Source organism: Elephas maximus, chromosome 1, assembly GCF_024166365.1.
Source record: "Elephas maximus indicus isolate mEleMax1 chromosome 1, mEleMax1 primary haplotype, whole genome shotgun sequence".
Classification (NCBI taxonomy): Eukaryota; Metazoa; Chordata; class Mammalia; order Proboscidea; family Elephantidae; genus Elephas; species Elephas maximus.
Window position 1 is genome coordinate 61,402,376 of NC_064819.1, and position 144,179 is coordinate 61,546,554.

Here is a 144,179-nt window from a genome sequence, read left to right on the forward strand (position 1 = left end):
AACCCTGATGCTCACCTTTCCTGACCTTAAACCAATCAGTATCCCCTTATTCTGTCCGAACAACTGCCTCTTGATCCTTGTAAAGGTTCCTCATGAGCACAATTAAGTGTTCTGGAATTCCCATTCTTCGCAGTGTTATCCATAGTTTGTTATGATCCACACAGTCAAATGCCTTTGCATAATCAATAAAACACAAGTAAACATCCTTCTGGTATTCTCTGCTTTCAGCCAGGTTCCATCTGACAGCAGCAATGATATCCCTGGTTCCACGTCCTCTTCTGAAACTGGCCTGAATTTCTGGCAGTTCCTTGTTGATATACTGCTGCAGCCATTTTTGAATGATCTTCAGCAGGATTTTGCTTGCATGTGATATTAACGATATTGTTCTATAATTTCCACATTTGGCTGGATCATCTTTCTTGGGAGTAGGCATAAACATGGATCTCTTCCAGTCAGTTGGCCAGAAAGCTGTCTTCCATATTTCTTGGCATAGAAGAGTGAGCACCTCCAGCGCTGCATCTGTTTGTCGAAACATCTCAGTTGATAGTCCATCAATTCCTGGAGGCTTGTTTTTCGCCAATGCCTTCAGAGCAGCTTGGACCTCTCCCTTCAGTACCATCGGTTCCTGATCACATGCCACCTCTTGAAATGGTTGAACATCAACTAATTTTTTTGGTATAATGACTCTGTGTATTCCTTCCATCTTCTTTTGATGCTTCCTGAATCATTTAATGTTTTCCCCATGGAATCCTTCACTATTGCAACTTGAGGCTTGAATTTTTTATTCAATTCTTTCAGCTTGAGAAACCCCGAGCGTGTTCTTCCCTTTTGGTTTTCCATCTCCAGCTCTTTGCACATGTTGTTATGATACTTTACTTTGTCTTCTTGAGAGGCCCTTTGAAATTTTCTGTTTAGTTCTTTTACTTCATCAATTTTTCTTTTTGCTTTAGCTGCTTGGCACTCAAGAGCAAGTTTCAGAGTCTCCTCTGACATCCATCTTGGTCTTTTCTTTCTTTCCTATCTTTTCAGTGACCTTTTGCTTTCTTCATGGATGATGTCCTTGATGTCATTCCACAACTTGTCTGGTCTTTGGTCACTAGTGTTCAATGCATCAAATCTATTCTTGAGATGGTCTCTAAATTCAGGTGGGATATATTCAAGCTCATATTTTGGCTCTTGTGGACTTTCTCTGATTTTCTTCAGTTTCAGCTTGAACTTGCATATGAGCAATTGATGGTCTGTTCCACATTCGGCCCCTGGTATTGTTCTGACTGATGATATTGAGCTTTTCCACAGATGTTGTCAATTTGATTTCTGTCTGTTCCATCTGGCAAGGTCCATGTGTATAGTTGCCGTTTATGTTGGTGAGAGAAGGTATTTGCAATGAAGAAGTCATTGGTCTTGCAAAATTCTATCATTCCATCTCTGGCATTGTTTCTATCACCAAGGCCGTATTTTCCAACTACTGATCCTTCTTCTTTGTTTCCAACTTTCACATTCTGATTGCCAGTAATTATCAATGCATCTTGATTGCATGTTTGATCAATTTCAGACTGTAGCAGCTGATAAAAATCTTCTATTTCTTCATCTTTGGCCCTAGTGGTTGGTGTGTAAATTTGAATAATAGTTGTATTAACTGGTCTTCCTTGTAGGCGTTTGGATATTATCCTATCACTGACAGCGTTGTACTTCAGGATAGATCTTGAAACATTCTTTTTTTTTTTTTTAATTAATTTTTATTAAGCTTCAAGTGAACATTTACCATTCCAATCAGTCTGTCACATGTAGGTTTACATACATCTTACTCCCTTCTCCCACTTGCTCTCCCCCTATTGAGTCAGCCCTTTCAGTCTCTCATTTCGTGCCAATTTTGCCATCTTCCCTCTCTCTCTATCTTCCCATCTCCCCTCCAGTCAAGAGTTGCCAACACACTCTCCAGTGTCCACCTAATTTAATTGGCTAACTCTTCATCAGCATTTCTCTCCCCGCCGCTGACCAGTCCTTTTCATGCCTGATGAGTTGTCTTTGGGGATGGTTCCTGTCCTGTGCCATCAGAAGTTCTGGGGAGCATTGTCTTTGGGATTCCTCTAGTCGCATTCATATCATTAGGTATGGTCTTTTTATGAGAATTTGGGGTCTGTATCCCATTGGCCTCTTGCTCCCTCAGGAGTTTTCTGTTGTGCTCCCAAGCAGAGCAGACATCGATTGTGGCCGGGCACCAACTAGTTATTCTGGTCTCAGGATAATGTAGGTCTCTGGTTCATGTGGCCCTTTCTGTCTCTTGGTTTCTTAGTTGTCGTGTGGCCTTGGTGTTCTTCCTTTGCCTTTGCTCCAGGTGGGTTGAGACCAATTGATGTATCTTAGATGGCCGCTTGTTGGCATTTAGGACCCCAGGCGCCACAATTCAAAGTGGGATGCAGAATGTTTTCATAATAGAATTATTTTGCCCGTTGACTTAGAAGTCTCCTCAAACCAGAAACATTCTTTTTGATGATGAATGCAACACCATTCCTCTTTGAGTTGTCATTCCCAGCATAGTAGACTATATGATTGTCTGTTTTGAAATGGCCAATACCAGTCCATTTCAGCTCACTAATGCCTAGGATGTCGATTTTAATGCGTTCCATTTCATTTTTGATGATTTCCAATTTTCCTAGTGTGAATCTAGGAAAATCTAGGAATCTAGGAAACAAACAAGTATAGAAGGGAAATTTCTCTACTTAATAAAAGGCATCTATGCAAAACTAATGGCCAACATTGTTCTCAATGGAGAGAGGCTGAAAACATTCCCCCTAAGAACAGAAACAAGACAAGCATGCTGTTTATCACCACTCTTAACATCGTGTTGGAAGTCTTAGCTAGAGCAATAAAGCAAGAAACAGAAATAAAGCGCATCCTAATCGGTAATGAAGAAGTTAAACTGTCCCTATTTGTGGATGATATGATCTTTATACTTAGAAAATCCAAAAGACTCCATGAGAAAACTACTGGAACTAATAAAAAGATTCATCAGATTTGCATGATAACAAGATAAACATACAAAAATCATTTGGATTACTATATACCACTAAAGAGAACAATAAAAAGGAAATCAGGAAAATAATACCATTCATAATAGCCCCTAAAAAAATAACATAATTGGGAATAAATCTAACCAGGGATGTAAAAGATCTATACAAAGAAAACTACAAAACAGTACTGCAAGAAACTAAAAGAGATCTACATAAATGGAAAAATATACCATGCTCATGGATAGGTAGACTCAACATTGTGAAAATAACAATTCTACCCAAAGCGATTTAAAAATGCAATGCAATATCAATCCAGATACCAACAACGTTCTTTAAAGAGATTGAAAAACTTATTATAAACTTTGTATGGAAAGAGAAGAAGCCCCAGATAAGTAAAGCACTACTGAAGTAGAATAAAGTAGGAAGACTCGCACTACCTGAGCTCAGAATCTACAGCTATGGTAGTCAAAACAGCCCAGCACTGGTACAAAGACAGATAATGGACCAATGGAACAGAATTGAGAACCCAGATGTAAAACCATCCACCTATGGCCACCTGATCTTCGACAAGGTCTCAAAGGCCATCGAATGGGGAAGAGACAGTCTTTTTAGCAAACGGAGCTGACAAAACTGAATGTCCACCTGCAAAAAAATGAAACGGGACCCATAACCTCACATGATATACAAAAACTAACTCAAAAAGGATCAAAGACCTAAATATAAAGCCAAAAACCATGAGTTTATGGAAGAAAAAATAGGATCAATGCTACAGGCCCTAATACACGGCATTTACAGGATACAAACCACAACCAACAACACACAAGCTCCAGTGGGTAAGCTAGATAACTGGGATCTTCTAAAAATTAAACACACTCATCAAAAGATTTCACCAAAAGAGTAAAAAGAGACCCTACAGACTGAGAAAATTTTTTTGGCTACTACAAATTAGAAAAAGGTCTAATCTCTAAAATCTGTAAGAAAATCCAACACCTCTGCAACAAAAAGACAAATAATCCCATTAAAAAATGGGCAAAGGAAACGAATAGACACTTCACCAAAGAAGACATTCAAGCGGCCAAAAAACACATGAGGAAATGCTCACAATCACTAGCCCTTAGAGAAATGCAAATCAAAACCACAATGAGACACCATCTCACCCCCCAGCATTACTGGCACGAATCAAATAAACAGGAAATAACAGATGTTGGAGAGGCTTTGGGTAGATCAGAACTCTTACGCACTGCTGGTGGGAATGCAAAATGATACAACCACTTTGGAAAACGATATAGTGCTTCCTTAGAAAGCTAGAAATAGGGATACCATATGATCCAGCAATCCCAGTCCTAGGAATATATCCTAGAGAAATAAGAGTCGTCACATGAATAGATACATGTACACCCATGTTCATTGCAGCATTGTTCACAATAGCAAAAAGATGGAAACAACCTAGATGCCCATCAACAGAAGAATGGATAAAAAAACTGTGGTACATACCCACAAGGGAATATTACACAATGCTAAAGAGCAACAATGAGTCTGTGAAGCATCTCATAATATGGAAGAATCTGGAGGGCATTATGCTGAATGAAATAAGTCAATCACGAAAGGAGAAATATTATATGAGACCACTGCTGTAAAAACTCATGAAAATGTTTACAGACAAAAAGAAGCAGTCTTTGTTGGTTACAAGGAAGGCAGAGGTGGGGATGGAAAAACACTTAACAGACAAGAGATAAGTGGTAACTTTGGTGAAGGGTAGAACAGTACACAATACTGGGGAAGCCAGTACCACTTATACAAGGCAAGGTCATGGAAGCTACACAGACACATCCCAACTCCCTGAGGGATCGAATTGCTGAGCTGAGGGCTGTGGGTACCATGGTCTCGGGGAATATCTAACTCAATTGGCATAACAGAGTTTATAAAGAAAATGTTCTACATTCTACTTTGGTGAGTAGTGTCTGAGGTCTTAAAAGCCTGTGAGCAGCCATCTAGGAACTCTACTGGTCTCACCCTTTCAGGAACAAGGTAGAATGAAGAAAACTAAAGATACAAGGGGAAGATTAGTCCAAAGGACTAATGGACCACATCTACCACAGCATTCACCAGACTGAGTCCAGCACAATGAGATCGTGTCCGGCTACCAGCACCAGCTGCTCTGACAGGAATCACAAAAGAGGGTCCTAGATAGAGCTGGAGAAAAATGTAGAACAAAATTCTAACTCAAGAAGAAAGACCAGACTTGCTGGCCTTACAGAGAACTGGAGAAACCCTGAGAGTGTGGCCTACAGACACACTTTTAGCTCAGTAATGAGGCCACTTCTGAGGTTCATCCTTCAGCCAAAGATTGAACAGTCCAATGGAACAAAACAAGACTAAAGGGGCCCATTAGCCCTGAGGCAGGGACTGGAAGGTAGAAGGGAACAGGACAGCTGGTAATAGGGAATCCAGGGTTGAGGGGGGAGAGTGTTGACATGTCGTGGGCTTGTTAACCAATTTCGTGCAACAATGTGTGTACTGTTTGATGAGAAACTAGTTTTTCTGTAAACCTTCATCAAAAGTTCAATTAAAAATAAATAAACAAATAAATAATTGCGGTGTTGGCAAAGAATATTGAATGTGTCATGAACTGCCAGAAGAAATGAACAAATCTGTCTTGGAAAAAGTACAGCCAGAATGCTCCTAAAAAGTTAAGACAGTGAGACTTTATCTCACTTACTTTGGACATGTCATCAGGAGGGACCAATCACTGGAAAAGGATATCGTGCTAGGTAAAGTAGAGGATCAGTGAAAAAAAGCGAGACCCTCGATGAGATGAATTGACAGAGTGGCTGCAACAATGAGCTCAAACATAGCAATGATTGTGAAAATGGTGCAGGAGCAGGCACCGTTTAGTTCTGTTATACATGGGGTCACTATGAGATGGACCCCACCTGATGGCACCTAACAAGAACAAGCCTCCCGAACTGTGAGAAAGTAAATTTCTCTTTGCTAAGCCAGCCCACCTGTGGTATTTCTATTACAGTAGCAATAGGAAACTAAGACAGAGACCGAGGAAGAAACGCTAGGCACCAGCTTCCCAGTAGCATTAAATATTCCGGCAAAGAAGCATCAGAACCACAGGACCAGAAGGACTTTGTGAACCAAAACAACAGGAACTACAGGTGTGGCAGGTTATGGATATGAAAACAGACCTCCATCCTCTGTCACTTAAAGACCTTGGTGCATTTGTTGTGCAGAAGCCCCAGTAATGACTGAAAATGAATCCCCAACCCCATCTCAGCAGGTGTCAGCTAGAAATCAAATAAAGTTATCTGAAAGAAAGCAAAGGACAGATGTCTTACACATTGAGTTTGTGGACTGAGATTTGCAGCCAAAGCTGGGACAAACAGGTTTGCTAACTGGGCATGGGAAGGCCAGAGGAATTATTATGTGAGGCATGTAACTCTAACTGCCTGAAAATATAATTCTTCTGGCCTACGTGTTATTAAATTTTCCAAGGTTGCTTGATTAATTTTTTTAAAAAGTGGTTTTCGGAGGTAAGAATTATGGGAAAATCAAGGAAAAACAAAGGTGAAATCATCTGTCAGATAATATCTATTGTCTAGGATGGAACAAAATTCATTTAAGAAGCAGAGGCTCCATGACCTTGAAAAATGTACAAGAAAACACTTCCATTTTTAGTTTTATGAGGAACGGCTACTTCGTTTTCCACAAGGCTGTACCATTTTGCATTACCACCAGCAGTAGGTGAGGATTACGATTTCCCCACATCCTTGCCATTTTGAGCTTTGTGCTCCTTTAAATAACTATGTGGGATCAAAACTCCGACAGCAACTTGAAAGGCTAGATAGGAATTTTAGGGGGCAGTGAGTTTATGTTTATGGCGGAGGAATAATTCAAAAAAGGAGGGTGAGAATGGTCACACAACTTGAAGAATGTAATCAGTGTCACTGAATTGTACACGTAGAAGTTGTTGAATTGGTGTATGTTTTGCTGTGTGTGTTCTCAACAACAACAAAATAAAACAAATTATTTAAAAAATTTTCCCAAGCCCATTGCCATCAAGTCGATTTCCACATACAGTGACCCTCTAGGACAGAGTAGAACTGCTCCCATAGGGTTTCCAAGGAATGGCTGGTGGATTTGAACTGTGCCATCTGGGTTCCAAATCCCCACCCCCCCCAAAAATATATATATATATATACTTTTTTTCAGTAAATGATCCAATACCAGATTAACACTTAAAGGAAAACGTTGGGAAGCTTTAATTTGGTGATTTTTTTCCCCTTTTTGCATTATATACAAAAATGAAGATTTTAATTGAAAAGGAACGAGATTACCAGGAAGGTAATGTGAGATGATTATACCAGACTAATTTTCACTCTTTATAATAATAACAACCCTGAATAATAATAGCATTATAGATTTTCATTCCTCTTGTTATTTTAAAGGTGGAATCATATCCTGAAGGCAAACTCCCTCATTTTGGTGTTATATTTAGTAGTCTAAATTCTATCATGGAGATATTGAGCTGTCTAAATAAATAAACAGACATACACACCTGCACACATTTCTCTGCCCCAAAGACAAACCGAAAAAATTTTATCTGTTTTCTCTACACAAATTTCTCTTCCAAATGGGCAAGAAAATAAGGCATTATTTTAAGCATGTATTATTAACCAGTGATTGCAAAAGTAAATGACAGGCACATTGGGTTGCTGGTTTGTGCATTATCTCTAATCCTGGTGCCCATTTTAGCAGACATGGTTGATTATCTCTAGCAGCTGGTGAGTCTCTGAGGGAATGGTGGCCCCATCAGGCCAGGCCTCTCAATTTTTTTTTTTTAATTGTACTTTAGATGAAGGTTTACAGAGCAAACTAGTTTCTCATTAAACAGTTAGTACCCATAATTTTTTATGACATTGGTTAACAACCCCACAACATGCCAACACTCTCCCTTCTCAACCTTGGGTTCCTCATTACCACCGTTCCTGCCCCCTCCTGCTTTCTAGTCCTTGCCCCTGGGCTGGTGTGCCCCTTTGGTCTCATTTTGTTTTATGGGCCTGTTCAATCTTTGGCTGACCGGTAAACCTGAGGAGTGGCCTCATTACTGAGCTGAAAATGTGCATGGGGGCCATACTCTCAGGGTTTCTCCAGTCTTTGTAAGGCCAGCAATCTGGCCTTTCTTTTTGAGTTAGAATTTTGTACTACATTTTTCTCCAGCTCTGTCTAGGACCCTCTATAGTGATCCCTGTTAGAACAGTCAGTGGTGGTAGCCGGACACCATCTTGTTGTACTGGACTGAGTCTGGTGAACGCTGTGGTAGATGTGGTCCATTAGTCCTTTGGACTAATCTTCCCCTTGTATCTTTAGTTTTCTTCATTCTTCCTTGTTCCTGAAGGGGTGAGACCAGTAGAGTTCCTAGATGGCTGCTCACTGGCTTTTAAGACCTCAGACACTACTCACCAAAGTAGAATGTAGAACATTTTCTTTATAAACTCTGTTATGCCATTGAGCTAGATGTTCCCTGAGACCATGATCCCCACAGCCCTCAGCCCAGCAATTCAGTCCCTCAGGGAGTTTGGATGCATCTATGGACTCCGTGGCCCTGCCTTGTACAGGTTGTGCTGGCTTCCCCAGTATTGTGTACTGTCCTACCCTTCACCAAAGTTACCATTTATCTCTTGTCTGTTAAGTGTTTTTCCACCCCCACCTCTCCCTTCCCTCGTAACCATCAAATATTGTTTCTTTTTGTGTTTAAACCTTGTCATGAGTTTTTACAGCAGTGGTCTCCTACAGTATTTGTCCTTTTGTGACTGATTTATTTCACTCAGCAAATGTCCTCCAGATGCATCCACGTTTTGAGATGCTTCACAGATTCATTGTTGTTCTTTAGCTTTGCGTAATACTCCATCGTGTGTATGTACCACAGTTTGTTTATCCATTCTTCTGTTGATGGGCATCTAGGTTGTTTCCATCTTTTTGCTATTGTGAACAATGCTGCAATGAACATGGGTGTACATGTATCTATCCGTGTGATGACTCTTATTTCTCTAGGATGTATTCCTAGGAGTGGGATTGCTGGATCATATGGTATCCCTATTTCTAGCTTTCTAAGGAAGCACCATATCGTTTTCCAAAGTGATTGTATCATTTTGCATTCCCACCAGCAGTGCGTAAGAGTTCTGATCTACCCAAAGCCTCTCCAACATCTGTTATTTCCTGTTTATTTGATTCGTGCCAGTAATGCTGGGGGGTGAGATGGTGTCTCATTGTGGTTTTGATTTGCATTTCTCTAAGGGCTAGTGATTGTGAGCATTTCCACATGTGCCTTTTGGCCACTTGAATGTCTTCTTTGGTGAAGTGTCTATTCATTTCCTTTGCCCATTTTTTAATGGGATTATTTGTCTTTTTGTTGCAGAGGTGTTGGATTTTCTTATAGATTTTAGAGATTAGACCTTTGTCTAATTTGTAGTAGCCAAAAAAATTTTCCCAGTCTGTAGGGTCTCTTTTTACTCTTTTGGTGAAATCTTTTGATGAGCGTGTTTAATTTTTAGAAGATCCCAGTTATCTAGCTTACCCACTGGAGCTTGTGTGTTGTTGGTTGTGGTTTGTATCCTGTAAATGCCGTGTGTTAGGGTCTCTAGCATTGACCCTATTTTTTTCTTCTATGAACTCATGGTTTTTGGCTTTATATTTAAATCTTTGATCCATTTTGAGTTAGTTTTTGTATATCATGTGAGGTTATGGGTCCCGTTTCATTTTTTTGCAGGTGGACATTCAGTTTTGTCACCTCCATTTGCTAAAAAGACTGTCTCTTCCCCATTCGATGGCCTTTGGGCCCTTGTCAAAGATCAAGTGGCCGTAGGTGGATGGTTTTACATCTGGGTTCTCAATTCTGTTCCATTGGTCCATTATCTGTCATTGTACCAGTATGGGGCTATTTCGATTATTGTAGGTGTATAGCGGATTCTGAGCTCAGGTAGTGCAAGTCCTCCTACTTTATTCTACTTCAGTAGTGATTTACTTATCTGGGGCTTCTTCCTTGTCCATACAAAGTTAAAGATAAGTTTTTCCATCTCTTTAAAGAGCGTTGTTGGTATTTGGATCGGTATTACATTGTATTTGTAAATCGCTTTGGATAGAATTGTCATTTTCACAATGTTGAGTCTACCTATCCGTGAGCATGGTATGTTTTTCCATTTATGTAGATCTCTTTTGGTTCCTTGCAGTAGTGTTTTGTAGTTTTCTTTGTATAGGACTTTTACATCCCAGGTTAGGTTTATTCACAAGTATTTTGTTTTTTTAGGGGCCATTATAAATGGCCTCCCAATTTTTAAAAGGAAGCTAGTCATTTAAATTTTAAATGTAAAAATTCTCAAATTTTAAATGTTGGCAACTAGTTCAAAAATGTTTAAAGCACTGTGTTGGCCAAACCAAGCACATCTTTCATGGGTTGCTAGCTTGTGGCCTCTGCTATGAGTTATAATAATACTAATTAGTATATTATATTAATGCTGTTGACAAAGAATTCTGAATGTGTGGCTACAATGTTTCAAGAGCGTATGTGTGAGTATGCATCTGTAGTACACGTTGTGGTGTACATACCCGTCACCATCAAATTGATTCCAACTCATAGTGACCCTATAGGGCAGAGTAGAACTGTCCCATAGGATTTCCAAGGAGCGGCTGGTGGATTCAAACTGCTGACCTATTGGTTAGCAGCCAAATGCTTAATCACTACTCCACCAGGGCTCCTGTAGTGTACATAAGGTTGAGGAAATAAAGGGAGGAAGACAGTCAGAACAAGGTGATTTTACACTTATACCCTAAACCCTTAGGAGGGCAGTGGTGGTTCCATGGTTGAATTCTTGACTCTATGGCAGAGAACTGGGTTGGATCCCCTGCCAATGTACCTCATGTGCAGCCACCACCTCTCTGTCAGTGGAGACTTGCATGTTGCTATGACACTGAAAAGGTTTCTGTTGAGCTTTCAGACTAAGATGGACTAGGAAGAAAGGCCTGGCATCTGCTTCCAAAAATCACCCAGAGAAAACCCTCCACATCACAACAGTCTAATCCGCAACCCTTCCTGAGGATGGTGCAGGACTGGGCAGTGTTTTGTTCCATTGTGCGTGGGGTTGCTATGAGTTGGGGCCAGCTCGACAGAAGCTAACAACAATAACCCTAAGCCCTTACCTGCTCCATTTCTGCCTGGCCATAAATTTAATTCCCTGGGAATCATAGCACATAAAGTGCTCTTTGGAATGCAGAGATGGATGTGTCCTCCTCCTGTATCTTATTTATGCCATGTATTACGGCCTTCTGTGTTAACCCTACTTTTTCTTCTATAATCTTTATAGTTTTGGGTTTTATATTTAGATCTTTGCTCTATTTTGAATTAGTTTTTGTGTATGGTATGAGGTATTGGTCCTGTTTCATTTTTTTACAGATGGACATCCAGTTTTGTCAGCACCATTGTTAAAAAGGGTGTCTTTATTTAATGGACTTTAGGCCTTCATCGAAGGTCAGGTAACCATAGGTGGATGGATTTACATCTGGGTTCTAGATTCTCTTCCAACGGCCAATGTGTCTGTCATTGTACCAGTACCAGGCTGTTTTGACTACCGTAGATGTATAGTAGGTTCTGAGGCCAGGTAGTGCAAGTCCTCCTACTTTATTCTTCTCTGAGGATAATGTTTGTAAATGCATAAGAGGAAACATACAAGACTGGAAAGGAAACCAATTATATTGAGATATAGGCATTAAAATAGAAACAAATTGTGACAGTAATTTATGTACTCCTTTATCGAGTCATTAAATAAGATTTAACAGCAGGTATAAAAACTATATTAATTTTGAAGTATGGATGAAAGGTCTGCAATAATTGTAAACCAAAAAATCAAACTCGTTGCCATGAAGTCAATTTCTACTCATGGCGAGCCATGCGTTACAAAGTAGAACTGCTCCATGGGGTTATTTTTGGCTATAATCTTTATGAAAGCAGGTCGACTGACCTTTCTTCCGAGGAGCCTCTGGGTGAGTTAGAACTGCCAACCGTTGGGTGAGCAAGCTATTGCAAAGCAATAATTGTAAAACCAAAAACCAAAGTTCATTGCCATCAAGTCCATTCCAACTCATAGTGACCTTATAGGACAGAGTAGAAGTGCCCCATAGGGTTTCCAGGGAGGAGCTGGTGGATCCGAACTGTCAATCTTTTGGTTAGCAGCAGAGCTCTTAGCCACTGCACCACTAACCACTAGGGCGCCCCAAAATTGTAAAGAGGTATGAGAAGATCGGTGATTTCCGTGATGCCGAAGTCTCAGGTTAGTGTTAATACAACTGTAGGTTGTTGCTCACATTTATAACTGAAGAAAATTCTCAATTTCATTTAAAAGTTCCTGGAAATTATGTAATTTCACCCCATTTAACTTTCACAAATCCTTGAACTGAGGGAACTCTGGGGTTCATAGACCCAGGACGAGGAGTCCTTGGTTGTAGGGAACCAGACATCGGCCAGGCTGTGACAATAGAGCATGGTGGCAGGGGACAGTGGGATAAAGAGTCAGTTCCTGGTTAGAGTGCCAATCCCCAGTTAGCTTATATGAAGGTGCAAGTTTTCTGAGCCTCAATTTTCTTGCTTATAAAGAGGAGATAAGAATAATGACCATCTCATAGGGTTGCTGTGAGAATGAACTAAGAAAATACATGCAAAATACTTAGCACAGTGCCTGCCATACAGAAGGAAAGCAAACAAACAAACAAAAAAATCCAAACAAACCCATTGCCACTGAGTTGATTCCTACTCATACCGACCCTATAGGACAGGGTAGAACTTTCCCACAGGGTTTCCAAGGAGCAGCTGGTGGATTCCAACGGCCAACTTTTTGGTTAGCAGCCAAGCTCTTAACCACTGCACCACCAGGGCTCGGCCACACAGAAGAGGTCGTGTTAAAGAGGAGTTTTGGGTGCCGTAGGATAATTTTGGGTCACAGAAATGGCCAAGAGGCACTTTACCTTTCTTATTTTTTTAATCACTATTCATTGAAAATACATTTTTTTTTAAAGGGTTTATTTGTTAAGGTTACACCATCTACTCTAAAAAGAAAACAACAACAAAAAAAACCTTATTCTAAGTCTTGCCGCTTTTAACCTTCACCTTTAAAGGGCTCTGAATTACACTTGGTGCAATTTACAACCTTTTGAATATTTAAAACAGCATTATAGACACAATCAATCAGCTTTTCTCTTTAGATAACTTAATTGCTAACTCCTGGTTACTCAAAATATGGTCTAGTGAACTTTGGTCTCATCTGAGCACTTGTTAGAAATGGAAAATCTTGTGCCCTACCCAGACCTACTGAAGCAGAATCTGCCTTTTAACAAGATCGCCAGTTGATTGGTGTGTAGGGGAAACACTGGACAAGGAAAGCTTGGTAAAGTAATCTATTAACTTTTAAAAATATATGAAACTGAACCCGTTGCCGGTAAGTTGATTCCCACTCCTAGCAACACTATCTGTTAGAGTAGAACTGCTCCATAGGGTTTTCTTGGCTGTACTCTTAATGAAAGCAGATTAAGTTCTCTTAAATCTTGTGTCTATGTAACTCAATAAATTTCACCTTATACTTGTATGATTAAGTCAATTACTGAAATATGCATTTTTAATTGGCATTACAAACCTGTTCTATTACTCCAATGGGACAAATCTTCTCAAATAGCACCAGTGCACAAAATATCAACTATACACAGATTCTTTTGTATCTCCAGAATATTAGTGTGACAACTGTGAATTCTCTCAAAATTTTTAATACTTAAGTTAAATCATTTCAGGGCTTTCAGTGGTGCTTTATCCACTAAAAATAAAATTTTATCATCCTACATAATTTTAGTTCACTGATTGATTCTATCAAATATCTAAAGAACTAATAACCAATCCTAAACAAGCTCCATCTGAAAAGGTTCCCTTTTACTACCGGTAGCTTTGCAAGCCCCATCTGAAAATCAAGCGAGGAACATTTCCCAACTCATTCTATGAGGCCAATATATCTGATAGAGACATCAAAAGAAAAGAGTACTGCAGATAAATATCCTTCATGAATGCAGATGCAAAAATCTTTAAGAAAATATTAGCAGACTGAATCCACCGACACATGAAAGGATTATACATTATGACTAAGTGGGCTTTATGCCCCCTAATTTTGGAAGTTATCATCCCATGTAATTTTGGGGACCACCCTACTCTTAGAGAATACAATGTCATCAGTTTGAGTTCTGGATATCTCTCATGGCTTTGGCTAACTAGTCAATCACTACTTTTATGGCATTGTACCAAGAGGTAACTATTATTATTAATATTACTGTAATGAGAAGTAAAGCAGAAGTGTGCACAAGGCGCAATGGAAGTATAAAGAGGTCTAGAGCCCTGGTGGAATCGGGATTGAGGTGACAGCAAAGAGTTTGGTTTGGTTTTAGATTGGCCTGGAAGGAACCCCGGGTGACACAGTGGTTAAGCGCTGGGCTGCTAACCCAAAAGGCCAACGGTTCAAACCCACCAGCTGCTTTGGGGGAGAAAGATGTGGCAGTCTGCTTCTGCAAAGATTTACAGCCTTGGAAGCCTGTGAGGCAGTTCTACTATGTCTTATAGGGTTGCTGTGAGTTGGAATGTACTGGATGGCAATGGGTTAGGTTGGTCTGGAGGAGTCCTTGGATGACACAAAAGGTTAAGCCCTCAACTACTAGCCAAAATATTGATGGTTTGAACCCACCCTGAGGTGTCTCAAAAGAAAAGCCTGGCAATCTGCCTGAAAACCCTGTGGAGCAGTTTTACTCTGCACACATGGGGTCACAATGAGTCAGAATCAGCTCAATGACAACTAACAACAGGTTATAAGCAACAGGTTGGTTTGGAAGAATCAGGGACTCAGAGGCTGATTCTCTAAGGGGTACAATTTTGTGCCTGGGAAGAGGGCAGAAATGATGGAACATTCCAGAAAGAGAGGGAATGAAATGTGTAAAGTGATCTTCTGACTCTATTCTTGTAGAAAGGAGTGGGGGAGAAATCGAGAGATGCTATCCTAGGGGAAAAGAGCAAGGTCAGCCTCAGGAGGCTTTTTGTTTAAGACCAAGCATGTAATAATGTACATTAAGCCCCACCCAGCACTGTACTTGACACCAGGGAGATGCTTAACAAGGTTAATTTCTTTTCCCCTTTAGGGGAATAATTTTTAAATAAGCATACCCTATAGTAATTATGTTTTACTTCTTTTTTAAATTAGGAATTCAAGATCAGAATTAGGTTCCCTTTTTTTACTACTGGTAGCTTTGCAACTAAGGAGCACCTCTGGCAGCTCCTGATGACCATAAGTATTTCCTTGGCTAGACTAATTGTGGTTACTTTCATTCTCTCCCTGATAACTTTCATTTCCTTCCATGAAGCTTCACGACTTCCTATGGGGCAAAGATAATGAGAGCAAGTGGGGTGGGCTAAGGCTTTTATCATTTGCAGACATTTGTATTTAAATGAATACAATGATGCATTTTTACAGTCGGCCATACAGAATAGTTCACTGAGAACCTCAGTTCCAGGCTGCAGAGGACTGAAAAAAACAAAGATGTTTCCTACCTTTGTAGAGCTAGCAATCTAGTTGTTATTAGGTGCCACCAAGTTGGTTCCGACTCATAGCAACCCTATAGGACAAAGTAGAACTGCCCCATAGAGTTTCCAAGGAGCAGCTGGTGGATTCGAACTGCTGACCTTTTGGTTAGCAGCTGAGCTCTTAACTACTGCACCATCAGGGCTCCATAGTTAGAAGATATAAAACATAATGTGATGATGTAACATATTACCCCAAAACGGTTTGTGCTCCACTGCTAACCCAAGGGTTGGCTGTTCCAACCTACCCAGTGGTACCACAGAAAAGTCCTGGCTATCTGCTTCCGTAAAGATTACAGCCAAGAAAACCTCATGGAGCAGTTCTAGTATGTAATACCTGGTGTTGCCATGAGTCAGAACGGACTTCATGGCAGCTAGCAACAACAACAAACCCCAAATAAATAGCTACCAGTCATTGAGCAACTATTATGGGGCATACATTGTGTACACACACACACACACACTAATTCTCACAAAAACCTAATTCTCATAAAGATATCATTAAGTCTTCTTTTTTTTTTTTTTCCTCTTTTAGCCTACGAGAAAACTGAAGTAAGTGACTCCCTGGTGGAGCCAGTTTTGAACACAAGAATAGAGTTTCCAGGACAAAAACGGCTTCAGTGAGGGGTTGCAGTAAGTTTTAAGGGCTAGGAGATGTATATGTAACTTTTCTGTGACCTTGGGCAAGTTATTTCACTTACATGAGCCTCATTTTCCTTATCAGTAAAATGGCTCCTTCTTTGTTGTGTTGTTTTGAGAGTGAATGAAAGGTACTCCTGAAGCACTTTCTCTCATTGCCTAGTGTACAAAATAAAGGCTCCATAAGGTCAGCAAGTGAATTAAAAACAAAAGGCCACCCCTGGGAACGCTCAGAGGGGACTCCGGTCCCCCAAATCCTAGGATCTGCACTGACTATACACCTCACTGCCTTTGGTAAAACAAACAAATGAAAAACGAAAATCCTGAAATCCAAATGGAATACAAAAATTACCTCAACAATTCCAATGCTGTAAAACAGAGTTACCTTGCCACATTCTTTCCTCTTAAATCTACCTAGCCTCCAAAGAGACTGGTGGTGCAGTGGTTAAGCCCTTGGCTGCTAATCAAAAGGCCAGCGGTTCCAGTCACTCTGTAAAGATTGTTGTTTTCATTAGGTGCCATCAAGTCGGTTCTGACTCTCAGCGACCCTATGTACAACAGAACGAAACACTGCCCAGTCCTGCACCATCCTCGCAACTGTTGTTATGCTTGAGCCCATTATTGTAGCCACTGCGTCAATCCATCTCGTTGAGGGCCTTCCTCTTCTTCACTGACCCTCTACTTAGGCAGCACGATGTCCTTCTCCAGGGACTGGTCTCTCCTGATAACATGCCCAAAGTACTTGAGACAAAGTCTTGCCATCCTTGTTACAGCCTTGGAAACTCCATGGGGCAGTTCTACTCTGTCCTACAGGGTCACAATGAGTCGGAATCAAAACAATGGCAACAGGTTTGGTTTTTTGGTTTGGATCCAGCCTTCCAAGGGTTTCTTAGTTTTTAGAATGTGAGAGGCCTGACTCAGCACTTTGTGGGCACACTAAGATTGAAATTAGAGAATGAAACAAACAAACAAAAAAAACTAAGCCCATTGCCATTGAGTCAATTCTGGCTTATAGCGACCCAATAGGGAAGGAGAATCAAAACCTTGTAAAGTGTGGCCTTTTCTCTTGTTTAAGGTGGTCCCTTGCAAAGTCCTCTCCCCATCGGGGGCCTCAGTGATAAATAAGACTGTGCCCATCCTTGTCCCCAGTGGCATCACTAGGGTTGGTATCACCCAGTGTGGTAACTCGTGATGTCACACCACCCATGGACCTTCTCCCGTACCAGACCATACAGAAGCCTTAGTAATGTTTTTTGTACTAATGTTAGTTATAAATCATAATTTCTATGTATCACTCTTTCTTTTCCTCTAATTGTTACTTCATTCTCAAAAAAGTTATTGATGTAGGTTCACAAATACTAATTACCACAATATTGCAGCTAAAACACCAGAAAATTTGACAAAATCAATGACTATAAAAACACTGGCAGCAATGAAAACAACAAGTGCTTAATGCATGTGCTGCGGAAACCAAGTCATTCCGGACATCATTGTAACCGGGTAATAATGATAGCTGTGACCAGGGCACTGAACCCAAACCCACTGCCGTCGAGTCAATTCCGACTCATAGCAACCCTACAGAACAGAGTAGAACTGCTCCATAGAGTTTCCAAGGAGCGCCTGGAGGATTTGAACTGCCCAACCTCTTGGTTAGCAGCCATAGCACTTAACTACTATGTCACCAGGGTTTCCACCAGGGTATTAACAGAGTAGAACTGCCCCATAGAGTTTCCAAGGGGCGCTTGGAGGATTTGAACTGCCCAACCTCTTGGTTAGCAGCCATAGCACTTAACTACTATGTCACCAGGGTTTCCACCAGGGTATTAGAAGGTTCAAATAGTAAATTAGCATAGAGTTTTAGCCTTGTAGATATATCGATACATGGAAGCTGGGCTTATGAAAAAAGGTTTTTGTTATTATAACTAACTATAGGGATATAAATATAAAAAACCAAAACCAAACCCAGTGCTGTCAAGTAGATTCCGACTCACAGCAACCCTATAGGACAGAGTAGAACTGCCCCAAGGAGTGCCTGGCAGATTCAAACTGCTGACCCTTTAGTTAGCAGCCATAGCACTTATGCCACCAGGGTTTCCATATATATATATTTATTATTTATTTATTGTACTTTAGCTGAAGGTTTACAGAACAAACTAGTTTCTCATTAAACAGTACCATTGTTTTATGACATTAGTTAACAACCCCACAACATGTCAACACTCTCCTTTCTTGACCTCGGGTTTCCTTTTACCAGCTTTCCTGTTCCCTCCTGCCTCTAGTCCTTGCCCCTGGGCTGGTGTGCCCCTTTAATCTTGTTTTGTTTTTTGGGCCTCTCTAATCTTTGGCTGAAGGGTGCACCTCAGGAGTGACTTCGTTAGGAGCTAAAAGGGTGCCTGGGGGCCATACTCTTAGGGCTTCTCCAGTCTCTGTCAGACCGGTAAGTCTGGTCTTTTTGAGTTAGAATTTTATTCTACCTTTTTCTCCAGCTCAGTCTAGGACCCTCTATTGTGATCCCTGTCAGAGCAGTTGGTAGTGGTAGCCGGGCACCATCTAGTTGTACCGGACTCAGTGTGGCGGAGGCCGAGTAAATGTGGTCCATTAGTCTTTCGGACTGATCTTTCCTTTGTGTCTTTAGTTTTCTTCATTCTCTAAGTACAGGGATATTTTTATACAAAAATTATAAATTTCTGCTGAAACAGTGCACAATAATTTTACAGACTTAGGCATTTTGGTGTCACCTCCTCCGACAGTGTCACCTGGTGTGGCCCCTTTAGTGACGCCACTGCTTGTCCCCCCCCCCATTCCGTCACCACAACCAGCAAGACCTCACAACAGGGAGGAGGAGGAGAGGCGGTTAAAAATGTCACGCTCCGCCGACTTGCACTTGAGCCTTTGCCACCGGCCTGTCCCTAACCCGCCCCCTCCACTCCCCTCCCCAGCCCAGCCCTGCCCTTCCCGGGGCGCTCCCTCCACCCCTGCAGGGAGCCGGGCCTGGGGCGGGGCGCGGCCGACGGCGCAGGGGGCGGGCCGAGAGCGGTGCGGGCGCCGGCAGGCTGGCGGGGTTTGAGAGCCAGTGTGAGCCCGGCCTCGGCGAGCGCGGGCCGGCGGCGGCAGCTGAACCAGCCCGCCACCCCGCGCCGCCCCACGCAGGTCGCCCGCCGCTCCGCCGCCGCCGCCGGGAGGAGCTGCCCGCGCCCCGCGGGTGCGCACCGACCCGCTGCGCCGCACCATGCCGCGCATAGATGCGGACCTCAAACTGGACTTTAAGGATGTTCTGTTGCGACCCAAGCGGAGCAGCCTCAAGAGCCGATCCGAGGTGGGGCCGTTGGAAAGCCTCATTGAGGGGTGGTTTCTTGGGAGGAGGCGGGGCGGGGAGGGGAGGTGGCGAGCTGTCAGCCTCTGACATCGGTGGTCACCTTCCCTGCTTTGTGTGTCCGAGGCTGGAGGGCTTCGCCCTCACGCCACCCCGGCGAGGGAGAAGCCAGCGAGCCCCCTGCCAGGACTTTAAGGGCAGTGATAAAGGAGCCCAGCTCGGGCGTAAAATTGTAAACATGTCCGACTGGGTGGGCAAGGGGAAGGTTACGTTGGAACTGGACCACAGAAGAGTAAAGATCAAATACTTGGCCAGTTGGTTTAGAAAGGATTGGGAATGGAGACGGTATATATAAAGAAAAGGAAACAGTGGAACCCGAGTAGAAAGGGAGAGAAAAACAAGTCGAGATGCTTGTGATTTTGGCAGCGTCTCAATGCTAAGAGCTGCTGCTTTAGTATATATGGTGCAACAATGGATTTTCTTTAAGATTTTGAAAAATAGAGAACCTCCCAGGGCCAAAGTTCCCTTGCTGGGAGCGAGGCTTAGGGATCCCTTCCTCGTGGCAACTAGTTATCTACTGGAGAGCTCGCCGTCCCAGCCCAGGCCCAGGGCAGCAGACTGCGCCGGGGTCGGAGCGGGGGTCGGGGCAGGGGTGACCGGGACGGGGCGGGGACGGATGGCCGAATTGAAAGTCTTAGGCCTTGTGCTCTTTCTGCCTTGATGAGACCAAAGCCTAATGAACAGGTGGAGACTGGACTGAAAATAGCCTGGGATGGGGGAAGGGGTGCCCCTGCTGGGACCGAGAGAGGTCACACACTGAAGGATAAACTAGTAGCACAGAAAGACAGAGTCGCCTAGAGTAGTGTGTGCTGGTGACCGCAGCTTGCCTGGTCTAGAGAGAGTTAGAGAGAGAGGGGAAACTGGACACTGTCTGGAGCCGCAGGAGTAAACAGCACCGGGCTGAGCCAGCGCGCACACCGCTCCATCTGCCGGCTCCACAAACAAGCCCATAAATAAACCCCCTCACTGAAGAACCCTGCTGCCCGCTCCAGTGCCCAGGCCTGACTGCAGTGCCTGGTGCTGCCAGTCGGGGGCTTGTTTGGATTAGGAAAGCCGTGCGCTAAAGCCACTGACCAGAGCCAAGTCACCTTTTCCAAGCAGTGGGGTTGGCAGGCTGGAGCCAAAGGGATGGGGGGGGGGGAATGATTAACCTTTATCACCCTAGGTTAGACAGCCCTGTGCCTGTCCTTCACCATGCCCTTCCAGGTGCTAAAGAGTGGCATACTCTTGTAAGAAAAATACTGCTTGGATGGCAGACCTGGACCCCCCGAAAAATAATCTGTAGCCAGCACCCAAGGCCAGACTAGAGGAGTTGTGGTCCAGTCAAATTTGGCTCATTGCGACCCAATGTGTGTCAGGGCAGAGCTTTGCATAATAGAGTTTGCAATGGCTGATTTTTCGGAAGTAGATTACCAGGCCTTTCTTCCAAGGTGCCTCTGGGGAGGGGGTTCAAACCTCCAATCTTTTGGCTAGTAGCCTGGTGCTTGACCTTTTGTGTCACCCAGACTAAGACATGAGGATTCTAGGCAGACTAATACTTTGATGGCTTCAAATGGACATTCCTAAATATTGGTTCAGTATTTATTTAGTAGAGAGAAACTCATTCTCAATAAAAATTGCATGCTGAAAACAAGAATTTATTATATGTATTTTCTGAACCAGGCAATATCTTGAGAAGATACCAAAATACCCAAACCATTTGCCACTGAAGTAACTACAACTCACGGTGACCCCCTCGTGTCACAGTAGAACTGTGCTCCATGTGGTTTTCAATGACTGATTTTTCAGTAGGTTGCCAAGCACTTCTTCCAAGGTGCCTCTGGGTGGCCTTGAACTGCCAGCCTTTTGATTAGCAGCCGAGTTTGCTAACCATTTGTAACCACCCAGGGACTCCTCTTGAGAAAATAAAGCATTTAAAATTAAGGTAATGGAATGAATTTCTCCTTCCCACGTCATGTATCCTTTGGTTTCATAACTTGGGCTGATTGCATCTATTAATGTTCGTGTCCTGACTGGTGATTGCACCTTGCAATCTACACGTGCACATTGCAGTGAGCACTCTGTGCCCTTGAGAAATGTTTGATATTTCCACTTTGGTGGGTGTTTGCCAACAATGTGCCTGGGAACCTGAGTTAACTGGCATTGCCTTTCCGGTTGATTTCCCGTAATGGTTTAGCTTCCTGGTATATCTGCTTACTGAACCACCTTTTCATGAGCCCCTGGTACAGGCCAGGACCTGGACTGGAGAAATCCCTGCCCCCTGGGAATTTCCCTGTGGTAGAACGATTACAGAAGGGTGAAGGGCCATGAGGCTGTTTACATGAATATATTCCACACTTTTTGAGCTACTAGGACTACAGAGATAAAAAACATTGTCCCTCCACTCAGACTTACAATCTTCAGGTGAGATGGATATGAACAATCTATATAATAAAAGAATTGCTTTAATCAGTACCATTTTTAAACCAGTTGCAGTTGGTGTCAATTCTGACTCATGACAACCCCGTGTGTGTCAGAGTGGAGCTATGTCCCATGGGGTTTTCAATGACTGTGATCTTTTGGAAGTAGATTGCTAGGCCTTTCTTCCAAGATGCCTTTTGGTGAGCAGCCGAGTTTATTGAACGTTTGCACCACTCAGGGACTTCATACCATCCTTAGGCCATGGCAAAAGGGGACCCTGTCCTCTGACCGCATCCCTCCTCGCTGGGCAAGGTCTGTGGGGCTGTGGTGTTCTTTTCTGGACCATGTTGTGGACACTCAGGATCCTGGATTTCCCTGCTCAGATACCTTTGAACTGATCCAAGGCCTGTATGGGCCTCTTCCCCTTTTCTTCCCAGGGCTAACCATGCTACTGGTATGCTCAGCTCTAACCTCAAGGAGTGATCACATGACAGCCATCTATGAGAATCGGGTGCGTTTCGGGTGCGTTGACTTGCAGACTGTCTTGCAGACTGGGATGTCCGTGTGTGCACATAAGGATTTGGGGGGGGAAGAGAAGGGGCTGTGTGCTGATGGCTGGCTCCCTATGCCACCACGTTCTGGTGCAGAACTCTGAGGTGTCTGAGAATTGTGTATTTAAACCTGGCCTGCCAGGTCGTTAATGCAATTGTGCTTGTCAAGGCAGGAGGATAGAATATATTTTATTTAGCAGCTCGTTAGCTTGACTCATGTATTTAAACATTTAGAAATGTGGTAGGTGGGCCTCCATTTATATTTTGGCCCCCCAAAATGTGCTGTGGGGCTGGCTTTTATGGAAGTACGTGTAGAGAGCAGCAGACACATGTTTTTGTGGAGGGTGGTAGTTTATCACTTTGTGTTCCCTTTTAAATCAGGCTTAACAGAATGGGAACTTGGAGGTGCTATATTTGGTACGTTGACCAGCTGTTGCAGATTTGATGCCAAGTTTTGTTCCTGGGAGGCTGGAATACTTAAAATATTTATTGCTCTCAATGAACAACTCGTCTGTTTCAGGGGTTGATTGTGTGTGTGTGTGCGTGTCTGTGTCTAGGTGGATAAAGTTGGGGAGGACAGTTTTGTTTCTCATTCATAGAATTAAGAACTGTGAAGAGTCTACACAGGCTGTAGGAATGAGGGCAGGGTTCATTGTCAAGGCTGACCTTGTCGCTGAAGAGCTCCGCTTCCTGTGGATGGCTGATGGGTTTTGGAGCGCCAAGAGAAGCCTGTTGTGATCTCAGCTGGGTGCAGAGTGTAGCAGTTATCCTTATGCATCTTGGGAGGAGTATAAGAGTCATTTGAGACCAATGAATTCTAATTATTTTAAGCCTTTGTGAAGCCAAAATGTTAGCGGGCCATTAGCGGCACAGAAGATTGCAGCTAATAGACCCCTTTAGTAGTCATCCTTCAGAATATAGCTAGAACTTGCTTCACTGATGTAGAACCAAGAATCATAATGAAGGAAGTGGAGAAAGGATGAACTGCCAATATCCAAAAAACCGAACCAAACCCAGCGCCGTCGAGTCGAACTGCCAATGTATGTTTGTGCAGCCTCTCATTTCCCCTCACTGATTGCTGTTTAAGGTCAAAAACCAACCACACCAAGCTCATTGCTGTCGAGTTGATTCCAACTCATAGTGACCCTACAGGGTAGAGTAGAACTGCCCCATAGTTGAACTGCAGAAGAAAGGCCTGGCAAACTGCTCCTGTAAAGACTTGTTGTTTTTAGGTGCTGTCAAGCTAATTTCAACTCATAGTGACCCCATGTGACAAAGTAGAACTGCCCCGTAGGGTTTTCAAGTCTATAATCGTTATGGAAGCAGACTGCCACATCTTTCTTCCATGGAGTGGCTGGTGGGTTCGAACTGCCAACCTTTTGGTTAGCAGCCAAGTGCTTAAGCACTGTGCCACCAGGGCTCCTCGTTCATGGCCAGTGCCATCATATTTATGACAACAGTCACCCAGCAAGCCTTCGGGACAAGGAACACTGTGCCAGAAGCAAGAAAAATGAAAAGGCTAAGAGATCTGAGATGTCCCATGGTGTTTTCTGACATGATGCTAACTGCAAAGTTAAAGTTGTCTGAAATGAAAGAGAAAACAAGAAAGATCTAGATAAACACTGGGAGAAAATGATTATTGCTGGCGTACTGACTAAGCCAGGGTTACAGTGCAAGTAACCAGTTGCCAAGGAATCGATTCCAACTCATGGCAATCCCATGTGTGTCAGAGTAGAACTGTGCTCCATATGGTTTTCACTGGTGTATTTTTTAGAAGGAGATCTCCAGGCCTTTCTTCTGAGGCTCCTCTGGGTGGACCTGAACCTCCAACCTCTCAGCAGCAGAGCACATTAACCATTTGCACCACCCAGGGACTCCAGGGTTAATGTAAATCCGCATTACTTCCGAAGCATAAGATTCACACGTGTGTTTCTCCTGCTTGCTAACCCTTGGGGAAGCATCCGTTTGTGGTGTGCTCTGGATCGGTCAGAGTCAGCCAAAAAGACAGACAATGCTGAGTATTTAAATCAGAATTGAATGCAGGGAATCCTGACACAAGCCGACATGCCAAACAGGGTAGTGAGGCAGCCCAGAGATTGGCAACAGATAGTGGAGAGGGTCAAGGGGAGGGTGCCGTGGTACTGGAGCCTAAGGACTATGTCTTCATTATCTAGTGCTGCTATGCCAGAAATACCACTAGTGGGTGGCTTTATCAAACAGAAATTTTTTTTTCTCACAGTTGAGGAGGCTAGAAGTCCAAAAGCAGAGCACCAGCTCTACGGGAAGGCTCTCTCTCTTCTGGGGGAAGGTCCTGTCTCTTTCAGTTTCTATTCCCAGGTTCCTTGGCAGTTATGTGGCGTGTATCTTCCCATCCAAGGAGCCCTGGTTGGTGCTGTGATTAAGTGCTCAGCTGCTAACTAAAAGTTTGGTGGTTTGAACCCACTAGTTGCTCCATGGGAGAAAGGTATCTGCTTCCGTAAAGATTACAGCCTTGGAAACCCTATGAGGCAGTTCTGTTGCGTCCTACAGGGTTGCTATGAGTTGAAAATTAACTCAATGGCAATGGGTTTGGTGTTTTGGTTTTTTAAAATTGTTTTGTGCTTGCTTGCTTGTTTAATCTGCTCTTTTAGATCTCAAAAGAGATTGATTTAAGACTCACCCTACACTAATGCTTCCTCATTGACATAACAAAGAAAACCCATTCCCAAATGGGAGCATAACCACAGGTAAACCTGTTGTGGTTGAGGAACACCTGGTAGATCTGAACTGCTGACCTTTTGGTTAGCAACCGTAGCCCTTAACCACTATACCACCAGGGTTTCCTGAGCCTTGGGTAGCTGCCTGCAATCCTTGTAGACACATCCCTCTCAGGCATCTGCCTCCCTTCTCCCCCTGTGTGTGTGTCTGTGTCTAAGCTGCTCTTTTTATAACTCACAAGTGATTAGGTTTAGAATACCCCCTACTCTGGAATGATCTCATTTCATTATCAAAAGAAAACCCCTGCTCCCAAATAGCATAATATTTACAGGTACCAAATAAGAAAAAAAAAAAAAAAGGCTGAAACCACTTGCCATCTAGTGGATTCTAACTCACGGCTGCCCCATGTGTGTCAGAGTGAAACTGCGCTCCATGGGATTTTCAATGGCTGATTTTTCAGAAGTAGATCACCCGGCCTTTCTTCTGAGGTACCTCTGGGCGTGCGTGAACCTCTGATCTTTTGGTTAGCAGCTGAGCCCTTAACTGTTTACACCACCCAGGGACTCTCATTTTACAGGTATCAAAAAGAAAAAAAGAACTACAATGAGATTCCATCTCACTCCAACAAGGCTGGCATTAATCCAAAAAACACAAAATAATAAATGTTGGAGAGGCTGTGGAGAGACTGGAACACTTATACACTGCTGGTGGGAATGTAAAATGGTGCAACCACTTTGGAAATCGATTTGGCGATCCTTAAAAAGCTAGACTAGAACTACCATATGATCCACTCCTTGGAATATGTCCTAGAGAAGTAAGAGCCTTTACACGAGCAGATATACGCACACCCATGTTCATTGCTGCACTATTTACAATAGAAAAAGATGGAAGCAACCAAGGTGCCCATCATCAGATGAATGGATAAATAAATTATGGCATATTCACACAATGGAATACTACGCATTGATAAAGAACAATGATGAATGCATGAAACATTTCATAACATGGAGGAACCTGAAAGGCATTATGCTCAGTGAAATTAGTCAGCTGCAAAAGGACAAATATTGTATGAGACCACTATTGTAAGAACTCGAAAAATGGTTTAAACAGAGAAGAAAATATTCTTTGATGGTTATGAGAGCAGGAAGGGAGGGAGGGAGAGGGGTTTTCACTAATTAGTAGACAAGAACTATTCTAGGTGAAGGGAAAAACAACACACAGCACAGAAGAGGTCAGCACAACTGGACTAAACCAAAAACAAAGAAGTTTTCTGAATAAACTGAACGCTTCCCAGTGTTTGGGACCATGGTTTCAGGGGGCATCTAAATTGACTGGGATAATAAAATCTGTTAAGAAAACATTCTTCATCCCACTTTGGAGAGTGGTGTCTGGGGTCTTAAACGCTAGCAAGCGGCCACCTAAGATTCATCAATTGGTCTCAACCTACCTGGAGCAAAGGAGAATGAAGAACACCAAAGACACAACATGATTATGAGCCCAAGAGACAGGAAGGGCCACATAAACCAGAGACTACATCAGCCCGAGACCAGAAGAACTAGATGGTGCCCACTACAACCAGTGACTGCCCTGCCAGGGAACACAACAGAGAACCCCTGAGGGAGCAGGAGAGCAGTGGGATGCAGACCTGAAATTCTCGTAAAAAGACCAGATTTAATGGTCTGACTGAGACTAGAAGGACCCCAGAGGTCATGATCCCCAGACCTTCTGTTAGCCCAAGACAGGAACCATTCCCAAAGCCAACTCTTCAGACAGGGATTGGACTGGACTATGAGATAGAAAATGCTACTGGTGAAGAGAGTTTCTTGGATCAAGCAGACACATGAGACTACGTGGGCAGCTCCCGTCTGGAGAGGAGATGAGAGGGTAGAGGGGGTCAGAAGCTGGCCGAATGGACACAAAAATAAAGTGTGGAGGGAAGGAGTGGGCTGTCTCATTAGGGGGAGAGCAACTAGGAGTACATAGCAAGGTGTATATAAGTCTTTGTATGAGAGACTGACTTGGTTTGTAAATTTTCACTTAAAGCACAAAAAAATTAAAAAAAAATAGAAAAACCCCAACCCGTTGGCAGTCAAGCGGACTCCAACTCATGGCATCCCTATGTGTTACGGAGTATAACTGCTGCATAGGGTTTTCTTGGTTGTAATCTTTATGGAAGGAGCTCTGATGGTGCAACAGTTAAGTGCTTGATTGCTAACCAAAAGGTTGGCGGTTCAAACCTACCCAGCGACTCCTTGGGAGAAAGGCCTGGTAATCTGCTCCTGTAAAGACCACAGCCTAGAAAACCCTATGGGGCAGTCAAAACTGACTCAACAGCACCTAACAGCAGCAACAAATCTTTACAGAAGCAGCTCACCAGGCTTTTCTTCTACAGCGCCACTGGGAGGATTCAAACCACCCACCTTTACATTAGCAGCTGATCGAAACTGCTTGCACCGCCTACAAGGTACAGGTGTTAGGATTTCAACATCCTAACTGTCCTCCAGTTTTCTACCCACTGTCTTCCATTGGCCAAACCCAGCCAGAAACGAACCCTGGAAACGGAGCCTGGGGGGGCCAGACTCCCTGTGATAAGAACAGAGCAGATGCAGGCCGAGGAGTGGGTCTGAGGGCTAACAGGGACCTGCCTGGGTAGAAGAAGTAATTTTGACTCTGCTAACAGCCTATGGGAAACCCTAGTGGTGTAGTGGTTAAGAGCTACGGCTGCTAACCAAAAGGTAGGCAGTTAGAATCCACCAGGCTTTCCTTGGAAACCCTATGGGGCAGTTCTACTCTGTCCTATAGGGTCACTATGAGTCGGAATCAACTTAATGGCACACAGCAACAGCTGTACCCTGTTGGCGAGTGCCTGGCCCTAGCTCACTGCTTTCACTGAGGCCCCCATCCTGTCCGGGTTATTGTTCTGGGATTCCTGATAGCTGAGTTAGTCATAAATGCCCTGAACTTGGAGATGAAGTAGAATTAGAGGGCTCTCCCTCCAGCTGTTTGCAAGTTGAAGGAACAAGTGTTTCCACGTGTGAACATATGGCTGCCGTGCACTACTTCCCAGCAACTTGAAAGATGCTCGTAATTATGCCACCGCTGAGGAGGTTGAAAGGCTGAGGGCTGGTGGTATGGAGCTCACTGCAGGGTGAATCGGGAGTGTCAGCTTCCACGTGGAAGATGAGAATTGACTAGACCTGTGAAATGGGAAGGGTGTGTTTGGCAAGGAAGAGTGCAGCAGATTTTCCCACAAGGGAATGGTCCCTCCAGTGCTAGCAAGTGGGGAAAATACAACAGGGATGTGGTTTTTTAGGGCTAGAATGAACCAGGCTAGGGACAGAGGGTTGGCAGTGGGATAGCAAAGGCTATTGGAGAGAGAAAGGAAGCTTCCAATCCAGAGACTTGGCTGGATGGCTGAACATCCAATACCTTGTACGGACCTGGTATGGACTGAATTGTGTCCTCCTAAAATATGTGTTGAATTCCTGACCCTTGTACCCATGGAGGAAACCCTGGGCGTAGCAGTTAAGAGCTATGGCTGCTAACCAAAATGTCAGCAGTTTGAATCCACCAGGCGCTCTTTGGAAACCCTATGGGGGCGGTTTTGCCCTGTCCTGTAGGGTCACTATGAGTTGGAATGGACTCAACAGCAGTGGGTTTGGTTTGGGTTTTGGTACCTATGGATGTGATCCTGTTTGGGAGTGGGGGTTTTTGTTATGCTAATGAGCCCATGCCAGTGTAAACCCGTTGCTGTGCAGTCAATTCCAACTCATAGCAACTCTCTAGGACAGAGTAGAACTGCCCCATAGCATTTCCAAGGAGCGCCTGGTGTATTCGAACTGCCAACCTTTTGTTAGCAGCCAAGCTCTTAATCACTGTGCCCCCAGGGCTCCATTCCAGAGTAGGGTGGATACTAAACCTAATGGCTTCTGAGTTATATAAAGAGCAGAATCTACAAAGAGACACACATAAGGGGAAGACAGATACCATGTGAAGATGTTTGCAAACGAAGGAGCCAAGGAACGTCCGGGGCTACCAACAAGGCAGGAGTCAACATGGCTGAGACCCTGATTGGCCTTTTGGCCTCCAGAACTTTGAGGAAATGAATTTCCGTTCTGTAGAGCCACCACTGGGGGCGTTTGTGTTACAGAGCGTTAGCAAGCTAGACATGGCCCTTGAGGACGGTGAGGGGCCTGTTTCAGCATTTGCACCTGAATACAGCCTTCCGGTTTCTTCAGAACTCCCCTGTCTTTGGAACATGGACCTCTCAGAGAACCCAGGGAGCCAGGGTCATTCACCTCCTTTGTGTTCTTGCCCCAAGCTCTGGAAATACGCATGTACCACATAAAAGCAGAGTACTTACTTTCTTACGCCTTTTTTCTAATAGGTTGATCTTGAACGCACCTTCACATTTCGTAACTCCAGGCAGACCTACTCAGGGATTCCCATCATTGTGGCCAACATGGACACGGTGGGGACATTTGAGATGGCAGTGGTGATGGCACAGGTGAGATGGTTGGCTTTTTTTCCCCTCTGCTGCTCATACTGTGGGTGGGTTGTCAGGAGCCCACCTGGGCTTGTTCAGACACAGGAAAGAGAAGAGTGAGATGCTTTGGGTCATTCTGTATGGCTGAAATATTGCTGGAGGTAATTCTGTTCTCCCTCTTTTCAAGTCAGAAATTGAATGATGTCTGGACATTGCAGTCAATGGGATGGTCTATATACGCATCTATTTCTTCCTCGAACGTGCCAGTGGTAGCTTTAGAAACCAGAGATAAAACAGAAGGTGGTCAACAGGACGAGTACCGTATTATAGAATATGGAGGTACCTTTAAAAGGGAGTCAGAACTGCTTTGTATGCAGTCTGTGCTCTAGCATTTATTATGTCATTGTTTGCTGCTGACATTGACTCATGGTGATCCCATGCCCAACAGAATGACACTGTCCAGTCCCGTACTATGCCCGTGATTGGTTGCGGATCAGAGTGTTGTGATCTACAGGGTTTTCATTGGCTGATTTTTGGAAGTAGGTCACCAGGCCTTTCTTGCTAGTCCATCTGAGTCTGGAAGCTTCTCTGAAATCTGTTCAGCATCGGAAGCCTCCACTGGCAGATGGGTGGTGGCTGCAGATGAGGTGCTTTGGCCAGAAACTGGACCCAAGTCTTCCCTCATGGAAGGCGATAATTCTATCACCGATGCCTTCATACATAATTGTGCAGAAAATATTTATTGAACGCTTAGATGCCAAACACCAGATATAATTATCTCTTAATTCTTGTCACAACTCCATGAGGTAGGTTCCTTTTACAGATGAGGAAACTCAGGCTCAGAGAGAGACATAGGAAAGGTGAATTGCCCCACGGCACTCAACCAGGTAGAGCAGAGTCAAGATCCAAACCCAAATTGCCTGACTCCAGATTCTGAGGGATTTGCTTCTCACCTTATACTGACAGATAACAGCACAAGCTGGAGGTGGAAGACAGTCCCTGTTACCCAGTTTCCTGTTTAATTTCCTATTGGGGGAAGTTGCTAGTATCCTGGCCTTGGGCACAATAAAGGAAACACTCTTTGTGGGCAGGAACCTGTCTCAGGCATCTGTGCCTGAGGTGCAGAGCAGCTTACAAGTCTTAGACCCACAGTATTTGCCGTGACATGCTCAGGGATGGTGTATCTCTTTGTGCTGATCATGCCTGCCCAGTGAAAAGATAAATCCAATTAGTTGGAAGAGCTTCTTGCTGTGTGGACAGCAAGCCTAACCACAGGAGGCACTGGGATTCATTATTAGCCAGTGATTAGAAAGAAAAGACTTTCAGACAAATTATGTACTCAAAAATGGAATTAGGGGGTGGTCTATCTGATCCCATGGGCAGTTATGTTGTCTGTCAGCTGTCAGGCCCCACCAAGCTTCCGGCCAGAGGCTAATAAATCAACTGCTGAAGAACTGGTATTTTTTAATTTTTTCTCCTCATCTTTCCCCAGCTCTGCTCTGTGATCAGCCATTGCTACTAATGAATGATGTACTAGTGTAAAAGCAAAACTCAGGGAGCAATAAGTAGCCTGGTTAATTCACATATCAGATTATTAACGACCAACTAGTTGCTGTTGGGTCAACTCTAACTCACAGGAGCCCCACGTGTGTCAGGGTAGAACTGTGTTCCATAAGGTTTTCAGTGGCTGATTTTTTGGAGGTAGATCACCAGGCCTTTCTTCTGAGGTGCCTCTGGGTGGACTCAAACCTCCAGCCTTTCAGTTAGTAGTTGAATGCTTAACCATTCACACCACCCAGGGACTCAGGAACTTACTACGTTCTTCTGGTTTTTGCAGGAAAGACTCCCTGTCAGTGAGACAGTGTGCACTGAAATCTAACCATGCGTGAGAGCTGGGCATTTCCACTTCTAGGAGTCGCATAGTTAGTTAGTCCAGTTATAGAATTCTAGAACGGGGAATTTTAGATGAGGATTTCAACAGATCCAGAGAAGTTAGGGGACGTTGTCCAGGGGAAAGAGCCTGAACCCTGACATTGATTCTAGCCTTTACCCCTTAGTAGCCAAACATTTTGTCATGCTCCATTTCTGCGTAACAAAGCTGGTAATACTGTATAAAGCTGTTCAGAGAATTTAATGAAATATATGCAAAAGCACTTATACAAAGTAGGTACTCAGTGAATGCTGGGTGGGTTGATAGGTGTAGATTTAGGACTATGATTTATATAATGCCCTCCCTCAAGAATACCAACTGCCCAGTGGGTTTAGTTTTTAGCAAGAAGTATTTAGGTTGTTACTTGGAGAGCACTGGGTTTTTTTTTTTTTACTTGGATAAAACCAGATCCCAGTTCTCTTGACACCAAACTGTAAACATCAGTCAAATCACTTCTGTTCCCCTCTGTTCCACTTCTCTTCTGACATCAATTGCAGACACAGCACATCTTCCTCTGACCCTGACCACCGGAACTGGGTCACAGGTCACAAGTTAAAGGGCCAGCCCTGCAGACTGCCAAGTCTGCCCAAGACCTCAGATGCTTGGAGACTCCACGACACCCTTAGTTCTAACCTGCTGGCTACAAATTTGAGGTTTTCCCACTACTACTTCAGTATTCCAGTTGTAAACTCAGGGATCCCCAAGGCCTCCCCCACCATTTCTTATCTGCTGGCTCCCACTGTTCCCTCAGGTTCCATAATTCTTTAGGATGATTTGAAGAAACTCATGAACATGCTATACTTAAGATTACAGTGTTATTATAGCAAAATGGATACAAATGAAGAGACACACGGGGAGAGGTCTAGGAGGGTTCCCAGTGAGGAGCTTTCATGTCCCAAAGGATGCACTACCCTCCACATGCATTGATGTCTTTCACCAACCAGGAAGCCCTCAGAGCATCTGTGTCCATGTGTCACATGATTGTCTTTCTAGCCTGGCCAGCCCCCACCTGAGTCATTTTATTAGCATAAATCCTCAGGTATGGTCTGGAGGCCTCAATACTTCAATGCCTGGAAAAATTCCAAGGTTTTAGAGGTTATCTCTCAGGACAGGAACCAAGGACAAAGACCAAATTCTTTGGGCAAATTTGATCTGTAAGCCCCGCAGTTGTGAATACAAGAAAAAAACCTTTAGGTTTAAGTAAGAGCTTGGCTGCTAACCAAAAGGTGGGCAGTTCAAATCCATCAGCTACTCATTGGAAACCCTGTGGGGTAGTTCTACCCTGTCCTATAGGGTCGCTATGAGATGGAGTCAACTCAATGGCAGTGGGTTTGGTTTTGGTTTTAAGGTTAGATAAGCAGAATTTTGTCTAATGCGGCCCTTCTTATTGGCAGGGGACCTGCTGTGTTTTTTCCTTTTATCACCATCTGTGCTGCCCTTGGCCTAACTCAAGTGTGGGCGGGAGCTGGAGTGGGATGGGACAGGGCTCTGAGACCTCTGCGTTATCCTTTTCTGCCTCCTGGCAGAGCCTCCAAGCCCTGAATGCAGTAGCATCTAATCAGATTAGAATGGCAGGCACGGTTTTATGATTGTACAGGGTACAGCTCTGTCTGTTTTTAGCTGCTAGGAGCATATTCAAAGCAAATTAAGTGTGAATGGCAGGAACACACAATGCGTTTATACTGTTGGATCACAACCACCATATGGGCAAGGGGAAGAGGGCCCACCTGGCTTCTCACTCTAACGATGCTGTTTTGTTTCCTAGCACTGCATGTTTACAGCCATTCATAAGCATTACACCCTGGACGACTGGAAGCTCTTTGCAACGAAGCACCCAGAATGCCTGCAGGTAGGACTATAAAAAAAAAAAAAAAGGACTATAGCCAAGTTATAAATTGCAAATGGTGCAGGGGAAAGAGGAACATCAGGGTCGTCAAAAGGATTTGACTTGTCAACAGGTAAACACAGAGTCCAGAGAGATACGTGGGGGAAGAAAGTGTTGGTTCCCTAGCCCTACATCAATGCCAGGGATTAGCTGAAGAAACCTGTATAGTACTATGAAAGTACTAGTATTTACCTGCAAGAAATGTCTGTGTTTTCCCTTGAAAGATGAAGTATTATATCGCGAGAGTTTAGGGGGAAGATCTGTTTTCTTCCAGGTATTTCAAGATGAATCTAGTCTGAACGCACCTTTTGGTTGTAAAAAAATTTGGTTATAACAGGTTTTATTTTTAAATTGAAAAAAATGATATACCCACTAAGATGGCTATAAACTGAAAGAACAGACAATAACAAGTGTTGACAAGGATGTGGAGAAATTGGAACCTTCATACACTGGCGGGATTGTAAAATAGGGCAGCTGCTTTAGACAACACTCTGGCAGTTCCCCAAAAGATTAAACACAGAGTTGCCATGTGACTCAGCAATTCCACCCCAGGCATACATCCAAAGAAAATGAAAACATAAGTCCTTGCAAAAACCTGTACACCAGTGTTCTTTGCAGCATTGTTCACAATAGCCCAAAGTGGAAACAACCCATGTCCATCAACAGATGAATGGATAGATAAGATGTGGTATGTCCATAGAATGGATGATTTTTTTAACCATAGAAAGGAATGAAGTACTGATAACTTGCTCTGCCATGGATGAACCTTGAAAACATTTTGCTGAGTGAAAGGAGCCAGACACAAAAGGCCACATATTTTCTGACTCCCGTTTGTGTGAAATGTCCAGAATAGGCAAATCCATGGAAACAGAAAGTAGATTAGTGGATGCCAGGGGTTGGGGGGATTGGGGATGAAGTGGGGCGGGGGGGATAACTGCTAAAGGATAAATGAGATTTCTTTTCAGGGTGATGAAAATGTTCTAAAATAGACCATGGTGGTGGACACATAGCTCTGGGAATATACTGAAAGCCGTTGAACTGGGCACTTTGGATGGATGAATTGTGTAGTACCCGAATTACATCTCAGTAAAGCTATTACTAAAAAAAACAACAAAAGAATAAGTTTTAAAAACAATAACAAATCTCAATACAACAAGCCTGACTTTGCTGCCAGCATATTAGAGTGGTTTCGGAACCAATGCCCTCAGAGGAGCTTCCCTGCATTAGAGACATCCTTTTCCAAACACAGGTTGTTTATGACTCGAAAACAACTTCATATCATATTGGTTTTGAGGCTATACTTTTTTGTCTTGTTGTTGTTGTTGCTTTAGTTATATGTGAATTTCAATCAATGAGAAGGTGGTTTTGGGGATAAAATAATTCTGGGACAAGAGCAAGCCCTTCTTCATTTTTTCCCACATTGTGTTCAAATGAATTATAGATCTCCTCACCTTCTTTCCCTCTTCCCCAGAAGCTTAGAAAAGTTTGGGGAGCAATGGTTTTCTGTTGTTGTTGTTGTTATATCTTCAACTTCTTAGAGGGGGATTTTGGCAATGTGTTGTTAATTGGAACCTTGGCCTTCATTACCAAGTGATCTAAAATGTCTGATTCCATTTATGTGAAATGTCCAGAATAGGCAAATCCCAAATGAAAGACTAACTTAAAAGGGAAAATCTTAAGAACTCGGTAGTACTGAAAGAAACTAGCCAATCTGGAGTTCAACTTACCAAACTTTAACAGAAATGACCAGGAGAATAAAAAAGGTAGCAAAGCTCTCATGGGAGGAGAAGAAGGCCTGGATTGGGTTGCCATGTGGCAGGCTATGAATAAAGAGGAATGAATACACAGAGAGAATTGAAATATGCATATATCATGTTCGTAGCTACATTGCTGTGAGTTTTAGGAATACCAGAGGATATTAAAATACATTCCTCATCTGTGGCTTAGGATTTAGAGATAAGAGTTAAAATCTAAACATTCTCATGAAAGGTGGGTACAGTCCCATTGTATAGTTTCACTAAGATATGGATTACTGAAAACAAATGCTTTCTGTTCTTGTTGGGTGCTGACAGGTCAGTTCCAACTCATAGCAACCCTAGAGGACAGAGTAGAACTGCCCTATAGGGTTTCCAAGGAGTGGCTGGTGGATTTGAACTGCCAGCCTTTTGGTTAGCAGCTGAGCTCTTAACTGCTATGCCATCAGGGCTCCAAATCCTTTCTAGAAGGGTGGATTTTCAGAGGAGGCAGAGGGGCAGGGTTCCAGCCTTGATGCTGTGGAGGTTAGGGGGCTAGCACACTGAGGAGGGTGTGCAGGTTTCAGATCTAAAATGAGTACAGTGCAGTTTAAGATCATTTTAGGCTCGTTTGTTCTTACGCATTGGGAAATTTTATCCCTTTAATGAGAAAACGGGGACTTGGAGCTCTCAGTGCAGGTTAAGATCTGCATGTCGTGTCAGTATTCTGTTGGAAGCAAAAAAGAAAATAGGACAGAGTTTTCTCAGAGGAGTTTTTGACATCTCCTTCTCCCTCCTCCCCATCCCCAACAAGATGCTCAGGTTGAAGACCACAGCTTTGGTGTGAAGAAGCCTGAGTTGACTAGTCTTTCCTTGTTCTTCCTGCTTCTCTTTTTCTCCAGGAAACTCTTCCTACCTTTCCTCCACTATCCTTCCTTGAATCTAGTTGATTTGACACATTCACACCAGTGGCTCCCCATTTCAGAATTCCACCTGGAGAATTTGAGAAAATGAAATAAAAGTCAAGGACCAGCATGGGGTGCTGCAGGCATACCCGCTCCCATGTGGAGACCCTGCCCCCATGCCCCCATGCCCCCATGCCCCCATGTACAGAAGCCCACTGAGAAGACTCTGCCTTATGGTCTGGGGCCTGGGGAGACCATTTGGGGGATGATTTAAAAAGGGGAGAAGGGTGACGCTTAAAAAATGCAGAAAATGGAGTCTGCCAATAAAACATCGCTTTCTATTTCCCTCTAGAATCCTTTTATTAAAAATAATCTGTGATGAGCTCCCAGCCCCTCTCTCACAAGGCCTTTCAAAAGCTTCAAAAAACGGATGATAAAGTGTGGTACAAAAGAGTAGAATGCCTTGGGGGTTAAAAAAAAAAAAAGGGCCAAGGACCAGGTTTCCAGAATATTGAAGAATGTAGGAAAGACTCTGTGGCTGAGTGCCAACTGTAAGGATATATGTAATTTAACGATGGGGAACATAACAGAATTAAAGTTTCGATGATTTAATAAGTAGCTCTCCTCTGCCTCTGCTGTTGTGCGTGTCCACTGTGTGTGTGAACAGGCTAAACCTCAAAGGTTCACTGTACTGTCATCAGATGAGGTGAATGGCTGGAGGCAGGTTCTGACTTATGAACACCACCACTAATGTCTGTCCTTCTTGGTTTCTTTGACACAGCATGTAGCTGTGAGTTCGGGCAGCGGGCAGAACGATCTGGAAAAGATGAGTAGCATCCTGAAAGCTGTACCCCAGGTTAAGTTTATTTGCCTGGATGTGGCCAACGGGTATTCGGAACATTTTGTGGAGTTTGTGAAACTTGTCCGTGCCAGATTTCCAGAACACACCATTATGGTAGGTATGGAGGGACATTCTCTACGTGGGGACACACAGCAGGAATTTTCAGTGTGTTGGGCGTGAGCTATGTTCTCTTCAGAATCTCTGGTGCCATCTTATTTGAAGACTAGTTGAGGACCCTAAGAAAAAGGACAGCAGCTATAGAAGATTGGACAACTTGCTCTCCTCTGTAAAAAATTAAAATCCAGATCATAGGCTGTTGGCTCCTTCTCTTTGCTTAATATTATCAAGTGTTTCTTACCGTGTGGCTCTGTCACTCCTCTTAATGAAGAGTATATTTTAAAGCTCGAAAACATATAACTGGGTTTCAGTTTGACATGTTTTTGTCTTTTGTGTTCCATCTGGAAACCCTGGTGGTGTAGTGGTTAAGTGCTACAGCTGCTAACCAAAAAGGTCGGCAGTTCGATTCCCCCAGGCACTCCTTGGAAACTCTATGGGGCAGTTCTACTCGACGGCAATGGGTAGCGGGTAATGCTCCACTCCTATTTGGTAGTAGAGAACTCTGCTCTAAGACTTAGGATCTACAACATGAACTTTTTGCAACAGTCAACAATTGATTGCAAATTTCTTGGTGTGTTGTTTTATCCAGAATCTTTGTTTCTAGACTCTTCCTGCCTTCCTATATTTCCCTCATTGTTAGCACCTTCACTTTTTTTCACTTGTTAGAATGTGTACTTGTTGCTGCTGGGGAAAGAGGGAAAAAGGTGGAGTCACATAATAAGGAAGTAGATACTCTAGGGTTAATGTTGGGCTCTTGAAAAACCTATATTGTGATTATACATGTCTTTAGCAGCAGTTGGAATCTACCACCTGTTCCTTGGAAACCTTATGGGGCAGCTCTCCTCTGTCATATAGGGTTGCTATGAATCAGAATCGACTCAGTGGCAAATGGGTTTGGTTTGGTTATTGTTCTTAGAGCCCTGGTGGTGCAGTAGTTAAGTGTTCGGCTGCTAACCAAAAGGTCAGCAGTTCGAATCCACCAGCCATTCCTTGGAAATCTTATAGGGGAGTTTTACTTTGCTCTGTAGGGTCATTATGAATAGGAATCAACTTGACAGCAACAGGTTTTGATTTTATAGTTGTTGTTTTACAGTAGGCTGTTCACCTAAAGGCTAGCAGTGTCTCTGTGAGAGTAGGAACTGTAGGTGGAACAAATCAAGGCCCCACCTCTGACACCAAATATATATTGATCAATCCAAATCAATTTATTGTCCATTCCGTTCTGCTCTGTTATACTTCTGTTCTGACATCGGTTGCACAGGCACGCAGCATGTCTTCCTCTGACACTAACCACCGGAGCTGGGTCAGAGCTCACAACTAAAGCCCACAACCCTCCAGACTGCCAGGTCTGCCCAAGACCTCAGACACCAGCCACAAGCTTGGAGTCCCCACAACACCATCACTTCTGACCTATTGGCTACAAATTTTGGGTTCTGCCACTACCCCATCAGGACGCCAACTGTAAAAATGGGAGTCTCCCTCACTTTTGACTTCCTGGCTACAAATTTGGGAGTTCCCCCTACCATCTTGGGATATCAACTGTGAGCTCAGGGGTCCCTAGACTACCTCGCTTGTGACCCACTGGCTCCCACTACTTCCTTGGGTTCAGTAATTCACTAGGAAAACACAGAAATCAGGAAAGCTATACTTACAATTACTGTTTTTTTATAGCAAAAAGGATACAAATGAAGATTTGCATAGGGCCAACTCTTAGAGGGTTCCCAACTTGGAGCATCTGTGTTCCAAAGGATGCGCCACTCTCCCACATGTATCGGTGTCTTTCACCAACTAGGAAGCCCATGGAGCTTCCATGTTCAGACCTTTATAGGGGGCCTCACTACACTATATAGGCATGATTTATTGAACCATGTCCCCCTCCCCTGAGGTCCCCTGACGCTATGTGGTGAGTCTTTCTATTCTAGCCAGCCCCAACCCAAGTCACCTTATTAGCGTAAAACCTCAGGTGTGGTCTGGAGCCCTCTGAGATAACCAAGACACTTCAATTACTGGGGATATTCCAAAGTTTTAGAGGTTATCTCTCAAGGACCAAAGACAAAGACCAAATTCTTTGGGGAAAGTTAAATTCTTTAACCCACAAACTATGATGAAAATTTACCACAGATGAGGAATCTCAAATTCTACTTTGTTCTTACATTTTGGAATTTTCACGAGATCACACCAACATTGTGGCAAGCTGGGATTTGAGCCAGATTGGTTTGAATACAAAGTCTAAGCTTTGCCCATGACCCCACACTGCCCCTTGAGACTTGCTAACGCGCCTGTATTAGTTACAAATCATCACAAATTATGTGGCTTAAAACAACAGAAATTTCATGTCTCACAGTTCTGGAGGCTAGAAGTCCAATTCAAGGTGTCAGCAGGGCCACACTGTCTCTGAAGGCTCTGGGGGATCTATTCTTGTCCCTCCCATCTTCTGGTAGCCCCAGGCATTTCTTGCCTTGTGGCAGCATCGCCCCAATCTCTGCCTCGGTCTTTACATGACCATCTTCCCTCTGTGACTCTCTGTCTCTGTGTCTATTCACCTCCTTGTTAGAGGAACACTAGTCATATTGGATTAGGACCTGCCCTACTCCAGTGTGAACTCATGTTAGCTTAACTAATCACATCTGCAAAGATGCCTTTTTCAAATAAAGTCGTATTCACAAATACTGGAAGTTAGGACTCGAACTTATCATTTGGGGGGATACAGTGCCTCCCCTCCCCTGTCCTTGTTAACCTTAGTGATAAAGCTCTCTTCTTCATTAGACAGCATGTGTACAGCCCATATCCAGCTTTTGATTCTGCAGTGGGGAAGTTGACCTTCTTACGGGCTTGTGTTGGAAGGTGATGGACTTACCCTCTATCATGACCCAGCACTGTGGAAGCATCTAGTTGTGAATCCCCAAACAGATCTTCTGCCACAAACTCTCTGTGGTGAATTTTTCTCTCTGAGCATGTAAATAGGGAACAGAAAGCTGGACTCCCAGGAGGGCAGAAACCCCAGCTCCCAGCTGGGGACCTGGTGATCCATAAGCAGCCTTTGGTTTAAATAAATATAATTTCTGTGAAACTAAAACCCATTGCTGTCAAGTTGATTCTGACTCATAGCGACCCTGTAAGACAGAGTAGAACTGCCCCATAGGGTTTCTAAGGAGCGGCTGGTGGATTTGAACTGCCCATCTTTTGGTTAGCAGCCAAACACTTAACCACTTCACCACCAGGGACTAAAACAGTAAAAAGAGCTTGAAAATATTTGGTGAGTAGGAGAGGAGTCCTTTGTTTATTCCTTCCTGAGTGTAGGAGATAAAAACAAGCCAGAGGTTGTTGAAGTTCCTTCTTATCTGAGGTGGACTTAATCAGGCTACTTGGAACCCCGGTGGCACAGTGATTAAAGCAATCAATCCTGAACCAAAAGGTTGGCAGTTCGAAACCGCCAGTGGCTCTAAGAGAGAAAAATGGGGCAGTCTGCTTCCGTAGTGATTTACAGCCTTGAAAACCCTGTGGGGTCACTGTGAGCCGTAACTGACTCTACGAAGTAGGTTTTTCGGCTTGGGATGAGGCCACTTAGTGGCTCTTTTTTTTTTTCTAATTTATTTTTCAAAATTGTGATATGTGATATACATACGGAAAGTTGCATAAACATGGACAGATTAATAGAAAATCATAAACACCACTTTAGTGTATCTATACTTGGTCACTTGGTGGTTAGGACCACCTGCACACAGAAGCCCCCTATTCTGCACCTGAGAGGAAGGTACCTTGTGACCCTGGGAATCATTGCTTTCCTTGCATGTCTCTGGTTTTACCACCTATTTATGCATATCCACACAAGCCATTAAATTTTCCCTATTTTTGAACCTTAAATAAATGGTAAAGAGTCCCTAGGTGGTGCAAACAGTTAATATGCTGGGCTGCTAACCGAAACGTTGGAGGTTGTAGTCCATCCAGAGGTGCCTTGGAAGAAAGGTCTGGCAATCTACTTCCAAAAAATCAGCCATTGAAAACACTATGAAACAAAGTTCTACTCTGATACATGTGAAGTTGCCATGAGTTGGACAGACTTGACGGCAGTTGCTTTGCGTACGTAAGTCCGTACATATGTATGTATGCATTATATTATACACACACACACACACACACACAGCTTGATTGATTTTAAGGAATTAGCTCATGTGATGGTGGAGACTGGCAAGTCCCAAATCCACAGGTCAGACAACAGGCTGGAAACTCTGGCAGGATGTCTGTGTTACAGTCTTGAGGCAGAATTCTCCTCCTGAAAACCAGTTTTTACTCTCCAGGCCTTCAACTGATCGGATGAGGCCCACTTACATAGTGGAGGGTCATCTGCTTTACATCAGTCCAACTCATTTAAATTTAATCACATTTGAATACCTTCACAGCAACATCTAGACTAGTGCTTGACCCAACAACTGGACGCATCAACCTAGCCAAGTTGACACTTCAAATTAATCATCACAGACCTCCAGAGCCTTCCCATGAAATGCTCCAAACAGCTGGCCATGATGTTGAGTTCACAGCTGACCCTGCTGAGAGCCCAGGCCAGCAGCCTGTTGTGTAGCCCGGAGTGCTTGTGTTCTACCCCTCAGGTACAAAGGACAGAGAGGGTGGGCAGTGCTAGGAAGGAGACAGAGGAGGCCCAGGGAAAGGGCTTTATTCTCAGTGCAGAACTGGCAGATTGTTGGAGGGTTGAGGCCAGGAAGGGCAGCCACCAGCAAGGCCCCTCCAGCCACGGTCGGCTGGCCCAGAGATGTGTTTTCCTGGCTCTTGATGGTTTCCCCAGCAATGAACAGAAGACTCAGATGAGGCAGTTATTTATTCTGCAGCCATCGTTTGCCTGCACTGACCTCTGAAATCTGTGATTCATTAGGAAACCTCCAATATTCTTACGCCCTTGGTTATTGGTGTCATTGAAAATGTCATATCTCTCATGGCTTTCAGAGGCATAGTGAGAATGATTGAACATTTGTCCAGTGTTTTAGAATGGAAGGGTATCCTGTGAGTCCTGAGTGTTGTTGTGATCATCACAGTGTGATGAACTGGCAGAGGCTGGCAATGACAGACCTGCATCAGGAGCAAGGCTTATTGCTACCTGTGCCCAGAGCAGCCTGGGTTTACATTTACACCCTTTTCCTTGCCTTTTACTTGGGTGGAGGGGAAAGTAGGGATTTTTGGAGAACACCCTTGGTGGAAAATGGTCTTCTAGAGGTGGTTCTGCTCAGTGCAACTCGTCTCAGCCAAAAAATGAGAGACCAAGGTGGGAGAGTAGAAAGATACCTTTATTTCATTGTGCAAGGAAAGGAACAGTTGGGGCTGCTGCCGCCAAGACTGCTTAGCAAGGGCGAGAAGGAAGGTTAGTTTTAAGGGGTTTAAAAGTAGGAAATTCATACACATTATATCAACAACACCCTTGATCATACTACACAGGTGCAGTGGGGTTTACATATAACTTCATAAGTTGCGTGTTCAGAGAATGGTAGTTCAACTCCACCCAGAGCGGGGGAAGTTACTATATATGAGGTCTAAAACGTTATCCTGAATGTCAGTATGGCAACTCAACTGGTTTCTGCCAATTTCCTCTAGTTTGGGGCAGTAGTTAAAGGGAGGGAAACCAGAATTTTAATGTAAAGCAATTGGGTGTGCCAAGCAAGCTGCTTGAGGCAGTGAGATTTTCCACAGCCTAGGGACCTCTGTCTTAATATGGCCAGTTGCCTGGTGGCACTGGGAGAAGAAAGAGGACAATGTATTTTTGAGTATGTTCTCGGTACTGTGGAAAAGGCAGTACACTAACATACTAGGTACTTCTCTTTGAATAATTACAAATCTTTGAGGCAGGTGCTATTGTCCCTATTTTATTGATACGGGGGCCCTCTTAGGTCAGGGAGCTTTCCCAGGATCACATAGCCAATAAGATGTAAAAGTGGTTGTCCTGAGACCAGGGTCTGTGCTCTATACTACAGTCACCACAGCTCTCGTACCGCCCAGCTCAGGCTTGCTGGAAGCAGAAGTCCCCATGTTGGCTCTGGGAAGTGACTTTGGGCTGGTAGCTCTTTCTGACCTGGTCCAGGAGGTAGGTCAGTGAGATCAAATGTGTTCTAAGGAGATTAAAAGCCCAGCTCTGCACCCCTAGGGCAATGCCAGTCAGCCACTATTGGTGGATCCCCGGGCAGCCATGGGCATGACCTCAGAATTTTCTGGTGTCGATGTGGTTTGTTCTCCCGCTTGCATTCTTTTTTCAGCAGTCCTCTTCAGACAAGGTTCTGAGCCACACAGACAAGTCTCCTGCTCTAGAATGCTTCTCAGAGAGGCAAATGCTCGACTTCAATGTTATGCGCAGGTGTGGGGCCATGGGCTGCCTGACCAGCACAGTTGTCTTATTGAAGTAGAAAGGCCATTATGGGTGACGTCCATCTCTCAGGCCGTGTTACCTGGATTTTCTGTTTTCACTCTATTTCTGAAAGTGGTATGGATTGGAACTGTGATGGAAAGCAGTGAATTGCCTCAGAGATTCAGATGATATTGTCCCTGAGAGTCACATAATAAACTCAGTTTAATGTGCCATGAAAGGTGGTTATTACCTTTACAAGGCCTGCCACTTCATGGTTCCTGTAGAAACAGCTAGGTAGAGGGACATTTCTGTCACCTTACGTTCTCATTGTTAGCTGCTGTTGAGTTGGCCCTTGACTCAAGGCAACTCTATGCACAACAGAATGAAATGCTGCCCTGTCCTTCACCATCCTCATGATCTATTGCAGATTGTACCCTTGAGATCCACAGGGCATGCCTTGGCTGATTTTTGGAAGTAGATTCCTAGGCCTTTCTCCCTAGTCCGTCTTAGCCTGGGATCTCCATTGAAACTTGTTCAGCATCACAGCAGCACATACATATCCACTGACAGATGGGCATGTATGAGGTGCATTGGCTGGGAATCGAACCCAGGTCTCCTGCATGGAAGGGAAGAATTCTACCACTGAACCACCAGTAACCTCACGCCTAGGGTCTACCTTGCCTCTTATCGTGGCTGTTTAAGGCCAATCCAAGATATGAACGTGCACTAACTGTCCAAGTGACTGAGCCAGATGTTCTGCTGCAAGAGGTCAAATTCTGATAATCCTGTATTAGTTCCACCCGTGAGGTGCTTCATTCCAAGATAAGGCAGATTCCTTCCTTAATCAACGCTGACAAACCCCTCCTGCCCCCATGATATCACACCCCAGGCTTAGAGTGCTGCCTTAGTGGGTGGGCCAGTACTTTCATGAAAGCCTGACCATATTCTTGTCATTTTTTCTCTTTTCTGATTTGAGTTCTTACCTCTTTTCCCTTGTTTTTGTCCTACTTGGATTCAAACGGTATACAACTTTTTATTCCTGTCAGAGGAAACTTACCCGTTCTCTCCCCGTATCCAGCATTCTTGTTGAGCTGTGCCTCATCCTTGAGCCATTTCCTGATCACTCTGGGGTTTTTCCACACAGAACCTCTTCCACAGTGGCCGTGACCTCACTACTGCCTAGGGGGCCACACAGGTAGCTGAGGAGAGCAGGAGACCCCTGGGCATAAACCTCTTGGTTACTGAACAGTGGTATCTCCTATCTTAATGCCTCTAGTCTCACTTTGACCTTCAGGGGTTACACCTGGTAGAGCTTTCATGAGCTGGTTTGAATTCATTTATTTTGCCTAAAGTAGGCCCCCTACTGCCAGGTAAAATAAAATGAGTAGTGGCAGCATCAGATTAAAAAAAAAAAAAGGCTCCACATTGAAAACGAACTTGTGTAGAGAGCTTATAGAGGCTTCTCTGAGTCTTGTTTGTTTGTTTTAGCAAGTCAACAAGTGAGAGAGAATGAGAGCTTGGAGCCTTGTTTCTAGGTTCCTATTCAATAGAGGGAAACCCTGGTGGTGTAGTGGTTAAGTGCTATGGCTGCTAACCAAGAGGTCGGCAGTTCGAATCCACCAGGCGCTCCTTAGAAACTCTATGGGGCAGTTCTACTCTGTCCTATAAGGTCGCTATGAGTCGGAATCGACTCGATGGCAGTGGGTTTATTCAATAGAGAGTTCATGTTGGGGCCCACATTTAATTATAAAAGTAATGCATGTTCAGGGGTGGGAGAAGGGGAAAAGAGGGAGCCATAGCTTAGGGGGCACTGAGTTTCTGTTAATAATGGTGGAATAATTTGGAAAAGGAGAGTGGTGATGCTTGAGCGACATGATGAATATAATCAATGTCACTGAATTATCATGTAAAAATTGCCAGAATGGCAGATGTTTTGTTACATATACTTTTACTGCACAGAAAAAGTAATGCATGTTTGTTGTAGAAACTGTAAGAGCCAGAAAAGTTTAAAGAAAATGAATAAAAGTCACATAAGCTCTTCTCCTAGACATAAATTTTTAGCATTTTGGTATATTTTTCCCCATATCTATGTATACTTTTTACAAAACTATAATTGGAATGTTAGTTCCTTCTTTTTCCTCTAACATTGTCCTGAAAGCACTTAAGCATTTTTCCATGACATTAAACTAAAAAAAAAAAAAAGAAAAACCAAACCCATTGCGGTCAAGTGGATTCTGACTTACAGCAACCCTAGAGGACAGAGTAGAACTGCCCTATAGGGTTTCCAAGGAGCACCTGGTGGATTTGAACTGCTGACCTTTTGGTTAGCAGCTGTAGCTCTCAACCACTATGCCACCAGGGTTTTCTTTATTAAAACATATGGATGGTCATAATTTGTTTAACCGTTCCCCTTTTGGGAAAATATTTGCAGATTTGCACAGTTAAAAGCAGTACATCCTTGTAGTTAAATTTTTGGCCTCATCTACTGTGAGTCAGAATCGACTTGACAGCAATGGGTTTGGCTTTTCAATATGATTGTTTCTTTGGGATCAAATCCTAAAAGAATTGTTGGATCAAAGGATGTGCATATTTTTACATCTTTTACACATTGACAAATTGCTTTTCAGGAAAACTTATACCAAAATAAACATTCAACCAGTGGGAAGAGAGAGGAAGAGCAAGAGAGACAGAGAAATAGAGAAACACAGAAATAAAGAGCCAGAGAGAGCCTGCCTGATGTTTCTCTTTAGCGTTTAGTGTTTATAATCTTTGATGCTTTGTTAAGTGAGAAGAAGAACCTCACTGATATCTTAATTTAAATTTGATTATTAGTGAGGTTGAATACTTTCCCAATTTTTATTGGCCAGTTTTATTTCTTTCAGAGCCCTGGTGTTACACTGGTTAAGAGTTACGATGGCTAAGCAGAAGGTCCACAGTTCTAATTCACCAACCACTCCTTGGAAACTCTATGGGACAGTTCTACTCTGTCCTATAGGGTCGCTATGAGTCAGAATCAATTCGGCAGCAATGGGTTCGGTTTTTTTTTTTTTTTTTTATTTCTTATGTTAGCTTATTCCTGTTCTTTGACAGTTATTTTATGAGGTGCTAGCATTTTTCCTATAGATTTGCAAGAACTCTTTATTATGTTAAGGTTTGTAACTCTGTCATAATTGCCAACATTTTTCTCCATATTAATTGTAATTCAGTTATTTAAATTAGTTGATTAAATTTTACTTTTAAATTTAATTAATTTATTTTAAAATTAACTGAATTTTTGTTGATTATGTGTGATTGTGTTAAAATATACATGCAGTTGTTACTTTTATGTAGACAGAGATATCTGTCTTATGTCTTTTTACTTTTATTCTTATTGCAAGTACTCAAGGTTTTCTTCTAAATTTGTGGGGATGCATTTTTCACTCTAACTCTTTAAGCTATCTGGAACTTATTTTGGTGAAAAGTATGAGTGATAATCTACATTTTGTTTCCAAAAGATCACTTTCGCCAGCACTAGGTATTGAACTATTGTTCCCTTCCACACTGATTGTAAGGCCCGCTTCACCAGAGACTATATTGTCATACGTTCTAGTCTTTTTCTGGACTGTCGTTTTTCTTATTCGAGTGCTTTTTTTTTTTTTAATTAAAGTAGCTTTGAGCCCTTCTTATTCTCTTTTTCCAAGGTGCTTTTATAAGATCTTGAAAGTCACTTTGTCTAGATTAGAGAAGAAAAATTCCCTCTGGGAATCAATTTAGGAAAAACGCACTTGAGTTTCAATGAAAAAAAATGGCTGGGAGTGCATTTTGCAAAATATGACTTTGCACACTTGTGAAAACTCAGGGCACCTTGCCAAGTGTTCTACGTACCAGCTGAAGAATCCACAGGGCAGTGAGTTTTAATAATAATAATAAAAATTTTTTGAAAGGCTATTTTTGCTCTCCCAGGCTCCTGCAGTGAAAGAGCTTGTACTATTTCCAACCCAGATACATCCTTCTGGTTTATAGATTTCACCACTTCCTGGCCTATATATGTTTATGCTTAGAGCCAAAGTTTCATGTTTTATAAAATGGAACTCATTTCAATGCTGTGTTGTCTGTAGGGGCTGATCTGCCCTTTCATATCTAAATGGGAACCATCTGCCCCTAGGGTGGGAGATCCAGGTATTCTCCCAACTGTGTAATGATCAGTAGTTATGGAATCCTGAATCCCTGGGGTTCTGTAGAGGGTCTTCAAGGTTTTTGCAAATTGTGAAGCGTTTTGTGTCCAACGATAAAGATTTTCATTAGCTGTGAGAGCTTATCATTAGTTATTTTAAATATTTGGTTTCTCCTTAAGATTTTGTTTTGCCCATTGCTGAAGTGTTCAGAAAACCCTGGCCTAGCAACAAACAAAAATCAATTGGTTTTCTATACACCAGCAATGAGAAATCTGAAAGGGAAATTAGGGAAATAATTCCATTTACAATAACATCTAAGAGAATAAAATACCTAGATATAAATTTAACCAGGGATGTGAAGGACTTACACTTTGAAAACTATGAAGCACCACTAAAAGGGATTAAAGAAGACTTAAATAAATGGAAAGATGTTCCATGTTATGGATTGGAAGACTTAATATTGTTAAGATGTCAATACTGTCCAAAGTGATCTATAGTTCAATGTAACCGTGATCAAATTTCCAACAGCCTTCTTTACAGAAATAGAAAAACCAATCCTCAACTTTATATGGAATGGCAAGAAGCCCCGGATAGCTAAAGCAATGCTGAAAGTGAAGAACAAAGTGGGAGGACTCACACTTCCTGATTTTAAAACATACTATGAAGCTACAGTAATCAAACAACCTGGTACTAGTGTAACTAGTGTACATAGACCAATGGAAGAGAATTGAGAGTCCAAAATAAACCCAAACATCTATGGTCAACTGATTTTTGACAAGGTGCTAAGTCCATTCACTGGGGAAAGAAGAGTCTCTTCAATAAATGGTGCTGGTCAAAAAAAAAAAAAAAGAAACAGACTTACTGGTCTGACAGAGACTGGAGGAACCCCAAGAGTAGGGCCCCTGGACACCCTTTTAACTCATAACTGAAGTGACTCCCAAAGTTCACCCTTCAGACAAAAATTAGACAGGTACATAAAACAAACAATAACACATGTGAGGAACGTGCTTTGTAGTTCAGTCAGGTATATGAGACTAAACTGGCACACCTGCCTAAAAGCAAAGACGAGTAGGAGGTAAGGGACAGGAAAACTGAATGAACGGATACAGGGAAACTGGGGTGGAGAAGGGCAGAGTGTTGACACATACCAGGATTTGTGACAAATGTCATAAAATAATTTGAGTATTAATTGTTGAATGAAAAACTAATTTGTTATGTAAACTCTTACCTAAAACACAATAAAAAATAAATAAATGGTGCTGGGAAAATTGGATTTCCACATGCAGAAAAATGAAACAGGGCCTAGCATCACACCGTACATAAAAATAAATTCAAAATCGATTAAGGACCTAAATATGCAAACTAAAACCATAACATTCTTAGAAGGAAAAACAGGGGCAATGCCATCAGGCCTAGCTTTCAACAATGGATTATCTAATATAATAACAAAAAACAGAAACAGCAAAAGACAATAAATAAGTGGGACTTCATAAAAATTAAAAACTTTTGTTTATCAAAAGACTTTACCAAAAAAGTGAAAAGATAAACTACCAAAAGGGAGAATATCTTTGGAAACCATATGTCTGACAAGAATCTAATAACCAAAATATATATAAAATGTCAACAACTTAACAACAAAAAGAAAATAATCCAATCATAAAATGAGCAAAAGGCTCGAACAGACATTTCACCAAAGAGAACATTCAAATGACTAGCAAATACATGAAAAGACGCTCCATGCCATTAGCTCTCAGAAAGATGAAAATCAAAACCACAATGAGATACCATTTCACTCCCATTAGGATGGCTGAAATTAAAAAGAAAAAGAAAATAACAAATGTTGGCAAGGATGTGAGAAAATTGGAACCCTTAGCCATTGCTGGTAGAAATACGAAATAGTACAGCTGTTGTGAAAAACAGCGTGGTGGTTCCTCAAAAAACTAAAAATAGAACTACCATATGACCCAGCAATTCCACCCCTAGCTATATACCCAAAAGATTGGAAAGCAGAGACTTGTACACCAATGTTCACTGTAGCACTATTCACAACAGCCAAAAGCTGGAAACAACCTAATGCCCATCAACAGACGAATGGATAAACAGAATGTGATACATACATACAATGGAATATTACTCAGCCAGTAAGAGAAATGAAGTCTTGATACTGCTACGATATAGATGAAGCTGGAAGACATTATGCTGAGTGAAATAAGTCAGTCACAAAAACACAAATACTGTATGACTTCACTTATATAAAAAGACAAGAAAAGGCAAATATCTACAGAACAAAGTTTATTAGTGGTTACGAGGGGTGGGAGAAAGGGGAAAAGGAGAGGTTAACAGTAATGGAAAAATCACAATGATTACGGGTAGGGTTGCACAGCCAGGTATTGTAATGGCTGTCAATAAGTTGGACACTTGTAAAAAGTTTAATTGGCAAAAGTTGTGTGATAGGTCTATTTTCAACAACAACAAAAAAAATAAGAGTAGCTGCTGAGGCTGCTCATTTTCAGCCAAACTCCTTGTGGGATTTGGTTTCTTGGTCTGGAGGTTTAGGGTTATGGTTTCATGGATCATCCTAGTTCACTGCCTTAATAACATGTTTAGCGCTTCTGTTCTACCTCCTAGTTTGACGCTTAATGCCCGGGTCTTAAAAGCTTGCAAATGGCCATCCAAGGCACAACAGCAATTGGTCTCTGTTTGCCTGGAGCAACAGAGGAAGAAGCAGAGTCAGAACAGGAAGAGGATATGGAATGTATGGCTAATTGCCTCCATGAACAACTTCCTGTTTTGCCATGAGACCAGAAGAACTGGATGGTGCCCGGCTACCATTACTGAACATATTGATCAGAGATTCCATGTAAGAATCCTGGTCAAACGGGGAAAAATGCAAAACAGAATTTTAAATACTCATGGACTCCAGACTTCCTAGAGCCATGAAGGTTGCATGAACCCCTGAAACTATTGTCCAGAGATAAACTTTAAGCCTTAAACTGAAATATCCCCTGAAGTCTTCTTAAAACCAAACAATGTTTAGCTTAAATAGTAAAAAATGTCTGCCTTGAGCGTTGTGCTCTTAAGAATTATCTATATGGGATCAAACTGACAACAGCAACTTGAAAGATTAGATAGGAACCTTAGGGGGCAATGAATTTATGTTAATGTTGGAAGAATAACTCAGAAAAGGTGGATGAGAATGGTTACAGAACTCAAAGAATGTACTGTATTTTTATGCAAATAATATAGGCCTTCTATGTTTTTTTGCCAACTGGGCCCTTCCCCCTGTGAGGTATTTTCATAAGCCCGCTATGCCAGATTTTTTTTTTACAGCAACATGTAAAAAAAAAAATTGGTATAGCGGCACTTATGGAAATACCTCACAGGGGGAGGGCTGTGTTGGCAAACAAACATAGAAGGCATGCGTTATTTGTGTAAAAATATGGTGACCAATGTCACTAAAAGGTACATGTAGAAACTGTTGAATTGATGTATATTTTACTGTGTATATCCTCAGCAGTCATTGTTTCATTTACTTGGATCAAGAATCAACAGCCCTGGAAGCAGCAGTCAGGAAATCAAAAGACGCGTTGCATTGGGCAAATCTGCTGCAAAGGGCCTCTTCAAAGTGTTGAAGAGCAAAGATGTCACCCTGAAGACTAAGGTGCGCCTGACCCAAGCCATGGTATTTTCAATCACCTCATATGCATGTGAAAGCTGGACAATGAGTAAGGAAGACCGAAGAAGAATTGACGCCTTTGAATTGTGGTGTTGGCAAAGAATATTGAATATACCATGGACTGCCAAAAGAACGAACAGGTCTGTCTTGGAAGAAGTACGAGCAGAGTGCTCCTTAGAGGCAAGGATGGCGAGACTGCGTCTTGCATACCTTGGACATGTTGTCAGGAGAGATCAGTCCCTGGAGAAGGACATCATGCTTGGCAGAGTACAAGGTCAGTGGAAAAGAGGAAGACCCTTAACGAGGCGGATTGACACGGTGGCTGCAACAATGAGCTCAAGCATAACAATGATTGTGAGGATGGCTCAGGACTGGACAGTGTTTCGTTGTGTTGTGCATGGGGTCGCTATGAGTTGGAACCGACGTGATGGCACGTAACAGCAACAATCCTCAGCAGCAACAATGACAAAATATATATATATGTATATAAAACCTGACGTAGATACTCCAAAGATTCTTTTAGTTTTTAAAATTATATAGCTCTGTACCTTCTAATGAAGAGTCCTGGTGGTGCAGTGGTTAAGCTCTTGCCTGCTAACTGGGAGATGGGTGGTCTGAAACCACCAGCCACTCTACGGGAGAAAGACGTGGCAGTCTGCTTCCGTAAAGATTTACAGCCTTGGAAAACCTATGAGGGCAGTTCTACTCTGCCCTACAACGTCACCGTGAGTTGGAATCCACTCGATGGCAATGGGATGGTGCCTTCTAATAAGGTCCCTGGGCAGCACAATTGGTTTGCACTCAGCTAGTAACCAAAAGATTGACGGTTCGAACTCAGCCAGTGGTGCTGTGAAAGAAAAGCCTTGTGAAGTCTACTTTTGTAGAGATTACAGCAAGAAAACCCTGTGGTGCTTAGTTCTACTCTGTAATACATGGTATCACCGTGAGTTGGAATCAACTCAATGGTAACAGGGTTTTTTTTTTTTTTAATACCATTAGAGCCTTGATGGTATAGTGGTTAAATTAAGAGCCATGCCTGCTAATCAAAAGGTCAGCAGTTTGAATCCACTAGCCACTCCTATTGGGTCACTATGAGTCGGAATCGACTCGATGGCAATGGGTTTGGGTTAATACCATTAGCTCACCCAGGAGTTGTACCGAAAAGTGGAACAATGGTTAAGCACTTGGCTACTAACTGAAAGTTTGGCATTTCAAACCCACCTAGCAGCTCCATGGGGAGAAAGACCTGGCGATCTGCTCCCATGAAGATTACAGCCAAGAAAACCCTAATGGGGTAGTTCTGCTCTGTCACATGGTCACTATGAGTCAGAAATCGACTTGAAGGCACCCAGCAACAATGACGACAACATTCAATAGAGAAGAAAACCAGAAAAACCCTCTTGGGCAGGATATCCTGACGCACTAATTTCAGACGTAATATTGACTCAGGAATTGTGCCCAGTATTTTCTCCTAATTTTCTAGTTCCCAGGCTACCTGGTGGCTTCAGGCCATACATGCACAGCCTTGTGTTCAGGTGTGACATTCCCCCTCATTCATGATCGTGAGCTGCGTTCTCTCTGTCTCAGGCCGGGAACGTGGTGACAGGAGAGATGGTGGAAGAACTTATCCTTTCTGGAGCAGATATAATCAAAGTGGGAGTTGGGCCAGGTAAGACTTGTTGGGAACACAGCAGAGGGTGTGGAGGGGGGAATTAGGTCTGGGGCTTGGGGAGACTGGAGATGGTAGCCGATACATGATCCACAAGTTTAAAGCATATTTGTTCTGGAAGCATGGTTGAGCTTTCAGAAGCTGGCGGGTTAAAAATGTTATAGAGTTGCTTTCCTATGACTCCAGGGAACTTCTAAATGAGCTTGGGTGTGGTTGGAATATGAGGTCTTGGCTTCAGAACATTAATGTTTAAGAAGAGAATGCAAATTTCATTAATTATCTCATATACCTTGAAGGGGAAGGTGAAGGGTGTAGAATCTAGCGGGACAGTTGCTGAACATGAATGACTCAAATTTTTGTGAATGTTTGAGAGGTCCCAAGCATTGCAATTAGGCTTGCAGCTAGGAGACTGCATTTGAACTCGACCACATAGCCCAGGCGGCTATCACTTCTGGCTCCTTAGTTGATACACCAGTCACAGATTTTTGCCCATATCTTTTCTCCCAGGATTCTCTCATAGGAAGACTCATTGGCATCTTGAGTGAAGGGAAGAGGTTGAGTCTTTCTCTCCTCGTACGGGGTGGTGCCGTTTTCTCTTGGGGTCATTTGGCTTTCACCTCCCCAGAACGAGCTGCCATTCCTTCTTCATTGCTATGTGTTTACATTCTTCCTTGCACATCCATTATTCATCAGAAACTAAAATTAGAAGGAAAGTAGATATACGTTTTTAGTTGGGACTAAAAAACTGCAAAGATTATTGTTTTTGCAAAATTCTCCCACTCAAAAGACACTACCAAAAAAGGAAGCGAACCATAAACCCATATGTGAAGAGTCTGTGGGAAAGTGCTGCCGAGAAGCAAAAGATACAGTTGTGTTGTGATGTGGCAGTTATCAACCTTGAGGGAATAGGATGTATATGAAGAGAAATTAGTGAAGAAGAACCTTCTAGGCACATAAAGATACCTGGGCTTTTAACATACAGGGAGATTTTAAAGTGGCTTTTTATATTACTATTCACCTATGCCAATTAATAACGTACCCTGAGCAAGAGGAGAGATACCTCTGGCCTCTTTACTGTTTGTCCCTGGGTGGTGCAGATGTTTCGCACTCGATAATTCACCTAAAGGAGCCCTGGTGGCACAGTAGTTAAGAGCTATGGCTGCTAACCAAAAGGTCGGCAGTTCATATCCACCAGCTGCTTCTTGGAAACCCTGTGGGGTTGTTCTACTCTGACCTATAGTGTTGCTATGGGTCGGAACCGACTTGATAGCAACAGGTTTTAGCTTTTTATTGACCTAAAGGTTGGTTGTTTGAACCATTGATAACATATTGTGAGCAAGAGGAGAGCTAACTCTGGTTTCATTACACTTTGCTATTACTGAAGTCAAACAAAGGAGAAGGCCTAGCTCGGGCTTACAAGGAGCTGAGCACTTAGGATAGGCTGTAACAGACCAGGCTGATAATAGAATAGATTAGACTAATAGTAGATCAGGGTGATGCTTCCTTCCAAAGGTGGGGGGGTTCCTCAGTCACTGACTTAATCAGAAATATTTAATGAGTTGAGTAGATACTGCACAGAAAAGGAGCCCTGGTGGCACAGTGGTTAAGTGCTTACCTGCTAACCAAAAGGTCGGCCATTGGAACCCACCAGCCACTCGGTGGAAGAAAGCTGTGGCAGTCTGCTTCCATAAAGATTACAGCCTTGGAAACCCTATGGGGCAGTTCTACTCTGTCCTGTAGGGTAGCAACAAGTTACTGTACAGCATATTAAAGTATATAAGCAATCTTCTTAGCTCTCAGAGAACTTTTCTAGAGTGTGAGCATTCAGCTGCGGGGTTTCATTCATGCATATCCTTTATGTACATAGTCAGTTTCTCCAGAAGTTTCTTTGTCCTTCCACTATCACTCCCTTCCCCCCGCCCCGGAACAGATGTGACTGAAGAGAGTAAGGGACTTGCTTTGAGCCTAATCTATTTGAGCCACTTCTTTAAATTGACTGGAGACAGTATTTCACAAATTTCTTCATAGTAAAAACATTGGGCATTGCATATCTAAAGGACATTAAAAATAGGTTCATGACCCAGCAGTTCCACTCTAAGACTTGAGAGCAAGGACTCAAACAGATCCTTGTATACCAGTGTCATAGCAGTACTATTCATAATAGCCCAAAGGTGGAAACAACCCAAGTGTTCATTAGCCAATGAATGGATAAACAAATGTGGTATATCCATACGATGGGGTATTATACAGCTGTAAAGAAAAATGAAGTCCTGATGCCTGCTATGACGTGGATGAACCTTGAAAACATGATACTGAGAGATATAAGTCAGACACAATGGGACAAGTATTGTATAATCCCACTTATATGAAATATCTAGACTAGGTAAATGCGTGGAGACCGAAGTTTCTTAGTGGTCACCAAGGACTGGGAGAAGAAGCAGCGGGGTACTGAGTGAGGTACTTGCTTAGGGGGCACTGAGTTTCTGTGTGGGGTGACGACAAACATTTGGAAATCAATAGTGGTGATGGCTCCACAACACGGTGAACGTCATTAGTGTCACTGAATTGAATACTTAAGAATGGTTAAAATAGTAAATTTTTTTTTATTATATGCTACATCACAATAAAAAAAAGGGCTTCATCATTCTGCTGCTCCCAGCAACTGAGAAAAAATATTGAAAATGGGTACCATTGCCCTTCTCATTGGGAGAAAATATGTACCCAATCCCCCCTTTCAACTCGGGTGTTAATCAGGACCACCCCCGTGCCTTATTTGAAATGTCTTCCTTGGCTGTTTCCAAGAAAGGCAGTTGACCTAAACTAACGCAGAGCCCCAGGCCGGCTGCAGCTGAGGTCCCAGCCTCCCCTCATGGATCTGTACTGGAGGTTAAAAAGCTCGAATTCTGCCTTTCCCAGGGCATCATGGTCACTGGGGCAGAGAGCGCTTTGGTGGGGAGAGAAGCTTGTTGACTCCAGGAACGTCAGTGACACATGGAGGGATGACGTGAGGATGGACGTAGGGAACTACTAGACCATAAATAGATGGATTCTGTTCTGCAGCTGGGTGAAGGAGAGAGGGGCTGGCCCTGCTGGTTTCTTTGCTGAAGCCAGGCCTGAGGAGTATAGACATGGTTTTCTGTCTGATCTTACCCTAATGACCCCTGGGAGACATCTGTGGCAGCTGCGATGCCACTGATGGTAGGTGGCAAGGAGCAGGGGGTAGGAGTGCCTCCCCTCAGGTCTGGCATGGGCAGGGGAGACGTTCACACTCGGCTTTCACACTGGGGTTCCAAAACACCAAACCAGTTGCCATGAAGTCGGTTCCAACTCATGGCAGCTCCACGTGTGAGGAGTAGAACTGTGGTCCATAGGGCTTTCAAGGCTGTTACCTTTCGGAAGCAGATTGCCAGGCCTTTCTTCCAAGGAACCATCAACCTTTTGATTAGTAATTGAGCGTTTAACCATTTGCACCCCCCAGGGACTCCTCTCGGGATCCCAGAGCACCCATGGTCCCAGAGCACTCATAATCGCAACACCAGATACCCAAGAGGGGCTGAATGAGTGGCTAAGCAATGGAGACCAGAGTGTGGGTGACTCATCCATTCTCCAGCTCATTCATTCTTCCCGTGATGATATTTCTTGCCCTTATTAAGCAACAGGCTCTATTCTAAGCCCTGGATATACTACAACAAATACCCATGGCCTTACCTCTCTTTGAGCTTACCATCCAGCAGAGAAACCAGACCCTAAACATACTCAGACACATAATTATTTAAATACCTCCTTTTTAAAATAAGCGCTAGGAAGAAAAACTTCCCTAAGGCAGTGACATTTCAGATGAAGCCTGAAAGATGAGAAGGGGTTGGCTAGCCGAGGGGGGTTGGTCCAGAGGGAGTGCCCTGACGGAGGGAACGGGAACATCGTGTACAGAGGATCCCTGTGGTGGGAAGACACTTGCTCTGTTGGAGGATGGAAAGGTCAGTGTGTCTGGGCAGCACACAGGCAGGAGCAGAGAGAAGGCGGGAGGGGAGGGCAGCAGATGGCTGAAGAGGTCGAGTGTTATTTTCTTTTGGTCTTTTATGGCAAAGAAATATATTACAAAACATTTACCAGTTCAGCATTCTTTATGTCTACGATTCAGCGGCATTCATTGCGTTCATCACATCGTGCACCCATCATCACTGAAGCCAAGTATTTTGAGGAGGAGAATGGGGTGGGGTACATGGGAGCTTGAACTAGACGGTCTCAGTAAAGCCAGGTGTGCTTGCCTGCTGGGAGTGAGGGATAAGATTGAAGATGGGGCTTGGGATGGAAGTGCCAGGGTTTCCAGTGTAACTTGGCTTGGATGTGATTGGGATAGTATCGGACAGACAGGGTCAGCCAGGGCTGGGGTTGATCATGGGAAAGGCAGGAGGTCAAGGGCAGGAAGGAGTCTAGGTGGCTGGTGCGAGTATTGAAATGGAAGCTGACCTCAGAATCTGGGCTACAGGGACTCGCTGCAGAGCAGATGTGCTGGGAGATGAATTGTGAGTACTAGAGAATGAGAGACCTGGTCACGTTGAGGACAGGGAGTTAAGTGTAGGAATGATATTAGCATTAGTTTTTTTACCCTTTTCTGGAGAGCTTACTGTTTGCCTCGCTCCCTGGATGGTGCAAACGGTTAATGCGCTCAGCTGCTAACCAAAAGGTTGGAGGTTTGGGTCCACCTAGAGGTGCCTTGGAAGAAAGGCCTGGCAACTGAAAATCCTATGGAGCACAATTTTACTCTGACATACATGGGGTTACCAGGAGTCAGAATTAACTCGAAGGCAGCTTGTTGTTGTTGTTTTGACTATATGTCAGGACCAGGCCCGAGAGATTGCTTACCCTGTGTCCTCTCTGCTACTACCCTATGTGATAAGTGTGTTTATTTCCATTTCACAGATAAGGAAATGAGGCTTAGAGAGGCTAAGTCATTTGACAAAAGCTATAGATAAAGAAGCTGTGGGGCTGAGGGAGGATTTTGAGAGGTCTCTTAAAATAGAGCGTGGTTGCCTGACTGAGCAAAAAGCAGTGGCAAAGAAGGGATGGAGGCGTGGAGAAGTTGGTGTGCTTGGCCATAGTGTGGAGGCTCATGTCAATGGGGGTAGTGACAGGGATAGCATGGTGGGAAGGCAGTGTCCTGGACATCAGCAGTTGGCAGTGAGGAGATTCGGAAAGGATAGTGTGGCCAGATGGTGTCGGTTATAATGGCCTTCACAAAGCCAACATGCAGCCCCTCCCATCCCCAGGCATGTCTCCTTGGCCATGGGCAGTTCAGCCCTCGGGAATTGGGGCAGGGCTGTGTGACTGTGTCTTGGTCATCTAGTGCTGCTGTAACAGAAATACCACAGGTGGACGGCATTAACAAAGAGAATTTTATTCTCTCACAGTCCAGTAGGCTAAAAGTACAAATTCAGGGAGCTGGCTCCAAGGGAAAGCTTTCTCTCTCTGTCGGCTCTGGAGGAAGGTCCTTGTCATCAGTCTTCCCTTGGTCTGGGAGCTTCTCAATTCAGGAACCTCAGGTCCAAAGGACACACTCTGCTCCCAGAGCTGCTTTCTTGGTGGTATGAGGTCTCCATGTCTCTCTGCTCGCTTCTCTCTTTTATATCTCAAAGAGATTGGCTTAAGACACTATCTGATCTTATAGACCTCATCAGTATAACTGCCGCTAATCCATTTTATGACAATCATAGTGATAGGATTTACAACACACAGGGAAATCACATCAGAAGATAAGATGGTAGACAGTCATACAAGGGAATCATGACCTAGCCAAGTTGACAGAAATTTTGGGGGGACACAATTCAATCCTTGACAGACCATGACAGGGCCTCCTTTTATTCCACATTCTGCACATTCATAACCATCTCTCATTGGGGTCCACTTCTTTCTCTGTGCCAGGCTCTGTGTGTACCACCCGCACCAAGACAGGCGTGGGCTACCCCCAGCTGAGCGCAGTGATTGAGTGTGCCGACTCTGCCCACGGCCTGAAGGGCCACATCATTTCTGTGAGTCTCCGGGAGGGGCTGGGATGGGGCTGGGGAACAACTCACACTGCATGACCCTGCCTCCTGGCTGCCATTCATGGGTGGCTTGGGAGTGTGCAGGCACTGGGTTCACAGAAGGCAGCCCCAGCTCCCCGCTTACTCTGTAGTGAGGGATGCAGACAGGTTAGTCAGAACGAAAGGAGGTGGTAGGTAACCTGATGAAGAAGTATACAGGGAGCTTTGAGAAATGGAAGAGGGCCATAGATCCCAGATTTGGGGGGTCAGGAAGGGCAACCTGGAGTAAGGGATATAGAGGCCTGATGGTTGGAAAGGAATTTGCCAGGCAGAGGGGAAGAAGAGAAGGAAAAAGCATTGTGGAAGCAAAAGAGAATGACACATTAAAAAATCTGGAAGTCAGTGTGGCCGGGGGGAGTGAGTTGGAAGTGGGCTAGGAGTAAGGGGTGGCAGGAGGTAAGCTACAGGGCAAATGTGGTCAAGAACCTGAGGGGCTTGTAAGCCACTTTACGGGTTGGGACTCTATCTTAGAAGCACTGAGGAGATACTGAGGACATCTGAGCAGGAGAGTGACAAGTAGATGGATTTACCTTTGGAGACATTAAACAGGCTGCCTTGGGGAGGATTGGGAAGGTGCAAGATGGGAAGAAGAGGCCCAGGTGGGAAATGTTAGTAATTCAGGCAGGAGATGATGGTGCCCTCAACTAAGCAGTGGCAGTGGGACCTGAGAGCCACATATAGAACTGATAGACATTTAAACAGGACTTGACCGTTAATTAGGTGTTTAGGGGGGAGGGTGGCAAGGGAGAAGGAGGAGCCCAGGATGCAGGTGCCCACCTGCAAGTTCACTGAAAAACATAATAGCAGCAAAGGAAGAGGTTCTGGGGGGACACTATGGATTTCAGTTTGGCCTTGTTGATTTAGAGGTGTCTGAGGGGCATCTGGAGACCCTGGTGGCGTAGTGGTTAAGAGCTACAGCTGCTAGCCAAAAGGTCGACAGTTTGAATCTGCCAGGCACTCCTTGGAAACTCTATAGGGCAGTTCCACTCTGTCCTATAAGGTCACTATGTGTCGGAATCGACTCGATGGTAATGGGTTTGTTTGGTTTTTGGAGAGGCATCTGGAGTCCCGGGGTGGTGCAAATGGTTAACATACTCAGCTGCTAACCAGAGATTAGTGGCTGTGGTCCACCCAGAGGCACCTTGGATGAAAGGCCTGGTGATCTGCTTTGAAAAATCAGCCATTGAAAACCCTATGGCATGCTGTTCTGCTCTGAAACACATGGCGTCTCCATGAGTTGGAGTCAACTGGACAGCAACTGACTTTTCAGAGGGGTGTATCTAACAGGAAATCCATTAGGTATTTGGGTTCATGGGTTGGAAACCTAGAAGTCAATAGTCTATAGATTTCTGAGACTTCTTAGATCCTTGTGAGTAGGTGACAGGGTCTGGGGAGAATGTGAGGATGAGAAGTAAAGTTGGCCTGGGATCGACCCCGGAAGAATCCCAACATTTAAGTCAAGAGGACTTATTGGTCTCATAGAAACTGGAGGGACCCCTGAGACTATAGCCCTAAAGATACACTTCTAACGTAGAATTGAAGCAATTCCTGGAGACAACCTCTCAGCCAAACAATAAACCCCACCCCAAAAAACCCACTGCCATCAAGTTGATTCCGACTTATAGTGACACTATGGGACAGAGTAGAACTGCCCCATGGGGTTTCCAAGGAGCAGCTGGTGGATTCAAACTGTCCACCTTTTGGTTAGCAGCTGAGCTCTTAACCTACAAAATAAACAATAACACCCGAGAGGAACAAGCTCCTTAGAACAGTTAATTATATGAGACCACAAGGGCAACATCTGGCCAAAAGCAAAGATGAGAAGGAAGGAAGGGGTAGGAAAGCCTGAGGAAAGATAACAGGTAACCCAGGACGGAAATGAGGAGAGTGCTGACACATCGTGGGGGCTGTGACCAATGTCTTGGAACAGTCTGTATACAAACCGTTTAATGGGAATCTGTTTTGCTCTATAGACCTTCATTTAAAGCACAATAAAATATATATATATATATATATATTTTTAAAAAGAGGAGCCTCTGTGATATTGAGAACTGAGGTAGAGAGAGCAGGAGAGTCCAGTATCAGTGACGGCAAGGAGAGGGTGTTTCAAGCAGGAGAGAGTGGGCAATGGTGCCAGATTCTTTTAGGAAGTCACGGGTGACTTTAGTTTCCTGAAGTGGAAGCTTAGATTACTGATTTTTAGATCACTTTTCTAATACATGCATTCGATGCTATAAATTTCCCTCTAAGCAGTGCTTTTGCTACATTCTGCAAATTTTAGTAAGTTGTTTTCCTTTTCATTTAGTTCAAAATATTTTTAAATCTTTCTTGAGACTACTTCCTTGATCCTGTTATTTAGAGGCGTGCTCTTTAATGTCCAGATGTTTGGGGATTTTCCAGCTATCTTTCTGTTACTGATTTCTCATCTGATTGCATTGTGGTCTGTGAGTATACTCAGTATGGTTTCTATTCTTTTAAATTTGTTAAGGTTATATGGCCCAGGATGTAGGCTTGAGGAGAACACGTGTTCTGCTTCTGCTGCTGGATGAAGTGTTCTATAAAAGTCAGTTAGATCCGGTTGATTGATGGTGCTGTTCAGTTCAAGTATATCCTTACTGATTTTCTACCAGCTAGACATTCGTAACCCTGGTGGCATAATGGTTAAAAGCTATGGCTGCTAACCAAAAGGATGGCAGTTCGGCTAGTTGGTGCCCGGCCACAATCGATGTCTGCCCTGCTAGGGAGCACAACAGACAACTCCTGAGGGAGCAGGAGGCCAATGGGATACAGACCCCAAATTCTCATAAAAAGACCATACCTAATGATATGAATGCGACTAGAGGAATCCCAGAGACAATGCTCCCCAGAACTTCTGATGGCACGGGACAGGAACCATCCCCGAAGACAACTCGTCAGGCATGAAAAGGACTGGTCAGCGGCGGGGGAGAGAGATGCTGATGAAGAGTGAGCCAATTAAATTAGGTGGACACTGGAGAGTGTGTTGGCAACTCTTGACTGGAGGGGGGATGGGAAGATAGAGAGAGAGGGAAGATGGCAAAATTGGCACGAAACGAGAGACTGAAAGGGTTGACTCAATAGGGGGAGAGCAAGTGGGAGAAGGGAGTAAGATGTATGTAAACCTACATGTGACAGACTGATTGGAATGGTAAATGTTCACATGAAGCTTAATAAAAATTAATTAAAAAAAAAAAAAGGATGGCAGTTCGGATCTACCAGGTGCTCCTTGGGAACCATATGGGGCAGTTCTGTCCTATAGGGTCGCTATTTTCTATAGGGTCGCTATGAGTCGGAATCGACTCGACGGCAACAGGTTTTTTCACGCAGACGCTGGTAGTGAGTGAGCCCTGGTGGCATAGTGGTTAAGAGCTTCGGCTGCTAACCAAAAAGGTTGGTAGTTCAAATCCTCCAACTGCTCTTTGGAAATCCTGTGGGGCAGTTCTACCCTGTCCTGTAGGGTTGCTAGGAGTTGGAATCCACTTGATGGCAATGAGTGCCTTTGTAAGGAGACTTCAGTGAGCCAGCATCCTAGAAACCACCTACTGGGTTACTGGCCTTTAAACATAGCCAGCTAAACATTGCTGGGCAGCCCACAGAAACAGACCCCTCCGCAAAGGTTAAACCAGCCCCAGGTGTTTCCTCTGTATGGGGAGAGTGGGTGTCGGGAAAGGATGTTTGATTTTTGAGGCAAATGGATATCTTCAGTGAAGGTGAATAGGAGACATATGGGATAGCTGGAAATTCAAAGGAATTAACTCTATGTCCTTTTCCCGGGCTCTTAAAATGAGTGACCTCTTGTACTAAATAAATCTCACCTCACAGAAGGCAGGGAGAGAAAGGTGACTACTGAACGAGCAGCTGAAAAATGTGCCCTCTGCTTGATAGGTGTGGACGGAGCATGTGGATGGTGTGGGTGGCTGGCTCGTCAGGGATTATGTAACTGGGGAAGGATGTGGTCAGAGCACCTCGCGAGCAGTGGCCCCAGGCAGGCAATGGGACGTGGGCAGGAGGTGGCAGGGAAAATGCCTGCCCAAGCGAACCCCGGAGAGCCACTTGCCCGCCTCTGTGGACCACGGCGCTGGGGGAATGGAAAGTGCAGTGTTGCGGGGAGCGAACTAGTAACTCAGGAGTGTTGGGTCGGGTTCCAGGAGGCACAACTCTGCGGGCCGGTGTGCTTGGCCGGGGCTGTGGGGTGGATACAAACTCCCAATCACCCTTGCCGAGCTCTTGCTGACTTCCTCTCCTTGCTTTTTCCTTTTTTAAGGACGGAGGCTGCACGTGTCCAGGAGATGTCGCCAAAGCATTTGGTAAGGACCGGCCAGGGCGCGAGGCCTCCGGGCAGCTGCGCCCCATGGGCTGCGGGCTGTGGGCGGGGGACCTGCCGAGCGGGAGCAAGAGCTAGAGGGCGGCACCTGGACCTGCGGGACTAGACGCGATCGGGGACGAGGGGGCGGGGAGTGCACAGAGCGGTTCAGGGGCAGTCAGGAGTTTCCTCTCCCTGGGTTTCTGGTGCGATGATTTCAGCCCCAGTTGACCAGAATCCTGGCATCGATTTGGTTCTGGCCGGTGGCAGAGCAGGCAGAGTGCCCAGGAGGAGGGGGCTAGGTGTGACATCCTGCACGCCGGGAGCAGCTCAAGTCACAGCCTTTTCAAAGCGGGAGAGAGAAAGCTCAGGGAACCTTTCATGAGTCTCACTGATAGTAACTACAGGGAGGGTCTTTTGACTCAGCTCAGGGAAATCCCGTGGAAGAGACAGGAGTCACAGCAGCTTCTCACCCGAGGAAGAGGAGCCTGTTCCCCACTAGGGGGCAGCAGTGTCCGGCGGCTCTGTGGTTCAGTGAGGCTGGCCCCCCTGGCCCCAACCGGGTTTCCGGGGAAGGGCACCTACAAGTCCAGGATCTCAAATAACAGTCAGTAAAATAGGGCCACGAAATCCTGGAGCTAATCTTGGCAAACTACATTCATAAGTCAGAGCTCACAGCACTATTGGGGGCTCCAAATTGTTAAGTGGGAGGGGGCTATGGGTGACAGCAGGAGGGAAAAACAAAGCTGACAGGACCCCACCCTTCTTTCCTGATGCCAGGGCCAAGTTTGCTGTCAATTCTTCCCTCCTTCAAAATTCCTCCCTTCCTCCTTTTCTCCTTTCTGTCTATCTCTCTCCCTTTCTTTGTGAGGGTAGCTTTCTATCTATGGAATTCTGCTTAAAAAAGAAAGAAACCTAAGAGCTACCCCAAAAAAGCCCCAGAAGCAGTGTTCCTAGCAGCAGGGTTTCAGTGACCATACAGAATGTCATAAAAATGGGCATCCTTCTTATTTAACCCCATTCTAGTCATCAATCTTAGCTGTGGAAGGGACCATATAGATCGATCTATCTGGTCCAGCTTGCCCATTTTATAGTTGAGGTGACTGAGGCCCAGAAAGGTGAGTGACAAGGCCAGGGTCACGCAGTCAGGCAGAGCAGAACTCAGGACTCCTGCACTTTCTCACTCCTTATTACGAGGATCATCAGCCAAATACACTTTACTATTGATTTGTGAGCTGAGTCTTCATAATACTGATGCAGGTTCCATCTTGGGCTTCCTTCTAATACTTCACAGTTGTTCTCTGCCCAGGGTGGGCACCCAACACTCTTCTAAGTGACTGGTCATTAAGGAGGTGCCTCATGGAGAACAGATCTGGGCGTGGTTCCTGGCTGTCAGACTCCCTCGGCTGTTTCTTTCTCTCCTGCACTCTCCTCCCATTAAGCGTAGGGATGCCTGCACAGGAGGCTTAGTGCAGGAGAGAGACAGTGCCAGGGAAAACACTGATTAGAGAAGGATAGGAGGGTATTCAGAAAACAAAAGCAATTGGAAACCACTTCAAAGCATTCTTTAAGTAGATCTGTGCTCTGTGTTCCTGCTGATCCACTGTTTATCTGCTCTGCGACATAGGTGCTCAGTTCCTGGTCATCAGGAGGCTTGGCAGATGCCAGTTATCCTCTGTCTCTTCAAAGTCATGGCGGGTGGCAGGACAGCCAAGGAGCCAGCATTCCTGTTAGGAGCCCTGAAAGGAAGGGTCTGCAAAGCTTGCTACAAAGTAGCAAGGCCCTCTTGAGCCTTGCCCACCTGGAGGCCAGGCCAGGGCCAGCCCCTACAGAGTGTTCCTTGCAGTAATGCTGTATGCCCAATGCAAATCCCAAAAGTCCTCCTGTAAATGTTTGAACGATCAGATAGAAGACATCAAGGCCACTTCTCAGGGGTTGCCACATTATCTCTCCTTGTCAGGGTTTTGATAGGCTCCCTTCCTCGAGCTTGGCTGCTAACCAAAAGTTTGGCAGTTCGAATCCACCAGCTGCTCCTTGGAAACCTAATGAAGCAGCTCTACTCTGTTCTGTAGGGTTGCTATGAGTCAGGATCGACTCAGCGGCAACGGGTTTCTTCCTCCTTCATCCAAATTTCCCTATATACATCTGTGCCCTGATAAAACATCTTGTTCTATTCTAAATGTAAACCCTCAGTGGGACTTACCTTTAAGAAAAGGGATAGTAGATATAATACTACATAAAATGTATATGATATAGATATAATACTTAATGCAGAGTTTCTCAGCACAGTTATCCATAATGGGAAGGGAAATAGAGTCCATCTTTGTTTTTTCCATGTAACCTTTTACTTTCTTGCCAACTAGGCGTTCAACACCTGTCACGTGCCATGGCCCATGAGCAAGCCCTAGTCTTGTTCCGACATTGCCTACAAAGGCAATGCCAATATTCCAGTCTCCTCTGTACCTAGCCTGGAAATCTCATGTCATTCGGTGATTAGAATTGAATGTTTTTTACCCTGGAAGTCTAAAATCCATCACAGTTGAGGTATAGGTAGAATTTTAAACAGCTTACATAATATATAGTTTTTCTCTTCTCCATGCTCAATCTCTAGCGTGGGAGGTTTGGCTCGTTCTGAGGTCCTTCCTTGATCTATGTGAGTAGAGAGTTAAGAGTGCTGAGAGCTTTGGGCTGAGACTGGATGCCTAATGGGGATATTGGGGAAGAATTATTGGATTGAGTAGGAGATTCAATGACTTGCTCTCTAAGATGCTGCCCATTCTTAATATTTTTTGATTCGAAATGAGTTAGACCTTTGTTTGGAAAGGTGGTCCTAGTTAGTTATTAACAATCATTAAAGATCGTCTAATACATTAGCCAGAGTCTCTGGGGAGTACAAAAGGTTAATGTGCTCAGCTGCTAACCGGAAGGTTGTAGGTTCAAATCCACCCAGAGGTGCCTAGGAAGAAAGGCTTTGCAATCTACTTCCCAAAAGTCAGCCACTGAAAACCCTATGGAGCACACTTGTACTCTGACTCATGTGATGGCAACTTTTTACTGCATTAGTCACCAACCCTTAGTAAGCTCCATTTGTTTCTCTGTGTGTATTTCTAGTGCCCCTGTCTTCAAGCATGGGTGGGCTTCACACTTGTTCCGGAAGCAGAGAGGTTGAGCTTTTCTCTCGACCATTGGTGGGTGGTGGGGGAGGTGAGTTGGGGAAGCACTCTGCTCTTTCCAGAGTTGATTTCCCTGAGCCCCTTGCTTCCTTTTGTCCCCGTATTGGAACTTAGGAGCCGGAGCTGATTTCGTCATGCTGGGAGGGATGTTTTCGGGCCATACTGAGTGTGCTGGAGAAGTGATCGAGAGGGATGGCCAGAAGCTCAAGCTCTTCTATGGGATGAGCTCTGACACGGCAATGAAGAAACACGCGGGAGGAGTTGCTGAATACAGGTGAGGAGAGGCACTGAGCTTTTCATTGGTGAGGTCTCACATTTATAGAAATGGGGTGACGCAGGTCTTAAAGAATACCAATCTTGTTTATGTTAACATACTGTGGGAAGGGGCAAGAAAATGTATCTTGCTTTTTTTGTAAATAGCTCTAATTTCTATCCACTCCCTGGGTGGTGCAAATGGTTATACGTTCAGCTGCTAATTGAAAGGTTGGAATTTCTAGTCCATCCAGAGGGGCCTTGTAAGAAAGGCCTGGTGATCTACTTCCAAAAGCTCAGCTGCTGAAAACCGTAGGGAGCAGAGTTCTACTCGGACACACATGGAGTTGCCATGAGTCAGAATCAACTCAATGGCAGCTGATAGTAATTTCTGTCCAGCGGTTTTTTAGCATTTGCAGTGTTTGGGGGCCTCGAAAGGAAGTGCAGAGCAAAAGTATTTTGGGATGGGTTGGAAATTTGACTAGGGTGGGCTGGGGTGTGTGTGAGCAGGTATGACTCCTACTAAACCAATCCTTGGAGGTGACACTCCAGACGTCCAAGGGATGGTGGGGCTGCCTTGTCCTTCTGACAGAGCCTTTGCTGAGCTCTGCTTCTACGCATGATGCCTGAGATGAGCTCAGGCTGCAGGAACTGGGTTGGAGAATGAATCTTCCATTGCATATGAAGTGGGTGTGGTCTGGACCACCACATGGTGGTCGGGTCTTTTTTTGAAGACGACGACACAGGCAGCTTTTTCAGCTGTTTATCGTGTCGCTTCCTGCAGAAGGAGTGTTTGCTTCTGCTAATCTTTCTTATTTTTAAACCCACGATCCTGAAAGATAACCTGGCCTTCTCTGTTGTGTTTCCATTTGAGTTGTCTGCTTGTGTGTTTTAAGAACCCCATGAGCATATTCTCACTACCTTGCCACACCCAAAAGCTCATTTTGAGCACATGGGATTCAGATGCATCCAATAAGCTAAAGGTAAAAATCTCAGCGCCCCACTGAGATCTCCAGGTGGGAGAGGAACGTGGGGTACTCTTACCAGAGTCTGCCCTTCACTGACTGGCTTCAGAGGCAAGAGCAAATGCTTTTCTGGGGTTCTGGTAGACTGACTTCAGTTCTCATTCTCCCCAATTATAGTCTGGGGAGAGGTAGGGCAGGAAAGAGGGATGGGGGATGCATTTATAGCTTCATTCTGGCGGGTTCAGACGATCAGGAACGAGACAGACAACTCCTTCCCAGGGAGCCTTGGGAAGGCTGTCTTTCCTGTGGTAACTGAAAGTGGAGGTTGCCTCTATCAGTTAGTTGTGGGGAGCGGGGGAGGGATAGGGAATGACTGCTTTGGTGGCTAGCTGGGCCTGTGGCCAAGAAGCTTAATGCTTTGCCAGGAACAGCTGTTGCCACGTGAGGGCCGTGCAGTGTCTCCTGTGTGCTGTTTTATAAGTGAAACCAAAGCCATGATGGCTTTGGCTTCTAGGTGTTGCTTCTGTCCTGGGTTCCAAGGCAAGTCAGAAATGGGAAGCCAGACCAGCCTATAGCACACACAGACAGAAACCAAGATGCTGAAAGAAAAGTTATCTGTAATTTCACCAGGGTTTAGACATGACAGAAAATAAAAGATTCAGGAGTATCAAGACTCAGCTCTGGAAGCTGATTCGAATCTTAGACGAGGAAGGAATTAGAACCTGATTCAAAGGCAGCCCAAACCCTGCAGATTTCCTCTCTGATTCTCTCTCCCTCCAGCAGTTTTCTGCCTGATAACAGTGATCTCGTCATGCGAATGGTTCCCCTCCTTTGACATTATGTTTAATTATGACAGAGTTATTTATGCTTTGATGGTTCTTTCCCAATCATTAACAATTTAGTTCTCACGCTGTCCCTGGGAGGCAGGTCAGAGCACCTCCATTTTACAGATGAGAAGATGTAAGCTTCCACAATAAATGACCTGTAAAAGGTGAGGTAGCCGGTTAGTAGAAAAGCAATGATGAGTCTCTGGATAATTTCTAACAAGCTCTGGGATGCCCTTGGAAATCTCTTAAGAAAATAAAATGGCAGTCATTTCAGGTGCCTGTGTACAAATGCCGCTCTCTGGTCACACAGTTCAGTGACCTCAACTTCCGTGTGGTTAGTAACCTTGGCTTTATTCACTTGTGGCTCTAAACCAGCCAATAGGCCAGCCCTTCATCTAGCTGATGGTTTAAGTAGCTAGATTTCCACCCAAGGATAGCCTTACATGTGTAGATTTCAGTGAACAAGAGTTAATACCCTTTTGGAAGTTTAGCTAATGAGTTTCTGATCAAGAGATGCTGTTTTTTCGGTTCAAGAGAGTAGCTAGAGAAAGTTCCAGAATTTGGGTAACTGTTAGAATGTCCAGATTGCCTGGCCCTTAAATGGAGGCTAGGGTTTTGCATGGATTTCAGATTTCCTTCTTGTAAAAGCAAGTCTAGGCTGTATCTGCATTTTGCCATCGAGGAGAATTGATATGTAGAATTAAGCAATGCTATTTGGTGACCTTATGGAAAGTGGGACAAGAGGCTCAGAGAGGATGCTTTGATATTGCTTAGTGCTCCTGCCATTTGCCAGACCTTCTGAATTTCCAAACACCTCTGGGCGGTGCAAACGGTTAATACACTCGGCTGCTAACTGGAAAGTTGGAGGTTTGACTCCAGCCAGAGGTGCCTTGGAAGAAAGGCCTAGAGATCTGCACCTGAAAAATCAGCCATTAAAAACCCTGAGAGGCACAGTTCTACTCTGACACACATGGGGTTGTAAGAAGTTGGAATTGACTCAACAGCAACTGGGTTGATTTGCAGAAAACGGGAAAGATGAAGCTGTAGGTGGTAAGAAAGTTCTTCATTTTACTCTGGTTCCACCAGGCTTGGACTCCACAGCACACCCAGAGTGATAGGCGCAATAACTTGTGAGAACTGAGGGCAGTGAGCTGGGGGTGAATGTCCCCAGTGAAGGGCACCCCTGAAAGACAGGCAGGCTGGTAGAGTGGAGCTACTGTATGGTGCTGGTAGAGGTTCCCACAGAACCACGTAGGGCTCGGGTTGTCCATTTTTAGATCCTCCTCCTCCTCCTCCTGATTGTCACCTTGAAAGAAACTCCGTTTCTGAGAGTAGAGCTGGCATGCAACAGGGTGAACCTCTGTTTTTTTTCTGTGGATCTGGGAGGGCAGTAGCAGGGTGGGGCGCTGCTCCCTAGCGGTAATTGGCCTGATCTCTTCCTTCCGGAGCCCTAGTGGCATAGGGGTTAAGTGCTATGGCTGTTAACCAAAAGGTCAGCAGTTCAAATCCACCAGCCGCTCCTTAGAAACCATATGGGGCAGTTCTACTCTGTCCTGTAGGGTTGGTATGAGTAGGAATCGACTCAATGGCAACAGGTTTGGTTTTTTCTTCTTCTTCCCGTTGGTTTCTCGGTCCATTGGAGAAAACTGACTCAGCAGTTGCCACCAACTCAGGGTGACCCCCATGTGGTATCAGAGTAGAACTGTGCTCCATAGGGTTTTCAATGGCTGATTTTTTGGAAGTAGATCACCAGGCCTTTCTTCTGAGGTATCTCTGTGTAGTCTCAAACCTTTTGGTTAGCAGCTGAATATGCTAACCATTTGCACTACCCAGGGACTCACTGTTGGAGGTTGGGTGCACACATGAAGATAGAATCGGGAGGTGGAGTTGGTTTCTCGGTAAGGGGCATAGTGGAGGTACCTCGCTGAGGAGGAGTGTCGTGCACTGCACAGGACACGTGCATCAAGGGGTAGTTCACAAAGTCGTTCCTTTCTTGAGTGCCCTGTGTAGCCAGCAATGAGGCTGCGTTCTTCGGGTGACAGGCATGAGTGTATCTGAGATGCTAGCCCGGCCACAGCCTGTCACTTGGTAGAAATGTGGGAATAGGGTCACTAGGGTGAGGTAGCCAGGCCTTTAGCTATCTGAGTGTCTTGGGTGCTGTTAAAAAGGGATACCAAAAAAAAAAAAAAACAAACCTGTTGCCGTCGAGTCAATTCTGACTCATAGCTAACCTATAGGACAGAGTAAAACTGCCCGTAGGTTTTCTAAGGAGTGGCTGGTGGATTTGAACTGCTGACCTTTTGGTTAGCAGCTGTAGCTTGCCATAGCTTTTAACCACTATGCCACAAGGGCACCAAAAAGGTCACAGGTGGGAATTATTCTAGCTGGATTCTTAAGGAATAAGAGATCAGATAAAAGCTCCAAATTTCTTTTTCTTCCAGAGCCTCAGAGGGCAAGACTGTGGAAGTGCCTTACAAAGGAGATGTGGAGAACACGATTCTTGATATTCTTGGGGGACTGAGGTCGACCTGCACATATGTGGGGGCCGCCAAACTCAAAGAGCTCAGCAGGAGGGCAACGTTCATCCGGGTAACCCAGCAGCACAACACCGTGTTCAGCTAACCTTGACGATGAAGTGCCAGCCAGCTCGCGTGGGAGCTTCCACACGCATCTGCTTGCTCCATCTCCCTCCCAGTGTATCATGTAAGAGCTTGTGCTGCTCCGGAATGGTGGAGTGCTGCCTCCTGTCTCCCTGCTCCCACCACCCGAGCCCCTGGGACTTTCCCTAGTGCCTTGTTGGGGCCCAGATGCAGGGTGCTGATTGGATCAGTGATCAGAGCCTAGCTACCCAGAACTTATAACCTCGTTGTTAAAACTAACATTTGCACCTTTTTCCTTTTTTTTTTTAAGAAAATGGTTTCACTTTAATATAATGCTGTTATCTTAAGAACTGATTGAGTGCTGGAGTTTCCATTTGCAGGAACCAAATTATATGGGATAGTTGGGGGTTTTCTATTTCCTTCCCAGACAGGCTTAAACACTCAGCTACAAACTGAAAGGTTGGCAGTTCAAGTCCACCTGGAGGCATCTTGGAAGAAAGGCCTGGCAATCTATTTCTGAAAGATCACAGCTACTGAAAACCCCATGGAGTGGAGCTCTAGTCTGAAACACATGGAGTCACCATGAGTTGGAATTGACTTGACAGCAACTGGTTGGGTTTGGTTTTGGCTTTCCCAGACAGGTTAGTGGCAGACCACTATTGGCTATTAGTTGTCTAGGCAACAGGGGAGGGGAGGGGGGGAAAGGGGAAGCCTCAGGGAAAACAGGCCAGAGTCAGAGTAGCTGGTGTCCCCTCCTTCCAATTTTGGGTTGCTGGGAAAGAATAAAAGGAATTGACCGGGCAGAACCCAAAGAACTCATTTCCTGGCTGGTGCTTTAACCTGGTTGTAGCAACACATTTTTTTAAAAATTGTACTTTAGATGAAGGTTTACAGGACAAACTAGCTTCTCATTAAACAGTTAGTACACATATTGTTTTATGACATTGGTTAACAACCCCACGACGTGTCGACACTCTCCCTTCTCAACCTTGGGTTCCCTATTACCAGCTTTCCTGTCCCCCTGCGACCTTCTAGTCCTTGCCCCTGGCCTGGTGTGCCCTGTCTCGTTTTGTTTTATGGGCCTGTCTAATCTTTGTCTCAAGGGTGAACTTCAGGAGTGACTTCATTACTGAGCTAAAAGGGTGTCTGGGGGCCATACTCTTGGGGTTTCTCCAGTCTCTGTCAGGCTAGTGAGTTTGGTCTTTTTTTGTGAGTTAGAATTTTGTTCTGTATTTTTCTCCAGCTCTGTCTGGGACCCTCTGTTGTGATCCCTGTCAGAGCAGTCAATGGTGGTAGCTGGGCACCATCTAGTTGTACTGCACACAGTCTGGTGGAGGCCATGGTATATGTGGTGCATTAGTCCTTTTGGACTAATCTTTCCCTTGTGTCTTGGGTTTTCTTCATTTTCCCTGGCTCCCGAAGGGGTGAGACCAATGGAGTGTCTTAGATGAAGGCGACACCTTTCTTTACTACCTTCATTACACAGTCCTTTTGGGAACACATTTTCTGTCTCTGCCAGTCTGGTGGGCTTGTTGCTTCCAGGGAAGCTACCTCTGGTTTCTTGTTCAGTTTTGTTTTCCACCATCCATTTGCTTTCCCTTCTCAGACCCACCTTTCCAGGCCAGTTTCTCTTAAGGAGTTTGTAGATTATTTTGGAACTCCCTGGGATATTTTAGGGGAAGGGTACCTTCTAAAAAATTAACCAGTCGGAGCCCTGACCACTGGCACCCTAACGGGTGTTGGTTTAAAATATGAGTTAGAGCAGTTCCTTCATTGTGGCGATTCCTACTTTTAAGGGAAGACCACACGGTATTACTCTATGGCAGTCGGTTAATTGGCTGATTACAATGACATTTTCTTGGAGAAAGGACCTGCAGCGGTCCGCTCCGACACTGGTGAAGATGTGAACACTGGATGAATTAATGACTGGCTGGTGGTGCAGTGGCTAAAGTGCTTGGCTGCTAACCGAAAAGGTCTGCAGTTCAAACCCACCAGCTGCTCCGTGGGAGAAAGATGTGGCAGTCTGTTTCCGTAAAGATATACAGCCTTGGAAACCCTACAGGGCAGTTCTCCCCTGTCCTATAGGGTCGCTAGGAGTTGGAATCGACTTGACAGCAGTGTGTTTTTTTGGTTTGGCCACGGATTTGCAAGTGTTACTTGAGTAACAGGACTAGAAAGCTTCTGTGCATCAGGATGTTGTAGTTTATTTACTCTTTAACAAGGCTAACAAGGCTAAAGAGGTGGATGTTGTTGTTGGCTGCCATCGGGTCAGCCCCTGACTCATGGCGAAATGCTGCCTGGTCCTGTGCCATCCTGATGATCGGTGTAGATCAGACTGTTGTGATCCATTGGGTTTTCATTGGCTGGCTTTTTTGATGCATAGATCACCAGGCCTTTCTTCCTAGTCCATCTTAATTTGGAAGCTCCACTGAAACCTGTTCAGCATCCTGGCAACATACTAGGCTCCACTGATAGACGGGTGGTGGCTATGGATGAGGTGCACTGGCTGTGAATCAAATCTGCACCACCCACATGGAAGATGAGAATTCTACCAGTGAACTGGTGCCCTTTACAGAAGCAGATATAAGAAACAAATTTTCTTTGAAAAGGCAAGTTGAGTAGAGAAGCTTCTCGGACTTGTATGGCAGGACCACACAGTACTACTGTAGAATGCTGACTTAATGGCCTGATTGTCCACAGTGGCACATTAAAGAGCTACAAATGTGCTCGACTATGCAAAGGATCTAACCAAATCCTCCCACTCTGGGAACCTATAGGTCCGTTTTCAGTACTATCATAATACATTTAAAGAGCCAGCAACTTTAACTGTGCTGTAATATTTCCACCCCCCCCCCCCCACCAAATCCATAAGAAACGTGAATGGCTGGATTATTAAGATAGGAGGGTCGAGAGGATGTTGAATGTAGAGCAAGATGTGGGGTTTGCTGGAGGCCCCTGACCTTTTATACCTGTGTGCCTGTCAGTGTGATGGAAGTGTGAGCCTCTCACACCAGTGGAAAACTTGTTTCACACTCATGCTTTTAGAGGGAGTTTGTTTAATTACTGCAGTTGGCTGATAACTGAAAAGTTGGAGGTCCAAGTCCATCCAGAGGTGCCTCAGAAGAGAGGCCTGACAATCTACCATATCTTTACGCAGATAAAACGTGTCTTCTGAGTTTGTTTGCCAGCCATACCCTCCCCCCAAAAGGTATTTTCGTAAGCATGCTGTTTTAATTTTTTTCAGCAACATGTGGAAGAGGATTGGCAGGGTGGTGCTTGTGAGGGTGCCTCTTGGGGGGAGGGTGCAGCTGGCAAACGCAGAAGGTGCACATTATTTGTGTAAAAAAAATACAGTAATTCCAAAAAGCCAGCCATTGCAAACCCTATGGAGCACAGTTCTACTCTGACACACGTGGGGTCATCATGAGTTAGAATCCACTGAGTGGGAACGGTTGTTGTCAAGTAAGGGAAAGAGATGAAGGAAAGGAAATCTTTAAAAAAAAAAAAAAAAACACAAAAAAGGGATCAGCAGTAGTAAGGGAGCTTCTTTCGGGACCATATCTTCCACACCCTGGGGACACCAGCGCCCCCTTGCGCAGGCCGGGGTCCCGTACTAATCCTGGATGGTCAGTGAGGTTGATACTCATTCCACGTGGCCCCACTGAGGAAGGCACTGCCTGCCCGTGTCCTGCTCTGTCCATCTCCTGTAAGGATTCTGCAGACTTGCCCATTGTTTCCAGAAACGGAAGGCAGGTCCCTTGCTCATCCACATTTCGGGGAATTGAAAACCTGAGTTATTGCGAAAGAGTCAAAGACTCGTCAGGATTGTTTTGAAGTGGAGGCTTAAAAGAAAGCAGACCTTCTAAGGCCTCACTGCCCCTTGCTTTAGCAAGTCCAATCTGCCTCCAGTAGGACTGGGCTGTGGAAGGCCTGCACTGGACTGTCCCCTCAGCTCAGGTGTTATGCAGGACAACAAGATTAAACGCAGCCTCACTGCTGACCTGCAGGCTCTCCAGACCTTAGTGGGGTGGGGAGGGAATCCCTCTCTGATTTGACAGCCTTAGCTGATGGCTGCACTTCATCCTGACCTGCTCCAGCTTCTGGCACCTGTGGTGCTTTTAATGGTTTCAAGGCCTGGCCCATGGCAGCATGCGAAGTAAAGGATTTTCCCTAGTCAGTTGAACCAGTTGAGGTAACTGTCACAGCCATGGGGCCCAAAAACTTGTCAGAACCATTAAGAGCTCAAAAAAACAAAAAAACAAAAACCCAGAAAAAAGCAGGGCAGGCAAAGCCTCAGACTTACCCCCACCACATTGGTGTGCTTTCTCTGCTCAGCCTGCTCTGGAGGAAGAGGGCTCCGGACAGCTCTTCTAGTCTGTTCTACAGGGGTCAACGTTCACCTAATTGTCACTGGCTTAACGCTCACTCTTTCACATGCAAACATTCACAGTCCATTAGGACTGCAACTCTTAAATCCTAAAGGAGAATCCCAGTTGGATGTCACAAAATATCTAACCAAGATCACAGAAGGAAAGGAGATACCCATTCCTCCTTGGGCTAAGTGAAAATGGAATTTAACGTGGGGCGTTCTCCTCCATCACTGCGTAAGACAGGATTTGATAGGCATGGGTGCAAGTTGGGGGGCCCATTCACCTCAAGATCCGGAGTCCTTGAGGAATTAAATTCTGGGGGCAACTGCTAAGCCCCATCTGTCCGACACTGAGCACAGTGCAAACCTGTGGTGCAGTACTCTTGAGACGAACACGAGGGCTCCCCCGCATGCCGGGGACACCCCCTCCTTGAGTTTCTAAAAAGCATGAGCTACAGGAGATACAAACAACTTCCCGCCTTCAGACCACAAACCAGTTCATAGCAAAACTACAGAATGTGTCCATTATGCAACGTGAGCTCCTGAAGTTGCCAAATGTTTGCCAACAGCAGTGTTCAGACAGGAGAAATAAACATGAACTGAACAAGCCAAGACACCAGATGTGGGAATGTGCTTTTTATCTCAGAACAAAGGAGCCCTGGTGGTGCAGTGGTTACGTGTTCGGCTGGTAACTGAAAGGTCTACAGTTCGAATCCACCAGTTGCCCCATGGGAGGAAGATGTGGCAGTCTGCTTCTGTAATGAACCCTTGGGGACCCTATGGGGCAGTTCTATCCTGTCTTGCACGGTTGCTATGAGTTGAAATTGACTCCACGGCAACAGGGTTTTTGTTTTCATTTTTAAATCTCAGAACTTCATCTTAAGCATTACTCCCCTCCCCCCACAAAAAAAATTTGTAGGGAAAGCAATGCCCCCCCCAAACCTCCACAGGTGACCACAGTGGGAGTAAGTAGAATGGAGCAACACTCCTATACTCTCAGCCTCATCCCTGAGGAGCTGACACAAGGCAAAGACACACTTGCAATTGGCACTGTTATTTTATTAGTACGAGTATACTGAAACAATAAACTTGTACTGGTATACAGACAATTTATTTAAAACAATTTTGTTCAAATTTTGAATCAAACATTGTTTTATTATAATAATGAAATAATTTCTACCTAGAAAACCTGCAAGCACCATCAAAGAAAGGGACCATAAAATTCAATAAACAGACTCGAGTGTATCCTACAAATAGACACACCACGATTAGAAAATAGAATATGAATTCTTCCATTTTTTTTTTTTTAATATTTGTCTTAAAAAAGCTAGTGCAAGTACAATATTTTACACTGGAATTAGAGAGTATGCACGCATATGGAAAAAAGCTCTCCTGTCACAATAAAAGCTCTTAACTATGTATGCACTGAAAAATTTTTTTCTTTTCAATAAGGTGCAAAACATCATTCCTTCCCTAGTTCTCCTTTATACTGGCCATGTCAGTCTGTGAGTGCCCTCAAACCAAGTCCTGGTATCTCTTTTCCCTTGGCCGGTGGGAGATATGAGATTGGAAGGGTGGTGGGTGATGACCCAATACTAAGACATCCAATGGTACTAATCTCAGAAATGGCTCTAGGGCCAGGACCCCACTGACTAGAAATGAGGACTCTGTCTTAAGCTGAAGGCCACCACAAATACTGACAGGACTATATGGAACCTTCCTTCTAGTTGACACTGTAATTTGGGTTGACATTTGAGCAGTACAGGCTGGGAGGAAGAAACACGGCCTGAGGGCAGTCTTCCTAGAACTGAATAAGACTAGGATGCACAGGGATCTATATTTATTACTGAAGAATTCACCCCACTCCTGGACCAGATAGATAATAACTTGAAGAGTAGGTGGCCCATCTAAGAACCAGGGAAAAACCTATGAACCCAGCTTCTTGATTTCTGCTCTTCAAAAACAACAGCTCTAAGCAAGTGTCACCTCTGACTTGGTATTTTGGAGGACAGTATGTTATCTCGGTAAGGATTTCTGTAAACAACACTTCCAACGAAGGCCTTCAGATTGGCCACAGAAAAGGAGACAGGCTCCTTGACCATCCAGACAGCAAACAACACGCAAACTAAAGGGAAAGAAAACGAGGATGAAGTCTCCAATTTATCTGCAGTGGAAGACTTGAGTTCTTTCCAATCACAAGAAAATGGAAATTCTTAGAGACTCACTGTAGAGATAACTACCTGTTGGCCAAATGCACTTGATTTTAACACAGTTAAACCACTTGTACTTTAGTCCTGGAGACATGAAACTGAAGCCAGGGTTCCCTCCCTCCCACCCTACATTGTACAAGTGAACGTTAGCTACCAGGACAACTGCATTTAACAATAAGGGAGGGGATGAGATTCTGAGTTTAAGAATTGTAGGTGGGTTTCCTCAATACCCCCACAGCTGTCCAGTTTCCTACGTCCAAACTCGATTTTTGGACAGGAGTAGGAGTCTGCTGAGAGCTGCTGCACATTTATTTTGGCCTCTTGGTATTAAAGAAAAATCAAAACCGAAGGAAAACGAGGTGTGTAAATTGAAATTTTTTTACCCACCCCACCCCACTTAAATGAGGTATAGGGGAAAGAAGGCTGAACATTGTTTTTGCCCCCATAATGAGCCTTTTTTTCTTGGTAGCTAGGATCCCTTGTTACAAACACTTCCTTGTTCAGGATTATATTCTTTGGGTTTACTGGAACAGGAAGTGCTGAAAATGTCCAACATCATCTCTGAAGAAAAAGGAGTTGCAATGGCTTAGGAGTTTAAACTAAGAAGGGAGCTCAGAGAAGTACTTCCAGCCTAGGAATGAACAGTATTCTCAAACAGCAGAATGCAGAGTTCCCCTCCCTCAAAAGGGGGGATTAGGTGATACATAAACTCAACAGTAAGCATAGGTAGAGTTGAAGAGCCTTTTTCGTAGTAATTTTTCCAGGCCATACAAATCTGATCATTTAAACATGACAAATTTCTATATACAAAAAAAAAAAAAAAAACATGTAACTTTCAACCTCTGCTTTTTTTTTTTTTTTTACAAACAAGGTACGAAACTCATTGTTTCAACAGATCTGTATCTTTCAAACACTGAATGAATCACTTCGACATTCATTTTTCTTTTGTGCAATTTTTTTTTTTTTAAACATTACCTGTACTCCTCAAAGTTGAGTGCTTCAAAAAAATTTTTTTTTCTTCAGCTTCTCAATTGGGTGTACATTAAGGAAAAAAAAAATTCCCACAAGGTATAGTGCTACAAGAAAAGATCCTACCAGTAAGGTTAACATATCTGAAGCGAGGTCGTCTATAAAAGACATTTCAGCTCCGGAGTAGAGGTGTGCAAGTCGTTTGGAATTTCCCTATCAACAGAAAACACAACACTGTGGAAAAGAGAGGAAACCAACCCAACACACGACAGCATATATGTGTGCTTTATAAAAAAGTATATTCTTTGTATATTACTTGCTGTGTTCTTAAATGTTCTATTTCAGAAATTCCGGGTTAAAAACACAAAACATGGAAGCAAAGGCCTCCACTTAAAAAAAAAAAGAAAAAGAAAAAAAGGGTGTAATTCCCTTTCCTATCACCGCCAAAGAAACTGGTTTGATCAAGGGAAGTGCCCGTGATTTTACCTGGAATCGTCGTGGGCAACTAGGAAATAGGAACTTCAAAGGGCTCTGGGAGAGAACAGACCACAGGTTGTTGAGCTGTTGCTCATGAGCCAGTAGACATGACAACCAACACAACTCAAAAAGCCTGGCCTCCTATCCCAAGAGCGCTGCTTCACCCATCTCTGAAATAGTATGGCATTAGTGTCTTCAAAAGCATTTGAGATTTTTCTCTCTACGGAAGAAATCAGCTTCCTTAGTAGTCACAGATGTTCAAAAGGGTACTGTCAATTGTTTCCTTAAAAAAACAAAAAAACAAAACACAAAATCCACAGCCTACACAACAAAAAATAAATTTTGGCAACATATATCAGGAAAGATCAAACTATGTGCAAAGAGTGGATTTTATGATTACTAGGAGCTACCGTTCATCTCGAACATGCAGCGTTATATTGCGATCTATGCAGTATCTAAAGAAGTAAACCACAAGGTGCAGGAAATCCAAACATGCCTTGGAATTGTACAACCCGACTCCAGAGCAATCAAAGTGCTGCTTCCGGGCACATCAGTGTACCACGCGCGCCAGCCCATCCCTGAGTAAGCGGTGTGAAAAGTTCCGCAGAGTTCCTTGTAGGGGACAAAGAGGGGGGATGCCACTTCCTGGTGGGGGGAAAAAAAAACCCCAACACACTCACCTAACAAAAAACATGGGGTTGTAAATGGGATCAACAACAGCAAAAAAAAAAAAAGAAAAAAAATCAAATCATCCTAAACCAAACTGGATGAGTTGGAAAAAAACGCACAAAAAAGTGACCAACGTAGAGAAGTATCCTGAAAGTTCAAATGAAAATGCAGTTTGGATTTCCACTTAAGAAGATTTGAGGTAAGTGGCAGCGATCTCTCTATTCCAACCCCCCCTTCCCATGTGGCCCAGACAAACTGAATAATCCTTAGTTAACGTTCTAAGGAACAGTCATTTTATATATTTAGAAATCCCTATAAAGAGAGGTTCTTGTTTGTTGGTTTATTATTATTATGTTTTCTTTTCGCCCTGACTACTTTTCTTGGTGATTGTGTTCCATTGTAAACGAAAAGGCCTGTTGTTGTTAGTTTAAAAAGGAAAAACAGGAAAGAAATCAGAACTAAAGACGGGTGTTGGTAAATATTGCAAAGTGGACGTCACACAGAGGCACGTGGCTGATCCTCGTTAGCTGAACGGCACCGAAGAATTTCTACGCCTGTCATTGTTAGGTCTCTGCTATACACCCAGCGGTGACAATAGCTGTTCAGGAGCCTTGGGGCTGGCCAAGGTCTGCAAACCCAAGAAGGCTCCCTGTCCTCTGATGTTCTATTTGCAGAGAAAGCTGCCAGGAAGCAGGGTGACCACTGTTGGCAGGGTGGTCCCCTCCACAGCCACCGTCTGGCAAGCACAGAATGATGCATGCACAATCGGGCCACACTACCTGTCCACTCCCAGAGTCACGGCTCCAAGTCCCCAGTACACAGGCCTGGAGGAGGAGCCTGCCCACTGGCAGGACAGACTGTGGCGTATAGGTGGACTCTGGCTAACTGCTGCAGAGTGCGTTTTAGAAACGATTCTGACTCCTTTCCACTCTCCACAATTCACTACTCCTGGTGGTGACGGGGGAGCTGCAGCTTTTCCCCCTAGAGCTCGTTTTCTTGCTTTTTCTGCAATGTGGCGACAGACAAGACAGACAGACAGACACAAGTGGGGCTCCTGAGGGTGCCCCACCCCAGCACGCAGCATCCGCAGGGAAAATAGTGGGACGGCGGGAGGCTCTCCCTCCCTGGCTCTTTCCCTCCAGCCTTCCTCTGGCCAGAACAGGTTTTGGACAAGTCAGGGTAAAGCAACCAAACAAGGAAAAAGCCAAAAGGATCTGAGCTGTAGCTACTAGCACACCGGTAAGCCTATTGGCACGGAAAGTATTGCACATGCTAAAAAAGCAAGAGAATGAAATGCGACAATGTTTAGAAAGAACTGATTCCTCTGATCACTCCTATACCTGAAATAGAAGCACATGGGTTATGACGACGCTCCTACTGCTCCAAACCGCGTGATGTTTTCCCGTTTTAGTGTTGGTTTAGCGGATCCAGTCCGTTCAATACTCTGCTTCTGCATCAGCCAGAAGGTGGTGTGTGTTTTTTCTGAGTCCACGTGAGTTGCTGGAAATAGTGGTACTAATGAGAACAAAGTTTGTATGGCAGCCCCGTATTCCTCTTACTGTCGAAGGTTAAAAAAACGAAAAGGAAAACAAAACCCAATCATTGCAAGTGCCCTGAGCAGAATGTATGGAAGATTAAGCAAGTTCTCTGAAGAGAAACATTGAAAAAAATACAGCAGTAAAGAAGCAATGTGGCCGCAGGAATGGGCCCGCTCAGCATGCTGAGACGGTAATGAAATTCAAGAGAAGGCAAGGAAGGCTTCTAGCTGTTCTAAACGTGTTCACATGTTCTTGGTACACCCCAGAAAACGGCTTAGGAAATTATTCATTCTGGTGAGAACAAAATGTGAAGTAATCCAGGATAGCCAAAATGGGGGTTTAGATTAGGAGTTCTTTTTTAATTTGTGAAATACAAGAGACAGTCTTATCGTCAATGGTAAAAGAAAAAAATCAAGATTAGTTGCAGCCATTCCAAGTATGAATATTTCAAAATTTCTCCCTATTTATAAAACTTTTATTTTTAAAGCACTTCATCATCTACACTCAAAGCCCACAAGCAGTATTTGAGATCTCTGGGAATGAAATATTTAAACCATGAAATACCCTTTCTGGGTTTGTACCAAACATTACAGCTTGCTTTGATTTCCAATGGGGGGAAATAAAGTTATTCTTAAAATAACATTAATAACAATAATAAAGTAATTGTTATATTAAAAAAAAAAACTTGCTCACATACATAAATGTCTATGGAAAACTCTCAGTGAATCTGAAGAAAATTCTCAGAGTTGTCCTGCTAAGACCTGGTTCTTTGTGACAGATGTGGTAGAAAGACCAAAATAAATTTTGAAAGGAACATAACCCTATAAAATGGCCTAGAATTCAGGCAGATTAGAAAGTAATTGCTACATTTATTGATGTTCGTCCAGTCCCCCAGACCTTTCCCACAATGTTATTGGGTAAAAACTGCAGGAATATCACACAAATTATAAACTCAAGATGTGCAAATTGCAAGGTTCTTTTAAAAGTTCATCTTAAAAAGAAAAAAACACTGGACAAAAATGAATATTCTTTTCTCCGTTCCTTTTCTCTCCGTTTCTCTGCCAGCTCTGCATAAGCCTTTAACTCTTTTTCAAACATCAAAGTGAAAAGTGCCTTCTGTCAGGTAGTACTTGGTGGTCATTTATTGTCACATACTAGTTCCTAATTCACATTCATCCCTTTAAACCACATGGAAACTTCCAATATCTTGCTCATGAGAAATTCTGCAGAGCTGAAATGTAATTAACAGTGTTGAAAAAAGAAAGCAACTTGTTATTATTATGATGTAATTTTTTTTTTCTTCCCAACAGTTTAAAGTGAGATACAGTACTTGCTGAATGTAATAAAGTGTGAACAGCATTTTAAGTGCTTAGAGACAGTAATAGACGTTCATCTTCAAAATCTAATTCCTTAGGTCACACTGGAATCTGAAAAAAGTGGCACCCGAGTTGTCCATAATCATGAACTATAAACAGTACTAGAGTTAAAAGATTCGCCAACTCAAAGCAAAGAGCTTCGGTTGCTCTCACCGAAGGGCAGTTTGCATCTACCTCTTGGGAGCGAAGTCAATGCAGTACCCTGATTTGTTTTCCTACACTGCACAGAAACCAGAGTGGGTGTTCACTCTCTCCCCCCAACCCCCCGGCCCCACCCCCCGCCCCGTGGAGCGGTGCACGCTGGGGCTCCCTGCCCGCCACAACACCCTGGCAAAATCACTGCACTAGGAAAGCAGAAATGAAACCCCACGTGTGGCAGTTGCTCTTTAAAAAAAATCAGTGCAGTCAGGCCCCATAGGGGGAAATATATATCTCTGTGATTAAAAGTTGCTTTTATTGTAAAATATGTTGAAGGGGAAAAAAAATGTTCTTTTAAACGGTTAGCTTTCCATCTGACGTCTGATGCCGCTGGAGGAGGCCCTAAATCTGGGTTCTGGATGCTTATTTTGCATGTGAGAGCCTCCACAGCCGGCGGCGGCGACACTGCTCTGCGCCTGAATCCCATGCTGAGAGCAAGAGAGAGTGAGACAGAGGGAGGCAGAGAGAAAGAGACCCTTACTCGCCCGCCGCAACACCCGCGTTCCCAGGCACGCACACACACATTCACACGCTCGCTGCAGCCACGCAGAACTTCCCCGTGAAACTAGCAGGAGTCAGCGTCCACTGATGTTTCTGTGCTGCTAGAAAAGGCAGGAACTGTGATGCCACATTCATCTGCACCCAGGACGCTTGGAGCCTCGGCCGCCCCTGCTCTGACCATCCACCCACCCACTCACTGACAAACACTCGTGGAAAAACCATATGCATCAGCCTCCTGCAAAACACCAGCTGTAACTCTAATGACAACGTTATAACATAAACCTAAAATAAGAGGATAACATGTAAATACTATGTTATTTAGCCTACAGTACAGTAATCTGGATAAAAATAACAAGGGAGAGCCAACTTTCCGTTCCCCCACGCTGCCTTTACTTGCCTACGTTAGACCGGCCCTCAATGCAAATCTTAACCTCCTGAGGAATTAGAGAAGGCTTTGGAAGAGTCAAAGGTGGCTCGTCTTCCGACTTCTCCAGTTTGCGGGTCTCCGGTGCCGACCACCTCCTCTTCCTTGTCGCCATGGGCTTGCTGGGTTCTATTTTGGTGAGCAAAGGCGCTGCAGGCAATCCTGTTTTTTCTGGAAACTTTAGTTCTCCATTCTCAGAGAGCATCTGGGCACTTCCCTGATTAATTCCGTTTTCCTGCTCGGCGTACCTGTGTCTGCCACCCGCGAGGCAGTCGGTCTTTGAGTGCTTCAGCAGGACGCTGGAGGGATCCACGGACTGGCCCTTTTTAACAGAGCCGTTCTTCAGGTTCTTGAGGGTGAGAGAAATGCAGACATCCCCAACTGAGAGTTTGGAACACGGCAAATCAAAGAGCTGGCTGGTTCTCTCTGGACAGCAAGATGACCAGCCCTGTCCAAACACAAAAAAAGGATACTCTACCAAAACTTCAACGCTGACCTGTGGAAACAGTGGGAGAAGAGAGGAAGATACAAGGAAACAAATGAACACATTTTATTCTTTTTATAAATACATGAAGGCTGAATGGAAAGAAAAAAAAAAAAAGTTCCACAAACCGCTCCTTTTCCTACCAACACACACAAAAGAGGCTCTTAACTCCTTGCTGAATCCGTATTTAATGGAAACAGATGTTGGGCAGAAGTCAGTGAAAAAACTGTCCAGTGTAAAAGTCCATTCAGTATTCAAAATGCAGTTTCACTCAGTATTAGCTCTATAGTTGGTCTCTCTTCCAAGAAGTCAATCAACCCACAAGGATAACCGAACTTCTACCCACACACACACAGAGCCTGGCTCTGTGGGTGACTCAGAAGCCCAAGATACGCACTATCTTGTGCTTTGCTAGCTCAGTGGGTGAATGCATGACAGGGCTAAATGTGGATCAGAGTCAGACTGTGTGTAAGCTCCATGAGGCAGGTACTTACCTGTTTATTGCTGTATTCCCTGTCTCTAAAAGAGTACCTGGCACATGGCTGGAACTAATAAGTATTTATTGGATAAATGAATGTATGCTCCAGAAATTTAGGGGAAGCATAATCAGTGACCCTCACCCATCTGTCAGTGTGTCATACTGTGGTGTCGCTGTGATGCTGGAAACTATGTCACTGGTATTTCAAATACCAACAGTGTCATCCATGGTGGACACATTTCAGCAGAGCTTCCAGACTAAGACAGACTAGGAGGAAAGGCCTGGAGATCTACTTCCAAAAAAACAGCCGATGAAAACCCTATGAATCACAACAGAATATTGTCCAAGGTAAAGCCCCCTAGGTTGGAAGGCACTCAAAAACATACAGTGGCCACAACAATGGACTCAGGCATACCAACGATTATGAAGATGGTGCAGGACTGGGCAACATCTCATTTTGTTGCTCACTGGGTTGCCACGTGTCAGAGCTGACTTGACGGCAACTAGCAACAATAGTCAGTAAGGGCCAGAGTAACCAGGGAGGGCTTTCCTGGGACCTGGAAGGATGGGCAGAGTTTGGACAAGGTTGTGAAGAAGACACTGCTGAGGAGAGGCTAAATGGATGCAAATAGCTCAAGTCTGGGGCGTCCACAGATCAATCCCAAGTACTCAAATCAGTCTCTGCATTTGTTTGAAAAACAAATAACAGAAGCAGGTGAAGCCCAATATCCTTTTGATATACCACTATATGCCATGTACTATGCCAAGGAAATAGTTAAAAAAAAAAAAAAAAAAGTCCTGGAGTTCACAGTCAAGTGGGAAAAAAGGCACAGGAACAAATAACTACAATCAATGTGGCAAGTGGGGTTATAGGGCTTTGCAAAGAATGAAGTTATTAGAGGGCAGAGGAAAGGCATGTTACCCAGTTTGGATAAGAAGTGAGCAAGGAAGTTTCCTTGGACGAGGAAACACCTGTGCTGAGATTTTAAAAATAGTGGAGAAGAGGTGTGGTTGCAGGGGAAAGATATTCCCGGAACTGGGGATATTATGAACAAAGACACGGAGATGATGCATGCAGGGAGTTGCAAACTGTCCAGGGAAAGGCTTACTCCTGTCATTCAGTTAGGATGAAATGGACCTGACGTTTTTAACGCTGTTTGCTTGTCCCTGCCTAATGCAAGTCAGAGGCAATGTGATATAATTCTGCAAGCCCTCTTTCCACACGTCAGTCTCTTCTATGGCTCTGCACGTTCCTGGTTAACTCCCTGCTCTTGGGCACAGCCTGTCTCCTTCCTGACAGAGACCCCGACACCTACCACTGGAGAAGTTTTTGGTGTGTGAACCATATTCTACATGCTCTTTAGAGAAGGCAACATTTCTTTTCATGAAAATAACATCTACTGCATACTCATAAGAGCCCTAGTGGCATGATGGTTAAGAGCTACAGCTGCTAAAGGTCGGTAGTTTGAATGCTAGCCAAAAGGTCAGGAGTTCAAATCCACCAGCTGCTCCTTGGCAACCCTATGGAGCAGTTCTACTCTGTCCTATTGGGTCGCTATGAGCTGGAATCGACTTGACAGCAACCGGTTTGATTTTTTTTTGACATACTCATAGATAAATCTGTCTGACAAGGGAGCTTTTCACATGCTACCAAGTATATGTAGACTGGCAGAGGAGAAACATCCTGAAGGCCTTTATAATAGGTAACATTTTGGTTAGGTAATATGTTGGTTATTCCAAAAGCTATGATACAGGCGTATATTAAATACAACAGAATGTTTTTAGACATTTCAAAAGCCTTAAAGATACATCTTGGAATTAAATGCCGTGGTGTAGTTCATAACTACCTAAAAGTTCATGATAGAAAAGTGAGGGGAAGAAAGAAGAATATTTCAGACATGCACCAAAAAGAGCTGATATTAATAGAATCTATTTTAACCTGGATAGATTTGGGAGATCCTGCTCCATCACTTCAAAGGCCTGCCTTTGGTCCATGTCAACCTTCCTCCTAAATCCTGGCTTTGTCTCATCCCGACGGCGTTTTACCATCTTGGGAAAAGATGCCACCATCACAAATCCTCAGTTAGGTCTACACAATCTGAGTTAGGGCTGAAAGATGATTCAAATAAGCCACTTGTGGTAGGCAGTGGAGGGGATACTTCTAGCCAAATGCTATTTTGTTTCCCCCTCACTAATGATAGAGCCTGAATTATCTAGAGAATGCTTTTTTTTGCTGGGGTCGGGGGTGGGGGTGCATAGGGGTCTGCATGTATGTGAACTCATTTCTCCCTTTGTTTGGTCAAAGTTAAAACTCTTGTTGTCCCCATCTCAAATATGTATGTTGAAGTACTCATAACAAGTCCATTTCTATTTTATAATTAGGTTTGTCATAAGGACATAAAATGATTAACGTTAATGTTAGTGTTACATTCTTAAATGTAAACTGGTCATTAACAGTTAATGAAGAAATCCCACTGAGGGGTTTTTCAGTGCGGATATATGGGGTCAGGTCTGTCTGCTTGAGGTTCCCTCAGAAAGAAGTATTATTAGCCTCAAAACAGCCCACCAATGTTAACAGGAACAGTTTTGGACTCAAAATAGAGATAGTGTGATTTTATGACATAATGTTATTTTTCAGTTGGAACAGTCAGTCTTGAATGAACCCCCTGAATTTGAGAATCATGTGGGTCTTCCCTATGGTACTGAGATACTGATCCTAAAATATTATTGATCAATACTATTGTTCATTGTGACACCTTCCAGGTTTTGCAGTTTCAATGTAGTTTTATAAGTACATACCGTGCGCTTCCTAAGTATTAAGGACCATAGAAGAGGAGCTATTGGTTAAGACCTAGGTCTTGCCTTCAATGAGGAGACAAGACTTAACATGCAAAACAGAGGACTTCACAGCTGTGTATCAGGATGCTGGCTACCACGTAATCTGAGGACATCCACTCGGATGTCTAACAGGCAACTCAAACTTAACATGTCCACAACAGACCTTCTGATATGCACCCACCCAATTATGTGTCCTATCGTCTTCCCCATCTCAATAAATGGCATCCCCATTCTTCTAGCTGTTCATGTCAAAGGCCCGGAAATCACACTTTACTCACCTCTTTCTTTCATACCATATGTATCCAATTAGTAAGCAAATCCAATTCGTTCTCTTTTCAAAATATGTCTAGAATCAGACCATTTCTCACTATCTTCATTGCCACTGTCCTAGCCAAACCAGCAATTCACTTAAAAAGCCACATCCACAAGTGTGATGTGGCCTGTACCCCACCCTCCCCCTTGGCCCCCCCCCCCATATTAAACTGTAGAGACTGTGGCCTCCCAGCTGGTCCATTGGTTCAAAAGACACTCGAGCCTCAGAATCTGTGCACTGGCTATTCCTTCCTTTTGGAATCCTTTTTGCCCTGTGTCATGGGTTGAATGGTGTCCTCCCAAAATATGCGTCAGCTTGTTTAGGCCATGATTCCCAGTAGTGTGTGACTGTCCACCATTTTGTCATCTGATGTGATTTTCCTATGCGTTGTAAATCCTACCTCTATGATGGTGATGAGGTGGGATTAGTGGCAGTTATGTTAATAAGGCAGGACTCAATCTATAAGATTAGGTTGCGTTTTAAATCAATCTCTTTTGAGATATAAAAGAGAGAAACAAGCATAGAGATGTGAGAACTTCATACCACCAAGAAACAAGAACCAGGAGAATATCGCATCCTTTGGACCCAGAGTCCCTGTGCTAAGAAGCTCCTAAACCAGGGGACGACTGATGACAAGGACCTTCCCCCAGAGCTGACAGAGAAAGCCTTCCCCTGGACCTGACACCCCAAATTCAGACTTCTAGCCGCCTAGACTGTGAGAGAATAAATTTGTTTGTTAAAGCCATCCACTTGTGTTATAGCAGCACTAGATGACTAAGACACCCTGCGTACTGTCTGCTCCTGTTCTTCTCAGGGACACCATCCCTGAACACACTATTTAAAACGATACTCCCCCATCCCTAGTTTCCGTATTCTCTTGATACTGTTTTATTTTTTCCATAGCACTTGTTATCCTTTGATTTTTTTGTTAACTTAATCAAATATTTGTTTTTGTCTGTTTCACCTCCTTCCCCAACCACCACCAAGCTCATGTGTTGCACAAGGGCTGGGATACTGTCTGTTTTGTTCATTGTTCTATCCTCAGAGTCTAGAATACTCCCTGATATGTAATAGGTGCTCAGTAAAAATCCGAGCACTGAATAACAAATAGTGCCATGTTTGCCTTGCATGGAGTTTCTGGGTTTTGCAAGTAGTTAACAGGCTCGGCTGCTAAGCAAAAGGTTGGTGGTTTGAGTCCACTCAGAGGCACCTTGGAAGAAAGACTTGGTGATCTACTTTTGAAATGTCAGCCATTGAAAACTCTGTGGAGCACGGTTCTACTCAGACACAGATGAGGTCGCCATGAGTGGGAGTCCACTCCAAGTCAACTGGATTTTTTTTGCCTAGCATGTGTAAAAATGGTGCAATGACATAACTGGCCACCAGAGGTCAGTGTTTAGACAATGGAGAGGCTCTTCCTGTCCTTGTTACCTTCCACCAGCCATGACTAAGCTGGGTTTATCGCCCTCCCCAAAGAGAGGTGAGGTGCCTTCCCCTGTCTGGCTCACCCCCTAAGATGCAGCTTTGTGGGCTGAGTGATAGCTGCTTCACTCAGTGTTCCCCTGTCATAGCTGAGCTCCTCAGGATTTCATTGAATCATTCTTTAGTTATTTTCTCTCCAGTTTTGAGGTTCCATTTTGCTCTTCAGCTGTGCTCATCATCAATTCATTTTGTGATCTTTTCAGAGTTCAAAACAATTTCCAGGATGGACTCTGACAAAACCCCAGTAAAAATAAATTCACGAGGACAGTACAATATAAAACCAAACATGTTACATAACTCCCGGCAGCTCCACGCAGCCCATTTTTTCATCCTATAAATATACCCTTTGCCGAACTCTTGAAGCAGCCTGTAGGATGAAATGTGGGCATGGATAGCCCTGGCCCTTTTGCCAGTCTGAGGCTCCTCTGTCTCTCATCTCAACATCTTGTAGCTAGTCCTCTTTTTTAAGGACGTATCATCTCCCATCTTCCTACATCCCTTCCCACTTTCCTCCTGGGCTGTAGACATACCCACTTGCTCGGGCTATGAGAACAGTTGCCTGCCCCTTCCCTCTACCCCTCAAACCTCTACTTCCAAAACCACCACCTGCAACTTCTTCCATTAAGTTTAAAGGAACCAAGACAGAGAGCAAACACATTCTCCTTTTGAGCTGATTATTACTCCAGGTCACCTTAAGCAGCGCTGATGGCACAAGAGTTAAGCGTTTGGCTACAAACCAAAAGGCTGGCGGCTAGACCCCGCCCAGGGGCTTCTTGTGAGAAAGACTGGTGATCTGCTTCCATAAAGATTACAGTCAAGTTAACCCTACGGGGGGCCCTGGTGGCACAGTGGTTAAGTGTCTGGCTGCTAACCAAAAGGTCAGCAGTTCAAATCTACCAGCCCCTCCATGGAAACCCAATGGGGCAGGTGTACTCTGTCACATGGGTCACCGTTAGTCGGAATCAACTCGACAGCACACAACAACATGTCACCTTACCGATCTAGCTAATGACTGGCTTTTAAGATGATTTTCACCTCTTCTGTATGCAAACTCAATAAAATCCCTTTAACTACTTAGTCAATAACTACCGTATCTAAACACTGTATGCATACAAAAACTGTACGCACACACACACATATTTATGCTGTTTGATTGGGTATTTCAGTCTTAGATTGGTACTCTGTCTATGTACACACATATGTACATATCACCGAAAACAAGATATAAAGAAAAACAAAACGTCTGTTGTTTAAATATGTCCTCCTTTTTCCTTCACAAGAAGGCCTTGTTTCCACAAATGTGAAGGGCATCTGTTTTACAAAACATTGTTGCTCGACACTATCCCAAACATACAAATTCTGCCCGTAGCTGAGAGCAATGGAATCTCTCAGAAGCTGGCCTTCACTGAACATGTCTTGCTTTTGGTTCATTTATTAAATTGGAAGTTCCTAACTTTGTCTGCAAGTGAAATTCTTGATCCTCTTTTACCTGTAGAGAAAAGTCCATCTGCTCTCCTTGGAGGCCAGCTGGCAGCACCATGTCCTCCACACTAAGAGCATCAGAAACTCCGGTAGCCATGACTAAGAGGATACGCTAGAGACCCGTTTACTTCAATGTTTTAAAATCATTAATAAAAACAGTCAAAACCCTTCAGTCAAGTGTAAGAATATCTGTGAGTGTTCTATTTAAAACATTTAGTCATGTTAATGCTAAGCCTGACTCAGTCTTTGGTGGAAGCGTTTTTAGTTGTTCAATAAACCCACACCCTTGCGCAGTGACGCCTCCAAACACACAGTCCAAAAGAAGAGTTGTGTTCTTTGTTGTAGCTTGGCTCAGAGCCTCCACTGTGGGAAGGCCCCATTGGAAGCTCAGGGCTGGCTGGAGACAGGCCTCGGCAGGCCAGGAGAGAACTGCCCAGTGAGAGACAGCGGCAGTTCTAACATCGCAGCTCTCTGGCGTGTAGGAAAGGCCTTCTACCCTACTTGCTGCCTCCCTTGGGGGCGTTAAATGGGTGCCTTAAAAAACAGCAACACATTCTTCAGCGATGAAAAGAAGTGATCTCTCAGGCCATGAAAAGACATAGAGGAATCTTAAATGCACACTGATAAGTGAAAGAAGCCAGTCTGAAAAGGCCACAGACTGTATAAACCCAACTATATGTATGACATTCTGGAAAAGGCAAAACCATAGAGAGAGGAAAAAGATCAGTGGTTGCCAGGGGACCAGGGCAAGAGAGGAGGAGGAACAGGTGGAGCCCAGGGCGTTTTTAGGGCAGTGAATCTATTCTGTATGATACGGTACTGGTGAACACAGGACATGATGCATTTGTCAAAACCCATAGGGCTGTACAACAGAAAGAGTGAGCCCAATGAAAACGGTGGACTTTAGTTAGTAACAGTGTATCACTATTGGTTCAGAACCGACTGTAACGAATATACCACAGCAACGCTAGAGTTAATAATAGGGCAAATGGTGTGTGAGGGAGAAAGGGGGTATCTGGAACCCTGTATTTTCTGTGCAATTTTTCTGTAAATCTAAAACAGCTCTAAAAAAATAGTCTTTTAATTTTACAAAAGAAATCTATAAACAAGAGAATCGGCTTCAATAATGCATGTAAGATCACCCAGTTGATAAGCTAGAGCACTTATGTAAAGATTAAAGGAGAGCATTTGTCTTCTTTTTTTTTTTTTTTTTGGAGGGGTAGACAGACAAACACAGAAACTTGGCTCGTGACTGGTTCTCCACTGGAGGCTTCAGAGAATTAGAACTGATAGAAAGATTATCACCAACAACGTGGCCACAGGCCCCGGTACTGGGCTTTGCATACAGGGCAGTCACTAACGCTCTGTTTCTGATACACTGGGATTCATTTCAACCCAGCCCAAATGTTAAATGTTGGCAAACAGGTTTGCCTTGGCGGCTAACAAACTCCACAGGCTTATGTGCTGCTTGCATGAGGGCTGGGGTTATTTTTAGGCACTAGCTAATCCATTAAACGCATAATGCTGCCACTCACAGCACACAGCAGTCAAATTAAAAAAAAAGAGTGGAGTGAAGGAAGTCACCGGTGCGGTGAGTGCATCATGGTAACGCGCTGTGGGAGCACGCACGAACGCCGCCCCACGCGCACACCCCAGGCCAGTCGGGAGGAAAAAATGGCACTGAATGTTAAGCAGCCACCAAGTAAGTCACCTCGGGAGGATCTGGGAAGTGAAGCCAGCCCTAAATAACAGACAGGGCTCGGCAGTTAGGAAAGAAGCCAAGGAAAGTGTCACCTGGGAGCACCTTACAAATGAAATTTACTGCAACTCTACTGAGTGAATCTTACGTGCTCTTTGGAAGAGCTGAACCCGGGCAGCATGAGACAGAGGCAGGAGCGATGCTGCTCACAAGAGAGAACATCCGAGGCACACCCACAGTGATGGCAGACATCCTTTACCAGATGGAAGACGGGGGCCACCCTGGGCAGGGGCTCTCCCAGTGGGCGCGTTGCTAACATCCTCTCTGCAGAAGAGACGCTCACAAGCTTGTTTCTGCCTGGACCCTCTCACTGGTGGAGGGGTGGACCAGCGATCCATGCCTCTAGGCCAGCTCACGCTCAGAGAAATGCAGGTTGTACATGCTTGCACAGGCTACCGTGAGCTCATTTAGTCTTCCTACTAGAAGCAGGGCATGGGTGCTCCTTGCCCATCCATGGGAATAAGCCACAGGGATATACACAGGGGAAAAAACGGCTAATTGTGCTCATTGGAAAGATTCAGCTTTCTTTATAGGCTTTTATAGACTGCCTGGGTGGTGGAGTCCCTGGGTGGTGCAAACGACCAACACACTCAGCTGCTAACGGAAAGATTGGAGGTTCAAGTTCAACCAGAGGCACCTTGAAAGAAAGGCTTGGTGAGCTAGTTCCAAAAGATCACAGCCATTGAAAACCGTATGGGGGGGCAGTTCTACTCTGACACACTAAAAGTCAGAGTCAACTCGAGGGCAACTGGGTTCCTCCTTCCATAACTTCTCTTTGGAGCATGCGACTTTTTATTTTTCTGAAATGAAATTTTCTCTCTCCAGGGCCCTAGTCCCCTAAGTTGAAGCAGGAAGGCACACTAACATTGCTGAGGGCCTATCATGTGCTACAGAGTATGCCGGTTCCTTTGAGCACATTGCCTTTAATTCCTACAACAATCCTGGAAGGAAGGCAGTATCGTTATTCCCTCCACATGAGCAAGGAACTGAAGGGTTAGAAATGGTGAATGACTTGCAGGAGCTCACAGGGCTGCTAAGCAGTGGAGGACAGATCCAGACTTAAATCTTTTTGGCTCCAGATTCCACATTTTCCTAGGAGCCAAGCTGCTTCCCACCCAAGGACACAGGGTGACGTCAGACCCTCTGATTCAAATGCACTGGCCCCCAAGCCAATGCTGTTGCTGTGGGGTCCCACTGTGACTCGCCACAGACGTATGACCTCAAACTTGGCAAATCCGTCAGTTCCACTCTGCGTCTATAGGCTTTTCATGGCTGTGATCTTTCGAAAGTAGACTGCCAGGCCTTTCTTCCGAGGTGCCTCTGGGCAGACTCCAACCTCCAATCTTCCAGTTAGCAGCTGAGCATGTTAACTTTGTGCACCACCCAGGGATTCCTGGCAAATATTAAGTGGATTGTATTTGGGTGGGAGTCCCAAGAGAAGCAATTGTGCTCCCAAGCGGAGTCCCTGAAGCTGTGGGGATGGCATGGCAGAAGCAGGGAACCCCTCCCAGCAGGGGCAGAAGGTGCTGTGTCCCACTCTAGAGAGAAAGGGGCAGTGGAGCCCTAGAAGGCTTCGTGCAGGGCACACCCACAGTGATGGCAGACAATACCTGGGCCTTCCCCTTAGCTCCCCCTACGACATCGGGTGGTGGGCCAGGATACAAAGATGCCTGTGTGTGCAGAGGAATACCGTGCTGGGCGTGGCAAACCAAAGGACGGTAGTGCATGTGTCAAAGTCATTCTCTGCTGCATTGCAACACCTGGAGCTTCAGCTGGAGATGTCATTTCAGGGCATCTCTCCACAAAAATAATTAGGAGCTCAGCTCCTTAAACATAATCACCAAAATTAAAAAAAAAAAAAAGAACAAACCCAAATCCTCAATTGTATACAGGCTGGCTTTAGCTCCTATTGGGTCTATGTTATGATTAGCATGAGGTCAGGGAAGGTTCCCTCTCTGTTCCCTCTTGGTTTTTGGTTAGTGGATGCTAGGAACATTTAAGGAATGTTCTGGAAGGCAGAAAACAGGAAGATTAAACATCTGAGGAGGCCCAGGAAATTATCTTGCCTAAGGATTAATTTGACTGTTTTAGAGATGAGAAAAACTGAAGTTCAAAGAGGTAAAAGAACTTGTCTCACAGGTGGTGAGCAACAGAGCAAGACCTGAACCAGCCTCCTGGTTTGGGCCTGGCTTCCTCCCACCGTCCCACACTGCCCTGCCTGGGAATGATGACAGGAGGTTTTTTGAGGTCAAGCAGTCCTGCCATTCTCCTCTTAAACCAAACCAAACAAAAAAAACAAGCCCATTGCCATCCAGTGGATTCTGACTCATACGACCCTACAGGACAGAGAAGAACTGCCCCATGGCATTTCCAAGGAGTGGCTGGTGGGTTCCAACTGCCGACCTTCTGGTTAGCAGCAGAGTTCCTAACCACTGTACCACCAGGGCTCCTCCTAGGTGGGATTTATGCCTGAGGTCATCAAGCCACCTGCTGTGTAGAAACCATCCCTTCTTTCCAAATCAAATTTGTGATTCTGCTAAGGAAGTTGAACAATTTTCACATTTCTCGATTTCCTCATGGGTGGAAGTGTTAGCGCTTTCGAACCAGCTGAGAAGACATGGCTGATTATTTCAGGCCAGGAGAGACTGAGAGTAAGGGATGCACTCAGCTCTGGGAACCCAAATTAAATCCAGATATTAGTTCTCTCTCTGTTCTCTCCTCTTTCTTTCTTTCTGCTCCTTTACCCATTCAGAGTCTGTCATTTGTGGCAAACACAGCTGGTGGAGTATTTTAGTTGTGATGATGTCAGCCTATTTCTGATAGGCTTCTCAAGAAAGGGATACGTCATTAGCCGCTCAGGACCTTGCACTTGTTTCTACTGCTTAAAATCCAGGTTGCCCTTGGAGCAGACCACGGCCCTCCCGCCTGTCTTGGTGGAAGCCCTCTCCAGCACGAAGCGCCACAACACAGGCAGCCCCTGCAGACCTGTGAACACGCTTGACAAATATTCTACCTGCTAATTTGCACCTCAGCTGGTGGCAAAGAGACGAGCGGTCTGCCTCCGGGAAAGAGACCGCCTATGGAAGCCAATGTCTCTATCGTTTCATCGCTCATTTTGCAATGCACCAAGCGGGGGAAGACAGGTAGATTCTTCCTCTCTCCAAGCTGGCAGGTTGACATGAAACCTGAAGGGGTCTGTAGAGCCCTCGTAGGCTGAAGTACCTCACCAGTTAGAGCAATGTGTCTTTATGGTCAGCTTTAAAGAGATACTGTTAAAGGACCAGTTGCATTTCAAACTAAAACCTCTTTCCATGCCTACCTCTGTTAAGAAGACCACTTTCAATAGAAGTACCAGGGAAGTAGGAAAGAACATCTGCCTTGAGCATCGTGCTCCCTTAAAGAGCTATCTATATGGGATCACATTTTCAACCGCAACGTGAAAGGTTTGGTAGGAAGCTTAGGGGGCAGTGAGTTTATGTGAGTGGGGGAGGAACAACTCAGAAAAGGAGGGTGAGAATGTTAGCACAACAAGAAGAACGTAATCAATGTCACTGAACTGTACATGGTAAATTCGTTGAATTGGTTTATGTTCTGCTGTGTGTATTTTCAACAATAACAACAAAAATTATTTTAAAGAAGTGCTAAGGGAAAAAAAAAACGCATTTACTTTTCATTCTTGCTTATTTTCCATCCTTCACCTGGAGTCTATTAAGAGTCAACTTTGCTAAAGATGACTCATTTTCCTTCTACTGGTGTTAGTTACTACGGACTCGGCTCCGACTTCTGGCGAACTTACGTACAACAGAATAAAACACTGCCCGATCCTGCATCATGTTCACTGGTATGTTTGAACCCATTGTTGCAGGCACCGTGTCAATCCATTTCACGGAGGGTCTCTCTCATTTTCACTGACCCTCTACCAAGCAGGATGTCCTTTTCTACTAGTACCCTCCCCTAATCCATGTAGAAAGGTAGAAGTGGGCAGCAACTATGTATCAGTGGTGAGTTCTAGACAATTACGTGACTTAAAAAATAATAATAGAACTATTGATTTTGGCTCTTCTTTTTTTGAATCAGAACTTTGAGAAATCTTCCTTGGACCTACCAAAGACGGTAAGCCAAAAATTACATCTCACATAAAAAAGAAAAGTATTCAGGGCCAAAGCACTTGGCAATGCAGAGTTAAGTTGCGCAAGATGCCACATCTAGTCATTGACAAACAGTTTTGGAAAACACTTGGACAATTGGTCTTTTCCCCCCATTAGCTTGATTTTTTCAAAAATATACTCAGACAACAATTCAAACCATTAACTAGCTTGTCTTTTGTGTGTGTTTATTTTCTTTGAATGTCCCAAATATTAGCCATAACCATTTTTCAACCCAAACCCAGAGGAAGCTTTGTTGCCACATCAGGGTGTCTCCGAGTCCTCCACAGAACATTTCCAGATCAAAGGGGCTTTGCAGCCAGGGAAATTCCTGGTCTGGGGACCAAGACTATTCGAATCCAAGCAACCTGGGCAATGAAATTGCTATTTCATAGAAATGCTGTTGTTGTCGGGTGCCGTCAAGTCGATTCCACAGCATGGCAACCCTAGTGAACAGAATGGAACTGCCCCGTAAGGTTTTCTTGGCTGTAATCTTTACGGGAGCCGATTGGCTGGGTCTTTCTTCTGTGGAGCTGCTGGGTGGGTTTAAACCTTCGACCTTTTGATTAGCAGCTAAGCGCTTAACCATTGAGCCACCAGGGCTCCTTTCATACCAATAATTGATGGAATAAATGCATTCAAGTGATGTAAAGAGACTGGAAAAGGTAGTTTGAAGAGGCCCATAGAAACACAGAGGATTAATTATACTTTTGGAGTCCCTGGGCAGTACAAATGTTAATGCACTTGGCTGATAACCAAAACGTTGGAGGCTTGGGTCTAGCCAGAGGTGCCTCGGAAGAAAGGCCTGGCAACCTACCTCTAAAAAATCAGTCATTGAAAACCTATGGAGTATAGTTCTATTCTGACACATATAAGGTCACCATGAGTTGGAATCGACTTGATGACTGGTTAATCATACCTTCAGTTCTTAACATGACTAGGCTTAGCTGCTACCTGACCCTTGGAATTCCTACTTAGCACAAGCCCAGGAGGTCAGCTGGGAGAGCTCTAGCCTCTTGGATGTGGAAGTGGTACACGGTGACTCTGAGCATCGAATGCTCTCAGTGGACCAGCAGCCTCTGTCTTGCCCTGAAACAGGGCAGAATATTTGATGGAATGGCCTGGAGCCTACAGCTTTCTCAATCAAGATTCCTCCTCGGAAGTACAGAACACAAGACACAATCTGAGTGAGGATTTTCTCAGTCATCCTAAGGGTGGTACGTGCCTAGCAGCTTTCTAGGTGCACAGAATTCATTACAAACACTGGGTGCCTTGGGGCATTGAGCTTAACTCTTCTACAGAACACAAGAAAGGCTCTAATATCTAGTATCTAGGTATAAATGAGAACCCTCAGTCTTCTCCACACAGAGGCCCTGGGTGGTGCAAACGGTTAGCAGACTCAGCTGCTAAACGGAAAGGTTGGAGGTTTGAGTCCACCCAGAAGCATCTCGAAGAAAGGCCTGATGATCTACTTCTGAAAAATCAGTCACTGAAAACCCTACAGACTGTACTTCTACTCTGACATGCGTGGGGTTGCCATGAGTTGGGGTCCACTCACTGGCAAGTGGTTAGTCTGCTTCACTGCTTGTAAGGGTCTGACTGAGAGAAGCAATTCATCCCGCCAAGGAATGATGAAGAAGGTGTGGTGGGGTGCCCCTCGACCTGTGGGCCCCGAGCGAACCTTACCTGTGCTCGGTGCTCCCCGACGGCAAATTGTATCACGGCGACCCCCGGGCTGTGGCTGTCTTCGATCCTCTCCACCGTGCTGGAGTCGATTTTCAGGTCGTTGCTTATCTCCGCGCTCTGGATGAAGTCTTCCGTTTTCAAGTCCTCCACCTTCTTCAGCTCCCCATTGGCCAGCTGGATGATGGAGCCTTTCATGAAGTAGGGAGGCAGTGTTGGGGGCACCGCTGATGGGGAGGCAACGGACTGCACCACGGGCAGGTGGATCTGGGCCTGCACCATGGCCGGGTAGGCGGCTGGTGCCGCCAGGGCCTCCGGGCTGAAGTTCTCGCTCTTGGGAATGGCGGTCGTGACGAAGGTGTGAGGCACTGCAGCGAACTGGGGCGATGATGTGACGATGGCAGAGGCTGCCCCTGATGCCTCCATGTCCGCGTTGCCGACTGGGATGAGCAGGGGCTGAGTGCCAGGAATCACCAGGTGCTGGGGCAGGCTGCCGGCGTAGGTGATTGCTTGCTGCTGGCTGCTCAGGTAGCCAATGACGGGGGGCTGGGTCCCTGCGTAGAAGGCCGTGGCTGGCAACCCGACGGGGAGTGGCTCCGAGGCGCTGTGTGTCGTCTGGATGACCGAGTGGGGGGACAGGGTGGCGACAGCGGCCTTCACGCCTTCGGGTCCCAGTGCCTGTTGCGGAGACAGCGCATAGGACCTGTGGCTGGCCTTCCCTAAGTGCAAGCTGCTCTTGTCGTTGAGGGTGGAGGGGGACGCCTCCCTGTGGGTGACCTGCTGCACCTCCAGGTCCGTGGCGGGCGTGTTGCTGTTGGGCAGGACCATCACAGAGGCCCGGACCCCGGGGATATCTCGAGTGCTGTAGTCAGCAGGGCTCGGGTGGACCACCATATGCCTGGACTCATAGGGGTGGGCCGCCGCCTTCCCGCCCGCCTTCACCAGGCCCAGGTCCGCCGAGGGGGGGACCCCGTATCTCCGGCTCTTCTCCATCTCCCCGTTGAGGATCTCCTTGGCCTGCAAGGCCTGCTGCAGCCGGCTGCTCTCGGCCTTCTTGGTGGACTCGCGAGGAACGAAGTGGCCCCCAGAGTCCGTGTACTGCACGACCACCTGGGAGGAGGGCCCCAGGGTGAGCGTGTGTGGGATCATGGTCTGGTGGGGGTGCAGGTGGACGGGGAGGGTCGGAGGAGAGGCCGTGCGCCCTGAGCTCTGCGGAGAGCTGGAAATGTGGACGTACTGGTTCTGCTGGGTGGGTGGTGGGGACCCCGCGGTCATGAGCCCAGGAGTCCTGCTTAAGTGTTGTTGTTGCTGCTGCTGCTGCTGCTGCTGCTCAACCTTGTGTCCTGAGGCCTGGCTCAAACTGCCCATGTTGGCCAGCAGTGTGGAATAGGCCTCCAGCTGGGAGCGCTGGGACGGAGTGGTGGCCATGGCAGCCGAGGCCACTGCACTGGTGGCGGGATTGGCCGTTGGGGAGATCAGCTGGGAGGGGATGAAGCCGGCATAGGGCCCGCTGTACTGGGAGGATCCAATGAACTGGAAGGTGTGGGGCAGGTGGGCGTACTGCACGGGGGACACTGGTGTCCCCGATGGCGGGGGTGGGTACACCGTGGGGAGCGTGGTAGTGGCCGGAACTGAGCGGGGGGCACTGGGCGGGGAGTAGTCCAGCCCCGTGGACAACGATTTGTGTAAACCTATTCCCTGCTGTAAAGCGAGCTCCACTGCAGTCCCCGTGGGCCCGTGCCTGCCGCCTCCGTGGCCTGGGCCCCCCGGATGGCTGGAGAGCCATGCCAAGCCCTCTGCCCGGTGGTTGTCGTTGGGCAGTGCCGGGGCCTTCTCCTCGGAGGGCCGGCTGGTGGCGGGGATCTCACGTTTCTTGGGAGGCAGGCATTCGTTGCTCCGTTCTTGGTTGGATTTCATTTTTCGCCGTCCCCCCTCCACGGTGACTGTCTCACTGGCTGGCTGGCTCTGGTTTTAGTCTGATAAACGGAAAGTCACATTTGATTTCTGTAGGGGATCCAGGCTCTTCATGAGGAATCATCTCCCCGTGGGTACAATTCGCCAACAGCAGCTCTGGATTCTGGGGAAAGAAAGGGGGCCATGACGAGGGGAAAAGGGAGGGGAGGAGAGAGAGAAAATAAAAATATCAGCACCAGAAAAAACATCCTGGATGAAACAGTTATTTTTAAAAATATATTGGGTTAAATAAAATATTAACATTAAAAAAAAAATCCTTGACAAGATTAAGAGTAGGTCTCTGGTTACAACGTTATTCCCAAAACCCGATTATAGCCCTAGCGTGAAAACAGAACACGCACCATGTTGGGAGCACACTGTGATAATTGTTAAGACGCTGGACAAGTCAAAACCTTAGAGCATGTGATTTTTTCTGGAGTTAACAACTCCTCTAAGACAAGTTACCCAGTACCCTCTCTCCTTTTTCTTTTTTCCCACTTCTCTTCTTAGAGAGTAGACAAGGCATCTCTTAAATTTGTCCTTCAGAAATGCTAGTCCCATGGCTCACCTCTTCATTACCTCTATGGAAAATCAAATGAGGCATACAGGGAGGATGACATAAGGGAAAGCCAGCCTGCATCCCCCAGCCTCACAGAGCCAGGTACTGGGTAGGAGTAGGCCAGGAGGCAGAAGGCCTGAGCAGTATTCACACAAGACTTCTGATTTCTTAGCTGCCCAGAGTGACTATTTGCGGATTCCACGGGACTCTAGGTTCATATAAATCAGCAATGATTCCCTCCTCCCTAATACATGCACACACACACACACACACACACCCTGCACACATACCACATATATAACACACACATGCACTAACCATACAATGCTAATTCACCAGGGCAGCCACAAATATTCCCGTTCTCTACAGGCCTCAAAAGAATTCTCCAATATAGCCGCTCATGAGACCGGAAAGCCAAAAGAAAACTCTGAGACAATGAAAAAACAAATATGGTTGTGGTTATAAAAAACAAATGTGATGACTTGGCTGACGCATTGAGAGTTTCCTGAATGAGGGTTCACAGTTCCTTCATCCCTGCCTCTTTCTTCCTTTCCAAGGTCTCTTCGAACTTTCTCTTCACACTCTCCCCTCCCTTTCTCCTTGGGAAGAGCCAATTCACCAATAACCCTAGAGATGAATGCTCTTTCAGACAAATCAGACCCGTGTGTTCAAACCTGGATACGTATATAGTGGCCCAGGAGCCAGTTCTTAAGGACACATATTTCAGTCTTGGGGTAACCACTGAACTCTGAGTCACAACAACTGTGTGAGCAAGCCCACGTCCACCTGGCGAGAGGCAGAACATCGACCAAACCAGCATCAACCTCGCTAACAAGCAGCAGACCTGAGTGTACCCTTATCTGTAGCAGTTGCAGAAGGGAGCAATGTCAGGTGCTGTGGTCCTGAGAAGCCGTGGGATCGGGTTTTGGCATTTCACCTCCTCAGTAAGGTCGCATTCTACCGTTGTCTGCACTGAAGCAACTGCCACATCCCTACTGTAACACAGCCCTTCTCTTCCTTCTGCCCCCCTCCCTGCACCACCTTATCCCACATCTCATGCACAGCTTATGTTCCCCCGCCCTAATTTTGAAACTTTAATTTTTTGGCCAATGATTCACTGGTACTTGTTGGTTTTGATTCAAAAATAGGAATGGCCACTCAATGTTTGATGATGAAACGGCCATGACCCAAAATAAAGACATCCCTTTTGTTCCCCATCCTTAATGATTTTGATCAGGTATATACGAAGGTAGAAGTTTAGAATTTGATCTCTCAACACCAAAGGACACTGTGGTCAGGACGGGATTTCTCACATGACAAGAGAAGGACTTTAAAGACTGGAATGGAAACAGAAAATAAAAAGACCTGGAATACTAATGCTGGAGAAATGAACTCTGTCCACAGAGTAATGTTAGCTATTTCATTCCCCACCCAGGACTTTTCTAAATGGTTCAGTGAAAGAATTCTCATCTTCTGTGCTGGAGATCAGGGTTTGATTCACGGCTAATTCACCTCACGCGCAGGCACCACCCATCTATCAGTGGAGGCCTGTGGGTTGCTATCTATGATGCGGAACAGGTTTCAGCAGAGTTTCTAGACTAAGACAGACCAGGAAGAAAGGCCTGGTGACCTACTTCCAAAAAACAAATCAATGAAAAACCCTATGGATCGCAACGGTCCAATCTGCAACCTATCACGGGGATGGCACAGGACTGGGCAGTGTTGTGCATGGGGTTGCCATGAGTCAGGGGCATCTAACAACCACAACAACATATAGTCTTCTCTTATAAAGAACACAATATAAAAGGGGGTTGCCATGAGTCAGGGGCATCTAACAACCACAACAACATATAGTCTTCTCTTATAAAGAACACAATATAAAATCTGCAAATCAATTACAACGAAGGCGTGCTATTTTCAAAACAATGACAGAATCAAATCGAACTACAAAAGCATTTAAAAAAAAAAAAAGTTCCCCCTTTTGGCTGCCTGAAGAGAACTCATAATGATCTCTTTATCTTTAGATTTCAAGGGTCACTCTTAAGAAAGGCAATTACGTACGTTCTCACATTCCCAGAACAACTAGCAGAGGACCTTCATTTAAGAGATCTTCTCAAAGAAAGGAAACCCTGTGGCGTAGTGGTTAAGTGCTACCGCTGCTAACCAAAGGATCGGCAGTTTGAATCCGCCAGGCGCTCCTTGGAAACTCTATCGGGGAGTTCTACTCATCCTATAGGGTCGCTATGAGTCAGAATCGACTCGACAGCAGTGGATTTGGTTTTTTGGGTTTTCCTCAAAGAAAACTGTTCTGTGCGCCCCCTGCTGGCTCTGCAGTAGCACTGATCCAATAAACCCCACAGGATTTCATTAGGGATGTTAATGCAGGAGTGATACGTCAGAATCAGGAAAGAGAACATTTGCATATAGTAGGCCCAGCCAGTAGGGGAATAGGTTAATTAGCCCAAGGCAGCTCTAGGGAAGAAAAAGCAGCAGTATAAATGGCCTTTCCAAAGCCCAGAGAAATGTCAAAAGCATTCAGAAAGAGGTCTATTAGCAATGCAAATAAGATTGCCTGAACAACTGAACGCACAACAGACGAAACTAGAAAAGCCTTCTGAAAGTCTGTCTTTAAGAACCTGCTGTAGTTAAGTTTGAAAACGAACGCTGACTTGGTTCTCAGTAGTGCAGGAATTTATTTATACTACTTATTTGAGACACTGGCTTGGAGCCCTGATGGCGCAGTGGTTAAGAGCTCGGCTGACAATCAAAAGGTCAGCAGTTCGAATCCACTAGCTGCTCCTTGGAAACCCTATGGGGCACTTTTACTTGGTCGTAGAGGGTCACTATAAAAAAAAAAAACAACACTATAAGTCAGGGTCAATTCAATGGCAACGTGTTTAGTTTGGTTTTTGGCTCTGCATAGGCTCCAGGGCTAGTCTTCTGCTAATGGGCCACTAAGATTTATTGGCTTTAACACAAATTCAAATAAGTTATCCATCAACAGCAACTCCCTTTCCAAAAAAGTCACCAATGAGTTGATTTTGACTCAAAGCGACCCTATGTGTTTCAGGCTAGAACTATATACCACAAGGTTTTCCATGGCTAACTTTTCAGAAGTAGACAGCCAGGCTTTTCTTTCACAGCACCTCTGAGTGGACTTGAACCTCCGAAGTCTTCTGGTTAGCAGTGGGGCATGTTATCTGTCTGTACCACTCAGGGCCCCCTTCCAGATAACAAATTATATAAATCAAGGATACAAAGATGACCACAGAAGCTGGAGCAACCCAAACCTTGACCTGGGGCCAAACCAATAAAAATTTCAACCTATCCTCCTCTTACACTTAGAAGGACCAGGTCTCCCATGTATCTATACTGCACAATGGGGACAGAGCCCCTCTAATTCTGGGCCAGGTGTCCCTTCTCTGTGCTCCATTAGCTCTCTGTATTGTTTCTCTCTCCCATCCACGGGAAATACTGTGAAGATGGAGATTGGATCTTGCTGTATTTTCAGTGAACCACAAGAGGGCGCCAGAGTGTGCCACCAAGTCCATGGTACATGGGCCATGTGGGATGAAAGAATGGAGAGGCAAATTATGAAGGTGGAAAAGTAGAGTTGGAAAAAAAGGAAGGGCGAGGGAAAGGAAAGTTAGATAAGGATGAAGAGAAGAAACAAGGAGAATGGGATTTCAGATTTTAGGGTCTCTTTCTAAAAAAAAAAAAAAAAGCTGCAGACAAATAGGCTCTTTTTTCTGAACTGTTTAAACATTATTATTTTAAAAGGGTAAGTGGAAGGGGAGTTGATAGATCAAGACAAATTTATTTAGGGCTTACTACATATGGTGTGTGTGACGATCACTGTTCTAGATACATTCATTTTAAGCATCTTTATACCCTTATCAATGGGGCTCTGGTGGTGCAGTGGTTAAGAGCTATGGCTGCTAAGCAAATGGCAGTTCAAATCCACCAGGCACTCCTTGGAAACCCTATGAAGCAGTTCCCTCTGTCCTATAGGGTTGCTATGTGCCAGAATTGACTCCATGGCAACAGGTTTGGTTTTGGCTCTTTTAAAAATCTAACTCCCAGTGTGGTCCTCAGACCAGCAGTTCCGGCACTCTCTGGGAGTTTGTAAGAAATGCAGAATCTCAGGCCCAAACTCACACCTACTATTTCAGACTCTGCCTTTTAACAAGATCCCAACATAATTCATACACATATTAAAGTTTGAGAAACTTAGGTGTAAGTCTAAATTTTCCACTCTTAAGCGCTCTCCATCACTGTTAGGTAAAAATTAAACATCTCTAGCCTCTTTCTGGAAACCTTGATAGTGTAGTGGTTGAGTTTGGCTGCTAACCAAAACGCTGGCAGTTCGAACCCACCAAGTGCTCCTTGGAAACTCTATGGGGCAGTTCTACTCTGCCCTTATAGGGTTGCTATGAGTTGGCCCTGGTAGCATGGTGGTTAAGAGCTGGGCTGCTAACCAAAAGGTTGGCAGTTCAAATCCACAGCTGACTCACAGCGACCCTATAGGACAGAGTAGAACTGACCCAAAGGGTTTCCAAAGAACGGCCGGTGGATTCACACTGCTGACTTTTTGGTTAGCAGCTGAGCTCTTAGCCACTGTGCCACTAGGGCTCCTTGGAAACCCTATGGGGCAGTTCTATTCTGTCCTACAGGGTCGCTATGAGTCAGAATAGACTTGACGGCAATGGGTTTGGTTTTTGGTTAGCCTCTTTCTAAAAAAGGAGCCCTTGTGTCACAGTCATTAAGCTCTCAGCTGCTAATCGAAAGATTGGCAGTTCAAATCCACCAGTTGCTCGTCAGTAAAAAGATGTGGCAGTCTGCTTCCATAAAGATTCACAGCTTTGGAAACCCTATGGGACAGTTCTACTCTGTCCTATAGGGTCACTAGGAGTTGGAATCAACTTGACAGGAAGCCCCTGGGTGATGCAAATGATTAAAGTGCTGAGCTGCTAGCTGAAAGGTTGGTGCCCACCCAGAGGCACCTCAGAAGAAAGGCCTGGTGATCTACGTCATAAAAATCAGCCATTTAAAACCCTATGGAGCACAGCTCTAGTCTGACACAGACGAGGTCGCCAGGAGTCGGAATCACTTAGCAACTGGGAAAGCCCCAATACAGTTCTAAATAATAAATATCCCTTTTCTTCTGGTTCTTTCTGTCTTCAAAAGCTAAAACAAAAAACAAACAAACAAAAAAAACACATTTTAAAAGGCCATTATCATAAATTTTGTATATAACTCAATCATCTCCAGGAAGAAAAGTAAAACCTAACAAATGAAAACCCTCTAAATGCTATGATTCCGTTTCGAAAATTTATTTTGCCATTACCATGGATTCAGACTGTTTCAGAAGTGATAGGAAAGTAAGATGCCTCTGTGCTGGGTGACGTGGGAATAAATCCCCGCCGACTCCCTGTCCTGTAAATAACAACCAACTGCTAGAGATGGGGAATCCTTGGGTGGCTCAAACAGTTAAGCGCAGAACTATTACCCAAAAGGTTGATGGTTCAAACTCAACTGGAAGCACTTCGGGAGACAGGCCTGGCAATCTGCTTCCGAAAGGTCACAGCCTTGAAAACCCTATGGAGCAGTTCTACTCTGCACACACGGGTTTGCCACAAGATGGTATCGACTCCATGACAATGAACAGCAACAACAAAGCTAGAGATGGTAGACTTTCCTAGAATTTGATACACAAAGTCCTAAAAACGCATTTCAGGGTTGGGGTGATAATACGGGTTGCTCTGCTTGCACATCCAATCTTTTGACTTTCTCCATTTGTGTGAAACCCATGAATGTATGGCATTTATGGACGTGCGCACACAAGAGCATGGCTTTAACCTTCGAAGGGAAGGAGATGAGGGCTGGTAAGCTTCTGCCAGTGCTGGAAAAACTATACGCCCAGCTTAGGAGACAGAACACCTGGAAAAGACAGCCAAGGTCACCAGGACAGGGCAAGGTCTCTTTCAGTCTGGGCACATCCATCCAGTTTCTGTTTTATTGTATTATTAACCTGGAAACTCTGTGTAGTACACTGGCAGGAGGCCTTCATTTTGGCAATGTATTAAAATAGGCCCAAAATGACATCCTTGGGGTATCCAGGTTGGAGAAACGTAGGTCGGATGATAACATAATTAGATACATTCATGGCTGACTCAAACAGCATGCTCCAAAAGAAGTGGGTCACACATTCATTCATCAAATGCTTACTTCATTTCTAGTCTGTACAAACCCTTAATTGTTCGATGTCAGCGTGGAGCAAATGGTATGCCAGAGAACTCTATTTTCAATTCTCTTCTGTTCAATATTTTTATTAGTGTTTTGGTTATCATATTTAGAGGGAACAGAAAGCTGGAAAGAATGCTTAATATACTGTGATTAATATTCAAATATATCCTCAGAAGCTGGACATGAGGGCACAAAACCAAAAAAATTAAACTTAATGAGGATAAATGTAAATGCCTGCCCTTGGCTTTAATAGCTCAGCAAGCCTACTATCAGGGTTGGCAAGAGATCTGGCTTGAGAATGACTCAAATGAAAGAGTGAAGGGATTTTGTTTGACTGTGCACTCAATGGAGTCCCTGGGCAGTGCAAAGGGTTAACACGCTTGGCTACTAGCCGAAAGGTTAGAGGTTTGAGTCCATCCAGAGGTGTCCCAGAGGAAAGGCCTGGTAATCTACTTCCAAAAAAATCAGCCACTGAAAATCCTACATAGCACAGTTCTACTCTGACATGCATGCGGTTGCCAGGAGTTGAAATCAACTCAATGGCAAGTGGTTGTACATTCAATATGAACCAACAGTTTGGTACGGTTTCTCAAAAGCCAGAAAAAAACAAATTTCATTAAAAAAAAAAAAAAGTACAATGTCCAGAATAAGGGGAGAAATAGTATCACAGCAGATGGCACTGGTAATTCCACATTTAAAGTATGGCTAGCAACAGGGCACGGGCAAAAGGGGGTATGTCCGGGGTAGAGTGATTGAGGTAGTGGGAGGTCTGGACACAAGGGAGGCAAGCAACAGCTGAAACGACTGAGGATGTCTGGCCTGGGGAGGTACAGAAAAGCATGGAACATACGTGTAACTCTCAGACCTGTTCACAGAAGACAGGAAAACAGAGCTGTGATCCAAAGTCATCACAACTGTTAAAGCTGGCTGGGCTGCCAGTGAGGCTGGGCTGCCATGTCATCCCAAGTATCGAGGGGGAGTCTGGAGGCTCAGCTGGATGGTCAGGGATGATGCAGGGAATCCCTGCCCTGGTTTGGGCTCAGGGCTCATGCTACTTACTCTACATTTCTCTCCACACCATGAATATTTTGAGACTTGATTTTATTTTGGGTCAACATGGCTTGCTTGTCAGCCCAGCCTATTTTCAAATTCTCTTTTCGTCGAGTCTACAATTGAAACTGATTGGTAACTCATTCCTCGGTGTGTCACTGGGCAGGCCTCTTGGTCCACCATAAGGTGGCGGCTTCTGAAAGGGCTGGTGGGCTCCATTCAGGCCAGAAACCACCTGAGAGGTGAGCTCAAGCCTGATCGTCACCCTAATACACCCCCCCTTTCGTTGCTCTACTTTGCACCCCTGTGGCAAGAGACCTTGCTCTTCACAGAAGTGAGGTTGTTGTCAGCCACTGTCAGGTGGGCCCTCTCATGGCGACCCCGTGCTTAGTCCTGTGCCATCCACGTGGTCACTTGTGGGTAACGCCACTGTGGTCCAAAGGATTTTCACAGGCTGATTTTTAGAGGCAGATCACCAGGCCTTTCTTCCTAGTCTTAGTCTTAAAGCACTGCTGAAACCTGTTTAGCATTATAGCAACTTCTTTGGCTCTGCGTATCTATTGATATTTTGGCAATGGATACAATGACTACATTTAACACAATGATTAAAACATTTAAATCTACTCAGAATAACACAGTCCCATGTGAGCACTCATTGATTCAGTGTAGCTCTGGGTCCAGGATGGCAAACTGACTTGAGTCATTCTTCTGGTTGAAGGCCTTGAAGGAGAGGGTGGATGAAGTTTCCCAAGCCTCACAGCTGCTCCTGCTGTGCTTCTTCTACTGAACCCCTCTGCTCCGCCTGTAGCTAAATTCCCATCTCCTTTTTCCCTGGGTATTGCAAATCGTTAACATGCTCAGCTGCTGACCGAAAAGCTGGAGGGTCAACTCCACTTAGAGGTGCCTCGGAAGAAAGGCCTAGAAATCTAGCTCCTAAAGATGAGTCACTGAAAACCCTACGAAACACAGTTCTGTTCTGATAAACGTGGGGTCGCCACGAGTTGGAATCGACTTGATGGCAACTGGTTTTACTGGTGGCGCAACAGCTAAGCTCTCAGCTGCTAACCGACAGGTGGGTGGTTCAAACCCACCAGTCTACTCCTCGAGAGACAAGACCTGAAGATCTGCTCTGGTAAAAATTACAGCCCGGGAAACCCTATGGGGCAGTTCTACTCTGTCCTACAGGGTCATGGTGAGTTTGAATTGACTCAATGGCACATAGCAACATCCCTAAGGGGGGGCTTTATTGTATGACCACCTGCCAGCGTAACGGACAGCCTTCAGCAAGCCATGGGCAAAGCTTTTCTCAGACTTCTGGATTCTGTCATTTCAGTTCCAATCAACACGAAAACAGTACCACAGGTGAGTTCAGCGGGTTTCACCTCCCATGGAAATACAAGGAGGTGTACTGTGTGGGTGGTGTGCCCTGAAGGGTGGGCATGAAGGAGCAGAGCAGGAGGGGAGCCAGCAGCTGGGCTGTGCTATTCCCAGAAGCTGCTCCCACAAAACGCGGCTGCAGCGTCTGGGTAGCCAGTGTCATCTGGCGGCCTGCCCATGCTGGGATTCCTGGAAAGGCTCAAGATGGAAAAATAATCACTTGGAGGGACTGCCATCTGGATTCACACTGATCCCCAATGAACTGTCCAACAGCAGCTGAGCTTGAGTTTTTAAGAAAAGCTGGGAATGACTTTCTGTCAAGACCTTCCCTAGTTCAGTACGTAAGCAAAGCGCTTTCCACATTCAAGTCTAAGGGTATGCCAAATGAGCTAAGTCTGGGACCCCCAATCTCTGCTCATCCACCACTCTGTCTCAGAGCTGGAGACAATCACACAGGCCCTTTCCACAACTGCACATGGAGTGGCTCTCACCCCCCACCTAGAGTAAACATTTCAAGGAGAGACGTAGTTCTGCCCTCTTCATTATCTAATCGATAGGGCTGACGAGAAAGGGTGAAGAGAACTGGCCAAGGGAACATAGAATCAGGGTTGGGAGGACAAGAATCTGTAACTTTTGACTCTTAATTAAATATTCTTACAACCACAGCCTTCAGTATGGATTGCACCTCAACAAAAAGAAAACAAAAATACTCATAATTCGACCAATACGCAACATCATGATAAACACAGCAAAAAGATCGAAGTTGTCAAGGATTGCATTTTACTTGTATCTACAATCAACGCCCAGGGAAGCAGCAGTCAAGAAATCAAGCTACGTATTACATTGGGCAAATGTGCCACAAAAGACCTCTTTGAAGTGTTAAAAAGCAAAGATGTCACTTTGATGACTAAGGTGCGCCTGACCTAAGCCATGGTATCTTCAATCACCTTGTGCACATATGAAAGCTGGATAATGAACAAGGAAGACCGAAGAAGAATTGATGCCTTTGAATTATGGTGTTGGAGAAGAATACTGAATATACTATGGACTGTCAGAAAGGAACAAGTCTGTCTTGGAAGAAGTACAGCCAGAGCGTTCCTGAGAAGCAAGGACGGTGAGACTTCGTCTCACACACTTTGGACATGTTATCAGGAGGGACCAGTCCCTGGAGAAGGACACCATGCTTGGTAAAGTAGAAGATCAGCGTAAAAGAGAAAGACCTTCAATGAGATGAGATGCGCTGACACAGTGGCTACAACAATGGGCTCAAACACAGCAACAATTGTTAGGATGGTACAGGATCGGGCGGTGTTTCCTTCTGTTGTACATTCGGCTGCTGTGAGTTGGGACTGACTCAACAGCATCTAACAACAACAACAACAACACAACCACAGTGACATATCTCACTACGGAATTCATTAGGCGTTCACATCACTGGCATATTTGGGATAGCATGGTAAAATATTTCATTACTGGTAATAATGACAGGAAGATAATATACGGATATTACCACTAATAGTAATAACAAGAAGGAAACAAAGCGTAGTAGTAAGAATAGGCTATGGTGTAAGGTAGAATTCAAGTTCAAAACCTGGTTTTACCCCTAAATGACTGTGGAGTCTTTTTTTTTTCTTTTAATGTAATTTTTATTCTATGCAAAGTTATACATGCATCATTTTGGAAGCATGAATTTCAACAACGTGCAATCTTTCTAATGAACATCTTTCTGCCTCAATTCTTTGCCTATAAAATGGGGAGGAATTAATATTTACAGTGCCTGAGATACTGTACACACTTGATAAATAGTAGCTACGATAATTCTCCACCACCTGTCTGCTCGTTTGTCATGCTGTGGTGGCTTGCATGTTGCTGTGATTCTGGGAGCTATGCCACCAGTATTTCAAATACCAGCAGGGTCACCCGTGGTGGACAGGTTTCAGCGGAGCTTCCACATTCAGGTAGACTAGGAAGAACAGCCTGGTGATCTAGTCCTGAAAATTAGCGAATGAAAATCTTATGCATCATAACAGAACATTGTTTGGCTTGCTTGCTTTGGACACATCATCAGGAGGGATCAGCTGCTGGAGGAGGACATCATGTTTGGTGACGTACAGGGCCAGCAAGGGCGAAGGAGACCCTCAGTGAGATGGACTGGCACAATACCCGCGACGGTGGACGTGAACATGCTGGCGATCATGAGGGTGATGCCGGACCAGGCAACATTTCATTCTGTTGTTCACAGGGCCACCATGAGTTGGAATAAACTCTATGGCAGCTATCTATCTCTGATAATTATAATCCAGCAAACGCTTCCTCGTGAATTCTCTGTTATCACCAACACTATCTGTTGCTAATCTTTCCTGATTTCATGACATAATCTTTACATTTACAAACTACTAATCCTTTCAAACTTCTGGTTTTTTCTCACTTCTATTATTTACATAAAAAAGAAAATCAGGAATACTTGAGAATTTGTTTTCTTTTTTTCAACAAATAGAGGGGATTATAATAGTTCCCAGCGCACAGGTCCCCGTTCACATGAAAAAGCATTAAAGCAATGCAATATATACAAAAAGAATAACCACGACGGTCTAATGCAAAGCTCAAGCTTGACGTTTCTTGGTCAGGGTTAAACATAAGGGCTCCTTGTTCCATTCGGCCTGCTTTTCCACAATACTTTTTGGATGAGTAATTCCCAAAAGACATGGCAGGGAAATGCAGAATCTTCTTTCCACATCCCAGAGGGAAGTCTGCCAGCTGTCTACTCGTAAGCACTCTCCTAAGCTTTGCTGCACACCACAAAGCAAAGGGCCAGCCACGGCTAGATGAGGCTGCAAATGAGTCTACCTGCCACCAGGGGTTCCGGGAGACAAGATGGCTCAAGTTTATGACCGGAAAAAGAAACCAAACCAAACCCAGTGCCCTCGAGTCGATTCCGGCTCATAGCAACCCGAGAACATGAAAATCTCCATCAAGGTTAGAAAAACATCTTTTTGGAACTTAGGCATTCTGGGAAGGTCTTAAAGTATTTACTGCCCTTGATGTGGCTGGATGAGATAAAAGCCAAGTCAGGGTAGTAAGGCATTGGCTTCTCTTCAACCGCTGTGTCACAGTCTCTGGGGGCAATGCACAACTTTGCAATTCTCTTCCCTGTAAAGGCCTTGAGACCTCCCGGACCCAGCGTTACTAAGGCAAAACAGGCGTAACAGGGGTCACTGAGCACTTACTTTGTGCAGGCTATGGTGACACACTGCAACCAACCAATGCATTATCACCCCATTTTAAATACAAGGGTCCTGAGGCTAAGAGCCTAAGTAACTTGCCTAAAATTGTATGGCTGACAAATGGCAGAAATGAGATGAAAATCCAGGTTCATCTGATACAAAAACCTGGGTTTGGGCCTTGGGCTGCACAGTGGGTTCAGTGCTGTCTTGGTTATCTAGTGCCACCATAACAGAAATAACACCAGTGGATGGCTTTAACAAACAGAAATTTATTTTTCTCACAGTTTGTTGTTGTTGAGTGGTGTCGATTCATAGCGACCCTATAGGACAGAATAGAACTGCTCCACAGGGTATACGAGGAGCACCTGATGGATTCAAACTGCCAACATTTTGGTTAGCAGCCTGAGCTTTTTACCACTTTGCCACCAGGGCTCCATAGTTTAGGAGACTAGGAGTCTGAATCTAGGGTTCCGGCTCTAGGGAATGGCTTTCCCTCTTTGTTGGCTCTGGAGGAAGGTCCTTGTCTTCTGAGTTTCTGTCCCTGGGCAATCTTCACGTGGCTTGTCCTCTCTCTTCCCCTATCTCTGCTTCTTGCTTATTTGTTTAATCTCTTTTATATCTCAAAAGAGATTGACTCAAGATACATCCTGCACTAACCCTGTCTCATTAACATAACAAAGAACCCATTCTCAAATGGGATTATAACCACAGGCATAAGTTTAGGGTTTACAATACATAATTTTGGGGGACACAATTCAGTCCATAGAAACTGGTGTGGAGTTAAGAACTAATGTTACCCAAAGAGAGTTTGGCCCCTGGACTACAGGAGAGTCTTTGTGTGGGGACTTTGGCTGTTGGTCAGTCTAATAATGTGATACAGGCTTTGGGTCACACCACGTTAGCTCTGAGCTATGGAGGAACTGAAGACTAAAGGTATTAGCCTGACCTCCAGGAGCTGCCAGAGACTAAAATTCAGCTACGTGGGCAGTATGTGATTGAGCCACATTAAAAACCCTGGACACCAAGCGTCAGTGAGCTTCCCTGGTTGGCAATACTCCTTGAGTACTGTCGTACATCATGGCAAGGAGAAGTTAATGCCGCCCATGACTCCACAGGGCGGGAGCCAACATACCCAACAGATCAAAGGGAAGACTTGGCCCCATCACCCGGCTCTTCAGATTTTTGAGGAACGTCCAGAACACTGAGGAAGCTCTACAATTAGAGCTCTCCTGGACTCTGCCCCATGTCTCCCTTCCTTTGGCTGATTTTAAGGTGTATCCTTTCCCTCTAATAAACCGTAAGTGTGAGCATAACAGCTTTCAATGAGTTCTGTGAGTTCTTCTAGAGGATTATCAAACCTGAGGGTGGTTTTGAGATATGCCCCCCAAACCCTGAGCTTATGATTGGTGTCAGAAGTGAGGGTGGTCTTGTGGAGACTATTCTAACTTTGTAGTTCGCCCATAACCTCCTTCTTATGTCTGGTGATCATTATATTGAGATTATAATGAGATCTCTCAATTCATAAAACAAACACCATAAATGAGGTCCGTGCAGAATTCAAGCATCACGAACCGAGGATTAAATCAAATGGTGGCCAAACAGCTAGACAAGTGGAACAGAAAGGGACAGGAACATACACTACCCAGCGTAATTTGACTTGGGCCAGGAGCCCACAGAGAAAACCTCCCCATGATAATACCTAGTGGCATGCACACGTAAAAGTCAGCAAATCAATTTTCTGAGACAGAGGTCAAAGTGTTGGAGCAATGGGGAAACCCATCAGCTAACTTGCAAGTGTCCTAATAGCCTGAGGCCTCCCAGGAGAACTGACTTACTAGAAATCTACCATAGCGAACATACCCAACAGATCAAATGGAGGGCTTGGCCCCATCACTTGGCTCTCGAGATCTTTAATAAGCTATTTCCTCCGGAACACCAAGTATGATGTGTATGTACTTGGGGGCAGTATTGGCTTCACTGTTTCCATGGTCACGCCAATCAATGGCCATATCAGTGGAAGCAGCTAGGAGACAAGAAACCTTGGAGCCTTAGTCTCAGGGTATTGCTCTCCTCACCTGCAGAAGAAGACATCAACCTGACTGCACATCAGAATCACCTGGGGAGCTTTAAAAATAATACCAATATCTAGACTTACCCCAGATGAAAACGAATCAGAATCCCTGCAAGTGGGGGCCAGTATCAATGTATTTAAAAATGCAACAGGCAATTCTAATGTGCGGCCACAGGTGAGAACCATCGGTAATGTTGTTGTTAGCTGTCCTTGAGTCAACTCCAATTCATGGCCACCTTATTTACAACAGAACAAAATGTTGTCTGGTCCTGCGTCATCCTCACAGTCGCCAGCATTCTCGAGTCCATCGTTGTGCCTATCATGCCTGTCCATCTCACTGAGGGTCTCCCTTGCCCTCACTGGCCCTCTACTTCATCAAGCACGATGTCTTCCTCCAGTAACTGATCCCTTCCTAAATCAAGTTAAGTCTGACAATGTTCTGTTGTGGCTCATAAGGTTTTCACTGACTAATTTGTAGATGATCTTTAAGTCCCTTTTGAACTCCACTACTCCTTGGCAGCGGGTCTCAATATTCCCGGTCCAGCCCCCAACCTTTCCCCCAACTCCCACCAAAAAAAAAAAAAAAAAATCGCATTCTTGCTTCCTCTAACTTCACTTTGAAAATAAATGTCATGATTGAACAAATAAAGCAAGGTGACAAATTACAATTTTGTTTTTTAACTACACACTACCTTCCCTCCCCCCAACTCTGTTTGAAGTTACAAACCCGTTAAAAACCCACTGCTGTCTAGTTGATCACGGCCCATAGCGATCCTATAGGACAGAGTAGAACTGCCCCATACGGTTTCCAAGGAGCGCTTGGTGGACTCGAACTGCTGACCTTTTGGTTAGCAGCCATAGCTCTTAACCACTATGCCACCAGGGCTTCCATGGGTTCCCAAATACTTGCCAGGGCTAGTTTGCATTTCACGGTGGGACTTCAGGGCATTTTTTTAAAATTGTACTTTAGATGAAGGTTTACAGAACACACTATTTTCTCATTGGACAGTTAGTACACACATTGTTCTATGGCATCGGTTAACAACCCCACGATATGTCAACACTCTCCCTTTTCAACCCTGGGTTCCCTATTACCAGCTTTCCTGTTCCCTCCTGCCTTCCTGACCCTGCCCCAGGGCTGGTGCACCCCTTTAGTCTTGTTTTGTTCCACAGGCCTGCTCAATCTTCGGCTGAACCTCAGGAGTGATCTCATTACTGAGCTGAAAGGGTGTCCGGGGGCCATGTTCTCAGGGTTTCTCCAGTCTCTGTCAGGACAGCAAGTCTCGTCTTTCTTTGTGAGTTAGAATTTTATTCTACATTTTTCTCCAGCTCTGTCAGGGACCCTCTATTGTGATCCCTGTCAGAGCAGTCAGTGGTGGTAGCCAGGCACCATCTCGTTGTTCTGGACTCAGTCTGGTGGAGGCCATGTTGGATGTGGTCCATTAGTCCTTTGAACTAATCTTTCTGTTGTGTCTTTAGTTTTCTTCATTCTTCCTTACTCCTGAAGGGGAGTATCCCAGATGGCTGCTCATAGGTTTTTAAGACCCCAGATGCTACTGACCAAAGTAGAATGTAGAACATTTTCTTTATGAACTGTTAGCCAACTGAGCTAGATATTCTCCGAGATCATGGTCCCCATTCAGGGCATTTAAAAACTATATATACTTTCTCACATTCTCAAAGAGGAGCTTGCTTGATAAAAAGTTAAGTATCAATTTAGTGCATCTCCCCTGTCATGAACTGAATTGTGTCCCCCCAAAATATGTGTCAACTTGGTTAGGCCGTGATTCCCAGTATTGTGTGGTTGTTCTCCATTTTCTGATTTTCCTATGTGTTATAAATCATAATCTCTGCCTGTGATTAAAGAGGATTAGGGTGAGATGTAACACCCTTGCTCAGGTCATATCCCTGATCCAATGTAAAGGGAGTTCCCCCTGGGGTGTGGCCTGCGCCACCTTTTATCTTACAAGAGGTAAAAGGAAAGGGAAGCAAGCAGAGTTGGGGACCTCATGCCACCAACAAAACAGTTTCGGGAGCTGAGCGCGTCCTTTGGACTTGGAGTTCCTGTGTGAAGAAGCTCCTAGTCCAGGGCAGACTAATGACAAAGACCATCCTCCAGAGCTGACAGAGAGAGAAAGCCTTTCCCTGGATGTGACACCTTGAATTTGGACTTCTAGCCTACTAGACTGGGAGAAAATAAATTTCTCTTTGTTAAAGCCATCCACTTGTGATATTTCTGTTACAGTAGCATTAGATGACTAAGACACCCCCAAAATTCTTTATCACATCACTCCTTGCTCAAGGCAGAAAGCTGAGTGATATCCCCACCTTCCTCTTCTCTCTGTAATCTAACACCAGCCAGGTTTGTCAGTTTTACCTTTGAAATCAGTGCTTGGCAACCCTCTATAAAAGGCACACGGTAAATATTTTCAACTTTGGGGCATCCAAATTGGCAAAGAAGACGTAAAAGCATCTCTATTTACAGATGACATGATCTCATACACAGAAAACCCTAAAGAATCCTCAACAAAACTACTGAAACTAATAGAAGACTTTAGCAGAGTACCAGGATACAAGATAAACATACAAACATCAGCTGGATTCTTCTACACCAACAAAGAGATAGTCAAAGAGGAAATTACCAAATCAATACCATTTACAACAGCCCCCAAGAAGATAAAATACTTAGGAATAAGTCTAACCAGAGATGTAAAAGACCTACACAAAGAAAACTACAAGACACTACTGCAAGAAACCAAAAGACCTACATAAGTGGAAAAACATACCTTGCTCGTGGATAGGAAGATCCAGCATTGTAAAAACGTCTATTCTACCAAAAGCGATCTATAGATACAATGCAATCCCGATCTAAATACCAATGACATTTTTTAATGAGATGGGGAAACTAATCACCAAGTTCATCTGGAAGGGAAAGAGGCCCCAGATAAGTAAAGCATTACTGAAAAAGAAGAACAAAGTGGGAGGACTCATACTACCTGATTGTAGAACCTATTATATCACCACGGTAGTCGAAACAGCCTGGTACTGGTACAACAACAGATACAGAGACCAATGGAACAGAATTGAGAATCCAGACATAAATCCATCCACATAAGAGCAGCTGATATTTGACAAAAGCCCAAAGTCTGTTAAATGAGGAAAAGACAGTCTCTAACAAACGGCATTAGCATAGCTGGATACCCATCTGCAAAAAAATGAAACAAGACCCATACCTCACACCATACACAAAAACTAAATCAAATGGATCAAAGACCTAAACATAAAATCTAAAACAATAAAGATCATGGAAGAAAAAATAGGGACAATGCTAGGAGTCCTAATACATGGCATAAACAGTATACAAAACATTACTAACAATGCACAAACATCAGAAGAGAAACTAGATAACCGGGAGCTCCTAAAAATCAAACACCTATGCTCATCCAAAAACTTCACCAAAAGAGTAAAAAGACTACAGACTGGGAAAAAGTTTTTAGCTATGACATTCCGATCAGTGTTGGATCTCTAAAATCTACATGACACTGCAAAAACTCAACAAAAGACAAATAACCCAGTTAAAAAACGGGCAAAGGATATGAACAGGTGCTTCACCAAAGAAGACATTCAGGTGGCTAACAGATACATGAGGAAATGCTCATGATCACTGGCCATTAAGCGCCCACTGCCGTCGAGTCGATTCCGACTCATAGCGACCCTATAGGACAGAGTAGAGCTGTCCCATAGAGTTTCCAAGGAGCACATGGTGGATATGAACCGCTGACCTTTTGGTTAGAAGCTGCAGCACTTAACTGCTACGCCACCATTAGCCATTAGAGAAATGCAAATCAAACTACGATAAGATACCATCTCACCACAAGGCTGGTATTAATCCAAAAAACAAAATAATAAATGTTAGAAAGGTTGTGGAGAGATTGGAACACTTATACGCTACTGGTGGGAATGTAAAATGGTACAATCACTTTGGAAGTCAATTCGGCACTTCCTTAAAAAGCTAGAAATAGAACTACCATATGATCCAGCAAACCCACTCCTTGGACTATATTCTAGAGAAATAAGAGCCTTCACAAGAACAGATACATGCATATCCATGTTCACTGCAGCACTGTTTACAATAGAGAAAAGATGGAAGCAACCAACGTGTCCTTCAATGGATGAATGGATAAATTATGGTATATTCACATAATGGAATACTACGCAACGATTAAGAACAACGATGAATCTGTGAAACATCTCATAACATGGAGGAATCTGAAAGGCATTATGCTGAGTGAAATGAACTGCAAAAGGACAAATATTGTATGAGATCACTATTATAAGAACTCTAGATAAAGTTTAAACAGAGAAGAAAATATTCTTTGATGGTTACGAGGGTGGGGAGGGAGGGAGAGGGGTATTCACTAATTAGATAGTAGACTAGAACTATTTTAGGTGAAAGGAAAGACAACGCACAATACAGGAGAGGTCAGCACAACTGGACTAAAACAAAAGCAAAGAAGTTTCCTGAATACAACTGAACACTTCGAAGGCCAGAATAGCAGGGACGGGGGTTTGGGGACCATGATTTCAGGGGACATCTAGGTCAACTGGCATAATAAAATCCATTAAGAAAACACTCTGCATCTCACTTTGGTGAGATGCATCTGGGGTCTTAAATGCTAGCAAGTGGCCATTGAAGATGACACAATTGGTCTCAACCCACTTGGAGCAAAGGAGAATGAAGAACACCAAAGATACGGTAAAGATAAGCCCAAGAGACAGAAAGGGCCACATAAACCAGAGACACCATCATCCTGAGACTGGAAGAAGTAGATGGTGCCCAGCTACCATGGATCACTGCCCTGGCAGGGAACACAAAGAGAATCCCTGGTGGAGCAAGAGAACAGTGGGATGCAGATCTCAAATTCTCATAAAAAGGCCAGGCTTAATGGTCTGACTGAGACTACAGGGACCCTGGAGGTCCCGGGCCCTGAACCCTTTGTTAGCCCAAGACTGGAACCATTCACGAAACCAATTCTTCAGACAGAGATTGGACTGGACTATAAGATAGATAATGATACTGGTGAGGAGTAAGCTTCTTGGCTCAAGTAGACACATGAGACTATGTGGGCAACTCCCGACTAGAGGCGAGATGAGAAGGAAGGGGGGACAGGAGCTGGTTGAACGGACATGGGGAATACAGAGTGAAGAGGAGGAATGTACTGACTCATTACGGGGAGAGCAGCTAGGAGTACACAGCAAGGTGTGTATAGCTTTTTATACGAGAGACTGCCTTGATTTGTAAACTTTCACTCCAAGCACAATAAGTAAACAAATTTAAAAAAAAAAATTTTTTTCCGGCTTTGCAGGCCAGGCAATCTCTGTCACAACTACTCAACTCTGCCATTGTAGTGTGAATGTAGCCACAGATAATATCTAAGCATATGCACGCAGCTGTGGCCTGTTCTTCAACCACGCTTGGCTCAAGGCCATTGTATATGTGCATTCCTTCTGTTTAGACCAGAGTCTCTGGGTGGTGTAAAGGGTTACTGTGCTCGGCTGTTAACCAAAAGGTTGGCGTTCAAGTCCATTCAGAGGCATCTTGGAAGAAAGGCCTAATGATCTACTTCTGAAACATCTGCCACTGAAAACCTTGCGGAGCACGGTTCTACTCTGACACACGTAGGGGTGCCATGAGTTGGAAATGACTTGATGGCAACCGATATTGGTCTGCTCAATGCACTTTCTACTCCGGCCATCTCCCCTCACAACCCGCCTTGTTGCCTATTTTCTAATCCAGTGGTACATCCTGAGCGTGCCTCAGAATCGCCTGTAGTTCCCAGATGACACTGATGCTGCTGGTCCATACTTTGAGAACCACTCTATTGTAACCCCTCCTTCGGGTCTCTGCTTAGATATCACTCACTTTAGGAAGGATGTGTTTCCTGATATTCTTCCCACGCTGGCTTCACATGCCACACCCCTCCTCTGTTTCACCTTGGCACCTTGCTCTATCTTATCATAAACACACTATACTATAACTGTTCATTTGACTGTCCTCCAAGTCCCCATCTGGGTTAACACTGGCCAGCACCTCTATGCCTTTGTCTGTAGTGGGTCCCCTGACTGCTACTTCTTTTTGTCGTCATTTCTAAAAGCCACTAAAGACCACCGTGATCTATGCTCACCTCGTCCTTCTCTGAGGACCACCGGCACTTACGTGACGATGACCGACTACCTTGTCACTTTTTGACTTGTTTTCATGTGTCTGCCTCATTAGATTGTAAACTCCTTTCAGCTGGGTACAGAATGAACTTCATAACCCCTTGGGAGTCTAGAGGAGTCCTAGTGGCGCAGTGGTTAAAGTGCTTGGCTGCTAACAGAAAGGTCAGCAGTTCGAACCTACCAGCTGCTCCCCAGGAGAAAGATGTGGGAGTCTGCTTCTGGAAGGATTACAGCTTTGAAAACCCTGTGGGGCAGTCTTACTCTGTCCTATAGAGTCGCTACGAGTCCACAATGGGTTTGGTTTTTTGGTTTTGGGAGTCTAGAGGAATTGTCCTTTCTTTGCTGGATTATGGTTGTATCCTCTATTTCAGTTTTGTCTTCCTTAGAAGGTAGCTACTAAAAGACAAAATGGATCTTCCAGATTTTGGATGTAATGACAGTGTTGGATCAAAAACTGAACTTGCAACAGAGGGAAATAAAATACCGTGTATTTGCAACAAACTTGCACTTAGAGATTTTATTTCTAATACAAATTCTCAAGAGGGATTACTAACCCTGTTATTTCCCACATCAGAAAGTACAAGAACACCGTGTGAGACATTGTTAAAGATGTGTGCTAAACAGGAAGACCAACCGCTAAAAACTCACATCCAGTTATCCAAACCACTACCAGATTGCCCTATGAACAAACTCAAGGAAACATTTCTGGTAGTCTTCAGATTTACTAGAAGAAATACGTATGTTCAAAAACAACCATTTTATTAAAATCAGCCTAAATCACAAGTAGAAAGCACAGGGAAATGAGCTGTAAAAATCAGCCAAGATAAGAGTGTGCTCTAAAATAAATGTTTGTTTTAAAATGAGGGATATGACTCACACTCCATGAATGGGTGGCAGGGGTTCTGACTCTCAAAAGACGACTGGTTGATTTAGAAGAGCCAGGCAAGGGGGAAACCCACTTTCTACCTCCACTCACCTCAGAGCGAGGCTGCGAGGCTGCGCAGTGGAGCCCGGGATGCCCCAGCAAGTTGTTTCCAATCACCAGCGAAATGGACAACAGGATGGCTCGCTACCTGCAGCCGTGCTCCATCAAAAACCTGAGTAATTACTGCAGCCCTCTCCCATGGCTCACAAGCAGCCCAGCACGAAGCCGGTGGAACATTAAGGACACTGAATGAGCTGCCAGAAACCCTACAGCTTTCTGCCGACGAACAGCTCCTCCTCCTGGCTCAGCACCGTTAACTTAATCAGGTATTCATTCACCAAAAAAAAAAAAAAAATCTTTTACAGGCTCCCTGGAAGAATGCCAAAGCCCTGTGAATGACGCACACTGTCAAATCACCTACTTCCAGGGAAGACGTCAGGGCAGTTGTATTATTCTTTTTATTTAATTTAATTTTAAATGTAGGGCCGGGGAAGAAGGGAATCCCCCACTATGAAATACCTCTTCGACATGCACTTATTCTGCGGGGAGTTTCTAGGTTTTTCTCAGAAACGATTAGGAAAGCAATGGAGGAGAGTAAGCTATGGTGAAAAGCTGTCAAAGACGAAAGAAAGAAAATGCTTTGCCCAACCTTTGCAATTAGAATAATGCAATCTTTTATAGTTCTTTAAAACAAAATCCCACTGTCGTTGATTCTGATGCACGGTGACAGACCCCAGGTGTGCAGAGTAGAAGGGCTCCATAGGGTCGTCACGGCTGTGACCTTATGGAAGCAGATTACTGGCCTTTCTTCTAAGGCACCTCTGGGTAGGTTCAAACCACCAATCTTTCAGTTAGTAGTTGAGCACTTAATGGTTGCACCACCAGGGAACTCTTTTATAGTTCTTACGGTCCAGCAATAAGCACACAATTGAGCTTGGACTTTGGTGTCACATATATCTGGGCTAGAGTTCTGGCTTGCTTGTGGCATTTGGTAAATGGTGAACTTTAGGAAAGTGATTCAATTTTTCTAAGCTTCGATTTCCCCTCTGACAACATGGAGACGGTAATAGGCCCTATCTCACAGGGTTGTTACAGTAACTGGTGGGACCATGAGGTGCTTAGCATACAGGTTCAAAAAAAAGTTACCTCTAGTGGGGGGCAGTAGTAGCTCAGTGGTAGAATCCTCGCCTTCCATGGGTTCCATTTCCAACCAATGCAGCACCTCAAGTGCAGCCGCTACCATTTGTCATTGGGGGTTTACGTGTTGCTATGATGTGGAACAGGTTGCCGTGGAACCTCCAGACTAAGACGAACTAGGAAGAAAGGCCTGGTCTACTTCCAAAGATCAGCCAATGAAACACAATGGTCCAATCCACATGGATTATGGAGATGGTGCAGGACTGGGTGGCATTTCATTCTGTTGTGCATGGGGTCATCATGAGTTGGGCTGACTTGATGACAGCTAACAACAATAACAACAGTGACTAACTGATTCAAGCATCAACTACCTACTGTTGTCAGAGCTGAGAGCACAAGCTCTCCTGTGTTGGAATCCTGGTGTTTCCACCTACCGGCTATGTGACCTGATACACGTTTCTCAGTTTCTCTATACCTCAGTTTCCTCACCTCCAAAATGGGCATAATACCAGTACCGATCCCACAGGCTTGTTTTGAGTTGACACAGGTGCAGCAGTTAGACGAGGGCCCAGCACACTGCAAGACCTATAAATGTTGGCTGCTGTTGTTGTGATTATCCTTTGAGAAGGCCCTCCTTCCTACCTCCTTCACATGGGTCATACTTTCATTTGAATTAAAAAACAAACAAACAAACACACAAACAAACGTATTTTCCTCCCTTGAGCTCTTTACCAGGTTATTCATGTACCAGTCAGCTCCAAAGTTGCTGGATGGAACAATCTCTAATTAAAACGTTCCCTGTCTCGCCTCCTGTAATGAGGCATTTCGAGTCTTCCTTATCAGTTCAGAAAATTTGCTAAGTCTCTAAAATTGTCTTCTTCTAGAAAATCCACGCTAGCAACAGCAGTGGGTTTTTTTAGTGCATTAATACTTTTTTTCCTGAAGTGGACTAAAGCCTTATCTGCAGAACAAATGGTCAATTATATCTACATTTAAAAATAAAACTGAAACTCGTTCAGGTTTTAAATTTGGGTCATTTGTATTATTTGCTGTTTATTCCTGCGGTATAAACAAAAGCTTTCTGGTGTATTCGAACACAGAGAACTGTACCATCTTTGGATGTAATTACTAATTACAAATCAATTCATTCCCTGTTTACCTCTTTAGAATCCCATACCCTAGGTAGAATTTCTACATTATAAACACAGAAAACGTTGCCAGTCATTTTATTTAAGTGCCTAATGGGAGTCCTTGGGTGGCCCGAATGGTTAAGTGCTCAGCAACTAACCAAAAGTTTGGTGGTTTTGAAGAAGGCAGTCATGAAAGGGTTATTAACCATCCCATAATAATTATTTTTCAGAAAAGTCTACTCTTGCTACATTTTTCTTACAACTTTTACAACACTTCACCATGACTGGTTGAATCCCCAGGTTTCATCTCTTCTCCTCGCAAGAGGCCGAGGCGCATGCGCACTGACTCTGAATCTACCCGCTATATGACCTTCCTGGGGTGGCAGTAGTGAGCCGTCGCCCTTTTTTTAGGGCATGTGCAGTATTTTTAGAGCCGTGCGCAAAAACTCATTCACTAAAATTACAGGGACTGTGCACGCATCATAAGACTGAAGATCCTCCCCTCACTGTTCATGCATTTGTATGTCGCTCCCTATAAAAGGAGTGAATCTACCTTGGTTCAGGGAGCTGGCAGCCTTAGGTCACAAGACCCCACCTGTCTCCGAGTTTGCAAACTGTGAATAAACCTTTCTGTTCTTCCAACCCTGTGTCTGGCTGACTTCAATTCGCTAGTCTGCTTGACAAGAACCTATTAGTTGACGGCTTAAGTTTGAATCCACCCAGAGGTGCCTTGGAAGGAAGGCCTCGCAATCTGCTTCAAAAGGTCATAGCCATTGAAAACCCTATGGAGTGGAGTTCTACTCTGACACACAAGGATACCATGAGTCGGGATCGACACGATGGGAACTTTGTTTTTTAACAGCAAAATGAAATACAACACAGAATGGGGCTGTAGGCGAGGCATCAGTGACCGTAATCTAAATAGGCAATAACATGTTTAGTGGACAAATGGAAATGCACAAAAGTTAGTGGCAAGCTGGTAACACTCCGAGGCCAGCTCTACACCGTCAGAAGCGACTAGAAGCTTCGAGCAGTGTGGGCAGTTCCTTTGGAATAACTTGATGTATAAAGGATACTCTGGGGGCCAACTTAACCTTCTACTTGATCTACAGGGCAGAAGAGACCTTGGTAAATTGCTTTAAGGAATACTCTTATCAACTCATGACATCTATCTGAGTGGTGATCTCACTAGGTGGTGCTTTGACTTCACTCTGCTCCTCTCAAAGCTCATTTTCTTTGCTAGTTCTGTGGTCTTAGAAGACTCACAACCTCTTCGAACCTCAGTTTCCTCATCTGTAACATGAAAACTATAAGATATTTTGAGAAGATTGCTGAGATCAAAGAAGATGTTTGTAAGAAGATGATGTTTGTAAGTAAAATATTTATCACATACAAAAAAAAAAAGTCAGAATATGTTCTCATTCCTGAAGTTCAGTCTCAGCTCTACCTGCCTGCCAGACATTTCCACTGAGATGATCTCAAACCAGCACCCACTCTAGTTCCAAGATGATGCCAGTGGTCCTGCACTTTCCCCAGGCTAAGGCCAGAGATAATTTTTGATGTCTCTCTATCACTAACTCCTATATCCCGTTAGCTCCTAGTCCTATCGATCATTCTCTAAAACGTCTCAACCGCTGGGGAAAAAAGCCTCACATCTGTCCCTTTCCATGCCCACTGTTATCAGCCTTGTTAAAACACGCCCTCAACACCTTCGTGGATCCCAGTCACCCTCACTAAACCTAGTTTTCCCTCTAGAAATAAAATTAATTAAAATATCAATTTTATCAAATCCTTTTCTAAATTGAGGATCATAAAATGTTTCTTCCTGCCTGAGAAGATAAACAAAGTAACATTTAAGCTAGTTAGTCTAGGATTTAAGAGCCCTAAACTGAAAGGTTGGAGGTCCGAATCTACCCAGTGGCTCTGCGGGGAAAAAGCCCTGTCCATTTGCTCCCATAAAGATTACAGCCTAGGAAACACCCTACAGGGCAGTTCTACTCTCTCACTTATGGTTGCTATGAGTTGGAATTGATGATGGCACACAACAAAAACAACCATTTGGTCTATGAGGCAGCGGTGGTTCAGTGGTAGAATTCTCGTCTTACATGTGGGAGATCTGGGTTCAATTCCTAGCCAATGCACTTCATTGCCAGCCACCATCCATCCGTCAGTGGAAGCCTGTGTGTTGCTATGATGCTGAACAAATTTCAACGGAGCTTCCAGACTAAGATGGGCCAGGCCTGGTGAGCTGCTTCTGAAAATGAACCAATGAAAACCCTACGGATCACAACTGTCTGATCTGCCAGCTGATTATGGGGATGGACAAGGCAGCATTTCATTCTGTTGTATATCGGTCGCCATGAATTGGGGGTTGACCTGAAGGCAACCAACAAGAACACCATCCTTTGGGCCTGGAGTCTCTGGGTGGTGCAAATGGTTACCGCGCTCAGCTGCTAACCCAAAGGTTGGCGGTTTGAGTCCACCCAGATGTGCCTTGGAAGAAAGGCCTGGAGATCTACTTCTGAAAAATCAGCTATTAAAATCCCTACGGAGCACAGTTTTACTCTGACACATGTGGGGTGGCCTTGAGTTGGGGTTAACCCAAAAGCAACAGGACTGGACGATCTGGTCTGGCTCCCTTTTCAACATTAACAGCTCCTGCCCCTCACGGAATGCTCTACCCTGGTGGGATTGCTCCATTCCACATAGACTGGACTTGCTTTGTGATCTCTGATCTCTGTGCCTCTGAGCCATTCACTCAGCCTAGAGTACTTGACCTTCTCCATCATAAAACTTTTCCTTGTCCTATCCATCTAAAGGAATCTCTATTCTGTGGCCCTAGGATCCTGCAGTATATATACAAAAGTCTGTCCAATCAATATGATGAGTCATTATTACCTCATCGTTTAGCTACCTCGTCTCCTTTCTTAAAGGTTGAAGTTGTTTGTTTAAAGTAACTGACTCCACCAGAGCACCAAACACAATTACTTGCATACATCAGGTAGTCAACAGATTTTTTCCCTAGATCTAAAGGGCTGATCTGATCAAACCAGAAACCCTAGAAAGGTATATACTTCTTTTCCACAGAGAACTAGGTTCTTAAAAGGTAATACAAGGTGGACCAACAGAATTCCACCAAAGACTAGACATATAATGCACCCATTCTCCCTCCAACCACTCCACCACTTATGCTCATCACTGGGTATAAGATTTCAAGGCAATACAATTATCAGCATATACATTGCAAATAGGCTCAAGCTGATGCAAACATAGGTATGCCAATGTTATAAAAATCCACAAAATCAGCAAACTGTGACCAGTAGAAACATTCCTTGAATCGAGAGACTTTGGGTGTTCTGTTCTTCCAGCTGAATACGGAGCTAACAAACTTTGACAAATGACGAATGTCTGAAATAGTCTAGCCTTTCCCGAGGTTTCACAAACACCATTTTGGCATAATTCTCCTAAAAGTGCTGTCATGGATTGAATTGTGGGGGCAAAAATACGTGTATCAATTTGGGTAGGCCATGATTCCCAGTATTGTGACTGTCTACCATTTTGTCATCTGATGTGATTTTCCTATGTGTTGTAAATCCTGCCTCTATGCTGTTAATGAGGAGAGGATAGGCAGCAGTTGTGTTAATGAGGCAGGACTCAATCTATAAGACTGGGTTGCATCTTGAGGCCATCTGTTTTGAGATATAAAAGAGAGAAGCTAGCAGAGAGACAGGAGGACCTCATACCACCAAGAAAGCAGTGCCAGGAGCAGAGCCTGCCCTTTGAGACCTGGGGTCCCAGCACTGAGAAGCTCCTAGACTAGGGGAAGTTGGAGGACAAGGACATTCCTCCAGAGCCCACACAGAGAGAAAGACTTCCCCTGGAGCTGATGCCCTGAATCTGGACTTCTAGCCTACTTTATTGTGAGAGAATAAATTTCGCTTTGTTTAAGCTACCCACTTGTGGTACTTCTGTTATAGCAGCACTGGATAACTAAGAGAGACGCCATCAGCTATCTATAGTTTGTCCCCATTTTACTCTGGGTAGCCCATGGGTTGGCAGGTAGGATGGTGCAAAGTAGTGATAAAGGGGCCAGGAGTTAATCAATAACATTCCCAGTGTGAACAATAAAATGAACCCATTATCAATACATTTGGTAAAATACAGCAAGTGTTAGCTTCTGAGGACAGAGGAGGACAGCTACTCACAGCCCACCCTGGAGATTCTGCAGGGACCCACCACAGAGGCTATACCAGCCAGGGTCAGGCCAGTAAGAATAACGCTCTCCACAAGTGAGTTTTGTTTTCTGTTTCATAGCTGACTTGAAATTTGCCTGAGAACAGCACAAGATGATGTTTTAATTAAACATAAGGACTTACACGGACCCTCAGATTGACTGCTGGAATCACATGACACTGCATCAAACGGTGGGCCCACTTCATGGCCAACAAAATCTCAGAACGGTGTGAGGTCTTGAAAGGAAATGACCATAGCCAGGCAAGGCCTGAAGGCTTGCTCTGGGGTTCAATAAAAGGAAGATGGTGAAGGTATGGTAAGAGGTCAGTAACAAAGGAGGGTGTATGCATGTCTAGATGTGGGGTTCTAAGAAAACACTACACTCTAAAGGAATGCTCTTGACAAGACAGAAATGTAGCAGCAAAGTGAAAAGGAGAAGAGCTGAGAGAATGGGGAGTGCTGCTGGTTGGTTGGTGGCTTTAAAAAGATGTGAAATTCTCATTAAAAACAAATGCAAGAAGATACAACTATTGGTCTCCACTCATCCAGAGCAAAAGAGAAAGAAGGAAACCAAAGGCCCAAGGAAGAAACCAGTCTACAGGACAAACAGTCTACATGAATCAGGGCTTCACTTTCCCCGAGGCTAGAAGCACTGGATGGTGCCTGACTACCATCTCCAACCATTCTAATAAGGGCCACAATAGATGGACCTTGATAGAATGGAAGAAAAATGTAGAACAGAACCTCAAATTCCTAAAACCAACAATCCAGACCAACTGGACAGGTTGAGACTGGAGGACTTCCTGAGACTATTGCCCTGATACACTCTTCAAACCTTGAATTGAGACTAACCCCTGAGGTCACCTTGTAGCTAGATAACAAACTGGCTCAAAAATTAATGAATATTGCCTATAAGTACTGTGCTCCTTTAAAATATCACCCATATGAGACCTAATGGTCAATAATTACTTTAAAATAAAGAAAGTTAAGAGGGCAGGGCAACCAGATTAATGGAAATGGAACAACCAGATGGAAATAATGAGAATGTTCACGCATTGTGAAGAATATAGCTAATGTCAGTGAACGACTTACATAAAAATTGTTGAATGGGAACCTAAACCGCTGTGTAAACCTTCACTGAAAACACAATAAAATATTACATAAAAAAAAGTGCAAGGTGGAAAAGAACGCACAAAATGGGAGAAAATTTTTACAAATCACGTACCTTATAAGTGACTTGTATCTAGAATATATAAAGAACTCTAAATACTCAATAATAGAAACACAAGTAACCCAATTTAAAATGGGCAAAGAATCTGAATAAACATTTCTCCTAAGAAGATATGCAAATAACCAGTAAGTACATGAAAAGATGCTCAGGATTGTTAATCAACACCCACCCACCCACTGCCGTTGAGTGGATTCCAACTCATAGCGCCCCTTTAGGACAGAGTAGAACTACCCCATAGGGTTTCTAAGGCTGTAAATGTTTACGTAAGCAGGCTGTCACATCCTTCTCCCACCTAGTGGCTACTGGGTTTGAACCGCTGACCTTTCAGTTAGCAGCTGAGCACTTTAACCACTTTGCCACCAGGGCTCCTTTCCTTTTTCACTACTATACCACTTCACAGTCACTAAGGTGGTGATTAAAAAAAAAAATGAACAGCCTGGATGAAGCTTGAAAACATGCTACATGAAAGATGCCAGACACAAAACGTCACATATTATATGATTCTATTTATATGAAATGTCCAGAAGAGGCAAATCTATAGGGACAGAAAGTAGATTAGTGGTTGCTTAGGGTTGGGGGAGGGACCTGGAGGTGATGGCTAATGAGCTTGGGCTTTCCTTTTGGGGTGATGGAAATATTCTAAAATGGGTTGTAGTGATGGATAAACAATTCTGTGACTATAGTAAAAGCCATTGAACTGTACATTTTAAATGGGTGAGTTATATATATGTGATTTCTATTTCAATAAAGCTGTGTAAAAGAAAAAAAACACACATATACAAGGTACCTGGAAAATACTTACAAACATACTGGGCCATTAAGCCTGAAAAGATGTAAATGCGGCTTTGTGAGAATAAAGAAATGGAAACTGCTATAAACATCAGACTTTAAGATCATAACTGTACAAGAGTTCATCACAGTAAGGGTTCCCTAAAGCAGTCAGTTTGAAAACTTCTGCTGCTCAGGCCACCCGATCAACTTAATCAGCATCTGAAGGGTGGACCAGCATCAGAGATTTCTACGTGCAGCCATGAATCAATACTAGACCCTGAGTTCCCCGAAGGCAGAGATACAGTCATTTCTGTACCTCCAGCACCTAGGACAGTGTCTGACGCATAGTAGGTACTGCACAAAAAAGCTAGGATCACTTTGTTTCTGAAGCTTAAGAACGTTCCAACTATAAGAGACACAAATGAAATACCGAGTTCCAAACCAGTCAGAGAAAGTATTGAACTCCAATTATACCTGCTGGTCCACATGGAGTTTACTTTTATTAAATCATGCTTTCCTCAGAGGACAAAACACAGTCTTTTAAAATTTCTTCCCGAAGGTGTCTGGAGGATAGTTGCCTATAATTTTCTTGAGAAAAGTTCTGAAAAGAGTCCCATGTTGCTCAGAAGCCAGCAATTTCCAAGAGCAAAGTGTTGTTGCCCCAACTTGTAAGAAGAGAATAATGGGTTGCTGTCAAGTTGACTCCAACTCATGGTGATCCCACTTGTGTCAGAGTGGAACTGTGCTCCACAGGGTTTTCAATGGCTGATTTTTGGGAAGTAGACTGTCAGGCCTTTCTTCTGAGGCACCTTCTGGGTGGACTGGAGCCTCCAGCCTTTTAGTCAGCAGCCGGGTGTGTTAACCACTTGCCCTACCCAGGGAATCTAGAAAGACGAAATACTCTCCTAAAATCAGGCACCCTGTTCTCCCATAAGCAGTGTGGAGCGGCAGGCCAAGTTATTCAATTGACTGGAGCAGACCCAGAGATTTCCGGTCAGTTTGCAAACCCCATTGTGGACACTTCTTTCCTCCCCGCGCTCTTGGTGGAGAGGTATTTATTTCAACTCTGAAGACCTCTCTCACTTATAGTAGGATCCCTCTCCTCTGGGGCAGTTTAACTGCCTATAACTCAGCTGCATAAAACGGAAGGTCAGGGCTATTTGCCTTGGACTGACCAAGGCTTGCTTTCGTTTGGTGAGAGCAGAATCTAGTCAACTTTGTTGCCCATGAATGCTATCGTACTGTTCACGACCTTGCTGGCCTTGGCCACTGACCGCCTGGAATCAGGGGGCTAAGTACTCGTAATTTGATTGTATGAAAAACTAGTAGTAATTCACTGCCACCTTCCATTTTCCTCAGGGCTAAGAACACTTACACTTAATGACACGTGACTTATCTACACGTGACTATTCTAGCATGCTCTTCTAAGTTAAGAAAATAAAAAGAGAGCAGCTTTGGCCCCAATGGATGAGGTTGGTGGGAGAGGAGACCAAAAAAAAAAAACACAACAAACCGTTGTCGTCAAGTTAATTTCAACTCATAGCGGCCCTACAAAACACAGTAGAACTGCCCCATAGGGTTTCCAAGGAGCGGCTGGTAGATTCAAACCACTGACCTTCTGGTTAGCAGCTGAGCTCTTAACCACGGCGTCATCCATGGGAAAGGCAGGAGTATTCCTCCTCATTGCACCCTCTTTCCTTGACCGGTAATTAACACTCACCAGCTTTTACATAGGCAACTTGAGCCTTCCTGTAACCACAAACACCCTTAGCTTCAACCGCCACTTCTTTTTGTGTGTGTGTCAAAGTATATATTTTTTAAAAATGCTACTTCAATCATTTTTACATGTACAATTCAGTGACATTCATTACATTCACCAAGGAGCCCTGGTGGCTGCTAAACTACCCAGCAGCTCTGCAGGAAAAAGACCTGCTGATCTCCCGTAAAGATTGCCACTAAAAAACCCCATGGGGTAGCTCTATTCTGCCACGTGGAGTTGCTGTGAGTTGAAATAGACTCAAAAGCACCTAACAACAACAACAGGGTGGGCAGGAAATGTACGAGGAGGAGGGGAAGTCATTTCTTGGACGTTTGCCCATGTGTACCAAGATAAGAAATGCAGGCATTGGCTTTCTTTGCTAAGTTGCATAGATGGTGCCAGGAAGAGGTGCATTAGAGGTAGAGCTCCCAGATGACCGACTTTGGTCGGCTAATGGCTCCAACAACAACAACAATTATGTTCACCATGTTGTACAACCATCGCCACTATGTTTCCAAAATTTCCCATCTTCCTTAACAAAAATTTAAAGTCCTTTAAGCAAAAACTTTCCATTTCCCTCACCTTACCCTCTAGGATCCCTCACCTTAAACCTTAGTAACCTCTAAAAAACTTTGGTCACTATGCATTTGTCGATTCTAGATATTTCACTTAAGTGGGATCACACCACAGTTGTCCTTTTGTGTTTGGTTTATTTCACTCAGCTTAATGTTTTCAAGGTTCATCCATGTGGTAGCATGCATCAGACCTTCATTTCTCTTTATGGCTGAGTAATATTCCACATTGTATGGCTATATTACATTTTGTTTTCTCCATTCATCTGTGGACGAACACAGGGTTTTTCGCACTTTTTGACTATTGTAAGTAATGCTGCTATGAGCATTGGTGTCCACGCATCTGTTTGATCCCTGTTTCAGTTCTTCCAGGTAGACACCTAGGAGTGGAACTGCTGGTCATCTGGTAATTCTATATTTAACTTTTGAGGAACTGCCAAAGTTTTCCACAGTGGTTGCAGCATTTTATAATCCCACCAACCAAGGATGAGGGTTCCAACTTCTCCACATCCTCACCCCACTTGCTCCAACCACCACTTCTTAAAAATAGCAGAAGAGCCGACTCTTGGCATGCCATTGATCTGCCTCACTCTTTCCGTGAGACCACTCTCTTTTCTCCCCCTGAGAGCTATGCAGTCACTAACTGACCAAAGTCAGTCATCTGGGCGCTCTACCTCTAATGCACTACTTGCGGGCACCATCTATGGAACTTAGCACATAAAGCCAATGCCTGCATTTCTTATCTTGGTACACATGGGAAAACATCCAAGAAGTGACTTCCCCTCTTCCTCTTATTTTTCCTGCCCACCTTGTGCAAAAAAAATCCCACACTTTTTTGGACAGAAACCTCAGTGACTAAACAATTGCACAGGTCCTGATTTTTCTACCTCCGCCTTGCTCACTCTCTGACCTAGAACACTCAAAGCAAAAAAAAAAAAAATTGTCTGACCCAATTTGGCTTTTAGAGGAAAACAGGTTCCACTGCTTTCTCATTGAGTTTCAAAGGTAAAACAAAACAAGGCTGTATATAATTTAAGGATCACTCGTAGTACAGCGGTTACAGCACTCAGCTGCTAATCAAAAGGTCAGTGGTTCGAACCTACCACTGGCTCCAAGAGAGAAAGATGTGGCAGTTTGCTTCCATAGATGTTTACAGCCTTGGAAACCCTGTGGGGTTGGTCTGAATCAGAATCGACTCGACAGCAGTGGGTTTGGTTTTTGGTATTATCTAATTTGGAGCATAACCTCCTTGCTGTTGACAATGTTTTGGGAATAGTAGATGTATTTTGTCCTTCACTGAATAAATTTTTCAGACTCTACAGTCAGGGCCCAAATAGCGTTAGTATTTCCATCATACTGTTTTCTAATTTCCTTGGCAAAGAGATGAATCAAATTACAGTGACTCAGTTTCTTCTTTTGTAAGCTGTCAAGAACAGTGTGAACTGTTCTGAAACTCAAGACTTGTACGGACAAATGAGATGATACCAGTGAAGTGGTTTGAAATCCTTTGGGACTTCTATGGGGATTCCCTCATTTTTCATTCCAGTATACTAACTGCTTACAAACTTCTTGCAGACCAGGTTTCTCTCCTGACAGTAGCTCAAAGACAGCAAGCTAATTTTCAAATTAGGCATTTGTCAAACACTTTTAGGAAGATAAATCTTTACCAAACAAAATTTTTATTGTACTTGGAAAACACTGCAAAGAAAACAAAAAAAGTCACGTAAGCAGTGTGGACATTCTGGAGGTCTAGACTGAGTAGGAATCATGGAATAAACCAGTATAGAGGTTGGGGGGTGACAGCAATATGGGGTGTAATACCATCTCTTCATATTTTTCATCAGCGTTCTTAAATGCTCATTTCTGCCTAAGGGCAAGAAACACAAATCTATATGGGATTTGTACAAATCCCACGGAAATGTACGTTTCTTTATAATTATTCCATTTATAAAACACAATTTCTTATTTAATAGATGACAAAACTGAGGCCCCGAGGGATGATGTATGTTACTAAGGTCATATAGTTTTTTAGTGTTTTAATTAAGTGCAGAATCAGGACTAAAATTCAGTCTTTCAACTTCTAACCCATTATAGTTTTCTCTATGAGCTGTCTCTGTCTACAGAAGACTCAATCATGTGAGCTCACACAAGTATCTAGACTAAGGTATTGACAGTGATTACCGAAGAGAGGTAAGAAGAATTAGTATGACTTAAAATAACCTAAAGGTTGGCGATTCGAACCCACTCAGCAGTGCTGGTAAGAAAGGTCTGGCAATCTGTTTCTGTAAAGATCACACCCAAGAAAATCCTAAGGAGCACTGTTCTACTCTGTGACTCATGAAGTCGCCGTGAGTTAAAATAAAGAGAATGGTTTGGTTTTCTTTACGGGAATGACTGAATTATTCCAAAAGAATCACAGAGCTCAGGTATAAGAACTTATAACAACTTTTATAAGATTAAAAAAGGGAAAGGATGCTATTCTGCAAGAAGAAAGGAAAATCAACTTTAAGACAAGATCAGTTTTACATGGCTGTAAGGAAAACATAGAGGAAGTGGTGGGTTCAGTGGTAGGAATCTTGTCTTTTAGTGAAGGCTTGCATGTTGCTATGATGCTGAACAGGTTTCAGCAGAGCTTGCAGGCTAAGACTAGGAAGAAAGGCCTGGAAATCTAATTCTGAAAATCAGCCAGTGAAAACCCTGTGAATCACAACAGTACAATCCACAATCAATCATGGGGATGGCACACGACTGGGCAGTGTTTCATTCCATCGCACATGGGGTCACCGTGAGTCCGGGGGTCAACGCGAAGGTGGCTAGCCATAACAACAACAACAAGGCAAACACAGGACACTCTTCTCTGCGGGTAGGGGGTGGAGAACAGGTAAGGGAGGCAGGACTAAGGAAGGTTTACCAGGAGGGAAAGTTGAATACAGAGGAGTGGACAAGATTCCCAGGAGAGCAGTAAAAAGGGAAAAGAGCAAACACCTAACTTCGCTTAGAGAGAAGAAACATAGTTAAGAAGTGGGAAGAAAATGGAAAGATCAACTCTTTTAAGTGTAGCAGAAAAACTGAGCAAGACAGGAACTAAGCAAGGCCATTGGATTAGACGAGTGGTTCTCGATCCCACTGAACATTAGAAACACTAGATAGAGAATTTTAAAAGATGCCAACTCAGAATCTGGCATGCCTGGGTGGTGCAAATAGTTAATGGGCTTGGCTGGTAACTGAAAGGTTGGGAGTTCAAGTCCACCCAGACGAACCTCAGAAGAAAGGCCTACTTCCAAAAAATCCATCACTGAAAACCCTATGAAACACAGCTCTATTCTGATACACATGGAGTCGCCCTGAGTTAGAACTGACTCAGTGGGAACTGATTTTTACTGGTGATCCAGAAATGGGGTTGACAACCAACCACACTACTAAACTGTATGTCCATGGAAGATGTCAAAGAGAACAGTTTCATAGTCCTACTTTAAAACAGGGGAATGGACATACTGGGTGACAACTTAATGTGTTGTCCAGGCCAGATTTAATATGCATTCTTGATTATTTTAACTTAAATTTACATAAATCAGTGGGAAATACTGTGCTGGAATAACAAATTCAGCATGTAAAAATTTCAAGCCTGGGATTTTAGCCTCCCACATCATCAAGTAAATTCTTGAATAAACAGATGGGCTTTGTACAAGTACCCTGAAAGCCAGGGAACATGACTATGCTTCAACTTAAGGGAAGTGAACCTCTTGGAAAACAGTGTTTGTCTTGTTTGCTCCCTCTTCAACTAGTTAATTTTGTAGCCTCAGGCTCATTCAGGGAGTCCTTTAGCCCATCCTAACACTTCTGATGGTAACATACATGGTACGAAAGGAGATTGTATGAGGTAATGCAAGTCATTATTAGTAACACGATCTAGCAACGTTACATTTGAAAAGATCCAGTGGAGACCACATATACCACACACTCATGCCTGCCTCTATTACCCAACACATCATCTGGTCCTTGGCTAAATGCAAGAATTGGAATCTAGAATGGTCTGGCCCATTTGTGAAGGACCAAACACAACAAAGTAAGTGAAAAAGGAAGTAGAATCTAGTTGTTCTAGATAAATGTCTCCCAGGGACGAGGCAGCACGCAGTTAGTAGCTTCTTCAATGATACTGCACATTTACAGTATACATTTATTTTAGCTAATGATTTTTTTTTTTTTTTTAATGAAAATGCCTAATAGTTAATATTTCTGGCTCCACATGGGAAGGAAGCAATGTACTACCTGAGAGACATGAAAAGACTGAAGGGCAAGAAGACTGTATTAGGAGGATGGCTCTACACAAAGACCAACTAAACTAGTTGCTGTTGAGTTGATTCTGGCTCATGGCGACCCCATGTGTGTCACAGTAGAACTGCACCCCATAGAGTTTTCATGGCTATGACCTTTCGGAGCAGATTGCCAGGCCTTTCTTCTGGGGTGCCTCTAGGTGGATTCAAACTGCCAACCCTTCAGTTACTAGCTGAGTGCTTGGCTGTTTGTGTCACCCATGGACTACCCTGGCTCTATATTGTTAGGTGCTGTCAAGTTGGTTCCAACTTATAGTGACTCACGGCTCTATATAAAAAACAAAAAAACCCAAACCCATTGCCATTGAGTCGATTCCGACTCATACCAACCCTAAAGGACAGAGCAGAACTGCCCCATAGGGTTTCCAAGGAGCGCCTGATGGATTCAAACTGCCGAACTTTTGGCTAGCCACCAGGGTTTCCATGGCTCTACACAGGGACATTAAACTCATAGCTAACAGGGCAATAGTGATTACTATAAAATTAGGAGTAACAAGACAAAGTGGGAGAGGGGGAAAGAGAGAGAGAAACAGAAAAGGAGAGAGAGGGAGAGAAAGAGAGAAGACACAACTTAATGTTTCATTCAAGTTCTGTTTCAAAACAGGATTCAGAAAGGATATTGTACCATTTGGTATTAATTATTTTGGTTCATGCACATGGCTAATTATTTCTACAGCATTTAAGAGCTCTTTAAAACAAACATGTTTTGCACATACACACCCACCTTTTAAAATATGCCTTTTATCCTGTCTTCCACAGCCTTGTGGAAAATATCTGATGGATTGTCTTAGGGGCAGTACTCTGAAAGTAAACGTAGATTATATGGTAAAAATGTAACTTGCCCCTAAAACTTTTATAAACAAATCAAAGAAATGTACATCACAGCATTCATGGCATAAACAAAACGACTCTCAATTTTAACTTGCAGATTTTTTTTTTTTTAATGTTCGGTAATAAATCCTACTCCCAGAGGAACACACTGTCCTCTCTCTTCCCAAACTTCTCCTCCTCCTCCATTCCCTCAGTTGTCTTAATGTCAGATGTATAATTCAGTTTGCTAGTTTTAACTCATTACATGAACCATTACGTTTGGTTCTTCTGTGAGGTGTGCCTCGAGTGAGAGTTTTCTGATCCCAAAAGGCCAATGTTTCTGTACCCTCTTTCAGGAATCACTCGCTTAAAGCATTTCACCTTCTTGAGGCCAAAAGAAAACAGTACTGCGTTGCACAGTTATCTGGTGGATTTAGGTGTCTCCTCATAGAACAGTCTAGAAGGTTCCATGGACTCCTTTACTGAATTGCCTGGTCTGACACTGCGGATGGCCTTAGTTCTGGTGAGTTGGCAAGTTGGCCCTGCAGACTTTCAGTAACATAGTGCCCTATGTAATTGCTGAAGCTTGTGACAGTGTGGAATTCGACCCAAGCCCTGTGATCCTGGAAATCCCTCCATTCTTTAGTGTTCCGGAAAATGGCTAACCAAGATGATATTGTCAACATTCCCCTCAACCTGACTTAACTTTCAGCAGGCTTCTTCCTGACTGTAGGCCCGTAGCCTCCCTCTGTCCCTGGCCCTTACAGAATGCAGATGGAACATGTTTCACTACCCTTAATGGTAAACTCAGGAGATAACTTCATGTGATCCACACATCCCGCCGTTTAACCTCCCAGTGATTCAACGGTAGAATTATCACCTCCTCTGTCAGTGGAGGCTTGCATGTTGCCATGACGTTGAACAGGTTTCAGCAGAGCTTCCAGACTAAGACAGACTAGGAAGAAGGGCTTGGTGACCTACTTCCAAAAATCAGCCAATGAAAACCCTATGGATCACAATGGTCAAATCCTTAACCAATCATGGGGATCGTGCACAACCTCGTGATGTTTTGTGCATGGGGTTGCCATGAGTCAGGGGCCAACTTGACAGCAGCTAACAAGAGCAAGATCACTTTCCATCCTTCGCTTCAGCCTTTGAAACTCTTTCCAACTCCTGCTTTAATGGAGCAGGAACTCAGATTTGGTCCCTCTCCCCATTGTGACGGCCCCCACCATTACAACACTCTCTCCTTTCTCTCCCTTCCCTTAACCCTTTTCCCCTCCCTTCCTATAATCCTTTTTGATTAAAGCTGCCCTTGCCTGTTTAACGCTGTCTGCTGCAATTTTTTTCTTTGACACTTCTTTAAGCCAGTGTAGAAATCTGAGACACTGAGGCCGTTCTTGCTCCCCCCCACATCATTCAGCCTGATTATGGACAAACAGGGTAACTGGTTCTCCTTCTGAGGAGATGACACTGGAAGCTAGAGCTTTAGGATCTCAGGTAAGAAGTGAGTTCTAGCCTTGGAACTTCAGAAAAGGGGTGAGCATCGTCCACTTCTGAGCAGGGCTGGCATCAGGAGAGACTCCAAGGGAAGTCACCTGGGTGTCGGCTTGTTAGCGCTGCCTTCAGGTGCTCATAATCACTCACTCATCCTCCTGTTCCTTGTCCCCACCCTGCCTCGTACCACCTTTGCCGCCATTACCACCATTATCGCTTTACTCTCGTCTGGTTCAGATCGTACTATCACCTCTCCCCTCCCAGTGAAACAAGGGAGAGAGGTTACCAGGGCTCTTCCTGCTGGCAGCACCAAGGAGAAGTTTCTGTCATTTCTTTTTAAATGGAGTGTGATATTGGGCTGAGAAACATTTTTTTTCTCCTTTTTTTGTTTTTATTGTGCTTTAAGTGAAAGTTCACAATTCAAGTCAGTTTTTCATACAAAAAGTTATACACACATTGTTATGTGACCCTAGTTGTTCTCCCCACAATATAACAGCACACTCCTCCTCTCCACCCTGTATTCCCCATGTCCATTCAACTAGCTCCTGTCCCCTTCTGCCTTCTCATCTCACCTCCAGAGTGGAGCTGCCCATATAGCCTCACGTGTCTACTTGAGCCAAGAAGCACACTCCTCACCAGTATCATTTTACGTCTTATAGTCCAGTCTTATCTTTGCTGAAGGGTTGGCTTTGGGAATGGTTTTTAGTCTTGGGCTAACAAAGAGTCCAGGGGCCATGACCTCTGGGGCCCCTCCAGGCTCAGTCAGACCATTAAGTCTGGTGTTTTTACAAGAATTTGAGGTCTGCATCCCACTTTGCTCCTGCTCCACAGGGACTCTCTGTTGTGGTCCCTGTCAGGGCAGTTATTGGTGGTAGCTGGGTACCAACTACTTCTTCCAGTCTCAGACTGATGGAGCCTCTGGTTTATGTGGCCCTTTCAGACTCTTGGGCTCATATTTTCCTTGTGTCTTTGGCGTTCTTCATTCTAAGAAACGTCTTCAAAGCCCAAACGGTGAAGCTAAGTTTTCAGATCTTTTTTTTTTGTGTCCAGACTATAACGTGAAAATCTTGTTTTCCCTCATACTATAGAAGGTTCTCTATTCATACAGATATTAGACTTAGTTTACACAGAGGCTTAAATTTTAGTATTTAACTTAATGCCCATCCATTCATTTAACAAACTTTCCTAAATGCCTACTACGTATTAACAACAACGTAGCAGGAATAATAATAGCTAATACTTACAAAGTCCCTAAAAAACTCATTGCCATATGAGTTTATGTCAACTCACAGCAATCCTATAGAACAGAGTATAACTGCCCCTGTAGGGTTTCAAGGCTGTAATCTTTATGGAAGCAGGCTGATAGATCTTTCTCCTGTGGGCTGGCTAGTCGGTTTGAACCCTTGACCTTCACTTAGCAGCCAAGCACTTAACCACTGTACCACCAGGGCTCTTCATAAAGTCCACAGATGGTGCAGATGGTTAATGCGCTCAGCTGCTTACGGAAAGCTTGTAGGTTTCAGTCCACTTGGACGCACCCTGGAAGAAAGGCCTGGTGATCTAAAAAAAAAGGTGATCTACTTCTGAAAAATCAGCCATTGAAAATCCTATGGAGTACAGTTCTATTCTTACACACGTGGGGTTGCCATGAGTCTGAGTTGAATTGGTGGCAATTATTTTTTTAATATTCATAAAGCACTTACTTTAGTTCTTTGTATGAAATATCTCATTTAATTAAATACTCTTCTACTTGCTGTTATAAGGCAGATTAAATGAGATGACCCACAGATCCAGATATAAGGCTACGTAGTATTTTGAAATGAATGCTCAAGTGTCCACGGCTTATATGGCCATCATATCCATCAGTTTATAGAAGGTTACAGTGCCTGGTAAGGAGCTAGGCAAGGCTTTATGAGAATTACATGTGTTTGAATATTTATTTACTTACTCTTTTGAAAGTCAAACTTAAAAGGTCTACAACATGTAAAGTAAAAAATTAAACACGCCTTTTGAATGTAATAGAGGGCAGAAAGGTATATGAATAGTGTGTGTTTTTAATTGTTTATTTTCTGAATTTAAATAAATCATTCAGTTTTGACTTTTTAAAACTAATCAAAGGTTTCAGAGTATTAAGAAGTGTTAAAATGACTGTGCTGTATGTAAGATCTCGGGGAAACCACAGAGGAAATGCTAACGAAATAGATGAAACATCACATAGACCACAAGACTGAAGAATATGACAGAGAACAGTGGAGAAAAAAAAAAACAACTGGAACAGAAAAACAAAGTGCCAAAGGACTAAAACAATCAGAGATGCTGATACCGATAAATAAAACTCAGTAAGCATAAACACAGAATGTAACAAAGGAACTATGTGTTACAATGATGAGCACTGCAAGGCAAAATGCTGGGGACAGAGACCTTGTTGACAGAGGCAGTATAACGTGTGTAACATCTCCTAGGATGGATCCTAGCCACAAACAGTGAAGTCTTTAGATATAGCTCCCAGGTTACTGAAATACAGAAACAACGTAATGATACCAGGAGCAGCACAGAGATCATCACACTGTGGGATACCATGTGAGACAATTGGCCTGACCCTTTGAACAAGTCAGTGCAATAAAAAAGGGACTATGTTAGATTGTTATTAACTGCTGTTGAGTCGGTTCCAACTCATAGTGACCCTATGTACAATAGAAAGAACAGTAGAGCACTTAGTCCTGCCCTGGTGGCGCAACAGTAAAGCATTCGACTGCCAACCAGGAGGTCTGCGGTTCAAACCTACCTGCTCTTCCATGGGAGAAAAATGTGGCAGTCTGCTCCTAGGGTCACTATAAGTGGGAGTCGACTTCACAGCAATGGCATGATGTTAGCTTAAGAGAGACTAAAGGGTCACTCCTGGCACCCAGATGTAACACGCGATCCTAGATTAAGTACTGGTTTAGACAAACTGGCTGTAAAAGACATTTTAAGGTCAACTGGAGAAATTTGAACACTTCTATTAGAGGAAACAAAAATATCCTGAAATTTTTAAAATTGGGTTTATTGACTTGAATAAGCAGGTTATAAGACAATATGTACAATATGATCTCATTTTGGTTAATGTGAAATATACTTATGTACATGCATAGGAAAGATCTGGAAGGATATACACTAAAAGTATTAAGAAGTATTAATTTTTTTATTTTGCATTTTCTAATTTTCTACAATGCTCACAAATTGGTTCTTCAAAAATAAAAGGCTGTTTTAAAATGTTTTGCTAGTGAACCCCTGAAACTACTACCCTGAGATAATCTTTAAACTTTAAGACAAAAATATCTCCTGAAGTCTTCTTAAAAGCAAACAACAGTTTAGCTTAACTAGTAAAGAATGTCTGCCTCTAGCACTGTGCTCTTTTATAATCTATCTGTACGGGATCAAATTGATGAAGGCAACTTGAAAGGCTAGATGGGAAGCTTGGGGTGCGGTGAGTTTATGTTAATGTAGGAGAAGTAATTCAGAAATGGAGAGTTAGAATGGTTATACAACTTGAAGAATGTAATCAATGTCACTGAATTATACATGTAGAAATTGTTGAATTGATGTTGTGCTGTGTATGGCGTAGTGGTTAAGTGCTACAGCTGCTAACCAAAAGGTCAGCAGTTCGAATCCACCAGGCGCTCCTTGGAAACTCTATGGGGGCAGCTCTAATCTGTCCTATAGGGTCGCTATGAGTCGGAATCGACTTGATGGCAGTGGGTTTGGGTTTTGGTTTGTGCTGTGTATATTCTCAAAGACAACAAAAATAAAATAAATTAAATACAAAATATTTTGCTAGTAACTATTGAGATCTGCTAGGATTCTGAACTGTGATCAGGCATTTAGTATTTCTAAAGATCTGTTAAAATGGGAATCATTTCTATTTTTGTCTGTTTTGTCTCTACCCTATTTTAAAAAACTTTTTATTTTGAAATAGTTATAAAGGGTAGTTGCAAAATATCAGACAGAGTACCACGTACTCTTCACCCAGCTTCCCCCAATGGTAATAATTTGCAAAACTACCATATGATATCAAAACCAGGAAATAGACATTGGTACAATACTGTTAACTGGATTACAGACCTTATTCAGTTTTCATGTACTCACATTCATGGGTGTGTGGTTCTATGCAATTTTATTCCATGTATAGGTTCATGTACCCACTACCGTCATCAACATAAAGAACTGTTCAATCATCAAAGAGGAACCTGTGCCACCCCTTTATGGTTGTTCCCCCACCTCCCACCAACCCTTTTTCCCCTTCGTTTTAATTTCCTATTTATAATTGCAGTTATATAGCAACTTAGCTATTAAGGAATTTGTAGGAAAAATAACATACTATGGTCAATTAACTTTAACAAATTTATCTTTCT

At 44.2% G+C, this 144,179-nt stretch overlaps 2 protein-coding genes across 11 annotated transcripts in view; one reads left to right on the forward strand and one right to left on the reverse strand.

Moving 5' to 3' along the window:
• The first annotated feature begins 19,397 nt into the window (after positions 1 to 19,397).
• On the forward strand, positions 19,398 to 71,644 carry GMPR (guanosine monophosphate reductase). Of its 2 annotated transcripts, XM_049884454.1 has the most exons (9): positions 19,398 to 19,624; positions 29,717 to 29,836; positions 33,511 to 33,594; positions 37,050 to 37,223; positions 52,990 to 53,071; positions 58,994 to 59,100; positions 63,437 to 63,479; positions 66,763 to 66,922; positions 71,134 to 71,643. In XM_049884454.1, exons 1-9 carry the CDS (start codon positions 19,538 to 19,540, stop codon positions 71,312 to 71,314), a joined length of 1,038 nt encoding a protein of 345 aa, XP_049740411.1. In that variant the 5' UTR covers positions 19,398 to 19,537; the 3' UTR covers positions 71,315 to 71,643. The 2 variants fall into 2 exon arrangements, with proteins under 2 accessions (XP_049740411.1, XP_049740420.1); XM_049884463.1 differs by lacking the exons at positions 52,990 to 53,071; positions 58,994 to 59,100 and having other exon boundaries at positions 71,134 to 71,644.
• An 11,687-nt stretch (positions 71,645 to 83,331) lies between these two features.
• Positions 83,332 to 144,179, reverse strand: part of ATXN1 (ataxin 1) — a 533,523-nt gene continuing 472,675 nt past the window's right edge. For 3 of the 9 annotated variants that reach the window (XM_049884404.1, XM_049884388.1, XM_049884378.1), the window contains 3 exons: positions 138,206 to 138,282; positions 98,691 to 100,764; positions 83,332 to 84,519 (listed from right to left, as the gene is read on the reverse strand). In XM_049884404.1, coding sequence (XP_049740361.1) covers positions 83,989 to 84,519; positions 98,691 to 100,604 — 2,445 coding nt within the window. In that variant the 5' untranslated portion in view covers positions 100,605 to 100,764; positions 138,206 to 138,282 and the 3' untranslated portion in view covers positions 83,332 to 83,988. Of the gene's footprint in view, positions 84,520 to 88,317; positions 100,765 to 130,213; positions 132,566 to 138,205; positions 138,283 to 142,930 lie in introns of those variants that run through there. The other 6 variants (XM_049884360.1, XM_049884396.1, XM_049884369.1 and 3 more) reach the window with 4 other exon arrangements.

Coding starts and splice junctions, on each gene's coding strand:
- GMPR (XM_049884454.1), top strand. CDS start 19,538: ATGCCGCGCATAGATGCGGACCTCAAACTGGACTTTAAGGATGTTCTG. Junction 63,480..66,762: donor AGATGTCGCCAAAGCATTTG/GTAAGGACCGGC, acceptor ATTGGAACTTAG/GAGCCGGAGCTGATTTCGTC. Junction 66,923..71,133: donor GGAGGAGTTGCTGAATACAG/GTGAGGAGAGGC, acceptor TTTTTCTTCCAG/AGCCTCAGAGGGCAAGACTG.